Source organism: Pongo abelii, chromosome 1, assembly GCF_028885655.2.
Source record: "Pongo abelii isolate AG06213 chromosome 1, NHGRI_mPonAbe1-v2.0_pri, whole genome shotgun sequence".
NCBI lineage: Eukaryota > Metazoa > Chordata > Mammalia > Primates > Hominidae > Pongo > Pongo abelii.
The window spans coordinates 65,037,737-65,181,915 of NC_071985.2; the positions used below are offsets into that span (position 1 = coordinate 65,037,737).

The 144,179-nt window shown below is 38.1% G+C and overlaps 1 protein-coding gene, 1 long non-coding RNA gene and 1 pseudogene across 10 annotated transcripts; 2 read left to right on the forward strand and 1 right to left on the reverse strand.

Moving 5' to 3' along the window:
* Nucleotides 1-2,364: 2,364 nt before the first annotated feature.
* On the reverse strand, nt 2,365-23,536 carry LOC129048591 (uncharacterized). Its single transcript, XR_008511032.1, has 2 exons — nt 23,062-23,536; nt 2,365-2,688 (listed from the first exon to the last, which is right to left on the reverse strand). It is a non-coding gene; the product is annotated as an uncharacterized LOC129048591 (long non-coding RNA).
* Nucleotides 23,429-89,367, forward strand: EDEM3 (ER degradation enhancing alpha-mannosidase like protein 3). 9 transcript variants are annotated; one of them, XM_063726174.1, is made up of 21 exons: nt 23,706-24,106; nt 29,007-29,052; nt 40,820-40,920; nt 41,466-41,505; nt 43,927-44,039; nt 45,582-45,735; nt 52,157-52,291; nt 54,696-54,801; nt 58,518-58,615; nt 60,206-60,331; nt 60,529-60,612; nt 62,148-62,231; nt 62,764-62,888; nt 67,173-67,338; nt 67,898-68,052; nt 69,230-69,386; nt 71,426-71,617; nt 72,955-73,120; nt 76,774-76,959; nt 85,382-85,810; nt 86,421-89,367. In XM_063726174.1, the coding sequence occupies exons 1-20, from the start codon at nt 23,949-23,951 to the stop codon at nt 85,789-85,791; spliced, it is 2,802 nt and encodes a 933-aa protein (XP_063582244.1). In that variant the 5' UTR covers nt 23,706-23,948; the 3' UTR covers nt 85,792-85,810; nt 86,421-89,367. The 9 variants fall into 9 exon arrangements, with proteins under 9 accessions (XP_009238407.1, XP_002809742.1, XP_063582244.1 ...); XM_054524236.1 differs by adding an exon at nt 78,241-78,288 and having other exon boundaries at nt 69,233-69,386; nt 85,382-89,367; XM_063726176.1 differs by having other exon boundaries at nt 23,707-24,106; nt 69,233-69,386.
* Nucleotides 54,824-57,273, forward strand: LOC129048590 (riboflavin kinase-like; annotated as a pseudogene).
* Nucleotides 89,368-144,179: the final 54,812 nt, after the last annotated feature.

Sequence of the window (144,179 nt, forward strand, 5' to 3'; positions counted from 1 at the left end):
AGTACTGTTCTGAAGGACACTGCTACTCTCTGAAGTTCTGACCTTGACGCAGATCTTCACCAGATTTCCCATGGTGATGCCCTGGCTGTGTGTGTTTTTTTTTTTTTTTTTTTTTTTTTGGCAGAGCGGGGCAGGTGGGTTTTTTCCCACCATGGGAACCTGGGCACCTGGGCATGGTGAGATGTGACAGACTGCCCAGTTGGAAGTTAGCAACGCACAGGTTATACTTTCAGCTGTGTATTACTGAGGAATCCCCCAAGAGGCCTAACATGAAAGGCAACTTAATTTAAGCCCATTTCTACTTGCCTGATGTGCCTTAAGAAATTACAAATACAAAAGAGACCACACTTATTAAAGCCCAACATGACATGCTGTGAAAAACACAACATATGGTTATTTGAAGTCTGAAAAGCCTACTGAGTTTTAAATTTCTCGTTAGAATATCCTTTGATGTATAAACGTGTCCTTTTTGATTTTTTTTTCACAATAGTGGTTTCTAGATCAAAACCACATATAGAAACTTTCTCTTGGTAGGGAAAAATTACCTGAGATAAAATTGCTAGACTTTCTTAAAGAATTGAGATTAAACACATGAACACAAAGCATTTTAAACACATCATGAACAAGACAATCTCAAGATTACCCTTTAAAGTTTAGTAAACCCATAGAAATTGGAGAGACACTTCTTTAAATATTTTTTCTTCGTAGTTATATATTGCAGTTATCATGGAAGTAGCTACTTTGTTCCACTTAATTAAAACTGATGACCCATCCGGGCCTGGTGGCTCACGCCTATAGTTCCAACATCTTGGGAGGCCAATGGGAAGATTGCTTGAGCCCAGGAGTTAGAGACCAGCCTGGGTAGCATGGTGAAACCCCATCTCTCCAAAAAATACAAAAATTAGCCAGGCATGGTGGCACACACCTGTAGTCATCACTACATGAGAGGTTGAGGCAGGAGGATCACCTGGAGGTCGAGGCTGCAGTGAGCTGTAATCTCACCACTACACTCCAGCCTGGGCAACAAAGCGAGATCCTGTCACAAACAAACAAACAAACAAACACACACACACATAATAACCAAAAAACCTGATGACTTTTTATAAATTATACACAGCTACTATCAAGAAATATCTATTTTAAAAAGGAGAGGCTGGGTGCGGTGGCTCACGCCTGCAATCCCAGCACTTTGGGAGGCCGAGGCGGGCGGATCACTTGAGGTCAGAAGTTGGAGACCAGCCTGGCTAACATGGTGAAAACCCAACTCTACTAAAAAAAAAAAAAAATGCAAAAATTAGCTAGGCGTGGTGGCATGTGTCTGTAGTCCCAGTTACTTGGGAGGCTGAGGCAGGATAATCACTTGAACCTGGGAAGAGGAGGTTGTGGTAAGCTGAGATCATGCCACTGCACTCCAGCCTGGGTGACATAGTGAGAGTCCATCTCAAAAAATAAAAATTAAAATAAAAAAAATTTTTGAAAAAAATTTGTTTGACTTGGCAATGTTGTACTTAAATCCTTGAGAAAAGGGATTATGCACTAAATTTTATTTCCTGCTATCAAAACCAGTGTTAAGATGTGAATGATGAAGGTCTTGTGAAGTATGTAAAGTTTGCTTTCTCCTTTTCTATTACCTGCTTGGTCCTTTAACTCTCATCCCTAGGACTTCAGCTAGTGTTTCCCAGTTCTTTCCTCTGTTATATTTTAGATGGACCAATAAGATGTTAGCTATCAAGGGCTAATCTTCCTGTCTCAGTTAATGCTATTTTGGATGCAAGTAACAAAACTTTACTCACACTAGCTCAGGCAAAAAAAAAGAAAGTTCATTTTATGGTTATAAAAGTATCTCACGAAGACTGAAGAACCCCAAATCCATCTGGCATAATTCCCCCATCTTTCACTGTGTCTGAGGCTGTCTCATCTCTTATTTGTTTCTCTCCGCATATCTCTCCATTCTCACCTAACTGCAGTGTAGCTTTCTCTACTTTTCTGTGCATAGCCCCTGAGTTTATTTATCCTTATTTCTAGGAACTAGGAAAGACTAACTATAATTTCTGAATCTTAATTCAAAATTCCTGAGAGAGACTCTCTGAAATCTAATTTGGGTAAGGTATCTACATTTGGTCCAAATCAGCTGTAGTCAGGGGATGAGGTGACATAGTATATATCTGGCCCAGCATTTCCCAAAGTTATTTGAACACAGAACTTTATCCACCCCCATCCCTGGCTCTGATGGTTGTGGTCAGGGCCTGTTATAGGGCACACCCATTCATATCCTTCAAAACAGAATTTCTCAAAATGTCATTTTGGGATCTTCTGATCTAATTTACCACTTTAATATTACTAGTGACTAAACTTAGACCCAAAGAGGCAGAATAATTTGCTTAAATTACCAAGATAGTGGCAGAGTAGAGATTTTGATTTTGAGCTGAGGAACTTGACATTTTATACCTTCAATTGAACCTGGATATCAAGAAGAAAGATAATGGCTACCCGGTCCCCAAAAAAGTCCAAAATCAAGGTGTCAGCAGGGCTGTGCACCTTCTGAATGCTTTAGGGGCAAATCCTTCCTTATCTCTTCCAGATTCTGGTGGCTCTAGGCATTCCTTGTATGTAGCTGCATAAATCCAATCTCTGCTTTAGTCTTCATGTGGCCTACTCTTCTATGTCTGTCTTCTCCTTTTTCGTTTCCTTAAAAAAAAAAAATTGTCATTATCTTTCAGCCTCACCTAGATAATCCAGGATGATCTCATCTTGAGAGCTTTAACTTAATTGCTCTGCAAAGAGCTTTTATCAAGGTAAGATCATATTTATAGGCTACATGGATGAGGTCATGGGCATAACTTTTGGGGGCCATTATTCAAACCACTGCAAAGGCCTTACGAGGTATCATAAGGTACTTAAAAGGAATTTTTTTTTTTTTTTTTTGAGATGGAGTCTCACTTTGTCGCCCAGGCTGGAGTGCAGTGGTGCGATCTTGGCTCACTGTGGCTCACTGCAAGCTCCACCTCCCTGGTTCACACCATTCTCCTGCCTCAGTCTCCCTAGTAGCTGGGACTACAGGTGCCCGCCACCACGCCTGGCGAATTTTTTTTTGTATTTTTTTAGTAGAGACGGGGTTTCACTGTATTAGCCAGGATGGTCTTGATCTCCTGACCTCGTGATCCACCCACCTTGGCCTCCCAAAGTGCTGGGATTACAGGCATAAGCCACTGTGCCCAGCCTTAAAAGGATTAAGAGTGGTAAGAGGGAGCAGATAGAAGAATAATGGGTCGGAATTTTTGTTCTTAAAAATAAAGGATACAGTATTGATAAAATGTAGTAGCATCCAAGAAAATGCAGTATCTTAGCATCCAAGAAAATGCAGTATCTTAGCTTCCGAGAAATTTACATTCCTATCTATTCCTTGTTCATCGATTCTAATGATTCCATTGATCACTTGATTCATTCATCTAACATTTTCTAACAAATATGTGTTGAATTAACTAAAGAAAAGTAATCGGGGGCAAAACTTGGAAAGATTAATATTGTCAACAAAAAGAGTCAAACTCTGTAAAATATTTGAAGAGATTTATTCTGAGCCAAATATGAGTGACCATGGCCCATGACACAGCCCTCAGGAGGTCTTGAAAACATGTGCCCAAGGTGGCTGGGGTGCAGCTTGGTTTTATACATTTTAGGGAGGCATGAGACATCAATCAAATACATTTCAGAAATACATTGGTTTGGTCCACAAAGGTGGGACAACTCAAAGTAGGGGGTGGGAGGGCTTCCAGACTATAGGAAAATTTAAACATGTTCTGGTTGACAATTGGTTGAGTTTGTCTATAAGACTGAGATCAAACAGAAGGGAATATCTGGGTTAAGATAAGAGGTTGTGGAGACCAAAGTTTTATCATGCAGATGAAGCTTTTAGTTAGCAGGCTTCAGAGAGAATAGGTTTCAAAATGTTTCCTATCAGAATTAAAGTCTGTGTTGAGTTAATGCCGGAGAGGTATAATGAGGCATGTTTGAACCCCACTTTCCATCATGGCCTGAAACAGACTCTCAGGTTAAATTTTAAGAGTCCTGGCTGTCCATTCAGATGGTTGGAAGGCCTTAGAATTTTATTTTTTGTTTACAATATCAAGCATAAAAACTAAAGTTTGAGAGATAAACGCATAGGTTAATAATGTCCTAGTGGGGTCAAGCCTCCTGCAGAGGTAATGACTTTGTAGGAGGTGAGGGAATTAGCAAGTGAATATCTTCAGTAAGAACATTCCAGGCAGAGGGAAAAGCTAGAATGAAGTCCCGAAGGCAGGACTGACCTTGGCATGTTCAAGGCACAGAAAGAAGGCCATGTGGTTAGAGTGTCTAAGAGGGTGACATAGGACAGACATCATAGAGATAACAGAGTAGAAGGAAGTTGATTATGAAAAAATGAAAATGTTGGCTTTCATTTCACTTGTGCACTAATCTTAGAATGAACAAAGAGCTGAATCAAGTTCTCAAAGTTATCTACTGCTACATACCCAACCACCCCAAAATGTAACGGTGCAAAATAACAACTTTTTCATTTCTCACAATTGTGGGTCAACCACGTGACTGCAACCAGCTGGCAGCTTAACAGGTTGGAGGGTCTCAGATGGCCTCACTCACGGGTCTAGGATGTTGGTGCTATTTTTCAGCTGGACCATTCTTTCCATGTAGTCGCCCACCATCCAATAGAATAGCTTAGGCTTCTTTGACCATAGCAGGAACATTCCGAGAGCCCAAAAGGGAAAGCTGCAAGGCATCTTGAGGCCAGAGCTCTGGACTTATACATTGTCATTTTCACTACATTCTATTTGCCAAAGCGAATCACAAGACCAGGCCAGATTCACAGGGTGACCAAGAGACTCCAAATTTTTTTTGTTTTTTTTGAGACATAGTATCTCTCTGTTGCCCCGGCTGGAGTGCAGTGGTGAGATCTCAGCTCATTGCAACCTCCACCTCCTGGGTTCAAGAGATTCTCTTGCCTCAGCCTCCCGAGTAGCTGGGATTACAGGCGTGCACCACCATGCTCAGCTAATTTTTGTATTTTTGGTAGAGACGGGTTTTCACCATGTTGCCCAGGCTGGTCTCAGACTCCTGACTTCGAGTGATCCGCCTGCCTCGGCCTCCCAAAGTGTTGGGATTACAGGCATGAGCCACTGTGCCTGGCCAAGACTCCAACTTTTGATGAAGTCCATGTTTTTCAGCCTATCACACAAATGTGCTACTATTTTATTTGCCAAAACCTTTCCTGACAAAATTTTTGGAAGTATGATGAGATAATTCACGTCATTTGAAATTTGCTATGCTATCATAGAAATCATTTTTTAAAGGGCTTCATCAATTTTCCCATGGTGCTTCTCAATCCTTTGATATTTAAATCACTCTCTTTGAGAGAATCTGTTATATCCTAGACACTGGTGTTGAATTGAAAGTAATGTTTGAGGGCAGACTAACTTTTTAGAGGTCAGTTCCTTACTGAATATTTTCATCTTATCATGACTCTTGCTTTCTTCCACAAACTTGTATCTGCAGAATTTTGGGAAATGAATATTCCAATTAAAAAAAAAAACCTAATGACAAATGAGGCTATGTCAAATAAGAGAGAAGAGGCATTATTCTGTTTGCCCTGGGGAGGAGTAGATTTGAGCTGGTGAAGATGGAAGAGGCTGATAGTTGTTGATAGATCCTTACATATTACCTTGTACTTTTTAAATGGAATTAAACAGAAAGACATATGGCAAGGATGAGATATTTTAATTACGCTAGAGGAAAAGATCTTAGAAGTTGAAATTACAAAGAGCCAAATTTTTTCCCAGTATGAGAGGAAGGGCTTTCTGATAGTTGGAATTGTCCAGAAATGGAAAGGATCATCATGCAAAGTAGCAGGACACCCATCATTAGAAATTGTTCAGCCCAAGGCTGACGACCCTGGGATACACTATCAGTGATCCTGCATTGACTTGGTGTGTGCGGGAACTTCAGGTAGAGAGGCTGTTGGTTTAAAACTCACATCTGTAATCCCAGCACTTTGGAAGGCAGAAGTGGGAAGACAGCTTTAGACCAGAAGTTCAAGACCAGCCTAGGCAACAAAGCAAGACCTCATCTCTACAAAAAAAAAAAAAGAAAGAAAGAAAAAACAAATTAGCCAGGCACGGTGGCATGTTCCTGTAGTCTCAGCTACTGGGGAGGCTGAAGTGGGAGGATAGCTTGAGTCCATGAGGCTAAGGTTGCAGTGGGCTATGATCTTGCCACTGCACTACAGCCTGGGTGACAGAGTGCAACCCTGTCTCAAAAACAAAGCAAAACCCACAATAAACAAAAACAACAAACAAAAACAAACAAAAAAACCTCTATAACCTTTGTTCTTAGAATAGGTCAAAAGCTGGGAAAAGAGATCACCTGTTCATTCTCTTATTTAAATTTTTTAAGTTAGCACTGTCCCAAGAGAAATGAGTCACAATGTAATATAAAATTTTCCAGTAGCCACATTAAAAAAAGTGAAAAGAAACAGGTAAAATTAGTGTTTATCATATATTTTATTTAACTCAATACATCTAACATAGTATCATTTAAACATGTAATCAATGTTAAAAATCATTATTTTACATTATTTTTTCATAACAAGTCTTTGAAATCCAGTACCTTGAAGAAAATCCAAAAGTCTATTTACATTATGAATTAACTACATTTCAAGTGCTCAACTGCCACATGTGGCTAGTGGCTACTGTATTAGACAGCACAGTTCAAGAACATACTGAAGTGGCATCATTGTCTGGGGTAAATTCCCTGGGTTTGTTGTCTTGCACCAAGATTAAGGACACGGACACACAAGGAGTGTGTTTAGGAGCAGATGCTTAATAGGCAAAAGAAACAGGAGAGCAGCTCTCTCTCTCTCGCGAGAGAGAGGGGCATCTGAAAGGGAAAAGCTGTCCTGCTGCAGACTGCAGCAGATTTTATAGGCAGGCTTGAGGAGGCAGTGTCTGATTTATGTAGGGCCCACAGATTGGTTCCACCAGGTGTGATGTTTACACAGGGCTGCAGGGAAGGCTGGTTGCCCCACCCTAATCTTATTATGCAAATGAACTTTTCACTTGGCCAGGCCATCTCATTTGCTCCTTATTGTACACGTGGCTGGCACAGAGAAGGGAAGATGGAGCTGCTGTTTTGAACATGCCTAGTCCCAGACAGCCTTTTCTTATTGGCAAGCTGCCAGCATTCACCTGTGCAAGCGTCCAGCTTGCTTGTCTATCTACGTCTACAGCTCCATTTTACAGGCTGCTCTTTGTTAGAAAAGAAAATGATTTGGGGGCTGCTTTTCGTTAAAAGGAAACCTTACTGAGAGCTTCCTTACCCTCACTATCTGCCTAAATAATTTCTTTTTAACTCCTATATCAATACCATTAATAAAATCACGAAAAACAGGCTGGGTGCAGTGGCTCATGCCTGTAATCCCAGTACTTTGGGAGGCCGAGGTGGGAGGATCACTTGAGCCCAGGAGTTCAAAACCAGCCTGGCCAACATGGTGAAACTCCATCTCTACTAAAAATACACAAATTAGCCAGTCTTGGTGGTGCATGCCTCTAATCCCAGCTACTTAGGTGGCTGAGACACAAGAATCACTTGAACCCAGGAGGTGGAGGTTGCAGTGAGCCGAGATCGTGCCACTGCATTCAAGCCTGGGCAACAGAGCAAGACTCTGTTTCAAAAAAAAGAAAACAAAACAAAACAAAAAACAAAAAAAAGGAAAAAAAAAAGAAAAAGAAAGAAAAAACCCTTCATAAACGCACAAAAAACAGTTTGTTAAATCTAGGTTCCCTAGCATCCTGGAGGAATGGAAGTGATGGAAAAACACTTCCGTTTAACTGTTATTACATTCTTACTTCCTTGGGCAACATCTCTCATAATTTCCCTGCTTTCTCACCAAAACCCAATATTAAGTAAATTACATAATTTTGCAAACCACTAAATTTTCTTATCAACTTCTAACAGGTTCCACCTCTCCAAAAGTGGAACTGTGAAAAACAGCCCTCTAGTACTTTTATGCTAATCCTGTTATATTTAATTCTTCTTTTATTCCAGGAGCTACTGCAATTACTGATATTATAGCTTTCATTGTTTACTAGCTGTGTCTCTCATCACCATAGGATTTAAGTACCCTCCACGGAAGCTGCCTTGCACCATTTCCAGTAACATATTATCTCTACACATCTTCTACAGAGGAGAAAGGATAAGGAAAGTCATAAAGATAAACTGGGCTGCCTTTGCAACTGTAAAATTTCCCCAAGGCTCAGTCAAAATAATGAGGTTTTTAAATACCTCTCCAAAGAGATCCCACTATTTCTTTACTATTAATACTTTAGTATTAAGAGATTCAATAGACAGACTATATATATAATAAGCAAAATTAAAATGAGAATGATTTTCCACAGTTAACCCTTTTTAGAAATCTATATACATATCAAAATTTCATATTTGCACCATTACTGTAATGATGGCTATAATACACCAAAGCAAGGGTTTGGCACAGACTGCCAAGTGTCTCCCAATATTTGTTATCTGCTTCTCCTTTCTAGTTATAGAATCCCTGAGTTTAAGCTGGGCAAATGGCTACCCACTTAGAGAATAAAAATCTCAACCTTCCTTGCGCTAGACGTGACCAGTTGATTCAGTACTTTCCAATAGGATACGAGCAAAGAGGTGTTCAATTTCCAGGTCACATCCTCCTTAAAGGAACTTGCTTGCCTTCCTCTTTCTCTTTCCACTTTCAGGCAGGCTGGAAGGTTTATGTGATACTGGTGAACCAATGTCTACCATGGAGATGTCTATTGGGGATAGAACAGCAACTTGCGTTCCTAGATTACTGTGAAGGAAAATTGCCTTTCAGGTCTGAATCACGCACGTGCTTCTGAATATTGTCTGGGAGAAAAATACCTTCTATCTTGTATAAACCATTGTTTGTGGGGGTCTTTTTCTTCCCATACCTTGGCTTGTATCATAACTAAGAGCATCATCATCATTATCATTTGTACTATTATCCTCAAAACCTCTGTTTATTAACTATCTCTCCAGCTATCTATCTATCTATCTATCTATCTATCTGTATCAGAGACCATGTCCTTAGGTGCCTTTTTTTCTCCCTTAAAAGGCTCCTTTGACTACTTGTTTCTTTGGGGGGCACTGTGAGTATTAAATAATATAATAAAGTATTTATAAAATATTCTTTTTGAACTTAAAAGCATCACAAATAAAAAGGCATTATATTATTCTTGAGCTAACAATCCAAGATCATATTGGGTTAATAATATTTATGCAAACATTAGCCAGCCAATGTGGCCCACCTCCGAGGTAACATAATCCAGGTGACAAGCGCTTCTTCTAGAATGACTGGTCTTTTAGGCACTGTAATATAGCAGTAGGAGGGATAGTAAAGTATAAGGAGATAGATATCTTTTCAATTACTCCATGGAAGTGGCTGCTTATATTACCTGTGAATAAAGTTGGATGTAAGTATTTGAGAGGTTCAGTTCACCAATTTACACAACTTCATAAAATGACCTAATAAAGTGAAACTGTCTAATTTCATGTGTATTTCATTTGTTAATGTAAAGGCAAACCTAATTAAACCTGCCATGAGCATATCATTTTATTGATTTCACCTTTTAACTTCACGCCTCTCAAATGATTTAAAGGACATACTTTTTTAGTCCATTAAACATGAACTGAGTTCCTGTTGCATACAGAACCTACCCTGAGGAATGTGCAAGTAAGACAGAGAACTCTGTCCTTATCTTGTTTGACCTTATGGTAGCATGGGACACTATTGGCCACTTTCTCCTTGAAAATATCTCCTCCTTTGACTTCTGTGACTCTTTTCCCTGTTTTGCTTCCAAACTTTGCGGTCTTGTTTATCACTCTTCTTCCATTTCTTAAATGTTAGAGATCCCCAGTGTTTCTCCCTGAATCTTGTCTTTCCACACTTATTCTGAGCCTTTTTTCTAGGGACATGAACCTCCTGGAGAATGTGATAAAATTCAGGAATCTTCTGGGGGAGGGCATGTTCCATCTAATTTTAGGGTTACATGGACATCCTAAAGCAACTGGTAGACCTCCTAAGGGTTCTTACCCCTCAGGTTAAGAATCACTTTTCCATAACTACTACCAACAGTGCTGGATGGCTCTCAAATCTTTTATATTTAAAAGCTGACATCTCTCTCATGACCTCCAGACCCACTTATCCAACTGCTTATTTTATTCCTTCACTAGAATGTCAAACAGGCACCTCAAACTCATCATGTTCCAATTAAAGTTATCTATCCCCCTCTTCCCAATAGTCCCTTATCCTATGGTTTCCATTTCAGTGAGGGGCACCACCATTTAACCAATTGCCAAATTATAGCAGCAGTCCCCAAGATTTGGACACCTTTTGATTTTGCAGAAGACATTTTTTTTCCACAGATGGGGCAGGGGAAGGGTATGATGGTTTCAGAATGAAACTATTCCAACTCAGATCACCAGGAATTAGAATCTCACAAGGAGTGTGCAACATAGATCCCTCACATGTGCAGTTTCACAATAGAATTTTTGCTCTTGTGAGAATCTAATTCTGCTGCTGATCTGATAGGAGGTGGAGCTCAGGCGGTAATAGCTAGCTCACCCTCTGCTCACCTCCTGCTGTGCGACCCAGTTCCTAACAGGCCACTGATGGGTACCAGTACTAGCCGGGGGTTAGAGATGCCTGTATAGACAAATAAAGGCAGCAACCCAGACTACTACTTCTGCACAAATGTTGGTTGAATTACTAAATTAATGAAAGAAGGTAAAGGCAGATCTAATGTGATGAAGACAATAGAGAACATCTGTTGAGAACAATGTAAGGAAGCTTATTTTCGAATGTACACACAGTTGTGTATTTATTAAGTACCTACTGCATAAGGTGCTATGCTAGGCACAGATTTCATTAAGGCTTCAAATTTAACAATATTTTCAGAAAATTGAGAAACATTGGTCTGGGCGAGGGTGGCTCATGCCTGTTAATCCCAGCACTTTGGGAAGCCAAGGCAGGCAAATCACTTGAGGCCAGGAGTTTAAGACCAGCCTGGCCAACATGGTGAAACCTGTCTCTACTAAAAATACAAAAATTAGGCGGGCATGGTGGTGGGGGCCTGTAGTCTCAGCTACTTGGGAGGCTGAGCCAGGAGAATCACTTGAACCCAGAGGTGGAGGTTGCAGTGAGCTGAGGTCGCGCCACTGCACTCCAGCCTGGGTGACAGCAAGACTCCGTCTCAAAAAAAAAAGCCTGTTTGTCAGAAAGCAGTAGTAACAAGATTTCAAGTGGGAGAAATTACTTAAAAAGTTCAATTCATCTTACCTCATGACCAAGAGAGCTAAATCATTAATAGCTTCTCTAGCATCTTGCTCCTTGCTATGATATCTTCAGAGATTGCATCATGGTTTATACACAGTAGCGATTACAATGGACACTCAAGAAGGTGGGACACTCTTGAGGGTTTTAGGTCACTAAATTTGGCAGGTTTGCCTCCCTGAACTCCCTTAGCTCTGAATTTACATTTCTCTGCTGACACTTATTTTCTGCTTCATTTTATGATGACTTATAGATATCCTATCTCTCCTATCAGAGAGGTGTTTTTTTGTTTTTTGTTTTTTTTTTCCCACAGACTGTGCATACTCAATTTTGTGCCTTGTATCTGAGAGGTGAACAGTAAGTTATTCATTATTGAGTTAATGAATATTTCTTTCTTTTTTTTTGAGATGGAGTCTCGCTCTGTTGCCCAGGCTAGAGTACAGTGGCGCCATGTCAGCTCACTGCAACCTTTGCCTCCTAGGTTCGAACAATTACGCCTGCCTCAGCCCCCTGAGTACCTGTGACTACAGGCACCCACCACCAGGCCCAGCTAATTTTTGTGCATTTAGAAGAGACAGGGTTTTGCCATATTGGCCAGGCTGGTTTTGAACTCCTGACCTCTAGTGATGTGCCTACCTCAGCCTCCCAAAGTGTTGGGATTACAGGCGTGAGCCACCGCACCCAGCTGATCTTTCTTAATATTAAAAAAACTCTTTGCATCCACTGAGACAGAAAAAGAAAAAAATAGAATAAATAAAATTGAAAAATTAAAAGAAAAAATTAATTAAAATAAAATTAATTAAAAAAATTTTAAACTCATTTGAAGCTAATGTAAATGTCCTGTAGGTCAAATGTTGTTACAGGTGGTATAAAGTTTGTAATGTTTTCCAATGCAAGTGTGGCGTATTGAATATTTAAATACATTACAGATTTTGTTTCAGGCAACAAGGTGGTAGGGAGCATGCTAATCCATCTTAGAAAGTTATTTGTGAGGCAGGGCATTGTCTGGTCGAATGCTGTGTCTGTGGCCGGACTGCAGGGGTTTTAAACTTGGCTGTACGACTTAATGACTGGGAGCCTGAGGGCCTCTTGCTGCCTCACTTTCTTCACCTGGGAAATGCAAATCATACTAGAATTTACCCCAGAGAATTGTTAGAAAATGAAAATAAAGAGTATACACATAAAGCACCCAGAATGCTTTAGGACTAATTAGACACTAGCTGCCATTTTCTTAATACCTTAATAAGAAGGTGATGGGCAGGTGATACTCATTTATTAGGTTAAGAAATAATGGGCTGGGCACGGAGGCTCACGCCTGTAATCCCAGCACTTTGGGAGTCCAAGGCGGGTGGATCATCTGAGGTTAGGAGTTCAAGACCAGCCTGGCCAACATGGCAAAACCCTGTCTCAACCAACAATACAAAAATTAGCCAGGCATGGTGGTGGGGGCCTGTAATACCAGCTACTCGGGAGGCTGAGGCAGGAAAATTGCTTGAACTTGCAGGTTGCAGTGAGCCGAGATCACACCACTGCACTCCAGCCTGGGCAACAGAGTGAAATTACATCTCAAAAAGAAAAAAGAAAAAAGGAAAGAATGAAACTTTCTTCTTTTGAAAATGCAATAAAGACAACTATCCTATCTTCCCAGCTCAAAACATTCCCATGACCCCCTCCTTGTCCATGACACCACAGATGCCCAGTGGGTATCATCAAAATGTGGATGTTAAATACATTTTATTATAAATAGTGGTATGTCTTCTAACATGCTACTAATCTACATGCCGAATTTTTTTTTTCTTTTTTTTTTTGAGACAGAGTCTCACTCTGTCGCCAGGCTGGTGTGCAGTGGCATGATCTCAGCTCACTGCAACCTTTGTCTCCTGGGCTCAGCAATCCTCCTGCCTCAGCCTCCCGAGTAGCTGGGATTATAGGCATGTGCCACCAGGCCCAGCTAATATTTTTGGTATTTTTAGTAGAGATGGGGGTTTCACCGTGTGGGCCAAGCTGGTCTTGAACTGCTGACCTTAGGTGATCCACCTGCCTTGGCCTCCCAAAGTTTTGGGATTACAGGCATGAGCCACCATGCCTGGACCAGAATTAACTTTAATCAGAGAATTCCAGGTTGTCTAGCTGGCTGTGCTGACCTCTTCAGATGTTCTTATTCTGCCATTGCTGCCAATCACTGTGACAGCCTATCACTGGGAAGACCTCAGGCAATGTCAGAGGTGGCAAAACATTAGTGGCTGTAGCTTAACCTTGTGCAGAAGTTTCAAAGAATAGTAACCGTCAGAGAGGGGCGGCATGGAAAACAATGGAGCAGTAGTCTCTGACTGGCATAAATACAGTATAGATAACCAGTCATGGGATAATGCAGACAGAGGGCTGCTTTTGCCTACACAATGGCACTTCTTAGTTCTGAAGGTCTCCTCATGGCTGGGTCACAGGGCAGCATGTCTCTGCCATGGTGAACCCTCAGCTGAGAAAAGGCCAGTATTTCCCAACCCATACACAGCCATGGACGGCTGTCTTCATAATTTCAGGAAAAGGTCATGGCAGTGATAAGGGATTTTGGATTTGCCTGAAAAAGGAATGCTCTTTGAGTAAACTTTCAGTGCAAACAAGAGAAGTGCTTTTCAGCTAGTTCCCACAATTGACTAATAAATCTAATTCTGTAACACAAGTGTGACTTTTATATTATACCTAAACATGGTAAAATTTGGGTGCAAAACTATTTTCCCCTCTAGTGTTCTAGGGTAAGTATAAATGGAAACAGACACCAAATTTAGTCAATATGAATGTTCTTGGGCAAACATGGTTGGTTGAAAACATAACTTAATTTCAATATTGCTCTTAATTTTCCTCCTATAATCTTCATTAAGATTTAGGATAGTCTGTCCAATTTTTTGGTGATTCATCATTATACCTTCCTTTATAATAGAGTAGACTTGTATTTCTTGTAATCAGGACTTTCTTTGCCTAGATTGTGCCACCTAATTATACTGTGTGTTTTTTTTTCTCCCTTATATTCAAAATGGTGTGATGGAGCAAGAAGAGGCCAGGACAGGAACACTGCTGTGTCTTGTTCATATGTCTGATAGAGTCTGACATAGTTGGGGAATGAAGGTCCTTGGATTTTGGAGGCAATGTAGTATAATTTGGGTGATCATATTATTTATTGTTTAAATTGGGACAGTTTTGAAAATGAAAGGGGGCACTAATCAGGATATTGATATGATTTGGCTGTGTCCCCACCCAAATTTCATCTTGAATTGTAACTCTCACAACTCCCATGTGTTGTGGGAGGGACCCAGTGGGAGGTACTTGAATCATGGGGGTGAGTCTTTCTCATACTGTTCTTGCAATAGTGAATAAGTCTCATGAGACCTGATAGTTTTAAAAAGAGGAGTTCCCCTGCACAAGCTCTCTTTCTCTCTTTGCCTGTCACCATCCATGTAAGACGTGACTTGCTCCTCCTTTCCTTCTGCCATTACTGTGAGGCCTCCCCAGCCATGTGGAACTGTAAGTCCATTAAACCTCTTTTTCTTCCCAGTGTTGGGTATGTCTTTATCAGCAGCGTGAAAATGGACTAATATAGATACCATGAAAATGATGTAAATCTGGTCACAAGCAAACCAGAATTTATGGTCATCTTAGTATGGTAGAAATAGTCTGGACTTATATCCAAATTTTACTACCATTTCCCTGCTTTTGACTTGTGACATAACCTCTCTGTAAACTTCATTTACTTACTTTTTTTTTTTTTTTTTTTGCGATAGGGTCTCGCTCTGTCACCCAGGCTGAAGTGCAGTGGTGCGACTATAGTTCACTGCAACTTTGAACTCCTGGGCTCAAGCAAACCTCCTGCCTCGACCTCTCAACGTGCTGGATTATAGATGTAAGCCATTGTGCCTGGCCTGACCTTTATTTTCTACATCTGTAAAACAAGGATATAATTCTCACATGGAGGAGGGGTGAAAGTGCCTTATATGTTCTTTGTAGATATTATTATTAGTATGATGTCTGCCAATATACCCCAAAATTCTTCAATATAGACAGTATATCTTGTATGGCTTAGGTTAAATTACAATCAAGGTGCAGTCAGTTGCACTAATCATAGATTCATATTCTAAGATGGCAGGTAGTGGTCTCATCAGGCAGACCCCTATAGAGGTGGGTACTACATCTGTCACTCTTATCTCTTTAATGGCAAAAATCATTCTATAACATATGTCAAAAGTGAATTTTCATTGTCAAAATTAGTGGTTTGTCAGTCATCACAATAGATACGACAAACAGACTCTCATATAATTAGTGATTTCCAAGATACAAGGACTGGCTAAAATATTTTAGAGACACTCTCATTCTTGCATGAACAAGTTATAAAAAGCCAGACGATTAGGGATGGTGTGTGAGTTGAAGGACTTCCGGTTGCCAGATGCTTATTGTAAGGGTGATGGAATTCTAGCTCTGGAATATTATTCATCTGCTTCCAGTGAATCTTTCATGCAAGGTCATGATTGCAGAACCTAAAAAGATAGAGAACTGGGACCTCATCAAACTCACAGAACAGGTATATCACCTTGTTTCTGTTCGCTAACACATATTTGTTTAATAAATGTCTGTACGTGTGATGGAAATCAGCCTGATACTTGCTTTAATTTTTAACTTGGTTTAATTGTTATGAAATTGTTGGGAAATAATTTTCACCCCAACTCCTATAATTTGACTACTATGTCTATCAACTAAAAACAAGCCAGTAGCTTTGCATGATTAAACTGTAATAGTTATTTTACTCTTTTAAACCACTAATCTGATTCTACATCTGGAACCTCTGCCCACTTCTCTTGGCCATATGAACTGAGAAAAACAAAACCAAACCTGAGTCTTACAGAAACAGACTTCCATAAAATGGTAACTAGCAGATCTAAATGTAGAACCCAAGTCAGCTGATTCAAAGTTCAATGTTCAGGAGTAGGCACAAAGCAAATGTGTGTGTGTTCGTGTGTGTGTGCGCATGCACACACATATGCATGCAGAATGAATTGGAGTAGGAAGGAAGAGGAAGTGATGTGAAGTGATGCAGAGAAAAACCAGGAGAAAACATTAAACATTAGAGTGGGGGCCTTGGGAACCCAGAGATTGTGCTAAAATTGGGTGCAAGTCTCCCAAAAATGGCTAGGAAGGCTCTGAAGATTATATTTGCTTAAGAGCTACTTCTGTAAATAATAACGTCTATTAATCTCTGGCAATGGATGAACAATAATACATTTTGTGCACAATGAAACTACACTTGCCTCATCACCTAGTGCCAAGAAAAATATGGTGATCTTCAAGAGAGTCATGGTATCTAACACCACTCTCTCAAAGTTTTAAGTATAATCATGTATTTGAAGGTTGTATACTGATTTTAAAGTATCACAAAGAGATTGATCTGCAAAGAAACCAAGAACTCTTTATTCTACTTCTCATCCATCACGAATCTTCACTACCCCCACTTATTACCTAAAAGCTCTACTTGTAAAAAATCAAACAAAAAACAATACCAACCAAAAAAACTCCAAACTTATCAATACATTTGGAGAAGAAACAGAAATAAGCACTATTTTCATACAACTTTAAGCTGGAGGCCAGGAAATATTTAATTTCAAATATTTAAGGACTGTCAGCATTTACCTCTGAGGTTAAGAAATGCTGGGGATTGACAAATTTGGACCACTCTGAGGATTACAAGAAGAGGAAGAAAGGGTGAAAAGACAGTATTACAAGTACGTGTATACAAATACATACATGTGCAATATATGTATATTGTATACATGTATATATTTATATATGCTCATATACAAAACATCATATATGTATATGTATGCAAAGGGAGCTCCTAGGAAGAACGCAGGATTTGGATAACAATTCTAGGAAGAATGTCGGATTTGGATAATGAGAAATGATAGGATCATTACAGAAATAACTTATTTTTAATTCTTAAGTGTCCTAATATTGGGATTACTCTACCTAATGCTTTTTGACAAGATCAGCTGGGCACCTTTCACTTCGATCCTTAATTTCATACATTATTAGATAACCAGTAAAACTATCTTTCTAAATCCCTTGGGGGTTGGAGGTAAGATGAGCTTTGATAAAAACAAAGTAAAACTGAAGAAAGTCACACAAACAAAAAGCTGCAAAGATTTTCTGACAACTTTATTCCAGAACGTTTATAACTTAAAATGTCTTACAAATGAAGCCATTATCAATTTTAAGTGGAGAGAAAAGTACCTTGTGTTTTTGTGCATATTTACTCTAATACAGGGATGAGGCTCTATAGCTCATACAAACTGTGCCTGAATTCAACAGTCTCTGGAGTTGCTGGCCTAGAGAGGACTACATTTTTGGATGGGGAGCCTGCAATGGCAGCACGAAGTAAGCAGGCAAAGGAAGTAGACAAGATTCAGGGCTGGGGCCAGGCATGGTGGCTTATACCTGTAATCCTAGCACTTTGGGAGGCAGAAGTGGGAGGATCGCTTGAGTCCAGGATTTCAAGACCAACCTGGGCAACATAGTGAGACCCTGTCTCTCTTTCTCTCTCTTTTTAAAAAAATAATAATTAAAAAAGAAAAAAAGATTCAGGGCTGAAAATAAAACCAGAGCCATGGATGCTGTTGGAGCAGCTGCACTCACCCTTGAATCCTACTCTCAACAATGACGATGTTTTCTCTTTACCTCATAATCATGATATGGATACCTACTATTTATTGAGTTCCTTCAAACTGTATTAAATATTTTACACATATCATCTCATTATCTTCACAACATCCCTAAAAGGAAGGCATAACAATTAAACCATTTAATGTTTCTAAAAATGCTGTGAGGTAGGTATTATTCTTATTCTCATTTTACAAATGAGGAAACGAAAGCACAAAGAGATTTAGTCATTTGCTTAAGGAAGCCCAGCCAATAATCAGCAGAGCTGTCTCGGAGCCATTGTTCTTGGCCTGAATGGTACCTGTGCAAACTGTTGTTGAATGGCGCTCACCTAAATCCTGTGGCCACACTGTACCAATAAGTGGGAACTATGCTGATAGTGAAATGGGGATTTAAGAGAGGGAACAAACACAAAATGTACTCCCTCGAAGAGCCGTGTGACTTGGTTTTGCTTCTGATACTTGAAGTAAATGGAAAATGGCCACTAAATAAGTGACCCAACCAAATAATCATGACACAGGAGCAAACTTTCTTGCCTGAGAGAGTTGGAGCTAGTGCCAATGAGAGAAATGGGATAATAATCTGAAGCTGAAGTGATTTTGAAGATCTCAAATCAAGATTGAGAGGTGGAAAAAGCCCTGGGGACATCTTTGGGGGAGGTGAATCATCTGAATCTCTCATTCTCTTTCTTAGAATTTGAAAAAGTCAGTCCGACAGCCACGCAGGAAGTCAGTCAAAGACATTCACCGAGTATCTTTGTCATGAGGTGCTCTTTCTAAGGCCTCAAAGTCACTAATTGTGAATACAGAATAATTACTGTCTTTATTTAATGTTTGCAAGATTGGGTTCTCTAGAAGAAAACTGTTCTGTCAATTCTGCACGCTATCAGAGAATAGGAAAAGCAATTTGAAGAATGACAAAATCACCATTCCCAAATTCCATACTAGAGTTTCAGGAGTAATTAGAACTGTAGTACTAAAGAATTCAAATCATTTAGGGGCAACTGCTGTTCTACGACCAGTTTTGCACAGCTGGTTCCAGCTTCCTAGGACTATTTCTGAGCCATAATATTAAAATGGAGTCCCTCCCTGTGTTTTTGAATCCATATGGTTCCACCCAGGGCTCCTATCCCTCCCCAACTTCTGACACATCCAAGCAGGAAAGTGAGCATGCATATTTACATAAGCTACAAGGCTGTGCAAACAGATTGTTAACTGGTTAAAGGGCATTTTAGAAATGGCTGTTATTTCTTACCATTTTTAATGGGTTTTATACATCAAAAATCTTTATATCTTTAAAAGTTCTATCCTTATTCTTCTGATGTGCTTTCCACCAGTCTTTTTCCCTCTGTACAACACTAGGCTCTCTGAATTAACTCTTACGTCCTTTTTATCACTAAGTGTATAGGTTTTAAAATAACGTAAGTGAATTTTTCCTAGTGTTCATAAAGTGCCAATTAGCTAAGAATTTCCATTATTTTCATTACAGGGCTAAATATGTTTTTCTGTTTTGTTTTTGTTTTTGTTTTTGTTTTGAGACAGGGTTTTGCTCTTGTCACCCAGACTAGAGTGCAGACATGATCTTGGCTCACTGCAACCTCCGCCTCCTGGGTTCAAGCAATTCTCCTGCCTCAGCCTCCCGAGTAGCTGGGATTACAGAAGCCTGCCACCACGCCCGGCTAATTTTTGTATTTTTAGTACAGACAGGGTTTCACAATGTTGGCCAGGCTAGTTTCGAACTCCTGACTTCAAGTGATCTGCCCACCTCGGCCTCCCAAAGTGCTGGGATTACAGGTGTGAGCCACTGCACCCAGCAAAAAAAAAAAAAAAAAAAAAGTGTTCTTTTTTGAAATGCATTTTGTGAATATATTTTTCTTTTATTTCCATGGGCTCCACCTTTGATATTAGGTCACACTAGATTTTCTACTCAAGGTTGCTGAGATCAGTGAAAAATAGACTCAATCATTGGCTAGAAATTGAGTTTCAACAAGGAAAAAAAGATACTTATTATTTAGCAGTTCGAAAAAGAATTATGTTCTGGCTTCCCATTATAATCTTTAAAAATGCAGCATTAACTTGAAAACAAACAAATATTCTAGAAAATGTTAAATATTAAAAGCCAGTACTTCTTCTTTAGTATGTTCTTAATGATAGTTCATAGTCAATTTTGACTTCCTATAAAGGGTTGGAAGATCAGGAAGGTAAAGAAAACTGTGTTATTGCTAATAATCTACTTCAAATTATTGACTTGACTATATTTCCGTATAACTGAATGTCACTGTTTTTCTATTTTATTTGTTCTTAGTTTTCAAATACCGTATGATTGGTGTTGACCTTTAGTTTGTAATGTTCTCTACGCAAGAGCCAAGACCAACTCACAGGTATTTATTTAGCTAACTTCATCACCAAGGCTGCCAAAGAGGATCCAGGATGAAACCAATGTTGGATTGCAGATCTGTCCAAAGAAAGGATAATATTAAATATTGTACAGAAGTGACCTCATGTGTTTTCATAGCATCTATGTAAGTAGATAAAACGACTATATTATTCCCACTTTTTAGATAAGGAAACTGAAAGAATACAGAAACAAGTATATTCAACATTTACTGAGCATCTACAGCAGGAGAGGCACAGTGCTAGATGTTTCAGAATATCCTTATGCTATAGTTTGAGTGTGTCCCCCAGAATTTCTGTGTTGGAAATGTGGTCCCTGGTATGGTGATCTGGGGAGATGGGGCCTTTAAGAGGTGATTAAGAGGGATTAATGCTGCTTTCTCCGGTCTGGGTTACTTCTTGCTAGAGTGGGTTTTTATTCTCTCAGGACTGGATTAGTTACCGCCAGAATGGGTTGTTATGCAGAGAGGCTGCCCCTCATGTTTCACCTCTTTCACACGTGCCTGCTTTTCCACCATGTCATGATGCAGCACGAGGCACTCGTCAGAAGCCAACCAGATGCCGGTGCCAGGTTTTTGGATTTCCCAGTCCAGAATCGTAAGAAATAAATTATTTTCTTTATAAATTACCCTTCTTTATAAATTACCCACTCTCAGGTATTCCATTATAGGTATTCCATTATAGCAACAGAAAACGGACTAAGACAACCTACAAATAAGCTAAAGTCAATACTTTTCATGTGGTTAAAATGTAGTGGGTATGCAGACTGTGAAAAACACAATAACAAAGATACAGAATACCAAGGAGGCACAGAGGGAGGATAACTTCTGCTAACTAGAAGGTTCTGGAAGGGTTTTGTGGAGATGGAATCTGAGCCCAGCCTTAACAGGTGGTGAGTGTTGCACAAAGATGATGGGGTAGCATAGGAGATGGTATGAGCAAAGGCATGGAAAGGATACAGAATAGGAATTATTTAGTTATCACATAGGATTTGAGGGCAGGGCAGACTAGAAGGAAGAAAGAAGGTATTCAGAGGGTTTGCAGATGTTCTTGAATACCAATTCTGACAGCCATGTATAGAGAAGAGTAGGGCAGCAGGGAGATAATCGGTAACTTCAACATTAATGCTGCCAAAGAGAACTAGGATGGAACCAATGTAGGATTGGAGATCCATGCAAAAAAAAAAAAAAGGATATTAAATATTGTACGGAAATGACTTCATGTGTTTTCACAGCATCCATGTTAGTAGATAAAAGCAAGGATCCCCGAGCCTGGGGCGGTGGACTGGTACCAGTCAGTTGCCTCTCAGGAGCAGCAGGCGAGCAAGCATTACCACCTGAGCTCCACCTCCTGTCAGATCAACTGCGTTAGAGTCTCATAGGAGCATGAACCCTATTGTGCACTGCACATGCGAGGGATCTAGGTTGCACGCTCCTTATGAGACTCTAATGCCTGAAGATCTGAGATGGAACGGTGTCTCCCTCGCCCTGTGGAAAAATTGCCTTCCACGAAAGTGGTCCCTGGTGCCAAAAAAATTGGGGACTACTGGATAAAAGGACCATATTATTCCCACTTTATAGATAAGAAAACTGAAGGAATAAGGAAGCAAGTATATTTAACATTTATTGAGCCACTGCAATAGTTTAGGAGAGAGGTAACGAAAGCTTGAATGGAGCAAAAGTGGGAATAGAAAGAAAGGTAATAATCTGAAAGATAGAAGAGGTAAAATCTATATAATTTGGTAATTAATTGCACGCAGACCACGAAGGCTAAAGATGAGCTGACAATGATTCCGATGCATTAATTTGAATCAGAAAACATCTTACGTTTGAGCTACCCTTGGGCTAGACATTAGGACATTTCTATTAGGGAGGTGGAAATGTGGGTCTAATGATCAGGACAGATATTGATTTAGAAATCAACCACAGAGATATGTTGGCTGAATCCTTATGAGAAGAAATCACCAAGGAATAATTAGAGTACAGAGAGAAAAAGGACAAAAAGAAAACCTTAAGGGAACACCTGTATTTTAATATAAAGTAGCGAGAGAGTGAAGGAAAACGGGTCAGCCAGAGAAGAGGTAAGAGGTAAGAGGTTAAGAGGTAAGAGGTAAGGTGATAAAAGTCAAGGAAGAAACGTTTCCAGAAAGACGGCTGAATGCTGCTTAAAGGACACGTAAGTAATTTACTGTGGTCACAGAGATCACATCCAAGCTCCTAAACTCCGCACCTACCTATTGAATGACCACACTAGAAAAACAATGTGGTTTTTCAAGAGGAACCGACGTGTCATTTTACCAATAGTTAACCTGGGACTCAGTCATCAAAATTCATTACAAGTTCCAATCTCCTTCATTAAACCTTCTTTGCAGCCCACACAGCTCTCCCTACGTTGAGCTTTTGAGACAACTATTATTAATCATGTACGAGGACCCACGTGCTCCTTCATCCTCGTAGTACTGCGCGGTGGTTAAATGCAAGGGCTTCCGAATCAGAGGCTGGATGGATTCTAATCCAGCAGTGTGACGAGCTCTTGTTAACCAACTTTTCTAAGTCTCTGTTTTCTCGTCTGCAAAAGGGGGGTGGTGGTACTTACCCTATCAGAGTTGAGAAGAGTGCATGAGGTGATTGCGAGTAAAAACCTTAGCGCAATGCCTTCAAAGGCTCAATTCATTTTGCTGTTACTGTGTTTTGGAACTTCCCTGAGGGTAGACGACTACTCCAACACTATTCCCTAACGCAGAAGCACTGACCTGGGGACAGTGCGCCTCATTCAGCCAGCTCTCTGGGAAACAACTTTCTGAGGAAGAGAGATAAACAGCTGACGGGTTTCCCGGGACTCCGCAGCCCACCGAGACAGGGTTGACTGCAGAGCGCCGAGGAAAGGGGGAGGTGGGATCCTAGCAACCACCGGCGACCTCGGAGGACCACAAGTCCCAGGGTGCAGCGCGCCTATCCTGGGTAGAAGCGAGAGACGCGGCTCCGAGTCGGCTCGCGGGAGAGCCGGGGAGGAAGCAGTGCACACTGGGACTGGTAGTCCTCAGGCGGCAACTCCGCGGGTCGGAGGCGGGTCGAAGCGAGAGATCCCTTCCCAGTCCCGCCTTTTGTCCACGTCTCACTTCTCCTGGCCAATGCCCTCTCCAGTCGCCGGAGACAGCCCCTCTCCCATGAGGTCTCCATTGGTCCTGAGGCTCTACGGCTTCGGTCCTACCCGGAAGTAACGTTGGGGAGGCGGTTTCCTAGACTACGACACCGGAAAGCTGGGGGAGGCGCTCCGGGATACTGAGGGCGGAGGGCGGTGGCAGCGCTGGCGCTGGGGACCGGCGTGGTGGCTTCGGGAAACAGTTTGGCGCCGGCGGCCGTCCGTGTTACTCCGCATCCCGCCCCGTCTCGGCACGGCTAGCAGCCCGGTGGCCACCAGCGTCCAGCAATGTGTCTCACCGGCCGGGCGTAGCAGCTGCGCGTGCGCGGAACCGCCGGGCCATGAGCGAAGCCGGCGGCCGGGGCTGTGGGTCCCCGATCCCCCAGCGAGCGCGATGGAGCCTAGTGGCGGCGACGGCCGCGTTCTGCCTGGTGTCGGCCACCTCCGTGTGGACGGCGGGGGCCGAGCCCATGAGTAGGGAGGAGAAACAGAAACTTGGGTAAGGGTGCTGGCAGCCTGGGGTGGGTTTCTCGGTGAGGCTGACCACAGGAGGGGTGCCTGTCATTGCGACCTGGTCGCGTAGTGGCCTCTCCTGTCGCGAATGGAACGGCTCTTGCCGCGCGAGAACCCTAGAGGGGTGGACAGGGTCCGGGGAGGTGGGAACCGCCGCCCGCGACCTGACTTCGGGGGAGCTGACGGGGTGTCGCCCTGGCCGCCGGTGACATGTGCAGGCTCCTTGAAGCCAGGCGTGGTGTGTCAACGCGGCTGCCATGTCAGTGGTCCAAGAAGGGGGCTACAGCCCGCATCGCAGCGCGCTGGAGTCCTGCGGTTGGCTGCCTGTCGACCGAGGCATGGTTAGCTTTCTCGCACAAGTGAGCTTCCAGCTGGGAAAATGTTGCTGATCTCACAGTAGTTAAGGAAATGATGTTTACACCTGTTACGGAAAAGGGGGCGTTCATTGGAACTTGAACTTTACACATTTTACTATTTCCTTGCAGTGTTTTCTTGCACTGTATTTTCATAATAGAACAGAATGTTTGGGGGGAAATTATTCAAAAGTCTCAAGTATGCCTATTCAGTAGTTTTTATCCGTCTTGGAAGTGTCGTAAAATTATCAATTCTATTTACACCATTTAATTCAGAGTAATACATACACGAGGTCCTACACATGAATAAGAAAAAAGCGAAGAACCAGTAGGAAATGGGAGAAAGGCATGAACGGTTAAGCTAGAAGAGGAAATGGAAGTGGTAAATAAACATGAAAAGTTACTCAACCTCCATAAACGTAAGAGATGCGGATTAAAACGAGGAGCTAGCTGGTTTTTGCCCATCAGATTAGTAAATATAATACAAAACACAAGGATACAGTTCTGGTTAGTTAAGGAGTAGAAAAAAAAGGCTTAGTGAGAGTGTAAATTGCTGTAACTTATTGGTAGTATCTACTAAAATTTAAATTGTGCACACTCTTTGATTGATCAGTTCTATTTCTGAGAATCTACCCTAAGAAAATAAAAGCACTCTTAATGCAGAGATAGATCCAGCCTGGGCAACAAGAGCGAAACTCTGTCTCGAAAAAAAAAAAAAAAGTGCATTTTGAAAGAACAACTCTTCCTTGGAGGAAATGGTTGAATAGGGTACGTTCATATTATGGAATAATATTGAGACATTAAGAAGAAGGAAGTATGTCACTGGAAGCCTATCCAGAATATATTTCCAAAACAAAAAAAATTGCAAGTTGTAGAATAATATGTATAGTATCATCCCATGTTTTTTTTTTTAAAGAAAAAAAAATGCCTCAGCTCAGAAAAAAGTGGAACGAAGATTATCTCATGGGGTTAGGCTGGAGGGGTGGTGGAACCATCAGGTCTTACTTTATGTACTTTAAATCATTGCAAAGAGTCTTGTATTCGTTTCTAAATAGCAATAAAGATCACTTGATGGAAAAAAGTTGAAGTATCAACCATCAAAATAAAATTACCAGTAAATAAACTCTAATAAGTATCTTACATTTTCTCTCATTATGAATTTAATGTATCATTGATAAGTTTTACCAAATATCTCATTCTGTGAATACTTTACATATGTTATCTCTGTACTCCTTCCTATTTCCCAATGAATGTGATCCACATTTTGCAAATGAGGAAGTTGAGACCCAAGGTTGACTTGTTCAGCCGCAGAGCTAGTGATTGGTAGAGCCAGTATTCAAACCCAAGCCTGTCTGATCCTAGAGCCAGGCTCTCTCCAGTGTGTTGCACGTTCATTAGACTTGGAAGAGAGGTATCAAGTCTGTTAAGAACCACAAGAATCTTATTTGACTATCACTACCCTTTCTCCATTTTTTATTAAAAACTTATTTGTAAAAGAGTCATTGAATAAATCATTTTTGACCAAAATTAGTTTTTAACTGGAAAAGTTCAACCAAATTGGCTTGAAATTTCAGCTCAAATTTTGAGATCATTTATGAAAGTGAAATTACAATTATTTAGGCTTGTTAGATTGCTCTACCCTTGAGTAAGGGTAGGGTAAGAATCTAGAGCTATAAACGACAAATACACAATTATATGACTGCTTTCTCTGGGAATTTTCAGAAAACTGAACTTTGATTCATTAGATTTACCTGTACATTTTTTTAAGCCCAAATAATGATTCATGATAAAAAGCAGAAAATGCCCCACCCCTTTCCCTCCCCACCAACAAACCAAACAGATGATAAAGACTGGAATTGTCATGAATAGTAAGCAATTGCTCAATAACTTATACTTTGTGGAATTACTTAGCTGGTTATATGTAGTCTTATCCTTCATGGAATAAGCTTTTTGGTTTTTAAAATTTTGCAACAGGATATTTTGTTAATGTTATGTTTTCATTAAAGAATGAAGTAGAAAACAATCCAGTTTCTGTAGCACATGGGCAGGAGACGTAACTTTAGAAAAAGCCGACTTGGACTGGCATGATGGCTCATGCCTGTAATCCCAGCACTTTGGGAGGCTGAGGTGGGCGAATCACCTGAGGTCAGGAGTTCAAGACCAGCCTGACCAACATGGAGAAACCCCTTCTCTACTAAAAATACAAAATTAGCCAGGTGTGGTGGCGCATGCCAGTAATCCCAGCTACTCAGGAGGCTGAGGCAGGAAGAATCGCTTGAACCCGGAGGCGAAGGTTGCAGTGAGCCGAGATCGTGCCATTGCACTCCAGCCCGGGCAACAAGAGCAAAACTCTGTCTCAAAAAAAGAGAAAAAGCTGACTTAGAGAAATTACTGAAGAGTGGTGTAATTTTTTAACTGGGTCTGATTTCCAATACATTTTAATCCAGTTTTCGAATAGATAAAACATTATAGAAACTTTTTTTTCTGTTCAATATAGTAATTATTATACCATTCTGTATTTAAATGTGACTTTGTTAGGCTTCTATGTGTAAGTCAGAGAGAGCAATGATATTAAATAGCTCCACTTTGAAATATGTGTTCTAAAATTTGCTCATCATATGCTGCATAAATGTAAGGATTCTCCTTGTATGCAATCATGATTTACTTATAATCTTGAAAATTGAATGCTTGTAAAGTTGAGTTAGCAAGTTAAAGCTTATGTCATTTGTAATATACATGTCTAGGCACTACCATTGCCAATTATAGGAATTTCTACTTCTTGGTAATAATCTCGTATTCCATTTCAGGGAAAGAAAAAAAAAAAGAACTTCCATCTTCCATTCATTGATATGAATTCCTGAAAGGGACATTTTAAACTTTTTTTTTTTCTGCTTAGGACAGGATAAGAGTCTAGAGCTGTAAACCACAAATATAAAAATTATATATATATAAACATATATATGTAAATTTACAAAGAACTAGTGCTTTAGCAAAGTGATGGTAAGGTCCTTTTTTAAATAATGAAGTGTTTTTAAATGATTATTATTCATATGTTGTCAGGACTTAATTTGTTCACAAGTTTGAGTGTACTTGATTTTGCTGGTCTTCATAGTCAGGATCTGGAACTGAGGTCTTTTCTGTTTGCTAGCTCTGTTATTACCAGTATTTCATAATCTGTGATTATAGTTTTAAAAATGACAGTTGCAGTATAACAGGAGGCAAATAAAAATATAGTTAGCAATTTCTTTAACACTTTTTTCAATTCTTGCCATCAGTGATTGGAACTTTGGTAAAAGAAAAGTTAATAGGCTGGGCGTGGTGACTCACACCTGTAATCCCAGCACTTTGGGAGGCTGAGGCGGGTGGATCACCTGAGGTCAGGAGTTCGAGACCAGCCCAGCCAACATGGTAAAACCCTGTCTCTACTGAAAATGCAAAAATTAGCCAGGCATGGTGGCTGACGCCTGTAATCCCAGCTACTCGGGAGGCTGAGGCAGGAGAATCGTTTGAACCTGAGAGGTGAAGGTTGCAGTGAGCCGAGATCGTGCCACTGCACTCTAGCCTAGGTGTGACAGAGTGAGACCCTGTTTCAAAAAAAAAAAAAAAAAAAAGTTAATAAAAAATTGTTAAGCTGTGTTTTCCTTTGCTAATTATTTGGCCTTGTCTAGTCATACCAATAACTTGTACTTTTTCCTGTAGTCCTCAAGTCCCTGAACTTGAGAGTGCTTAATTGAAAGGCTGCTTCCTCAGTCGCAAGCTTACAGGTTTTGATTTAGTAAAATTCTGGTGTAGTGATCAGACATCTCCATTTAAAAAAATGGTTACGGAGATTTTGTGAAACAGAATTCGCCAAAACGCACAACTCTCTTTTTGAGCATTAGTTTTCTCATTTTTGAAGTGAATAATATTTATTTGATTTTTGACAGTTTTTTTTAGAGTAGAGCACATCATAAAAAGTATCTTTTGAAAATGTGACAAACATATTAATAAATATGTACTTAAACTAGGCATTAGTGGTTTATTCAATGTAAGTTCAAAGGCAGAGGCTTCATAAAGCGTTGTTATTTCATGTCACTACACACCCGTGTACCTCTCTCTTAGTAGAACATATAGGGGAAGCAATAAATGGCAATAATAATGGTTCTTTTTAAGGGCTGTCCAGCAAAACCCCTCCTTCAAGACAGATATGTTAAATAATTGTGTTAAGAGGTCATTGTTTTTCTGCATCAGATTTCCTTCTCTGATGATGGCATCTATCATTCATCAGTTTTCTTAGGAAAAATTATAAGATGAATTGTACATAAATTACTAGTAATCATTAAAATTTGGCTCAGCTCTGTGTGGTGAGTTCATGAAAGCTTGTCTGCTAACTGTTGTAGTTTCTGATTCTGTTTATGACCCTTTCTACCTAAATTTTTCTTTTGTTTTTATTGGTATATTTTTTTTATGAGGAAAAATTAACTTTTTGAAAGATAATAAATAGAATATACTTACCTTTTTTTTTTTTTTCCATTTCTGCTCTTTTAAAATTAGGAATCAAGTACTGGAAATGTTTGATCATGCTTATGGTAACTATATGGTAAGTAGGAAGCTTATTTTTACCTACCATTTATGTGAGTTGATTATTATGTGAGCACAGTCAACTGGGAATTTTGAAACCTACAATACAATTACATTTTTTAAAAGGAAGTTTTTAAAAAACAGGACAAAAATAGTCTTTCTGGTAGTAGTTTTTAGGGAACCAGTTTATTGAACAGATAAGAATAAATTGAAATTAGATTATGAAACTTCGTTATTTAAATAGCTTCCTTGGATGCCATCAACAATTATCACTGAGTGCTTTATATAGCTAGATATTGTGGATATATACATGAAGAAGATGTTGTCTCTGGTCTTAAGGGAAATTATTATCTTAATTAAAAAAAAATTTACAATATTTATACACTGAAGAAAACCATTGCTTAAAAGAGAAACTATTACTTAGCCTCTGTCCTAATTGTATCCTCATGGACTCTGCACTGAATATATTTTGCTTTCTAGTTTGCTGATTCATATTATTTAAAAATGTTTTAGGGCTCACTTAAGATTGAATAGCAGTTTCAGTTTTACAAGATGAAAAGTTCTGGAGATCTGTTGTGCAACAATGTAGATGAAATAGCTAGCAAATTCTGGAATTCAAAAAAAATTTTGCACATAAATTGTAATTTAAAAAGAGTTTAATCATATTATCCTGAAAATTATCTCTTATAACCTTGTTTTTACATTTTAAAATATGTCAGCAGATTTTCTTCTATGATTACAACCTATAAAATGTAGTTGGGAAAGTTTGGCAGAGGACTAGCTTTAGTTCTGCTTGAAATATTTTTCAACTGATTCTGTGAATCCATTTTTTATCATATATTAACCAAATATCTTCATATACCAACATCATTGTTATCTATGAACATCTAAATCTATATAATTTATGCATTTTTAGTTTTAAAACATGTTTTATATTTGACAATCCTCATTCTCTTTTATATTGTAAATTTGGAGAGAGCATATTTTGAGTTCTTAATGTTTTTAGGATATGATTTTTTTTGGATATATTTCAACATTAAAAACACAGTTTCAAATTTATTTCTCAAGACCTCAGTCATTCCCTTAATGTTCTTTTTTTTTTGAGACAGAGTCTCGCTCTGTCGCCCAGGCTGAGGAGTGTGGTGGCACTATCTTAGCTCACTGCAGCCACCACCTCCCAGGTTCAAGTGATTCTCCTGCCTCAGCCTCCTGAGTAGCTGGGATTACAGGTGTGTGCCACCATGCCTGGCTAATTTTTGTATTTTTGGTAGAGATGGGGTTTCACCATGTTGGCCAGGCTGGTCTCGAACTTCTGACTTCAAGTGATCTGCCTATCTTGGCCTCCTAAAGTGTTGGGATTATAGGTGTGAGCCATTACACCCGTTCTGTTTTTTAATTAATTTTTTTTTGTCACCCATATGTCAACCCTTATTTCTTTCAAAATCATTTATCCCTGGTTAATTCAGTTTGGGCAAAGCATAATTTAACAAGTCTAGGCTGATGATTTTGAGATGGCCAAGTGGATCCATCCTATACCCTCAGACCTTAGCCATCTCATAAATGCATACTCATGAATGCAGTTCCAAAGTTAAATAAAATAGCATATTTAAATAAAATAGCATTGTGAGAAAATGAATAAGTTCAGTTTCTCACAATGAATAGGATCATCTCTTTATAAAGCATGGTATCTTTAATATCTTGTTCTTTTTAGGTAGAACAGTTATATCAATGGCAGAAAGTTATATCAATACATTTTTTCTAAGTATAGAGTACACTTAGTAGGTTTGTGACAGTGCAGGTACTGAGGGCAGCTTTCAGAGGACTTTCTGGCCTGTGCCTATTGGGACCTAACTGAGTAACTTTCTGCTACAATTAACTACTTACAAGATTTAAGAGAGAGGGATTTCAGCTTCGAAGACTGGGAACTCCTGAAAGTAACATTGTCTTCTGTATTTCCAGTGGGGCCATACATGTCCACTGTAATATGTATTTTAAAATGTTCAACTATTTTACAATATGAGTGACTCTTGCTGTGTACTTCTTCTATATTCAATCTGTGTGAGGTCTGTAACCCAAGATTTAGTCTAGAATTTACACTTCCTCTTTTCAAGTTCTCAACTAATATGACACAGTTCTAAAATATTAAAGAGAATACAGTTGCCTTGTATTTGTCATTTGAAGTCAGTTGGAAATTTTTTTCCCGTCACTACACTCAGAAATACTTTTAGCTTTCTGTAGGGTAAAAGTGTATAGGTTTTGGAGTTAGAAGGGCTTGAGTTCAAATCCTGTCTCAGCTATTTACAGGTTGGACCCTAAACAGGTTATTTAACCCATCTGAGGAGTGTCTTTCTATGTAAAATGAGAATAATTGCAAAGAGTTATTGTAGACTATAGATTTTTTTTTAAAGAACAGGAACCAATTTCTTCAATTTTTAATACATTCACCTTTTTTATATGTCTTCTGCCTGGTACATAAATGCTTAGCAAATTTTTTTGAAAGAACTGAATTGACTTCTTGCGAAGATGAAGTAAAATAATGTGTATTTTTTTGCATTTGATCATTGTGATATATCTTTGTGTTTTAAATGCAAAGAAATAATAAACTTAATTAAAAATACAAGTTTAAGGTGAATTTCAGGGCCTGTAAGTCGTTTACTTTTTTGTAGTCAGTTGCCTACTATCCTAAAATATAAAATGCCTGGTACATGGCAGGCTTTTAATAAATGTTGAAAGTTTTTCCTCATTTCTCACTAGTTCTTTCTAATACTACTCTCCAGTCTGCTCTACAGTAGAACAATTCGTTTAACCTTCTTGCTTCCCAGGAAAGCAGTGGTGTTTTCCAAAGATAAGCAATATAGTATTATTAAGAGCAAGAACTCTGGACTTGAACAGGACACCCTGAGATGGCTCTGCCACCTCTCATCTGGGTTACAATGGGAAAGTTACCTAGTCTTCCTGAGCCTGTTTCTTCATCTCTGCAAAATGAAGACAATGGTCTGCCTGCCTCACAATGTTGTTAGAAAGATTAAGCAAGTTAATTTAATGAAAGTGCTTAGAACTGATGTCTGGCAAATAGGAAGCATGATGTAAGAATTTACTACTGCTACTGATAACGACTACTACTATCATTATTATTTATTTCCTGCCTAAATTGAAATTGCCCTCCTAAAATCCGCTTAGCCTGTAACTCAGAACTTGTTCTCCAGATAGTACATAGAACTTGCTTAAAGCGCAACGTTCTTTCCTGTTCTTGGCATATGCCCTTTGCATATTATTCTATTAATGCAATAGAAGGTTCTATTAATGCTATTTCTTAATGAAAATGTCCTGCCAGCTTTAGGTAGATTACTACATCTCTGCCATCTCTGGACTTAAATCTAGGGGTTTTTGGGTTTTTAACACTTATTGGCATAACTATTAATATTATAACGACTACATTTGACAAATCTCTAGCCCCAGTCAGGCTGCAGTTTACCCACAGTGAATTGCACAGATGGCTTTCTTGTTTACCAAATAACATGAATTTGATGTTTATCTTAACAGTTCTTGTGTGACCTTATTTAACCCCAGGCCACAGTCACTTTAGGGCTTCTGTTAGCATATTTTGAGTATTTGTGTTCAGTTTAGTTTGCAGATTAATTTGGGTGACAAAATGACATGTATTTGGGCCATCCAAATGTAGAACCTTTTTGGAGCTCCCAGTGTTTTTCCTGTCTGTGTTAGACAACTCAAACTGTTACAAGCAAAAACTATATTCTGGTAAGAGCCGTAAACATTAAAAATAAGCTTGGATAGAGTTGGTAAGCACAGTTTCCTTTAGTAGAATCATACCTAATAACCACTATTAAGCTTGATTTTGTGAAAGCAACAGAATAGTCTTTATTAATCAAACCAAAGGAACTGTTTTAAAGTGAACTTCCTGTGCATTTCTAGATATATGTACATTTTTTTTGGAATGCCTCTCCCCTACCCCCCAATGTTTAAAAAAAATTTTTATTGTTGTAAAATATACATAATATGAAATTTACCATTTTAACCATTTAAGTTTACAGTTTTGTGGCATTAAGTACATTCATATTGTTGTGCATTCATCTCTAGAAATTTTTTCATCTTCCCAGTCTGAAATTCTGTACTCAGTGTTTCTCTTTAATGGTTCATTCATCAGAAACAGTAATTCTGTAAACAAAGTATTTTAGGCATGGTGCTAATGGGAGTGAGGGAGATATAAATTTATATTTACCTCTTTTTGTGGAGACTGTTGTGGGACTATCATCTATGAGTCATTGTTCCTTGGCCTTTGCTTTCAAAACATCCTAAAACCCTACCAAAATTACACAAGAAATTCTATAGTATCCTCTCAAAACATTTTGTAATCACACTCTGATACTCTACATAGAATTTTAATTCAGTAGAACCAGATCGTTCAGCTAATTCATCTTTTTTAGATATAATTTACAGACAATAAAATTTCAAATTAAGTGCACAGTTGTTTTTTGACAATTGTATACAGTTGTTTAACCACCATCACAGTCATGATACAGAACATTTTCATCACCCCAAAAATTTAACTCATAGTTATTTGCAGTAAATTCCTTCTCCTCACCTCTGTCCCCTAGCAACCTTGATTTGTGTTTTGTCACTATACCTTTCTCTTTCCTAGGATTTCGTATAAATGGCATCATACAGTACATAGTCTTTTGATTTACTTTCTTTCATTTAGCATGATGCTTTTGAGATTTATCCATGTTGTTGGAGATATATTGTAATTCCTATTTATTGCTCAGTAGTGTTAGTAGATTTGATAGAACACAATGTTGGAGATATATTGTAATTCTTATTTATTACTCAGTAGTATTAGTTGATTTGATAGAACATAATTTCTTTGTCCATTCACCATTTAATGAGTATTTGACTTATTTTTGGTCTTTGGTTATTATTGTATTAATAAAGCTGCTGTCAACCTGTGAGTGCAAGTTTTTATTTGGGCATACATTTTCATATATTTCCCACCTAGGAATAGGATTACTAGGTCATATGGTAAGTGTAAGTGTAACTTAATAAGAAATGCCAATCTTTTCTAAAATGGCTATAATATTTTGCATTTCCCACCGGCAGTGTATGAGTTTTAATTATTCTGTGCCCTTCCACTTGGTATTTCCAGTCTTACTAATTTCAGCCATTCTGTTGGGTGTATAGTGGTAGTTCATTGTGATTTTAATTTGATTTTTCCTGATGATTAATGACGTTGAAAATTTTCCCATATGCTTATTTGCTATTCATATATATATATATATATATTTGTCATTTGTTCTGTTATTACTGAGTTATAAAAGTTAATATGTTCTGGATATTAGTCCCTTATAAAATATATGCTTTAGATATATTTTCTCCCAGTCTGTGCTTTACATTTTAATTTTCTTAACAGGAACTTTTGAAGCACAAATACTTTAAATTATGATGAAGTCCAGTTTATTATTTTTCTCTTATGATTCATGCCTTTTATAGCCTACCTAAAAAATATTTGCCTAGCCCAATGTCACAAATTTTTTCTTGTTTTTTTTTTCCTAGATGTTCTATAATTTTAGCTTGCTCATTAGATCTATAACCGATTTTGAGTTAATTTTTATATATGATGTGAGGTAAAGGTGGATTTATATATTTTTTTAATGTGGCTGTCTAGTTATTCCAGCACCATTTGTTGAAAATAATATCCTTTCCCTACTGAATTATTTTGAAATATGTGTAAAAAAATTGGTTTATCATATATACATGTGTGTGTTTCTAGACTCTGTATTTTGTTTTGTTGATCTATCTACCCTTATACAAATATCACATTGTCCTGATTATTGTAGTTTAATAGTGGGTCCTGAACTCAGACAGTTTAAGTCTTTCAGCTTTGTTGTTCTTTTTTAAAATTGCTGAAGTTACCAGATCTAGGAGAAAGAGTCAGTTTTTGATGCTGCTTTGACTTGAGTGGTTTAGAGCAGAAGTCTGTTACCTCAAAGCCCTAGTAAATTTAGAGTCTGATATGGAGGGTCTATTATGATTTGTTTTATTTTATTTTATTTTTGCTCTTTCAGCTAGGCACATGTCCTACTTAATTTATATAGGACTCTCTTATCATCTGAGTTTTATTTCTGAGTGATAATTATTAAATGTTTCTCATGGCTCTGAGTCATATCAGTACGAATTACTTATCCCTCAACAATAAACTGTGAAGAGAGAGGAGGTATTACTGTGCCTCAAAAAGCCAGGATGTTTGAAGCTCGATAAGGCTGTTAATTTGCCACGTATGCATTGCTCTGAATTTGTGCAAACTGTCTGTAGTTTGCTTTGTGGTTAACCCAAAGAAAAAGGTGTGGTTGTATTTTTATTCTTAATCTTGAAACAAAGAGACAAAGTATTTTTACACCTGGTTTGAAACTCCCTTATTTGATTATTCTGGGTTGCAATTGCTATTAATATTTTTATTATCTAGATTGATTTCAGGATTTGAATTTAATATTTAATTTAGAGTTTGAATTTATATTAATTTCAGACAGAGGTGTGTGTGTGTGTGTGTGTTACAAAACCCTAAAAAACAGCAGTATGAAGTTTTCTATGCAGTGTTTAAAATAGTTAGGAACTGTTTACAACCTAATTAACATTTGAATGATGTTTTACAAAGATTCTTTCAAAATACGTTAGGAACTTTAAAAAATTTTTGTAGTTCTTCTAAGTGTTGTTTATATGTGTTAAATATAAAACTATAAAGCAATAAAAATGTACATTCTGGGAAATCAGTTCTGTTGGAATTGACACATAAAAGAGTAGTCAGGAATTTGACACATGAAAAGATACATGTAAAAGTAATTAGGGGCTGGGAGTGGTGGCTCACGCCTGTAATCCCAGCACTTTGGGAGGCCGAGGCAGGTGGATCACCTGAGGTCAGGAGTTCAAAACCAGCCTGGCCAACATGGTGAAACCCCGTCTCTTCAAAAAGACAAAATTAGCCGGGTGTGGTGGCACACCTGTAATCCCAACTACTCTTGAGGCTGAGGCAGGAGACTTGTTGCACCTGGGAGGCAGAGGTTGCAGTGAGCTGAGATTGTACCACCACACTCCAGCCTGGGTGAAAGAGTGAGACTCCGTTTCAAAAAAAGTAATTAGGAATTTATGCTGAAATATTATATATAGTATTAAAATTACATGGTATTGAACTCAGAATTTAGTAGCTGTATGTGGATTCTGATGCTATCAAAACATGTGTTGCCTAGAATCCTCTACCCAGGAATGGATCATTACAGAGCACTCAATTTTCTAAATGTCTGAAAGGTTGCCATCTTCAATGCAAAGTATTCTTTAGCCTGCTTTAAAAGTTCCCCCCCGCCCTTCCTGTGTGTATTTTTTCCTTCCCTTTCCTATGTGTTTAGTGTTCCTGGCCACTAGTCTGTATTTCTGCTGCTAATTTGCTATGAGTTTAGAATCTAAATAAGTTGACTGAGAGGCAGTAGGAGAGAGTTGGACATGGAATCAGGAGTTTTTTTGCTGAATTTCAAGAATTAAGAATCGTATGGAAATTCACATAATAAAAACAAGTCATATACAAGATACAAAAGACCACTCTAGTCTTAGAAACTTTGCCATAGCAACACCCAGCAAATGCAGGAAGAGTATAGAACTGTATCTTCAAACTTCTGAAGGAAAAAAAACTGTTCCAGCCATTTTATAACCATTCAAATTTTTCTTCCAATAAGGCAAAAGACAGCCTAACCCAGGAATATCAGAGAACTACAATACCCATGATACTCTTATTTTAAAACAAATAAGCAATAAAATACCTGAGTATATCAGGCAATCAAGAGATGAACAAAGTAAAAACTAGGAAATTGGAGAAGCCTTAGAAAAATGCTGTGCATCAACTCCACTTGAGTTCTAACACTAGCAACTTGGGGAATTACGGTTCCAGGCCAGAATGTAGATGTTATAAACCTTCAAAGTCTTTGTCAAAGCATCAAAACTTTTCTTTCTGATGGTTATAAATATAAGAGAAATGAAAAAAATAGCAAAACTGTTATTTACTATATGGTAATTAAAAATATTAGAAACATTGAAATTTAAAGTGCTTTCATTTTATTTTTTATTTTTTATTTTTATTTTTTTTGAGACGGAGTCTCACTCTTGTTGCCCAGGCTGGAGTGCAATGGCGAGATCTCAGTGCACTGCAGCCTCTGCCTCCCAGGTTCAAGCAATTCTCCTGCCTCAGCCTCCCAAGTGGCTGGGATTACAGATGCCTGCCACCACACCCAGCTAATTTTTTGTATTTTTAGTAGAGATGGGGTTTCACCATGTTGGTCAGGCTAGTCTCGAGCTCCTGACTTCAGGTGACTCACCCACCTTGGCCTCCCAAAGTGCTGGGATTACAGGCGTGAGCCACCGCACCTGGCCTTATTATTATTATTTTTTAAACAAAAAACTCATTAAGAGTAGTTTAAACAGTGCTTGCCTTGCTGCCTTCTCGTTGTATAACTTCAGTTACAGAGGAGGCATCTTTTCTGTACTTGGTGAATTGGCATACTCCTAAATTTGGATCAGCTTCAAATATTTTGTCCTTTGCTCTTTTAGTGTCACGAAATATCTCTGAGGATTTCTTTAATGGGAAGTTTTTTTGTGGGCATAGCTTTTTCTGTGACATCTTCAACCTTTATGTCACCACCACTTTCTTAATGTATGTCAATAACTTGGCCTTTATTGAGTTTCTGTGGCTGCTTATCTGTAGTCTCTTGAATGGAGAAAGTGTCGACATTCCCTTGGTCAGCTAAAATTTGTTGATAACCTCATTTATGTTCAATTCAAATTTCACTTCGTGTTGTCACCTTTTATTTCTTTGCCAAACTCTCATGTTTGTTGGCTAATTCCCCTTTGATTGTTTATTTTTGTAAACTGTTACGTAGGATTATCACGGGGTGACTAGGAGGCAACATACACTCATCTCTGTGTGAACTGAGTAAACAGAGTGATCATTCACTTGACAGACTTTGAAAGAAGTAATGTGATTGATCGCCGATCATGATGAGCATGTTATTTACGTAGTGATTTGTGGACTAAAGAGCTAGCATCAAAGTTTGTGTTTTATGTAATTACAGTTAATATATCATGATAACTGAAATTTGAACCATGTTGTTGGGTGTTTAACGAAATTGTAGTAATTGAAACTTGTGCATAGTGAGACCATACAAAGTGAGACTCCCTCTAATAACATAACTGACAAAAATCCTATATTGAGGGGGAGAATTATGAGTATGTTCATCCTATTATTCTTGGCACAGGGAATTAGTATTACCTAAAGTTGAAACGTACTTAACACGATTCTAACCTCAAAATATTTCTCATAATTATATTTTATTAATTTTAGAGAAATCTTTCAGAAACTGTCCCTTGGTGAAGGAAATATAAAGATCAGCAGGTCTTTATTGTTTTTATTCTTTTCTGTTAAGACCCGTGGCAAGTAGGTAGAAATATTCTAGTCCAGTTTCACAAAAACAACCACCCAACTTAAAGAGCCTAGCCCTGGCTCATGGCCATGTATGCAGGGCCACCAGCATCAACTCCTATGTCCTTTGGGCATTAACATAACTCCCGCTAAAATCTGTCTTTATTCCTAATCCCCATGTTGTGGTCAGTGCAGCTTTATCTTCTATACTCCACCGTTTAATTTTGGTACTTGAAAATTTCTTATTCTCAAGCTCAACTGTGTATTAAAAAATAATTTATAACATTTATTTAGCATTTCATTGTGTTTGTAGTGGGTAGGGAAGGAAGATTCCTCCATGTACTTCATTACCACCTACACCAGAAATGATCTGTCATGGTCATTCTTAAAATAACAAAAATCCCAGTAATCCAAACTATAAAGTACCTATTAATAAATATTAAGAAATATGTGCAACCTATAGGATGAAACTGAATTTATAAAAGAAGATCTGAATTAATACAGTGACCTACTGTATTCTGAGAGGGGAAGACTCAATTGCTAAAGTTATCAATTCTCCCCAAATTCGGTTCTTCCAATTAAAATTTCAGTAAAATTTAAGGAAATGTCAAAGTTCTCCAGAAGAGTAAACTTAATAAAATAATTTTTATATAATAAAATAATGGTTTATTGATTTTAATGATAAAATAATTAAAATTTAATTTTAATTTTTATAATTAATTATTTAAATTATTACTTTTAATTTTAATTAATTAAAATGAATTTTATTAAAATTAAAATAATTTTAATGATAAAATAATTCAAATAATGGTTTTGGAGTAGGAATAGGCAAATAAGTCTGTAGAATGAATAAATACTACAGAAACGTGTTCGTGAAAAGTTTAGAACTAATGAACTCAATATTTCAAGCCACTGGGGAAAGGATGGATTGTTTTAAAAGTAGTATTTAGAAAATTATCTATTTTTGGGGAGCAAATGCAGTTACATTCCTATTTCATATTATAAATGAAAATAGATTCCAGATGGAGTAAATATCTAAATATAAAAAAATTATAACAGTGCTGTTTTCAGAGGCTCAGGGTATCCTTTTAAGCATGCTTGAAAGCCAGAAACCATAAGGTGAAAGCAAGATAAAGTTAAAAGCCAAACAAAAGAGAAAAATGTTTACTGTATGTGACAAACATAATGTATGAGAGTCTCGTTTGGCCAAAAAAAGCAACCAATAGAAAGATGGGCAAAAGATAAACAGACATTTCAAAAAAGAAATAGCAATGGATAATACAAAAAGATGTTTATCCTTATTAGTAATGAATCTTTAGATACCATCTTTTACCTAGGAGATTGGCAAAATGTGAACTATTGATCATTTCCTATGTTAGTGAGAAAGTAATTGAGTGTAGATTGGTGTCCTCAATTTGTAGCATTTACCAAAAATTAGTTATACATACCTTTGACCCTAATGGGTCTATTTTTAGGTATCTGATACATAGAAATACTGGCATATGTTCAAAAGATACATGCACATAGGTGTTTATTGCATCATTGTTTACATAGTAAAAAATTGAAATCAACCTCCATGTTCATCAGTAAAGGGATACTTTGAGGAATGGGCACTGCTAAGGGGATAGACTCTGGAGTCAGGGTACCTGGCTTTGAATTCTGGATCATTTACTAGATGTGTGATCTAGGCTTACTTAACTTCTCTGGGCCTCAGTTTTCTCATCCATGAATTAGAGATAATTGAATCTACTTCAGAGCATTGTGACAATTAAATTAACTGAAATATATAGATAGAATAGCGCTTAGAATATAAGTATTCATTAAATATTAGCTAATGTTATCAGTTTGTAGTTATTAGAATAGAGTACATCTGTAACATTCTAAAAACATGGGAAGAAAACTCCATGATTTAAGTAAACAAATTTTAGAGCAATGTGTGCATATGGCATGAACACCTGTTCGTAAATAAAATTTTAGAATAATATATGTGTATGTATTTGAATGTATGTGGGATAAATCTGGAAGGATAAATGCCAGTCTTATCAGTAGTTAGCTCTAGGAAGTGAGATTGGGGAGGGGAGGGGAAGCAGATTATCAGTTTTTTAAAGAAATTTTTTTGGTATTGTTTGACTTTTTTTCAAGCATGTATTACATTTATAATTAAAGATTTTTTAAAAGATTCCACAGGGTGTAAATTTAGTACAACTTTTGACTAACTTTTATTTTACTTTTTAACTGTGAAAAAGTTATGTTCTCAAAATGATGTGTGCTTTCTCTTATTTTCCTTAGTGACTTATTAAAGTTTTCCTTGCAGGAACATGCTTACCCTGCTGATGAACTCATGCCTTTAACCTGTAGAGGTCGAGTTAGAGGCCAAGAGCCAAGTCGCGGTGACGTTGATGATGCCTTGGGAAAGTGAGTATTAACACGGGGCATGGCATGGCATCTCAGAGTTCTCAAGTCTTAGACTTTTAGAGACAGTTTACATATAATAATATTTCTAGGGATTGGCTAAATTTTAAAGACTGTTTTATGTGTTACATTATGCTCCTTTATTCCCTTCTGTTATCATTTATAAAAGATTAATCAGTTTACATCTTGGATCAGAGAAAAGTTAGTTGTTAAGCTGCATATAACTTAAAATATATGTAACCTTTATGTAACTTTTAAAATGTTTATAAAGTCATTAGCACATTGGACTGTTGATGTTTTAATATTTTCATTTGTTTTCAGAGCTAGTGAATGTTTCTATGCCTCTTGAAGATACGTAGATTCATTGAACATAAATGTAAAGGCTTTTCAGTTTCTTTCAGAGCTTTATAGGTTACATTGTACTATAGATACATGGAAGTACTAATTTATAGAAACTACCAGTCAATAGAATATAGATAAGTCTACTTGTACATTCATAAACTATTTAGGATTCTAACGTTTTATATCTTGTTACACTTGTTTCTTAGATTTTCTCTGACACTGATTGATTCTTTGGACACCCTTGTGGTAGGTTTGACTCTTCTTGGATTTATTTTATTCATGGTATGCACACTTAAGTATTGTGAATATGATCATAACACAGTAAGTATGAAATAGAAGCCTTCAGAATTAAAGATATTCTGATCTTTGCTTCTAAATAAATTTTTACACTGTTGAGTTGATGAGGTCAAATGGAATTATGTAATATAACAGAGATATCCAAATAATTTATGGGAATGTCAGCTTATGTAATGGCACCTTAATTAGGAAGGTCCTTTTTTCCCCTCTTTGGACAAGGAGGTTGAAGCTATTGGAAAAAAGTAACTTTAGAAAACATCATTGATGTTGTTCCATAATGACATGCCAAAATGATATCAAAATTGTTAAATTAGAATCTTTATATTGCTGTGTTCATAAGCCAAAAATTAATTTTTCCCAGCAGTGATTTTTAGCATCAGGTGATGACTTCTTGGTACTCCTTTTCAACCTCGTATAGTACAGAAATTTATTTCTGGTTCAGGACTGTTTGTGATGACAGAGGGAAAGATTGAGTTACAGATGTCATGATTTCTAAATATAGTATCTTTTTAGTTTTTTACTCTTAGATCATTATGGTATGAAAGTAGGCTTTTGTGAGAATTTTCCTTAAGGCATAATTCTCAACTTCCAGTTAATATCCCAAGTGGTGATTAATATTTAAAAAACAAAACAAAAAACCTTTGGGGTGTCAGAAATTTTTTGGAGCTAGGCTTCTCTTCTCAATGTTGTTTTTGTATTCTTCTTTCACTGGAGTATTTTTTTTTTTAAGAACGAAAATTCTCAACTCTAAAAGCAGCTTAGGAGGATCACTTGTGATTTAAAAAAAATAGGTCCTCCTAAGTTATTCTGATTCAGTTGTTGTGGAGTGGGACTGGGCATCCCTTCCAAAGCTCTTTGGTTCAAAAAGATGTTATGGTTGAGAAAAATCACGATTGTTTAGATCTTTTTAGCTAGTCAGGGTTTGAAAGTCACAGCTTCATGTTTCGGAATGGAATATGCAAACTATATTACAGTAACTATGAGAACTATATTACAGTAACTATATTACAGTAACTATGAGAAAGAGAAAATACTGTGTGCCTTGTTTTTGGTTTATTGGCCTTAAAGAAAACATATGGAAGAGTCTGATTACAAGCTAGAAGAGTTCAAGAGGCAAAAATTCCCAGGAGATAAACCCAGGGAGAAGAATTAGATTAACAAAGTGATACTAAAATGTATATGTGTATGGAGGGTGAGGATAGTGGAACAGTTATGTCTCATTCCAAAAGTGATAGATGCACTGTATGTGCCTGCATTTATTGCTGCCCACTTGATGTGGACTTTGAGATTGAGAAGGGAGAGCCGTCAGTTTAAAATCAGTTTTCATATTATGTTTTAGTCAGGACTTACCCTAAATTTTACTTTTACTGAATTTAGGGAGATACTTTTATGGAATGTTTTATAAATTAGAATTTTTACGTATCAAATCAAGTGAAAAAGCACAACAAATTATTATCAAATGAGGAGAGATTAAACAGTTAAGTAAAGGAAAACTACTTTTAATGTACCTAGGCTCTAGGTAACATCTCATGTGCGGCCTTAATTTAGACTGAAAAATCATAGCAGCCTGTGTGATGACAGGGACTACTTTTGCTGCCCATTGCAAGAATCCACGAAGTTTTTAGTTTAGTCAGGATTCTAGATCTGCATGGTTAATAGTTGTAATTATTTTAAGCCCTTAAGTCAGACACTCTACTAAAATCATTTTACATACATTATCTTATTTAAGAAAACAACCCTATAAGAGTAGGTATTTCCTCTTTTTATAGATGAAAGAACAAGCTCAGAAATGGAAGTAAGTTGGCTGAGATAGCAAAGGTAGTGAGTGAAACAACCAGAATTCAAATCAGGGCATGACCATAACATTGTATGACCACAACATTGTATAGCCTCCTTAGTGAACAGGGCATCCATGGAGTGAAGCTAGCAGGGGATGTATAGTTTAGGACCAATTGAACATGCCTTGAAGAAAGTGCTTTCTTCTGAGAATAAAAGCAACTTTTAGAATGTATCTGGTGAATAGGATGGTTTTTAATTTTGTTTTGACTTAGAAACCAAATTCTACTGGAACTCACCTCATGTAGCCTGCCTGGGTCATGAGAACCCAGTTAACAGGTCTGATGATGGTAGCTTCAAAGTCCTCATAATATTTCAGTGTATGCAAAGAAGTGTATAAAGATGCTATATAATTAGATACTTAATTTTTTTAGTTTTAGACATTATTACATTTTTATAATATACTTAGAAATATTATTTGTGTGTGTCACTTTTTAGAGTTTTAAAGTAGACTGATTTTTAATAGCTCATTCTAAGAATGTTTCTCCTTGACTTGGTAGAAAAGAACTTTATTTCATAATTTTCTTCTCCCAGGTATTAAATAAAACTAAAGAATTTGAAGATGCAGTGAGAAAAGTTTTAAGAGATGTTAATTTAGATAACGATGTAGTCGTATCAGTCTTTGAAACAAACATCAGAGTTCTTGGGTAAGTATGAAAGACACTAAAGCTATAATTTTATTTTATTTTTATTTATTTATATATATTTTTTGAGACAGAGTCTTGCTCAGTCACCCAGGCTGGAGTGCAGTGACAATCTTGGCTCACTGCAGCCTCCGCCTCCCGGGTTCAAGCGATTCTCCTGTCTAAGCCTCCTGAGTAGCTGGGACTACAGGTGCATACCACCAAGCCCAGCTAATTTTTGTATTTTTAATAGAGACGGGGTTTCACCCTAATGGCCAGGCTGGTCCCGAATGCCTGACCTTAAGTGATCTGCCTGCCTCGGCCTCCCAGAATGCTGGGATTACAGGCGTGAGCCACCACGCCCAGTCTGTAATTTTAATATCAGAAAAGTTTAGGATATACTGTTTATTTCTTGATGGTAATCATGCAAGAAGTTTCTTGTGTTTAAAAGATGTAAGTTGGAACATTATGAAACACAGAGTCTGTGGCATTACCTTGTATTTAATCACTCGCAGACGTCTCTAGACTCAAAGATAATATCTGTATGTTGTTAAAAAGGAAATATAGGTTGAACATTAGTCAGCTTCATCACAGGTATTTTCACCAGCTTACGTAGTTTGTTAACCATAGCCAAGCACCTCTTCAGGTAAGCCAAATGAAACTGAATTTATAAGATTACCTCTCAACAAACAGTTTGAAATGCTCTTGGGCCTTTTTTTTTTTTTTTTTGGAGACAGACTCTCACTGTGTTGCCAGGCTGGAGTGCAGTGGTACGATCTTGGCTCACTGCAACCTCCGACTCCCTGGTTCAAGTGATTCTCCTGCCTCAGCCTCCTGAGTAGCTGTGATTACAGGCACCTGCCACCATGCCCAGCTAATTTTTGTATTTTTAGTAGAGACGGGATTTCACCGTGTTGGCCAGGATGGTCTCGATCTCCTGACCTCGTGGTCCACCTGCCTTGGCCTCCCAAAGTGCTGGGATTACAGGCATGAGCCACTGCACCTGGCCAGGATATTTTAAAAAGATGAAATTACAGGATTTATTAGTTCAAGTTTCAATATTATTTAATTTTTATAGTTTTGATTAAATGTTTGTTATTGTAACTCCTCTTTGTCAAAGTGAGTCTACTCTTCAATTAAATATAAGAAATTGTTATGTGGTTTTACACAGAGTTTATTAATCTAGAGCGAGAGGTTTTTATGTTTTAAATAATATTCTAAGTTAAAGACTTCATGGTGATACAACTAAATTTTTAAATTTAAAATTTGTTAAAATATTTGTTAGATTTGTTAAATGTAGTATCTCGGATTTTAAGAAAATTTAAGCTATTTAAGAACGCAAAACACTTCACAACAGGATAGAATATCTAATTTTTAAAAAAATATATTGACTCTGTAATTGTAATGGTTTGCCATAAAATGAACAGCGTTAAGTAAATAATGTTTAAATAATTTTTGTCTTTCCTTAAATATGTTAAATTGTATAAGAAAGTACCCACACCTTTTTACATGGTAACTTCTAATTGTCTATAAGATATGGATAATGTTTCATCTCTGTGATCCTAGGGGTCTTTTGGGTGGGCACTCCCTGGCGATCATGCTGAAAGAAAAAGGTGAATATATGCAGTGGTACAATGATGAACTTCTCCAAATGGCAAAGCAGTTAGGTTACAAACTTTTACCGGCTTTCAACACTACCAGTGGCCTTCCTTATCCAAGAGTAAGTACTTCTGAAAAAATAGAGTCTTTATATACTTTCTTTGCTGTTTTACAAAACAAAGGTTTGTGATCAGAGCCATTGTTCTTCACCAGCTTGAGGCTGAAAAAAAACGCTTCAAAGCTATATAACAAATTTATATTTTCATTTCAATTAACTGATTATACTTCTAAGTTATGTGATAATTAGATTAGTTTAAGCTTTAAAAAAGTTTTATTTCTAATTTCTATGGGTACATGGTAGGTATATATTAATGGGGTACATGAGATATTTTGATACAATCATACAATGCATAATAATCACATCAGGGTAAATGGGGTGGCCATTACCTCTAGCATTTATGATTTCTTTATGTTACAAACATTCCAATTATACTCTTTTAGTTGTTTTAAAATGTATGATACATTTCTGTTGACTGTAATCGCTCTGTTGTGCTATTAAATACTGTATCTTATTCATTCTGTCTAACCTGTTTCTGTACTCATTAACCATCCCCTATTCCCCATCCCCACCACTTACCCTTCCCAGCCTCTGATAACCATTGTTCTACTCTCTAACTGCATGAGATCAATTGTTTTAAATTTTAGCTCCCACAAATGAGTAAGAACATTCAAAATTTGTCTTTCTATGCCTGGCTTATTATTTTTTTTTTTTTGGGGGGATGGAGTCTTGCACTGTCGCCTAGGCTGAAGTGCAGTGGCGCAATCTCGGCTCACTGCAACGTCTGCCTCCTGGGTTCACGCCATTCTCCTGCCTCAGCCTCCCGAGTAGCTGGGACTACAGGCGCCTGCTACCACACCCGGCTAATTTTTTGTATTTTTAGTAGAGATGGGGTTTCACCGTGTTAGCCAGGATGGTCTTGATCTCCTGACCTTGTGATCCACCTGCCTCAGCCTCCCAAAGTGCTGGGATTACAGGCATGAGCCACCCCGCCCAGGTGCCTGGCTTATTTCATTTAACATACTGTGCTCCACTTCCATCAATGTTGTTGTAAAGGACGGGATCTCATTCTTTTTTGTGGCCAAATAGTATTCCATTGTGTATATGTATAATTTAAGCTTTAATGTGTCATTACCATTACAGATTAGATTATGCTGCAGAAGGAAAAACAGATGCTAGACCAGAACGTGGGCACAGAATTATTTGCGTAGAAGATATAATTGAAGCAGTTAGTATGTAGGTGTTAACTGTCCAAAGGAGAGGACAGAGAGAGAACTCACAGGACAGAGGGAGGGCATGAGGAGGGACAGCCAGTGGAAAGTAAGGTACACAGATTTAAGAGGAGAATCATGAAGTAGTGTAGTGTGCAGTACTATAAAATCCAAAGAAGGGAACTTCGAAAGGAGGAAATGTTCTAGAAAACTTGAGAATTGGGTGCAAACAGAGCCTTGAAGTTGTAGTGAATAAAGAGGAAAGTATTCAAAGTAGGTGAAAGTAAATAGGAATGAACCACTCATTTTAAAATTTCTTCTGTGTTGGTAGTTAAAGGAGAGTTGGCAATAAAGTCAGTTGAAGGAGTTTTATTGGTTTTCCCCTAAGAAAATTTTATATTTAAAGCAGAGGGAAAGAAGCCATTGAAGATGGAAATAGCTCTTCTGATTTATTTCTCATTCTTTATTAACGCTATTACTCTCTCCCTCTTATCCAGGACAGATACCTCAGCCATTACCAAGCTCTGTCAGTTTTTTTCTTTTCTTATACCTGTCTTACTCTTTCTCTCTTGATTTATGCTTCAGAGCACTTGAAAAACCAGTATCACTGAAATCTAATTTTTGTCAAATTATCTTCAAAAATTTTATGGCTCTTTTTATTGTATTGAGTGTCCCTTAACTTTCAGCATTTTTTGTAGTTTGGCAGTAGACTTTCTGAAATTCTCTCTTATTTACATATCCCAGTGAAATCATTGTTCCATTTCAGCCAGAACAATCTGTAGTGTCCCCAGAGTCTCTAAGTTTTTTTTTTTTTTCATTCCATGCCTTTAGGCTTACCATCTCTATCACCTGGCATAACTTCTCTACAAATATAAGTCAAATCAAATAAGGCTAATTTCCTCCATCAAGAAGTCATCCTTGACTGGAGATATAGCATGATATAGGGCAATGCTTTACCTATCAATTTAGTGAGTTGTGCTAGCACTTTTTAAAAATTAAACAGACTAGAATGAAGTCTCTTCTTGTTTAAATTTCTAGTTGATATTTTAAATAGCTCTCTGTAAACATTCTTTTTGTTTGTTTGTTTTGAGATAGTCTCCCTCTATCACCCAGGCTGGAGTTCAGTGGTGTGATAATTGCTCACTGCAGCCTCCAACTCCTGGGCTCAAGTGATCCTCCCACCTCAGCCTCCTGTAGTAGCTGAGACTACAGGCACGTGCCACCATGCTCGGCTGATTTTTAAAAAAAATTTTTGTGGAGATGGGGTTCTCACTGTGTTGCCCAGGGTAGTCTCAGACTCCTGGGCTTAAGAGATCCTCCCACCTTGGCCTTCCCTGGACTCACAGATGTGAGCCATTGTGCCTGGCCTCTGTGGACATTCTGATACACATCTTTTTACACATTTTTAATTTCTTCCTTCAGATAAATTACTCGAAGAGGAAGTAATGTCACTGAGTAGGGAATGCTTTTTAAGATATCAGGTACTTGTTGCCCAGTTGCTTTTCAGAAAGATTCTTTTTTACTTCTCAGTGTTGTGTAAAAGTACATGTGTCATTTAACTGTTACTGTATATTATTATTTTGCCAACTTAATGAGGAAAAATTGAATTATATTTTAATATGGATTTCTTTGCTTATTAGTACAGTTAAATTTGTTGATCTTTTTTTACTTAGCATGTTAAAATTAAAAGCAAAGTTTTTTTAAACAATATATAAACATTTATTTAATTCAGTTTACTTTTAGTAAATACTTTTAGTTTTTATTATAAATGGAGGTGTTAGATTTTGAGGAATCTAGCATTTCTTTACTTTTGCCGTAACATGAGAAGCAGGCAAGGAATTAAAACAGAAGATACTATGAGTGTTATGGTAAAACAAAGTAACTTATATTATTTTCTTATACTCTGAAGTGTCAAGAAAATTTTTTAAATGATTTTTTATAATAGGACAGTAGAAGAAAAATAACTGCTGTCCCATCCTTTCTTATACATGCTTAGTATGCTTTTGCCCATGAAAATTTGTGTAATCAGTCTCTCTTAGATAAGCATATGTAATTGATAGTATTTGCATTAATGGTTTTAACTCAGAAGAATGTACTGTACAGAAATGGTATTGTAAGAGTTAGTGGTCATTTTTTAAACTCATATAAACTTTAGAGCTAGTACGTACTTTGTAATGCCATTTCCTCGAAGTTAATTAAAAGCAACTTGCCAGCTTTTCAGATAAGACCTCATTACGAACGTTGAGTAGATGATTATATCCATAAAATATAAGGTTAATAAGAATTCTATTATGATTTATACATATTTTAAGGATTTTCTAGTGTAGCAAAAAGACAGTGTAAACAAGTTTAGTGTAGGTAATTTATGCCTTTACTTTGCAATAAAAAGATGTCCTTTTTAAAATTGCCTTGTGACTCTCAGGAACACAGAATTAGGAGGAACCAGATTCTAGATTGCCTCATGCTTTATTTTATTCCTACTTTCATCTCTTTTTGTCTTAAACCTCTCAAGAAAGCAGGACAATAAGCTCCTTGTTATTAATTTCTGCAGTAATAGATACTACTACCAGTGCCATCTCTAAACCCAGTCATTTGAGTCCTAGTCAGGAGGACAAGAACCTATCTACCAGCCCCTAGATCAACCAGAGGATCCCGTAAGCAAAAAAAAGCACTGAACCCTTCTTCCCTGATTTGTGGAAATGGTAGTGCCCCTTGGATGCTGAAATGCATCTTGGTTCTGCATTTAAAAGTTCTTTAATACTGGCCGGGCGCAGTGGCTCACACTTGAAATCCCAGCACTTTAGGAGGCCAAGTCGGGCGGATCACGAGGTCAAGAGATCGAGACCATCTTCGCCAACATGGTGAAACCCCATCTCTACTAAACATACAAAAATTAGCTGGATGCAATGGTGTGTGCCTGTAATCCCAGCTACTCGGGAGGCTAAGGCAGGATAATTGCTTGAACCCGGGAGGTGGAGGTTGCGGTGAGCCAAGATCGTGCCACTGCACTCCAGCCGGGTGACAGAGTGAGACTCCATCCCCCCAAAAAATTTAAAAAAAAAGTTGTTTAATACCACTTATCTTCAGGAAGGATACAAGATTTAAATGAACAGATACTATAGATAATTGTGTTAATAAATCGTCCTTTTACAAATTTTATAGCAGTCATCTTGGGGTACAGTTCAATATACAAACATCTTAAGTATTATTGTACTAAAACGTTCATGATTCAAAGTATTTCCATTTTAAGGGAAAAGATACTGAAAGTGGGATAGAGAGATGTTTATTCTTCTCTATTTTGCTTTTGCTTTCTTATGACTACTCTTAGACTTTGTCATTCTTAGCTCTCAACTACTCCCAATTCGGTGTTATTTCCTTTTCTGAAATTCACATTTTAGCACTTGTGGCTTCCATTTGTTTGGCACTTAATTTATGACTTTTCATTGTTAGTTATTTTCTCTATTTATATATCTGTCTTATTTGCTCTGTCTGGATTTTAAGCTCCTTGAGGACAAGGATCTATTCCTTTGTATATTATCATAATATCCCCCACATGGTAGGTAAGTAAGCAATAAATATTGATTAGTTGATTGTAGTAATTAATGAAATTGACCAGAAAATATTTTTCACTGTTGATTCTTGTTGCAAATATTTGTAAAATTATACTTTACCTTAGTGTAATTCATGTGATTCCATCTTTATTTTATTATTAGGTATTGCTTCATTTTAGATTAATTATTCTTAGTATCAGTTTTCAATTTTAGTTCTGTAGATAGGGATACAGGCAGCATAAGGGGGCAGGAGATACTTTTCATTCTTGTTTATGGCGCAGAACTACCTAAAACTAGCTAATCCTACAAAAGTACAAATGGTAGAGATAATTATAAGTTTGGGAGGGTATGGAGGGGTACTGCTAGACTAATAGCACATGAAAATGTCTCAAGTGGTACTTCACAAAGTAAGGTAAATGGCAGTACTGAGAACAACATTAACAGTGATCAAATCCCCATCTCTCACCTACGTTTCACATTTGTTGTTTGTTTTTTTGTTGTTGAGGGGGTGTTTGTTTAGAAATGCCTGGAATCTGTTGATTGGACACTGTTAAGGCACTAGGTATACCTACCAATTGATATTTGCAGATAAGTTGAAATATAAATTTTTTTGAGCTTCTCTTTATATAGAGTTTGAATAATAACTGGACCAAGAGTATACCCGTGATGTTTTATGTTTGATTTTTTTTGTTTATTTATTATTGGCTGAATCCTTGGCATATCCTCCTTTTTTGTTGGTTACTTGGATTGCTGAAAAATATTCTAATTTTAATCAGTGTCTGCCCAGTTTGAGTCTAGTTAATCCAGGTTCATATTGTAGTAGTAAAGGTCTTGCTCTGTCACACAGGCTGGAGTGCTGTGACGCTATCTCGGCTCACTGCAACCTCCGCCTCCCAAGTTCAAAAGATTCATGCCTCAGCCTCCCAGATAGCTGGGATTACAGGCACACGCCACCATGCCTGGCTGATTTTTGTATTTTTAGTTGAGATGGGGTTACGCCATGTTGGCGAGGCTGGTCTCAAACTTCTGGCCTCAAGTGATCCACTCGCCTTGGCCTCACAAAGTGCTGGGATTATGGGCATGAGCTACCGCCCGTGGCCTATTTGGTTGTCTTCCACTTAATAAAGAAATACCCCTTTGAAAAAATTTCCCTTGTGTTGTTAGCCTGCCAGCAAGGTGATACACTCTATGTTTCAAAACTCTTAAAACCCGTAAATGAAATTTTAATTTCCTTTCAAATGTATACCATAACAATCTGTTTTCTCTCTGTGATGAACTAGTTAATATATAATATAGACTGGTTTTTCACAAATTCTAGTCTAACCCTAATTTCTTCTAAGGCTGGTCTACTTCCCTATTCTTGTACTTACTAGTTCAAACTGTCCAGAGAACAAAATTGTTATAAAAGATACCTTCTCTGTGTAATTTCCCTTGGATTATAATCATTTCCCTTGTTTACTCCAAGGGAAGTAATTGAGTTTTGATGTCATTGAGGATGGAATGACATAAAAGCTTACTTACTTCATGAATATTATATGCTTAGAATATATTTCCCTACATGCTAATTGGAAAGTCAAAGAGATCATCAGATTGAATTTCAGTGTTTAGTTATTTTATGAATTATTTTCATGATTTTATACAAAGACTTGATTGAAAAGTAGTTTCTTATCAGAAAGTCATTGTCTTGATAACTGCTAATGACAATTTTCTAACTGTATTCAGATTAATTTAAAGTTTGGCATCAGAAAACCAGAAGCTCGGACAGGAACTGAGACAGATACCTGTACAGCTTGTGCAGGTACCTTGATCCTTGAATTTGCTGCTTTAAGTCGATTCACAGGAGCAACAATATTTGAGGTTTGCTTTTTACGGTCTTTGATATCCTGGGTATTGGGCATAACTACCTTTATATCTTCTTCATTGGTTAAATATTAGGATTATTAGTTGGAGAATTACTGTTATTTTAGTGAACTTTTTGTCTAAATTCCTTTACATGGTTTTTAATTGTCAAAAACCTAGAACATTGTGAGAGAGCTATGTTAAATCCAACTTTGCATTTTGTTCACCAACTATGAAGTATATGTTTAGGTTTAGTCTTAGAATTTTTTTAGCCATATTACTTAAATGAGTTTGATGTTTCCTTGATATCATAAATGTCTTATGAAATACTATGTCCCTGTGTTTTGTTAGACTTCCATATGGTCTATTGCACTTCTGAAAGTTCTGAAACCTTCACTAATCTTCTAAAACACAGTGAAATTTTCATACTTAAGTGTTGATTGAGACTCTAATCTGTAAATTTGTTTACTGCAAGGGAAATGTTATTCATTATCCAAAAGACTTAATATCCCCACATAGTTGTGGACTATCTGTGTCTCTCATTAAAAAACTAATTATTTAAGCATGTCATTGGAGTGCAGTGGTAACACAAAGCACTGTCTTTTTCAAGCATATGACTTAGGTTAATGTTTAAAAATCCAACAAATGGCAAACAGAACAAGCAGAAATAGGGACTGTATAGTAGCATTACAGATACTAGATCTGAATGTAAAGAAAACAAATTGACTTTGTATGTATGTATGCCTTTGAATGTATGTCTGTATGTTCACATGTCTCAAGGACAGATTTATCATGTTTGGTTGGTTAATCTTTTAAACTTAAGTTTTTGCTCTATATCTTGTTCACTAATATTTTCCCTTCATTAAAAAATTTGGACACTTTTGCATACTTTAATAACTACACTCTCAGATATTGATGCAGTTACAGGTGAGGAAAATAAGGCTCAAAGAGTATGAGAGACCTGCACAGCCAGCTGGTAGATGATGCATGGAGTTGGAATTAGAATCCATGTCTTTCTGAATTTGAAACCCATACTCTTTCCAGTGGGCTATTTTATGTTTATTAATAAATCTGTTGAAAGTCATGATTTTTTTAAAAAAAATTCTTGAATATGCAGTAATTTGTTATCAGAGAAGATGCAGTTGACAAAGCATTGATATAATACAGGGTTGGCAAACTACAGTCTGTGAGCAAAGTGCAGCCACTGCCTATTTTTATAAATAAAGCTTTTTTGGAACACAGCCATGCTCAATTGTTTGTTTTTATCTATGCCTACTTTGGTGCTACGGTGACAGAGTTGAGTAATTGTGCCATTTACTGTGTGACCCATAGCACTTAAGATACCTGATTCTTGTCAGAAAAGGTTTGCTGACCCTTGATCTAATATATATAAAGAAATCTGAATTCTCATATTATTTTTTTGTCCTGTAATTCAATTTTAAACTCTAGCTAATCTTGAATTTCACTAGGCCTGTTTTCTTAGCTGTAAAATAAGACTAGGGAAATACAATCTTTTTGAAGTTTCCTGGCTCTGAAATTCTGCCATTTAATTAAAATTATAACCTGCTTTGTGTTTAAGAGAAATCAGCATACTTTGAGTTAAGAATTATAACTATTTTACACTCTGTAATCTACCAAGTGGCAAATGGGTTTAATGACTTTTTCTTTTATAGAAGTCCTTCTGCAGTGCTAAATAGGTTCTTGCTCTGAAATTAATTTAGAAACCTGCCTGTACTTGCCCTTTGCATTTATATTTTGTGACATCTTTTCATCCAAAGCCAAAAATTTGTTCACAACTCATTTTATTTAGTGTCTAGTAGATAAAATAAATGAGAAAAAGAAAAACATGTCATAAGGTTACAAGTTTGTTGTTATCAAATATTTGGTAGCCTAGTTGATTTAATAGCTTTTTACTAATGAACTTGCATACCATTTAAAAAGTAGGATCTGAAATGACTTTCAAAGATAGCATACTACCTTTGAAATTCTCTTCCAGTTTTCTAAATAAGAGTATCTAGGGAGATTTTTACTTTGCATTTAAGTGGTAGAAATTACTTTAACAAGTATATCTAATTATGTAAGCAATTAATATAATTTAATAATACATGTGTGTGAATATGAACTTGTGCTACAAGAGTAGATGAAAGGAAGAAAAAACAAAAAGAGTAGATGAAAGTGAGCCTTCAAAGTGAGCCTTCCTCTGAGTAGTATATTCAGAGTCTTTCCTAACTACACTGATTGGTTGAAAAAGAGCCAAGCTTTGAGTTTTAAGGAAATTTGTTTTATAAATAGTTATCTTAGAAATTTAACCTAATTCTTAAAATATCCTATCAGCCTTTGAGTTTTGTTTGTTTGTTTCCTATTTGCCAAAGATACTTAGTTCTTTAAATATGCATTTATTATTATTTTTTTTTAATTACAGGAATATGCCAGAAAAGCTCTCGATTTTCTCTGGGAAAAAAGACAGCGAAGTAGTAATTTAGTGGGCGTGACTATAAATATTCATACTGGAGATTGGGTACGAAAAGGTACGTAAGTTAGGCTTTTTAAATCAAGCCTTTGCATCCTCAAAATGGTTGGGAAATAAAGAATTTTCATTTGTTAAAATAATCTTTGGGATACTATAAAGCATAGGTTCTCACACGATTGCTGGAATTTTAATTAATTTAGCCAGATTTTCTTTTTTGATGCCAAATGTGACACACACTTCTTCTACATGATTTAGTATTCTATTTCTTAATGGATATAGCATTATAGGTATAGGGTATAGATGAAACGCTATAATTTATTTGAAAACTAGAGAACCAGAGTTCCGCAGCCATCTCACATCAAGGTGTGGTTTAGTAAGAATCTGGGTTTAATAAATTCTTTTTTTTTTCCCTACCTCCAGAAATATAGTAGCTAAGAGCGTAGACTCTGGGGTCATGTTGTTGGATTCAAGCTATGTGATCCTGGGAAACTTATATAACTTCTATGTGTCTCTCTATTCCATATCTGCAAAGTGGGCATATTAATAGTAATTAGTTGTTCTGTATGAGGATTAAATGAGTTAACCAAAGTAAAGTGCTTAGAACAGTGCCGGGCATGTACTACACTTACTACGAAGTAAGTGCCCAGTAACGAGATGTTAGTCCCTTTGATTAATAATTTTACTTCTGGGAATCTAGTCTGAGGAATAATACAAAACATAGAAAATTATTTGTTCCCAAGATGTTCCCATGCAATTATTTATAAATAGCAGAAAATTGGGTAACAGTCTAAGTAACCATCAGTAAAAAAAGCTAAGAAAATTATTTTACATCAGTGTTGGAATATTGTTATTGAAATAAATCAGAAGCATGGGAAGGAACATGTAACAATGTTATATGAACAAACAGGATATTGAATTGTACAAAGAATGTGATTTTATCTTTATAAAACACCCTGATAAGCATAGAAGAATAGAAATAAACTAGAATATTCTTAATGAAAGCATCTTTTTTATACATTCTCTATTTCTAAAAAGCTTATCTTGTTTATATGTAAAATAAAAGGTAACTGCCTAATTTAAATAAATAAAAATTATAAAATTATTAACTCAAATATATTAAAATTATTACCTTTATTCAGTATTGTATAAAATTTTTCTGTGTCATCTAAATGGTTCCTGAAACAGATCTGAATTGTGGCTTCAGAATTTTGTAATTTTTTTTTTTTTAAACCCACCTCAGACCTCAGGTGCAAGTTAACCATAATTAATTTTGAATTAAGCATAATCATTGTGTTATGACACAACAGTCTTATTAGTGGTTCATGCAAGGCCCATTTTACTTAGTCATTTCAATAATGTAATAAACACCACCTTGTGGATGCACAGACCCAGACACAGCCCATACCCCAGCAGAATGAAGCACCTGCCATACTTCTGCTGAAGCCAAGTAGTGCAGAGCTTTGGCCGTGGCTCCAAGGATCTTGGCATCCCCACAGTTAACTTTCCTGAACATGTAGTAGATAATCTTCCAGGTGATGTATTCACTAGCGTTTATTGTGGTTGGACTAGTGTTGGAAGTGGAGATTGTCCATAAGATGGTGGTGAGCATGGGATGGAATCCACACTACAGGAACACAAAAAAGTCCATGGAAACTCCCATCATGTATATCTTCAAAGAGGGCTTCTATGGGGAAATCCTCAATGTGGCCATTGTTGGCTACCTCAGACCAGAAAAGAACTTTTGACTCTTCAGAGTCAGTTATTTCAGTAATTCAGGGTGATACTGAGGAAGCTAAGAAATGACTAGATTTACCAGAACATTTGAAACTCAAGACAATTTCTTCCAAGTTCCTAAAAGCAAAATATTGAATGGCCACTGATGAAAAATCATCTTATGTATTCATTCACTGTTTTCTAGTATTTCACTGCTTATAACTGTCTAGTCTCATCTTGGTTATAGTTTAAAAATAAAATATTTTCCTACGTCTGTGAATTAAATAGTACAGTGTAGTTACCATATCGTACTTCAGCTGTTAAATTAAATTCATTATGTCATAACACTAAAAAGACTCATTTAAAAATGAAGATTTAAAATAACATAATATGTTGATTTAAATGTACCACTAGAAAAATGTTGTGTCTTACAATAGAAATGAAATGTATATAAATATGGGTAAAAAGACGAGTCACTAGCTTGAGATAAGAACTAATATTTTCATGGTAACGTACCAGCATGTATGTGCTCGTATAGCATACACATAAACAGAGAAGGCTTAATGCATTTATAATGCAACTACAAATGCATTAAATAGAAGTTTGATAGTGTATTATAAACCTAAGAAGAAAAATCCAGACTTTGTATTTTTGATATTTTGTGCATCAATATATTGCTACAAACATGAAAACTGAAATTTTTTAAATCATTTCCTTGCAGTCATAGCATTGTACCATCTTCATTTTTGTCTAGAGTTGGTTCAGCTCTTAAGTGGTCTAGACTCCACCTGCCTATCGTTTTTTTTTTACTGGTTAAGACAATAAAATAGGTGGTTTTTGAATCTATAGGTTTCATTTTTGTGTTAGATAACATTTCTTCTTTTTAAGAGTAGATATTATTATTGTTCTTTAATTTTTTCTTGACTTTGGTTCTTTTTTCCTTTTTAAGGAAAAAGCAAAGCAAGAGACTTGATCTTTAGATTTCCTCAAGATTTAAGTGAATTTACTATTCATTTATACATACCAATTTCTTAAAGAACACAAGATGCTTATTTTCCACCTAGTGAAACTAAGAGCTAATTAAACTATGAAATAGTTAGAAAATTATTTATTTTAAATATAATTATCTGTTCCAGGACAAATCTAAACTGGTGTAGTCATATATATGCACAATGTAATTTAATGCTAATCTAAGGAGTGCTTATAGCTTGAGGGAAAGGCATAAATAAACATTAAATAATCTATATTGTATGAATTTTTCCTCCTATTAACTGGATGATTTTTGGCTACTTGCATCTTTTGTTTATATTGGCAAAAGTTGAAGTCTTTGGAAAATAAAGAAATTAACATTACAGGTTGCTTTGGGCCCCCTCAAAGAGTATATTACATCATTGTTCACTTTAGCAACAGATTTGGTGGTGATGGAGGGATGGAGTAGAAGTATGTAGAGGTAATTTTGAAGATGATTCATTATAAATCATTTTTTTCTTACCTGCATAAATTAGAATTGATTTTAATAATAATACAAAATATATAGAAAAATGTCTGAAGCTGTTGGAGAAGAGGGAAGTATATGTAATTCAGTTGGATTGTGTTTTACTTTTTGGTATATGAATTTATGGAAGAAAATACCATTTGTGGCTTTTTCATTTATCACAATTTTGAGTTAGAAATCCTGTACTTGAAAGAAGACTCAATTTTCAGTGGCTTTACGAAGCAAAGTTAAAAACAAACATGGAAAAAGTAAAAACATTTGTGTCTTATTTGCCACTAATTATATTCTCCTTAAGTGGTTGAAAGTTCTTTGATATTTTATTGTTACCCTTGCATGTTGTTAAATAACCATTGGTTTTGAGAATCACGTAGTGTGTTGTTTAGGGGTTAGTTAATTGTGTACATTTTCCAAAGTTTTGTATTGATTATAAGAAGTTACAGTAGTAAGTTATAGTGGTATCATTGTGATTAGTCTGAATGTTTTCAGGCCTTGAAATCTTGACTAAGCAATTTTTTTTTTTTAATTTAACAGTTGTTTAATGAAAAATCACATTTGTGTTTCCATAGATAGTGGAGTTGGAGCAGGGATTGATTCATATTATGAATATCTGTTGAAAGCCTATGTCTTGCTTGGAGATGACAGTTTTCTGGAAAGATTTAACACAGTAAGTTGATACAATTTTATATTTTATAATCAATTTCATTTGAGTCCAGATTTTTATAGAAACTCCATTACCTGAATGACATTGTAAAAATAATTTTTAAAATGTGTAGTGGTTTTGTGTCGGTATTTCCTGATGATGTTGAACAGGGACAGCGTAAAAAGTGATATACATTCCAAAAAATTAGTTGATAAAGTAGTTTTATTTTCACCTTTTATCAGAAACTTTGCAGATCTGCCAATAAGAGATGTAATAGATTTGAGTTTTACCTAATCTTGTTTGTACAAGGATAAGAATTATTGAAATATGTTACTAGTTAGCTTTTTCCTTTGTATTTCAATTCTTTTTGTAATCTTGGAAGTTTGACTTAGTCTTTGATTACACCAAGGATATAGGGCTTTGAAGACCTAGAGAAACTAGTGAGTATTCATTTCAAAAGCAAGTCTTAAGACTGGCTCAGAACCACAAGCATATGTTTTGGGAAAAGTGGGAGGATTATTGAACCCAATTGAATCACCTTTTTAACTGAAGCAAACTGAAATGAATACAGCAAACTCGTCAGTTATATCACTATATTCTTACCTACCATTTCTTTGCTCACCTATCAGTTCATCCATGTTGTATGTATGAGACAGTATGACATGGTGATTAAAAGTATGGGAGATGTACTGGTTTAAATTCTGATTGTACCACCTACGGGTTTTGTGACTTTGGGCAAGTAGCTAATATTATTTGCCTCTGTTTCTCATCTACAAAATGGGAGTACTAGTACAATTTATAGGGTTATTGGGAGGATTGAGTTTATGCATTCAAAGTGATTAGAGCAGTGCCTTTTACCTATGGCCAGTATTCAATAATAGTGATTAAATAATAGGTAAATTTGCAAAAAAAATTAGTAAAAGTTAATAAGTCATTAATTGAATACTTTATAAAATTATCACATAGATTGTTTATTAGATTATAACAAGAATTTCTTGAGGTGAATGGGGACAAATAACTATTTCTGTTGGCTTGTTATCACAACTCAGCCTTTTGTCAAAGCTGAGAAATATCTAGGAGAAGAAGACAAAAGAAGGGAAAAAGAGTTTTCTAAGACCATAGTAAGCTGAGATAGCAAACCATAAGAGTGGCAGCAGTGATTAGCTGCATTAGTTTAGATAGTAGTGAGCGCCAAAATATTGTTAGCCAAGAAGGGATCAAACTTCCAAGATACAGGAAAAAGCAAATTCTGTAATATAGAAGCTGATAGCTGTATTCCAAGGGGACCTATGAGCATCAGTGGGCCACAAAGACATACTTACCACGGGCTAATGCCACAGGACATAGAGATGTTCAGTTCCGTTTTTCTCAGAAGGTCCTATATTACAGATAGTCTTTAATAGTCTGCATGTGAGTTAGAGGACATAAAGGAGTACATATATATTTTAGAAAGATCTCCATCTAAAATAACTTAAATATTTATATAAATTGGTAATTATTTAGTGAATTTATATATAAATTCTAGTTTAATTTATTCACAGTGCTATTTAATGTGTTTAGAGTAGTACCTCTTTTTTCATCTAACTTTCATGAACACATATTGTGATCTTTTAGCACTATGATGCCATAATGAGGTATATTAGCCAGCCACCTCTTCTACTTGATGTGCATATCCACAAACCAATGCTGAATGCTCGGACTTGGATGGATGCTTTGCTTGCCTTCTTCCCAGGCTTGCAGGTATAAGGAATTCTGTCTTCTTAATATGAATGTAAGATGATGATGTTAATTAGGCGCATTTTGGATCTTTAAAACTGAACTACAAAACATAGTTGCAGTTCAGAATTGTATTTGTATACATTTTTCTGTTTATGTAATGATTAGAGATAAAATCAGCTCATATTTTATTAGGTAATTTTATTGTTGTTGATTTCTAGGTGTTAAAGGGGGATATTAGACCTGCTATTGAAACTCATGAAATGTTATATCAGGTGATTAAAAAACACAATTTTCTACCAGAGGTAAGCAAATAATTTTTGGAATAATCTTACACACACACACATACACACACACACACATACACATATACACTGTAAGTTGCTAATATAAAGGTAGAAAATGGCATCTTCAAGTCTTGTTGGTTCTTTTTATTTTTTTCCTATTAAATAGTTTATTTTTGGTTTGTACAGTATTATATATGTTTTTGCTTTTCTTTGTGTGTTAAGAGAAGTCTGATTTAGGGTAATGCTGACATTTTTAAAATTTTATGTAAAAAAATTCCCAGCTTAGTTCTTCTCAGCTCTTCCTAACTTATGCCATTGTAATATTCTCTCATTCTAACCTTGTATGTACCTACCAGCTAGGGAGATTTTGTCACTTTTTATTTTCTAAAGCTTGTCTTATGAAAACTGTATATATTAGATATACTTTTGTTGTTCACACATGCCCTCTGGAAATGTAGAGAATGCCATCTCTTCCTCATGCTGATTGAGAATTATTCTTCCTGATTTTTATACATCATATTAGTAATAAATATTCTTGCTAGCTTGATATGACAAGATTTTAATAGCATACTTTTTGGCTTTCCAGAAATGTACCATTAAAAATTTCCAAATGTGTGTATGGCCTTGTTCTATCCCCGCTTATTGACTACCCTCTGTGAGATATCTAAGCATTCCACCAACTTAGAAGGGTTCCTAAAGTGTTTGTTTTGGAAAGTATAGTTTTATTAGCCTTCAGGTGAGTAGGACTGTGCATTGTAGAAAATTCATATCCATACAGAATAAACTGAGGTTTCAATTAATACATCTATCACAAATGAAGTTTTTATTTAGCTCCCATAAAAGTTTTTGTTTGCTTTTATTTTTATTTTCTTTTAAAAACCAATTGATTATGTTATTGAATAAATTTCAAATAGACTAATTTTATTTATTTCTAAATAATACTCTGTCTTATTCCACAAAGGATTTGAGGCTGTTAGAAAATATAAGCTAAAATATGAAATATGTATGCTTGCACATTGCTAAGAGAGATTTTAAGTATTCTCACCACAAAAAAAGATAAGTATGTGAGATAATGCATATGTTAATTAGCTTGATTTAGCCATTTCATAGTGTATACATATATCAAAACATCATGTCGTATACCATAAATATATGTCACTTTTATTTGTCGATTTAAAAAATTTAAAAATAAATATGAGAACGAGGGAAGTAATAATTCAGAGGAAAAAGTAGAGGGAAGGATAAAAAGAAAACACAATTATGTTTACCACCAGGACCCATGTATTGGCATTACTGAGTTTCATTACTGAGTTTTTCTGAGTTTTCTAATAGCCAGAATGATCATTGAAAAAATAATCAATTTAATTGGTAAAAATAGCAGCCTTTGCAAAATGAATTGTTATTTTAAGCAATGAAAATTGATGTTTTATTGATGAAAATGTCATGATTGCTATTTTAATTGCTTTTACCTATTTATATATATTCTATATATTCTAGAACTACTTGTTTATTTAATCACATTTTTTATGCCTTTTGTATGTTGTTTTGTTCAGGCATTTACCACAGATTTCAGAGTACACTGGGCTCAACATCCTTTAAGGCCAGAATTTGCAGAAAGTACCTACTTCTTATATAAAGTAAGAAAATATACCTCATTTTACTTAAAGTTTAGCCTCCATTCTCTGTTGGATCTTTCAGTCTTTCATAATAGTAATTGGGTTTTCAGAGTCCCCTTTTAATATTATAATGATTGGATATATCATGGTTCTTATTCATCTAGTCCATAGAATTATTGAATGATGCAAGAATTGACATGTAAGGTTTTTTTCTTTAAAAAATATTATGTAAACATTTCTTTAAAGAGAAATTTTATGTTCTAGAGCTGCTTTCCAAAGCATGTCTCTTGCCTTTCTTCAGTCAGGCAGCCTTTCTGAGCATTAGAAATTTAAAAACTAAGATTATATAGTTAAATTTTATAATTGTGTATTTAAGAAATTCTGTAAAGCAGATTCATAGCTTTTTTTCAGAACTCAGTTCTATATAATGTGCTTCAGTGCCTGGTACAGTGCCTGGCACCTAGTAGGTACTCAATAAATATTTGGTAAATGAATGGATATGTGGTAATATATAAGCTATATATATGTATACATTTATTCTCCTTTTTAATAGGCTACAGGAGATCCTTACTACCTTGAAGTAGGGAAGACACTTATTGAAAATTTAAATAAATATGCTAGAGTGCCTTGCGGATTTGCTGCCATGAAGGATGTTCGTACTGGAAGTCATGAGGACAGGTAAAACAATTGCTAACATCCCCTTTCCTCAGGGTCTCTCTGAAACAACACAAAATGCAACTACCATTTAGAATTCAAATAAGTTTAATTCTTTTACAAAGGATAGAAACCTTTGTTCCTTGTGTTTACTTTTTTAAACTCTGTTGAATACACTAATTTTAGTTTGTTTGAAAAGTGTATTTTTATCATAGTGCCTGGCATATAGTAGGTGCTCAAATGATTTTTAAATAAATGAATCAATGATTGTTAAATATCAGAACCTTGGTATCAGGACTATCTAAAATGTGGCTTTTTTTCTTCTTTGATAATAGTTTCCTTTTATATTACATAAGACATTAGAAATTACCAAGATGAGGAATGATCTGGAATATGATTTGTGTTCGGCCAAGAATTCCTCCAAAGCTGTGTGTACTCTTACACCGTTGCTGACTTGCAGTGGTGGGAAAGACCAGTGGTGTTTCTGTTTCATTAGACACTGGATAGATGTAGATGGTATGAAGTATTCAAGCTATAAAAAGTGCTCCACATGAAATTCACAAGCATTCTGCTTATTCTAAGATCGCTTATCTGGTTATCACATCTCTAAATGAATGCTGAAGCTTGTTTGTTCATTTGGTTAGCAAATGTTCATTCCAGAAATATTTACCGAGGCCCCTTATGTGCCAGGGCTCTTACTAGTTTTTGAGGATTAAAGATATGAAGATAAGTCCTTTCTGTCTTTGAATCACTGAAGGCAGGCCAATAAGCAGACTTTTAAAACATTGTATATGTGTTATGAAATATATTAAAGGGGCATGAAGCACAAGTTGGGATGTGATAGTCAATGAAGGGTTCCTGAAGGAGCCTATGTCCTGAAGGATAACCAAGAATTAGAAGAAGAAAGATGTAAAAGAAGTTCCAGACAGTGAGACTGAAGACATGACAAACACAGCACTCATCATCTACCCATAGAGTTGTCCCTTAGTTCTTCACTTAGTGTTCGGATAATGGTTAATTAGGCTTCAAATCTCCATCCCTAACCACAGCTAATGAGAAATGGTTAGGTTCTGGAAGCAGGCATACAAATAATAACAAGAAATAAAAGCAGATACCTTGTGTATTTGCCTGTAACATTTATTGACTGTTTCCTGTACTCCAGACAGTCTTCTAAGCATTTTATGTGTTTAACTAATTTGATCCTTACAACAGCTTTCTGAAGTGTACTATTACAGTCTTCATTTTAAAGGTGAAGAAACCAAGGGAAAGAGAAGTTAAGGAACTTGCCTAAGGTCACACAGTTGGTAAGATTAAGTCAGAATTCTAATCTAGGCAGATTGGCTCTTGACAATGATGTTATACTGGCAATTCATTAAAGAACAATAATTAAGCACCTACTGTATGCCAGCCACTGCACTTAAGTGTAGGGTAGAAAGATAAAATAGAACCAGTCCCTGCACTCCCATGACTTGTAGTTAGTGAATAAGATAGGTGTGTAAAGAAATAATCACAACCATGTGATATGTTCTAAAATACAAAAGAGGTAACAAGTTGAAGAATTACAGAGGAAGACATGATTTACTGTTTAGAGTTCCATTTTTCAAAGTGTAACATCCTTCTTTTTTTCCCCCACCAAATACTCCTTTTATGACATTGTTTCTGGACCTCTTACCACTGACATTGCCCCATTCTGATTACATTCCAGTATATACAATAACTCTTAAAATATCATATCCAGAATTAACCATACTCAAGATGTGTCTGGCACAACAGCACCATAACTGTCTGTATTCAGGCAAAGGGTCACTAATGTTCTATGAGGCTGATGAGTTTCCACCCTCTATCCAGTTGAGGACCTCTGCTTCATTGAGTCACTGTTCCTCAGGGGATTGTTGCGCCTCTCAGATGTATTTAGCCAAACAAAAGGTTGAGAACTACCATTCTTCATCATATTGTGTTATTAGATGTGCTTTAGATTTTTTAGGAGCTTTATTATGTTCAGCTCACAGTGAGCTTGTGACCAACTAGTTTCACATACTTAACTGTATGGTCTGCTGACAAATGAGTGTTCTCCACCCTGCCTTTGAGCAGCCAAGTTTTCTTTTTTTAGTGTAAACTTAGAACTTTTATATTTAACTCAGCAAAATTTCTTTTTTTGTTTTGTTTCTAGATTTTGGTCTAGAGGTTGAATCTCATTAGCTGAACTACCAGTTTTCAGTGATCTATAGTTTAGATAAGCATGCCTTACATTTTTTTCATCCAAACTGTTAGGAAGACCTTTTGGTTGGACCCCAACCAGTGCCTTGTGGCATTGCACTCAAGAGCTTTCAGTTACAGGCTCTTTGCATGTGGTGGTTTATTACCCTATAGATCTAAGCACTATCACTGTCCTCCAGGTTACCATCGTCTACACAGACACAGACATAAACACATACTTTTCACAATGGAAATATCTGTATTTTCCTAATCATAATTACTAAAAAGAATGTAAATGGCAAAAATAATAGGAAAATATTTGCTAAGACACTGTCCCCTAACTGCCTAAGATTACCACTGTTAGCAATTTTATAAAGGCTTCCAGACATTTTTAATGCCTGTGTATTTTTATTTATGTATTTTTATGATTTTAAAATATAAAATAGATCATATGATCTGATGCTCAACTTGCTAGCTTTGCCCAATTCATATTGTAGTTATCTTACCATGCCTTGTTCTTTTCTAAATGTTTACAAATTGTCTGTTCTAGTATTTGCCAGTTATCAGTATCCTGCTCATCTGTCTGCAGTTCTCAAGATAGCATTTGCTCATGTAATAACTGTCAGTCCATCAGAAAAGGTTAAATTATGATAAGCGTATTGCAGATAAACAGGAAAGTGTTTTTATATTGTCTAAAAAGATTAATATCCAAAATGGCTAAACATGTTTTGAAACATTTCAGGTGAGTTTTTGTTCCAAAATAAAAAATCATATATATGTAGGAAAAATGATAGCTGTAGTTTCAATCTCATATGTATGCCAGGTGCTATGCTAAATAATTGACATTTAATATCTCAGTCTTCACACCAGTGTCATGAGTGTATTGTTATATTCCTTTTACAGAAGAATAAACTGAAGCTTATAGTCCTTATATAATATCCCCATGGTGACAGAACTAATTAGTGGAAGATCTTTCTATTTCCAAAGCCCATGTTCTTTACTTCTTTGTTCTACTCCCTCTCCAGCTCATTCTTTAATCACGCTGTTTAAACTTGCATTTAATTTAGTAAACATTTATTGAGTGCCTACTATGTGCCAGGAATTGTGCTTGGCCAGAGGCATGAAATTGTGCAACTTGTCCAGTAAACTAGAAGTTGTTTATTACTGCCAAAACCTATGATGCTTTGGGGAGTAGTGAATTAAATTTGATGTTGCTATGACTCCATCTACCAGCTATGCTTTTTTCCTGACACTTTTAATTTAAACTTTTCTTAAATTGTTAAAACATAACATTAAATCATTTGTAAAAACACATATAGTTTTACTGTCTTTATTTCTCCACATTCCCTTCTTAACAGGTAAATAAATATTTAGAATGTTATAATCGTAGCTCATGTGACTTTGCATTGTACTTTTTTCATGTAACTATTTTTTTCTTTTTTTGAGTTGGAGTCTTGCTCTGTCGCCCAGGCTGGAGTGCAGTGACACTGCACTCGGCTCACTGCAATCTCCATCTCCTGGGTTCAAGTGATTCTCCTGCTGCAGCCTCCTGAGTAGCTGGTATTACAGGTGCCTGGCACCACACCCAGCTAATTTTTGTATTTTTAGTAGAAACGGGGTTTCACCATGTTGGCCAGGAAGTTACATGCAAGTAATTTCTTTACGTTTAAAGCCTTCTTTTTAAATTACTTAAATAGCTACATAATAAATTCCATCAAATTTGTATGACTTTTTCCAGCTCTTTAATTTAGTTGAAGATTCTTATATGATTCTCACTAGTAAAATTTATCAGTTACCTCCCTGCTGTTGATTCTCTGTAGAAGAAATGGAGAATTTTCCCTCATTGAAAGGCATATAGAAAAATCTTGTCTGCATTATTCACAAGATTCAGTGTATCAGTGTGGTAGACAAACTCCTCTGGTCTTTTTCATTAACATGGAATATACTTGGAGTCAAAGTTATTCTGCCCCTGGTAGATTGATACATTCTATAGTTCTTTGAACATCTAAGTTGGTATAGACAGGATTATTAACCTTGACTCTATGGCTTTCATATAGTTGGCATTTAAATTATTTTTATCTACTTATATTTATTTGTGACTTTTTACTTTAGAATGGATTCTTTCTTCTTGGCTGAAATGTTTAAATATCTTTACCTGTTATTTGCTGATAAAGAAGACATTATTTTTGACATAGAAGATTACATCTTTACAACAGAAGCTCATCTGTTACCTCTTTGGCTCTCTACTACAAATCAAAGCATCTCTAAAAAGAACACAGTGAGTTTTTAAATTAAATGTCTTATTCTCTTTTTTATTTCTATATGTTTTATTTTTCCAAGTGAAAAGTAATCCATGACTAGAATTCAATAAATATATGTATGGTAAGAAGAAACTAAATATATACATTTTCTTATTTTTTTTTTCTTTTATTGCATCCTGTATACACTTACATATTTCATTAACTGTTTCCTTTTAAAAATTATGTTGAGTAGGCCAGGCATGGTGGCTCACGCCTGTAGTCCCAGCACTCTGGGAGGCCAAGGTAGGTGGATCACGAGGTCAGGAGATTGAGACCATCCTGGCTAACACGGTGAAACCCCGTCTCTACTAAATATACAAAAAATTAGCCGGGCGTGGTGGTGAGCGCCTGTAGTCCCAGCTACTCGGAAGGCTGAGGCAGGAGAATGGCATGAACCCAGGAGACAGAGCTTACAGTGAGCGGAGATTGCGCCACTGCACTCCAGCCTGGGTGACAGAGTGAGACTCAAAAAAAAAAAAAAAATTATGTTAAGTAAAATAATTATTTCTGTTTACATAAAATGTTTTTATCTTGTAGACCTCGGAATATACAGAACTGGATGACAGTAACTTTGATTGGACTTGTCCAAATACTCAGATCCTCTTCCCTAATGACCCATTGTATGCTCAAAGTATTCGTGAGCCCTTGAAAAATGTGGTGGATAAGAGCTGTCCTAGAGGCATCATCAGAGTGTAAGATGTATTATTTTATATTTTCTAATATCAAAGTTGTTTCTTAGTAAATGACAGAGAACTTAGGGAGCATGTATCAACAGCCAAGAAGACATTCACGTAGGCCGAAAATGTTGAGGTATGTAGCTATCACTGGTTAAAATAAAAAGTAGTATAGTTAGATAGTAAAGCTTATTTTGCAGTAATTTTTTTTTATTATTTTGGAAACTTTCAATATATATTTTATTTTATGAACTAAAGTAATAATAGTGGGCAGCATGTAACAGTTTTTAACTTCTATAACTCATTTTTCATGGAATAGTTTCACCGAATATTTTCTGGCCGGGCATGGTAGCTCACGCCTGTAATCTGAGGACACTGGGAGGCCGAGGCAGGCGGATCACCTGAGGTCAGGAGTTTGAGACCAGCCTGGCCAACGTAGTGAAACTCTGTCTCTACTAAAAATACAAAAAATTAGCCAGGCATGGTGGCAGGCACCTGTAATCCCAGCTACTCGGGAAGCCGAGGCAGTAGAATCTCTTGAACCCAGGAGGTGGAGGTTGTGGTGAGCCAAGATCACGCCATTGCACTCTAGCCTGGGTGACAAGAGCGAAACTCTGTCTCAAAAAAAAAAAAAATTTCCTTTTGTCTATAGTTTCTGTGTAGTGAAAATACAGGTATTTTGATTGTTTGTTTGGATTTGATTTTTTGAGGGAGTACTTATTCTTGCTTGTTAAAATTGGCTTAATGAGTTCATTTTCTGATGAGTAGTTATGTTAGAAAGGCCATTACAAGGACTTTTTAAAAATTATTTTTACATAAGTGTTATTATTCACTGATGGAAGTATTGATTTGCTTTTAAAATATTGGGAGAAAAATCTGTGTTTTTAAAGGATAACATCAATAGTAACAAATCTCCAAGCAAACTTGTTCTGTACCTTTAAATAGTTATAGTTCTTTTGACTAATACTGCCTTATATAGATAATATACATACTTTTATAACTAGAAAATGTTATATTTTAAAGCTATACCACTTGTTAACCTAAATTATATATAAGAAAATACTTGTTTCTAGTTATTCCAGTTTCACTAGTTCTAAAACTAGCAATTTTGCAAGTAACATTATTTTTATTTGACATGTGTTTTTTGCCAATTCTAACTTATAGTTTTTTAAGCCTTGCCTGTAATTACTTTTAGCAGAGAGGAGAGTTTCAGGAGTGGAGCTAAACCCCCTCTGAGAGCCAGAGATTTCATGGCCACTAACCCTGAGCATTTAGAAATCCTGAAGAAGATGGGGGTGAGTTTGATTCACCTCAAAGATGGGAGAGTCCAGTTGGTCCAACATGCAATCCAAGTAAGACATTGCTACACTAATTAGATACCGTCTCTGCCCTGCTTTCTTTGGTCGCATGAGCTTTAATAAGACAATAGATTTCAACTTTCTAAACACTTTAAATATATTGTTTAAAGTGAGAGAATGAGAATTTTAGGACTTGGAAGTATCTTGGAAAGTCACCTAATTCAACTCCTTTATAGTATAAATCAATTAAATAAATCAGAGATAGGTTGGGTTATTTGCTGAAGTTAATATAATCAAATGCAGGACTCAAATCTAAATTTTCTGTTTCTCAGTCCATTGGCTTTCCCCTGTTACTTTTATTTACAACATAACTTCAAAAGCTAGTAATTAGTTTTAATATTCATATCTCCATGTTTTACATCATTTTAGTCTCCAAAGAGCTATACTGAATCTTAAGTATTTTGTTTATCATAGGCATTTATTTGTCTGTGCCTAGGAAAAATAACATGTCTGAGGAATTTTTATTGATTTTTACTTTGAAAGTTTTTATAACACGAAGTCTTTAAATTATTTACCTTATTAGTGTATTGACTCTGAGAAAACCACAGTTTGCTGAATAATTTTTAACCTAGAACCATATTCAGGTATCCCTTAATCTCAAATTCAACCCTCCCACAACTTCATCACACCCTCAAGTTTTCATCTTATCCATATTCTTGCCACATCCTTCCTTCTTTTAAGAGTATTCTTCCTTCTTCCTTATATTTTATTTGGCCTCAGTGGGAGTGGCATCTCTTGTGACATTGCTTTTACTTAGTTAGGCTGCCAGTGGCATAATTACCGCCAAGTGGCCTCTTAATCCTTATATGATTTAACTTTTCTGTAACTATTGGCTGAACCCTTCATAAAACATTTTCCCTTCTTGGCTTCCCAGGATATTTCAGAAACAAAGTTCTTTTTCTACTTCACTGTTTATTGCTTTGTAGCTCTCCTTGGCACAACCACTCAATGTAAACAGTTTCCAAGAATCTGGATGATATTCTTTTCTCTATGTACTCTTCTTCAACAGTGTCACCTATTTCTACAAGCTTAGCTATCATCTTTATACATATGACTTCCTAGCTATATATGTGAATCCTGATTCCTAACTTTACTATTAAATTCAACTTTCATCTACCTCTCATACATCTTGCATCTCAATCTCAATCTGTCCAAACTTGAATTATCTCTTCTTGTTTACTGTCTTTCTACCCTCACCTCAACCTATGTTTCCTTCTTTGGCTCTCCATGTCAGTAAAACCTGTCATCATTCTTTAAGTCATCAAAGCTGGAAATTTCAGGATAGGTTTGAACTCTTCTTCTCTCCCAGTTCCTCTTATCCTTTTCCATCCTCTAACTTCTATCATGTCTTGTTGGTTTTTCCTGTAAAGTATCAGGAATCATCTTATTTTTTTCTATTATAGTCATTCTTCAACTTTCCCTCTGTTAAGACTCAAGTGTCATTCTAAATCTTTCCCAGGTACACACAAGCAGAATCAATTGTTCCCTCATCTGTGCCCCTTTTCCACTTTCCCACTTCAGAAGTTTTATCATAGCTAACTTTACATGTCTTTCTCCTCCAGACACAAACTTCTTAAAGGACTGTCTCTCCAATGCCTAGGCAAGTGCTGAGATGGAATAAGTGCTTGACAGATATGTTTTGAATCAAATTGAATCTGGTTGTTCACTATTTCAAGGAGGGAAAGTGTGGGTCAGGTATGAGGTTTATTTCTTCAGAGGGAAAGCCAGTGGGGAAAATAAGCAAAATGAGCATTTGGGCATTTGTTAGAAGTCCAGTTCTCAATCTGAATCGAAAGTGGTTTATAGAATAGCGAAAGTGACATTGATAAAAAATACAGATAAGTTATTTTCAGAAATACTATTTCTGAAAATATTATTTTTGAGTACAAATAAGGTCATAAATACTTGGTGGTGACCTAAAGTGAAAGAAGAAGTTGTAGAGTAGAATACTGTAGTACAGTGTCTTTAGGAAATCAAAAAACTGGTGGAAGCTTCCAGAAAGGAAGGATAAAATGAATTTGTTTTTTTCATAGGCTGCTAGTTCAATTGACGCTGAAGATGGGTTGAGGTTCATGCAGGAGATGATTGAATTGTCAAGTCAGCAACAAAAAGAACAGCAGCTGCCTCCACGGGCTGTACAAATTGTTTCCCACCCATTTTTTGGCAGGGTAGTATTGACTGCTGGACCAGCTCAGTTTGGGCTGGATCTGTCTAAACATAAAGAGGTATGTATACTTAAAATATAGTTGTTGAAACTGAATTTAAAATATTAAGTATTGCCTTATTTCTTAGTCTCTTCTCTAATTTAGTAGTTTTAATTTATTTTAAAAACTGAATAGTCAATCTCCTGGATTTAAGTAAAGTAAAAGCATGTCTTGAAAACTTTGAGTCATAATTTATGTATATAATATGCTTATAGAATTTTAACTAAAATATTATTCAGGTTCTATTCAATTTCTTGGTCTCTTCTCTAATTTAGTACCTGTAGTTGACCTAAAAATGGTTTTCAGACTTTCTAAGAGCCACTAGAACCTTTCTTTGAACAAAAGTCTAAACCAGGAGCTTAATGTAGAAAACAGCTAAAAGCACAGAAGCTCTGGCTCAAGTGACTGGAGAAAGCCTGGGACCCTGAGGTTCCATTGGGCAAACTTTGAAGATCATTAAGCTAGTCCGTCCTCTATAGTTATAGTTATAACGTAGAAAACAAAGACTTACATAACTAAACAATTCACAAGGTTATCTAACTGATTGCAGAGCTGGGATCAGAGCCCAAGTATCGTGACAATCTAAAGCCAATGCTCTTTTCACTCTGTTACTGCTAATTTAGACTTTTTTCTCATGTGTGTTTTAAACTATGTAGAAGCTATACAGATTGATTGATTCATTCAACTGTTGATTGAGTGCCTAGTATATTCTGTGCACTGCTTGCTGTATCAGTTTACAAAACCAATGAAGATCCATGCCCTTATGGAATTTACATTTTAGTAGAGTGAAGGATATTAAAACATCTTTATAGTAACGTGTTTAAAAAAATTAGTTCCTTGGTGGATTTAATTTTTCTGGTAAAAAGAACTGCTTACAGATTCATATAGATTAAGTCCATTTTTTTCCCCTCTTTCAAAAACTTTTCTTGTTACCAATGATCATTTCAAATTGGTTCCCAGCTATTGTAAATGTAGTGAATCTGCCTACAGGTCCCAACTTTACCGCTTAGTAACATTGTGTTAACATTGTGAGCAAATTACGTAACCTGAGTCTCAATTTCCCCATATGTGAAAGGGAAATGTTATTTGTATTGTTTTGCTCAGGGTCATTATAAATAACAGATTTTGTAGTTTATATAAAAATGTTCTATAAACTGCAAAGCACACTAGAAATATTGGTTGAGTACTGTGATATGCAAAATGTTTAAAACAAAATTTTATGGTGAATATATGTTAGATATGTTATCATTAGAAAAGAAATGAGTTCTAGTTCTCTTAAAACTCTAGATATTGAGGTTAAATGACTTGATTGCCATTTGAGAAGATTAAAGTATTTAAGTTGCTTTTATTTCTGACAGACAAGAGGATTTGTTGCAAGCAGTAAACCATACAATGGTTGTTCAGAGCTTACTAACCCAGAGGCAGTGATGGGAAAAATCGCATTGATACAAAGAGGACAGTGCATGTTTGCAGAAAAGGCACGCAACATCCAGAATGCTGGAGCCATTGGTGGCATTGTTATTGGTAAGTAATCATGCATGTCATTGTGTTGACTGAAGGGGAGATAATTTTTAGGATTTTTTTCCTTTTATTTTCTAAAATTTTATCAAAGAGTTTGTCATAGTTTTTTTTTTAACCTCACCTAGACAACATAAAGGATAGGTAATCCAATGACTCTTAATTTCTAGATATCTAACATCTTTTTAAAAGTCTAGATTTGAGTTTCTGTATATTAATGTTAGTGAAAATACTTGGGGTTAGGTGTGAGGGTGGGGTAGGACTGAGTGGTAAAAAAATTCAGTACCATGGATAAGAAAAGGTGCCCATGAGATCCATAACCCCCAAAGGGCAAGAATTACACTGTGCCACCTCCAGTGGGGAGCCATTGAAAATTTCCATTACTCCACAAAGATGCAGGCTTTGGAGGCAGACACATGAGAGTACAATTCCTGGCTCTACCACAAAATTGCAGTGTAACCTTGGCCTAGCTTCAGTTTTTTAATTTGTAGATTAAATAGTAGAATATTTTTTGATTTGATAGTAGAATATTTTTTGAGCTCCAGTGGAAGTGATAATAAATATATTTTAGGTGATTGTAAGGTTTAAAGATAATATATATAAAATTTATTGGCATAATAGCAGACATAGGATAAGTACTACTGTAACAGGGTTTACAGTATTGCTAGCAGATCTTTATCCCCTTGGATCTTTTTCCACTGAAATGACAAATTACCACCTTTAAATCATCTTACCTATATGTCTCAACTAGTGGGTTTTGCTTTTTTATCTTTCATAGACAATCACTTATATCATGATAAACAGGCCATGACTATCAGGGGAAATATAAATTTTTCTGTTTTAAAGTAAATAGGAGTTTACATTCAGAAAGAACTGAAAGACCTGGGGTCATATGCTGATTGTGAGTTCTTTTGTACAGCTTCTCTCACAGGGAAATTCATTTTGGATTCCCCCCTCCCCCGCCACCCAATAGTTAAGGTAAATTAAAAAAAAATAATTGTTCAGGTAAAACAGAATATTAATGCTTATTATGTTGATCTAATGGATGCATAAATTTTATTAATAAACATTAGGAGAAGTCCTGTTTAATGACTTAAATCAGCAGTTGGCAAACTACAAGACTATAGGCCAAATCCAGCTCATTGCCCATTTTTGTAAATAAAGGTTTTATTGGGACACAGTCGTGCCAATTTGTTTGTGTATTGTCTATGACTGCTTTGAACTGCAGTGATGGAGTTGAGTACTTACAGGAGAGAACTGCAAAGCCTGAAATATTTATTCATCATCTAGCCAGTTACAGAAGAGATTTGCAGACCCCTGACTTAAATCATCCTCTTTATCCTTGGGTATTTCCCACACTTAGATTAGTTTTATTGCAGAATTTAGTATATTAACCATCACTATCATTTTGAACATTTCTTAACAAGACTTCAAAATGAAAATGTAAAGTATAAAGTGTAGAATTTATGCATTCATGTTTAAAAATATTTCTTTGTGTAGTATTTTGGTTTTTTATATTTTTCAGTGAAGTCTAATTCTCATGATCTTCTATAGTATGCAATAATTGTCAATTTTTGTTTTGTTTGTTTTGAGATGGAGTCTTGCTCTGTTGCCCAGGCTGGAATGCAGTGGCGTGATCTCGGCTCACTGCAACCTCCATCTCCCAGGTTCAAGCAATTCTCCCTGCCTCAGTCTCCCGAGTAGCTGGGATTACAGGTGCCTGCCACCACGCCTGGCTAATTTTTGTATTTTTTTTTTTCTTTTTAGTAGAGATGGGGTTTCTCCATGTTGGCCAGGCTGGTCTTGAACGCCTGACCTCAGGTGTTCCGCCTGCCTCGGCCTCCCACAGTGCTGGGATTACAGGCGTGAGCCACCGAGCCTGGCCCGTCAAATGTTGTTTTTGGTAGCTATTAGTTGGAAAATGCTATACTGGGTTCTGTGGATAAATAAATAAGAGATGATGATCCTTACTCTCAGAAATTTTTTTTTTTTTTTTTTTTTTTTTTTTGGAGACAGAGTCTTGCTTTGTCACCCAGGCTAGAGTGCAGTGGCATGATCTTGGCTCACTAAAACCTCTACCTCTAGGTTTAAGTAGGTCTTGTGCCTCAGCCTCCTGAGTAGCTGGGATTACAGGCGCGTGCCACCACGCCTGGCTAATTTTTGTATTTTTAGTAGAGAAGGGATATCGCCATGTTGGCCAGGTTGGTCTCAAACTCATGGCCTCAAGTGGTCTGCCTTGGCCTCCAAAAGTGCTGGGATTACAGCCATGAGCCACCGCACCCAGCCAAAAATTTAATTTTTAATGAGAAACTCTTGTGTTGACTTCTTTCTCCTAAGTTTTTTGTTTCTGACAAAGCATTTTGTTTTTATTTGTTTTAATTGTATATAAATGAATAAATTAGGAATTAGCTGTTTTTTGTTGCAAGGGTTAGAAGTACGAATTATCTTAGAAATCATGTGGCTGCAGGAGATAATTACATTGGTTTCAGAAGGGAGGTTTTTTCACTACACAGAAATTGATTATTTTTAACAAATTAAACAGTACAAATACAACTAGGATTCACCAGGTGGTAGAAGTGGGAACTAAAAATCACCAGGATCCATGATAGTGAATGTTTTTCACTTTTCTCTCTGTATCTCTACCTCTGGGTCCTTCTGAACTTTTCTTCCCTGCTTCTCTTTGCAATTCTGCCTCATTTTCCAGCTTCTCACCAGCCTGCTCTCTCTTTGTTCATCAGTTCCAAAATGGCCATTCTAGTTTGCAGCCTCAGCCCCTAAGTCTGTGTCATTCAACTGGACTATAACCCCCGGCTAACTGAAACAGTCTTTCTATGTGCCAGTTCCAGGTCCCCCAGAGAGACTCAGGGTCAGGTAGCCATCTTTGTCTAATCAATTATTACCAAGAGGATGGGTCATACATTCTGCACTTAGCAGGACCTATGAGAGTGAGCACCCTGAGACAGGACAGACAGTTTCTTCTGGGAGACTGGCATGCGAGTTGGAGGTGGTCGTGATTGTCATCTCTAGTAAAACAGCATGTTGCTGGTACTACTGCTATTAATAGTTCTACTACTATTATTTAACCAATGCAAAATAGCAATACTGTTTAGTTTAGCTTATAGAGGAAGAAGCACTATAGTCATAACTATTCTTTGTGTGCATTATATAAAAAAGAAATGTCCATTTTTAGTTTGGTAAAACAATGTAATCATGCCAGTAGTGGAAATTTTCAACAATAAAATTCATTTATAATTCTGTCACTGTAATCTAAGTCATTGATTTTTTTCATTTCTAGGCTTTTCCATAAGCATATGAAATTTTTATAGTCATAATCATAGAATTCTGTATTCTACTTTTTAAATGGATTATTATTCTGTGTGTCCTATCAAGTAGGTCATTATAATTTACTTATAATGGTATACAGTTGTTTACAATTATAAATAGTAAAATTATTTGCGCATAGGGCTTTTTGCTTCTTTTGAATTATTTCCTTTGGATACATTTCTATGAGAATTAGTGGGTCCAAAAATTATGTTGGTTTTTATGGTTCTTGATGCATAAAATTAATTCTGTCATTGTAAAAAGTCAGTAACAATTAATAGATAGATCTTTTTAATGGCTGGATGTTTTGATGTTCGCTGTATTTATTTTCTGGCTAGATGACAATGAGGGGAGCAGCAGTGATACTGCCCCTCTGTTCCAGATGGCAGGTGATGGAAAAGATACGGATGACATCAAGATCCCCATGCTGTTCTTATTCAGCAAAGAAGGAAGTATCATACTGGATGCCATCCGGGAATATGAGGAGGTAGAAGTGCTCCTTTCTGATAAAGCAAAAGATCGAGGTAAGAGTAAAATACCATTTGTTTTTTTATGCAGCTTAGTATTAATTTTGCTAGTTTGATAACAAGAATGAGTCACAAAAAATTTTTTTTGGGGGTTCACTGGGAAAACAAGTAAAACTTTTAGAAGATGATTTCAAAATATATTTTTCTTTTGGAAATAATAATAAAACATTTATTTTGCTTTCTTTTCTGAGTTAGGATGTTTTTAGACATATGTTTTTATGTGTGATTTGTAATTTTTGCCATGAGTCTGTTCAGGTGATAAAAATACAAGAGACTACTTCAGGAAAGCCATTTTAACATCTGGAAATGTTCACCATTTGATTTCACTGATACTACATCTTACATGTCTTTTATAAGGAATAAGAAGACATATATAGAATGTTGTATACAATATCATAGTAGTTGGTCTCAACAGGCCACCTATAATCAAATGACTGCTGTCTTGGTGAAGGCAATAGAAATCTAGCAGCTTCTTCCCAATGAGATCTAAGTTTATCACATGGATATAAGAGTTACAAATGGCTGTTTCTGAAAAACAAGATAGCATGTCTTAATTTATGAGAGTAGATAGTCTTCTGTAGGCCAAAATGTTCGTTAGTAATTTGAAATCTCTTTGAAACCCAAATTACAATATAAATGCAAGGCCTTACTAGTATTCTTACATAGTTTCACATCCAGGGATAGAGGAGAAATGAGGGAATATGAGCCTTCAGATCTTGCTTGGGGTAGCAGTCTTTCCTGTCTGCTGGAGAGACCTGAAGAGAGAGCTAAATTTCTCCCATACCCTTAAATAGATGAAGTTGCGTAATAGTACAGGGTTGTTACATCCCCTGGGGTGTTTGATAGATATGTAGGAAACTGATTCAATTCAATGTGACTTCCAAGTGGGACATTAAAAAAAAATGTTCAGTGATAATCATGCTAGCATAATCATGCCAGCCTAATTTTGTCTTCTTGTATTGCTTTATTCTTCTTTGAGATTCTTTGAAATGTCAATTATTTATGAGCAATGGAGTGAGCAAGTAGGTTGTTTGTATATAACAATGTATAGATGGAAACCGAACAGAATACAAAGGTTTTCTAGTCTTAAATCCTCTGTATACCTGATTTTTTTTTCCTGGGCCCTTTTCTAAACTCAGATCTTCTTGCCTACATATATGCATTTAGGCACATCTAACATAGGCAATTATTATTTCTTGTAACTCTTTATTATTTCATGTAACTCTTTAATGCATTTGCTTTTTTTCCCCCTATTTTGTGCTACCACTGGAATTTCAGCAGCAATATTAAAAGGTAAAATGATTCCAAGCTACATTATTAATAGTAGTAAGTATCTTGCATTAACAAGCCTTAAATTATATACGTATATATGTATTTGTGTGTGTGTGTACACACACACAAGTACCTATATAATTTTGTTTCAGTGGATACCATGATAATATCTTGTGTAACATAATTAGATTATTTTCATATCTAGTCAGCAGTCACATAATTTTTAATTGATCCTGTCATAACAAATTCTAATAATTATACATCCCATATAATAGATGAATTCTATGTGTATGTCCGTACAAGAGTCACTCTAACAAAGGCATTGTTGTTTTAGTATTTATTACTTTGATCACTTTTTATTTGAACACAATGTAAAATATTTAAAGTATTGACTTGTTTTAAAGGCTCGTGTGTATGTATGGTACATGGGTTAGGACTACAGGATTATGGTAAAGCATGTGCTTCCTATACTAGAGAAAGGGTATGAGACATGATTAATTCTACCAGAAAATAAAAATTCTTGGTGAACAGTATCCCCTTAAGGACCTTGCATTAAAAGGGCATTATTTAAAAGATATTTTTTGAAAAGTTTAGTCTATAAATTTATTGAACTGTGATTGTTACAGAGTGATCTTTTGATAAAAGTATTGAAAAGCCCCCTTTTTGTGTAATAGCTCTTTATAGAACTGTACAGCTATATTAATTAGCAACAAGATACAGTCTAATTGTTAATATTTATTAATGTAACAGAAATCAGTGATAATAATGTTACGAAATCAACAAATGTATTCACTTAGGATATCCTAAGAAGCTACACAGTCTGTAGTGGTTATCATTTGTCCTATACCATTACTACATACATCAGTGTTTCTCCCCTGCATCAGAATCAACAGATACACTTGTTAAAAGTGTTGGCTCCTGAGTCCTGCTGCAAATATTCAATCAGACTTTCTGATTCAGACTTTATGATTGGGAATCAGAATCTGAAACTTCAAACGAACATCCCAGGTGATTGTGTTGTAGCTGCTTCCTCAGCTACACTTTGAGAAATATTGAACAAGATTCAGAGAGCACCCCTTTTCTGTCTCTCAGCTATGTGTCAGGCCATATTGTACCATCACGGGTGCTAGTTAACAGATTATATAAGTACACTAAGTAACAACATCCTTAAAATCTGAACAATAAAATGTTCTCCAGATTGCCTTTTCTAGAAATGTCATTCCACAAATACATATTTTTCCGTATGAAGTCACACAATACTGATTAAGAAGTCCTTTTCATATTTAATACAGAAAATAGAAGCCCTTAAAAAGCCTTCACTCCTGTCTTCTTATTCTGATAAGTCCATGCCGTTAGTATAGACATATCTGAAACTGTTCTGCTAGCAGAAATTTTCTGGTCATCTTAATACACATTTAGAAGCCAAAAAGCATTAGCATTTTATCAAGTGATGTTGCTTCCTTAGGTCAAACCTGTGACACTTCTGAAAGTTAAGCTATCCACAGTCTATTGTTGAACAGAATTTTCAATATCATATCTCTCAGTGTTTCATTTTTCCAAAATTTCAGTTTGTAAAGGTACTTAATTATTCCAACCCTGTGCCCACAAACAAAAGGCAATGTTTTGTTACCTTTAGGTCCAAAGTGAAGCAGTTTACAATTAAGAGTAAATTTCCTTTTTTCAATAATATTTCTCACAGGGAAAAAACATCAGCATTTTTAAGTTCCAATACATCGTCATGCTTGCAACTTAGAGTGTAAGCCTATAGTGCCTTAAGGGCTCTAGACAAATGCTTTCAAGCGACTGTATTTGTGTCTATCTGGTAAAGAGCCAGACAGAGAAAATGGAGGAAAGAAAAAAAAAAGGTTCCATCATTTGCAATGCTCTGATTTAAGTCAGGCAGGGTCACTTTTCCTGATTATCCCCCACTGAACTTGGTTGGTGTGAATCTGTTCTACAGCTGAACTGCACACCTTAAGTTGCTGTTGGAAAGGATTTGATTCCTAGGAGAAAAATCTAGTACATATGCAGATGAACTCTACCTGGAGAGAAACATCTGAAACATTCTTCTTAGCAGAATTGATACTTAATCTTCCCTTCTCCATCCAAGACATGTTTTCTCATGCATTTTCACATTTGCACCATCTCTTCCCTTTATCTGGAAGTTCCCTATCAATCGCTTTTCCTCCCCCATGGCCCTTTTCCTCTTGGAGACCATTTAGACATCCTAAATTTCAAATGCCACCTTCTTTATGAAATTTTTCTTATTCTCCTAGGTAAAATTTAAGGGTGTCCTTTTAATACAGTTCTACTATGATAGTTAAATAGTTCTTTACCTGCTCCTCATCTCTATATTCCTTGCTTTCAGTAAACATTTAATGTACAGATTAATGAATGAATGAATGAATGATTGGTTCTAAAACATCCAATCTCTAAGTCTTTGCCAAGATTCACTTCCTCTTTTTTTATTAAAACATACTGATTTTGTTTCTCTGTATTTTGAGATTTTCTCCATTCTTTCTGTGTTTCTGATGTACCATTCCTGAATTTAATATTGTGGTTGTTATGCTCTTAGGACTTTGATCTCACATACTGGTGAAAACAGGCACCTTAGGATCAAGATTTGTAGCAATGTGGCAGACTTTAACTCTTCTATCTTTTTGTAGTTCTCTAACTGCCATTTTTACTTTCCTGATTGTTGCTTTTATTTCTGGTTCCATAGCTCCTTCAGCTTGCGAAAACCAAAATATTTTCTTTCATGGGCATCTTCTTCAAAGTTCTTCTCTCTGTCTCTGTCTCTCTCTCTCTCTCTGCTTCTCTGCATTTAAATTTAGTTGGCCCCTGGTGACTTTCCTATAGTGCTGCATAGAATAGTTATTGGTATCTTTTTGAAAACTTTATAAAATTAAACTTGTAACAAATTAAACAATCCAGAAGTGTATTAAAAACTTTTAAATAATCTCTCATCTTTCTGAGATAACCAACCAATGTTAGCAGTTTGATGTGTAATCTTTTATATTCTTCTTAGTGCTTTATACATTTCTAAATATATGTATCATTCAGTAACTTGCCTTTTACAGTTAAAGCTATATTAAAGACATTCCTTCAAGCTAGTAGGATAGCATAACTTATTCTTTTGAAAGCTGCATTATGTTTCGTATTATGACTGTACCATAATTTATTTAACCATGTCACCATTAGGTGTCCAAATTATTTCCAGGTTTTTGTTTTGCCACTGTATACAATGATGTAGGTAACATTCTTATACATATCTTCTTAGATACGCATACTTTTTCTAGAATATTGAGATTTACTAAAATGAAACGCTGGCAGAAAGGATATGGGTCTTTTTCATTTTAATGGATGTTGCAAGTTGCATTCCAAAAAAGGTTGTAGCAATTCACATCCCTTCCAGCAAGATATGAGAGTACATGTTTCTTCCTATTTTAGTCAGCATATTTCCCTTTATAGGTATATTTTTTGTTTTTTCTCTTTATGGATTGCCTAGTCATACGTTTTGCATTTTGCCTTCTTTATATAAGATTCTGTGTCTTTTCTAGATATTTTATAGGACCTCTCTGTGTGTGTGTGCATTTCCTATATTTACATACATACTCATAAAGAAATAGAGGTTCTATAAATTATCTAGAAAAGACACACATATAGGGACAGAGGTTACACACACACACACACACACACACAATTTTCCCAACATGTCATCACACAATTTTCCCAACATGTCATCTTTTCACTTTGTTTATGTAACTTTCATAACATTTTTAGGTAATAAGAAATATTAATTCCTTTAAGGCTCCTGGGTCTTCTGTCTCACTTCAGAAGATCACTCCATCCTATTTTTACATGATATTTTCCTAAATTCTTCTGGCATTTTTACCATTTTTTACATTTTGGTCTCTAAATCATATGGAATTTTAAAATATAAGTTAGGAGTCTTTCCAATTGAGTTGTCAGTTACTAAATACCATTTATGAAGCAAACCACTCATTTCTCCTTCAGTGAAACTACCATCTTTGCTATATATCAAACATTCTTGCATAGTTGGATCTGCTTCTAGACTTACCCTTCTCTTCTACCAATCTGTTTATTCCTGTGCCAATCATAAAACAGTTTGCTGTTTTGAGTACATTTTATTATCTGATAGGGCAACTCTCCCCTCACTGATTCTTAGAATTTCTTGGCTTCTCTTTGACATATGCTGTTCCATAGAAACTTTAAATTAATTGTATCTGGTTCTAAAACGAAAACAAGAAGTACAAATGAGATTCATTTTGAAATTATATAATTGCATACTTTACATATAAATTTGGAAAATGTTAAATATTAAGACTTTTCATTTAAGAATATACCTATAGATTTAATCAAATCTTGTTTTATGTTCTCATTATGATTTTATTTAAGCAATATGGGTCTTATACCTTTTATAATAAATTTAATTCTGTGTTTTGTAGCTTTTATTTTTATTATGAAAAGGTTTAATGGTTATATTTTTAGCTATTGTTACTACAAAGGAGTTATTGGTATTTGCATAGTCTTCTTACCAAATTTTTTTATCAATTCTAATAGTATTTTTTTATTAAAGTTGCTTTGACAGTGTATGATCACAATATGAAAATACAAATAATTTGATCTTTTTCTATATTTACATTGATTATTCTACTTTCTTGTCCGATTACGTCAGCTAGATTTCCAAAATAATATTGTATATGTAACCCTAGGAGAGTTTTTGATCACAAGCACAATCTTCATTACCAGGTAAAACAACCCTACACCTTTTCCTCTCCTTCTAATCTGGAATAATACAATCTACAAAGAAACTTAGAGATTTTTCTTTTTGTTCTCTGTTGAATTTAGGGAACCTAGGATAAATAAGCTGTAAGTAGCCAGCTACCTTCTTTCTTTGGTCTGCACCATTGGTTTCCCTAATTGCCTAATTAAATTGTAGCTTTTTCACAGTTTAGAAGACAGAGATTGTGTGGAACTCCTCAATCCACCCCCCGCTGACCCTCCCCTCCAAAAAAAACCCCTAAGAATGTAAACTTTCAGAGTCAAGTAATCCCACCTAATCAGGGTGAACATATATGCATTGTAGGGGCAGAAAGGGGTGATCCCTTTCCTCCCCATCATAAAGGGTTACAGCTGACACCCCTGGTTAAAAAAAAACAAAAACAACAGGTTAACAACAGAAAAGCATAATAATTTTATTATGTGTACGTGTGTGCACAGGAGCCATACAAAATATGAAAGGGGATAGGTGGTTGAAGCTTAAATACCGTCTTCTTAGGGTAGAGGAATACTAGGGAATGAAGAGGTCCAATGCTCAGACAATGATTGGTAAAGGATTCTCTTTGCATAGTATCTAGAGAAAGTCCCCCAGTTAATCTCTCAGCTGTCCTCAGAAGAACAGAAGAAAGGTCTGTTTGGGTGTGGTGAGGACCCCTAGTCTCTGCTCTTCTCTGATGGCTCATTTTTTTCTCGTTATTTGATGAGAGTCCTAGGGAGGGATTCTTGAGACAATTGCATTTCATTTGGAAAGAAGCTTCCTTAGATAAGAAAATTCCAGAGAGAATCCCCCCAGTTGCTTCAGGAAAGAGGATCAGAGAGATAGGGAGGCAGGGGAAGGTCAGAGACAGACTTTGGTTCTGAGGCTTATTTCTGAGACCTTTCAGTTTTCCAAGCATTCATCATGCTGAAGCACCATATTTTGGGGAATTGTTTTCTGTGCCCCAACGGTACCCACCCACACCTTCCTGCATGTCTACATTTCCTTTGTTTTTTTCTGGTTTTTAAATAAATCCTTTTCCCTCCTTTGACATTATCTTATACTTTAAACCCCAGCTCAAGTGTCACTTTCTGAAGGAACTTTTTGAAGAAACTTCTCAAATCTCCTTACAGTTCTCCCTCTGTATCTGTGGGTTCTGCACCCATGGATTCAACCAATCGTGGATAGGAAATATTCAACAAGAAAAAAGCATCTATATTGAACATACAGAGACTTTTTTTCTTGTCATTAATCTCCAAACAATACAGTATACCAATGATTTGCAAAACATTTACATTGTATTAGGTATTATAAAGTAATCTAGAGATGATTTAAAGTACATGGGAGGATGTGTGTCAGTTATATGCAAATACTGTGTCATTTTACATAAGGGACTTGAGCATCCAACATCCTCATCTCTCTTTCATAACGTGTCACAGTTGAGTTTTCTATTTATTTTCCGTGATTATTTGTATAATATCTTTTTCTCCCGTTGGACTATAAGACCCATAAGAGCAGGTATAGCATTTGGTATTGCTCCTCATTTTATCCCTAGCACTATGCAAATGATGACTTGGAAGATATTCACTGGCCAACTGCATCACAGAGGCAGAGACTGAACAGGATGTAGCATGTAGGCGTCGATGCTATTTAAGCACTTTCTTGTAGGAACCCTAAATAAAATGCCTCTAGTGGTTTCACTGTATATTCATTATAAGAAGTTTAACCCACTCTTCAGCCTTCCAGTGGATTTTACAATGACTGTATCTTATAATTCATAGGCCTAAAATAATAGAATTTTATAAATAATCTCAGTTCTTGTCTTGTGAAAGTATTTCTGATCAGTCACATTAATACCCTTAGTCATTCAAAAAAATCTATGTTATCTGTATCTTTATGACTTACTGAGTAGGAATTTCACTTTTCAAAGGAATATTATTTAAAAATATAGCAATGATATATGCTGTTTAAAATTGATTCTGTTTAATATGTTCTTATGCATAAGCTTTAGGTATCTAATACATTTTAGCCATACATTGCAAATCTCTATATATTTTAATATTATTATTGGTTAGTGTACTTCTTGGCTTACTAATGTCCACTGACGTCAGTCTTAGTTATTGTCATTCCTTCCAATTTGGAAGAACGTTTATTTTCTAACACTGACACATTTTGCACAGTGAATCTATAGGAAAATGTGACTGCATAAAGACAGTCTTCATTTCAGTGCTGATGCTCACCATTCTGCATTAACATGATTCTCTTTCACGTTTTATTTCATCTTCTTGCAAAAACCAATATGCTTTGGAAAGTGTAATAGTACATTTTTTAGAGAAGTAGCATGAGGTTTGTTTCTTTCTCATACAGATCCTGAAATGGAAAATGAAGAACAACCATCCTCTGAAAATGATTCTCAGAATCAGAGTGGTGAACAGATTTCATCAAGTTCTCAGGAGGTTGATTTGGTTGATCAAGAGTCTTCTGAGGAAAATTCTCTAAACTCTCACCCAGAATCATTATCTCTAGCAAATATGGACAATGCTGCAAGCATTTCCCCTTCTGAACAGACTTCTAATCCCACAGAAAACCATGAGACTACAAATCTTAATGGTGAATGTACAGATTTAGATAACCAGCTTCAAGAACAATCAGAAACTGAGGAAGATTCCAATCCTAATGTTAGCTGGGGTAAAAAGGTCCAGCCTATAGACTCCATATTAGCAGACTGGAATGAAGATATAGAAGCATTTGAAATGATGGAGAAGGATGAGCTATGACTTGCTAAACAATCTGTTGGTAGGTATTTAAAAAGAAAAGGTAAACTGTGTGTGGTTAATAGACACCCTAATACTAAGCAGGCTTTCTAATGGGAGGCTTTAAGTATGGTGATGAACAACCACGTTCTGACTGGCGTAGTTATCGTAGGAATCTGGAGCATGCTGTGTTAGAATTGACCTTGTTTAAAACTGTCCCATCAAAAATGGAAATCCACAGTTCCCCCTTCAAATGCAGCACTGCACCACCCTGCAACACCTCAGGCCAGGGAAAGATTACTGAGCATTCCTGCGAACCAGATTTCTGTAGTCTCTGGATAGACAAGAAACAAAATTCATTTAGTAGTGGAGTGGGGAATAGGAGTTTGGATAGCCTTCTAATTAAAGGAAGCTCGCCTTTCTTGGTTTGGGGGTTAGGGGCTCTTTTGGGAAGATGCATCCGAGTATTGTGGCATTCTGATTATGCTGCCTTCACAAAACACTCTAAGTGACCTAAGTGGTTATGAAGCAAATGCATTTATGGTGAAAACAGTCTTTGCTCATCGCTTTCTCTTGTTTCATTTAGTGACAAATGATCAAGATGACTTGATTTTTTTTCCTTCTTAACAATGTCTTTTTTATTTAAACCAAAGGTGAAGCCAGTGTACTTTCTCAGTGAGTTCTCTGCATAAAGACTAATCAGTGGGACCAGGTAAAAAGGTCATATAATACATTGTGGAGATTGCTTACTTAATACTTCTGAAAAATGGAGTAAGGGAGAAACTATAATGTTGCAATATGAACCTCCCATTGGGCCTTCCATAGGGAAAGCTGTGACTACTCTGAAATGGAACCTAGCATTATATCCTTGTAGGGTAGATTATAAATCGTTTCCAGTTCATTTCTCTTAGAGGTGATTACCTCTAGCCATCAGCCTTACTCCATCCCATGTTTGGTATGCAATTTGAGCCACAAGGCTCATATCGCCAACAGCTATATACATTTTGTTCCATTTTTCTGTCTTACAGAGCCATGATAAAACTGTGGTTAGTGATTTAAAATTCCTGGAGTAACTACTGTTTTTCTCCTTTGAAACTTAGGTTTCTAAAGTTGCACCTAAGGAGTCTGTCACATTTTCTGTTGAATCATGGTTTTTGTTTTTGTTTTTAACAGATATTCCTTCTGATACAGACTTGAAAATTAGTCTATGGTGACCTGTGTTTAAAAAAAAAAAAGTACAATACAAGTACATATAGCTATATAGCTTAATGAGAACTCCCCCCCCCCTTTTTTTTTTTTTGGTTGTTGTTGTTGTTGTTGTTGTTGTAGTAGTAGTCTGGTGCTGGCCACATTTAAGTCTTAAAAATTTTTAAATTTTGTTGTTGATGTCTGTAGACAGCCCTGTAGTTGAAATCATGGCTTTATTCATTTTATTTATTTTTTAAACTTGCCTGAATTAGTTCTAAAGGAATATTTAAGAGACGTAATTTTCTTCTCTTTACCATAACATTACACAAAACTTTTTCCTAAAACACGGTTGTGAGGTACTGATGAGCTATAAGTGGAGCTGTTAAAAACAGCAGTGCTGTATTGTAGTTTTGTATATTCGTGTACAGTATGTTTAGATCCCAGGTAAATATATTCTTTTCTGAGAGGATAAATACCTGCATTCAGATATTCCAGGTAAATATAATTGAGTCAGGGAGTAGTAAATCTGATGGAGAATTCACTTTGGGGAGGGGGAAAAAGAATAGTATGCAAGACCGTTATTGGCTTTTAATTAACCAAAATGGACATTTTTAGTCTCTCTGCATGTGAGATTTGGTGTAACAAGATAGAACTATAATATATATATAGTATACGGAAGGATAGATATAGTGCTTTGTTCATTTTAATTGCAAAGCTACCGAAATAGCTGAAGCTTAATTACTTGACTTGCCTTGATTTATAGGACTGGGGCTTGAAGAAAATGAGCAGATGTTCCTCTAAGACATTGATTACAGAAGCCTTATATACATGGATTTGATTTTGTATTTGTAGCTGAAAGTCATTGTTGTCTAAAACTAACTTTTCTAAGTTATCAAAACAACCTAATTTCTTTTCCAACAAGGAGAACTTAATGGCATGAAGGATTGTGTGACACATTGGAAAAGCCAGCTTACTGCCACTCTCTTCCTTTGGCCATTAGAGGGAGGTGTTGCCTTTCATTGACACTTAGAAGCAAATTTTTCACTTGTTTAGAAAAGTAAATCCTTAAAAAAAGAAAAGGAAAAAATTTAACCAATTTTTCTTAATACCCAGAAGGAATTATACTCAATATTTCCCTAGTTAAGAAAAGAGGATATAATGTTCGTCTAAAAAACTCCAACGTTGTAATCGACTCTACATTCATTTACTTACTTGACATACTGCCACAAAGTAGTTTTTGAGTTCATTAAAAATTCCAAAGGCATTAGTTGTTTTTTTTTTTTTTTTTTAGTGTTTGGTTTTTTAGTTAACTTCTATAGACATTTTAGTAACTTGCTAAAGATTCAGGGGATTCTATGAAACCCCGAATTTAGAAACATCTGGTCTACCTCAGTTAAATGTTGACTGCTTAGAAATATAGCCGAAGTGATCACCACAGCCATAAAATTGTTTAAGAAAGATTTATGTAATGTTTACAAATCTGGAATCAAGTAAGGATTTTAGCTGAAAGTTAAGAGATATTAGAGCAAGTATTTAATTCAGGTATTTTTAAGTTTTAAAACTTAACCTGTTTACCTACTAAAAATAAAATAGCTAGAGTTTTTTTCTGCATATAAAAGTTCAATTGAAATGATATGCCCTTATTTGCAATACTTTTCCCATAAAGTTTTAAGTGTGAAAGAATTGTAATTTACTAGATATGTTTGGTATGGGATATTTTGTTAGGCAAGTTTTCTTGTTTCTTCTTAAATTGCAATAGGCTTCCAAAAAGAGTATAATTGTTTCAGAACAAATTAACTCTTGGCATTATATGTCTCCCTTTTTCTTTACAGTATTAGTAAAATGAAAAATTGTACACTTTCTGATTTTAACTTCACTAATGTAATTACTCTCTCAAGAAGCTTTTAAAATTTAAATTACCATCACACAACCTTTTTATAGTAAAGCCAACATTTGTTCTCTCACCAAACCCCATGCCAAATTCATCATGAAGAGAGCTCAGCATAAGTAATTCAAATACTGCTTATAATTTTAGAGGGGGGTAGAATTTAGTAAATATTCCAGCCGGTCGTTTTATGCACAAGGCTTCAGTCAGAACATAGAAAAAAAAAAACATTCTGTGAATGAAATATTGTATGTTCAGATTTTATAAAAGACATTTTTAAAAGCCCGATTTACAGCCGTATATTTTCTTATGATGTAATTTATGAAAAAGATGTCTGTACTAACAGGTGCTGTAACACTACTGTTGTTGGATTTTATTGTTTGGTGATAAATGTATACAATATTTCTAAGGGAAACTATGTACTGTGATGTAAAAGTCTGGGCAAAATGTATATAATCCTGTATATAATTGTGTATTTGATTATAATTACTGATTGTAAAGATTTAATAAAATATGTAAATATTCCAGTTTAGTTTTAATTTGAATTTTTATAATCACTGTGCATATCTTTATACTTTTATGTCTTGATGTTTATCACTCTGTTTTCCTTTTTTTGTGTGTGTTTTTTAAACTTTCATTTTATCCTCAGGGGAGTGAATTCTGGGGACATTTTAGGCTGTAGAAACCCAAGCTTGTGGACTAAAGTAAGGATTTTGGACTTTGTTCTAAGAAATCACTGAAGGTTTTTCAACAAGTCAGTAGCATGCACAAAGGTAATGCTAAGTGAACAAAACTCTAGAATTGTATATAAATTATGATCCAGCGCTTGCTCACTCTCTCCATACACATATATACATACACATTTTATATATACACACACAAACATATATACAATGACATTGACTCATTTATTCAACAAAGACTAAGCACGTGCGTGCCTTCTGTATGCCAGGCACTATTATAGGACCTGGGGTTGTAGTGGACAAATGGACAAAATGTAGTAAAGAAGATAGAAAATAAAGTAGTAAATAAAAAGGACAATGAGCTTATGAAGAAAAAATTATGGTGAGGGGATAGAGAGTGACGGAAATCATGGAGTGAGTTAAATAGCCAAAATACTAACAGTGCTTATCTTGGATTGTAGGCAATTGCTATTTCCTTATTTGTATATGTCAGTATTTTCGTAAGTTTCCAAAATAAGCATTATGCTTTTAAAAATAAAGTAGTTTAGGTCAGCAAAAGAAGAGAACATGAAAAATACACACAAGGTGGGGCCTGGTGGTGCACACCTATAATCTCGTCTCCTCCTCAAGAAGCTGAGGTTGGGAGGATCACTTGTGCCCAGAACTTTGAGACCAGCCTGGGCAACATAGGAGACCCTGTCTCAAAAACAAAACAAAATCACCCCAGAATCCTCCTATCGCGTGTTTCTGCACGATTCAACCAATTCCATATGTACTGCACACCTACCATGGACATAAGCAGCATTTGGCTGGGACTCAAAACCTTGAGAGGATGTGAGGTTTACCAAGAAGACTGTGTGGAATAGGGAAAACCTTGAGAGGATATGAGGTTTACCAAGAAGACTGTGTGGAATAGGGAAGAGAGATCTAAAATAGAGCCCTGAGATTCCTAGAATCTGGGGACAGCAGAGGAGGAAGGACTTTTGTAGAAGGGAATGAAAAAGAGCAGTTGGAGAAGTGGGAGGAAAACAAGGCTGGAGCAGTGTATAAAAACCAAGAAAGCATTTCAAGGAGGGAGTGGCAAATAGCCTGAAACCCCTAAAAAGTAGTTTCTTGGTTTTAGCAACCTTTTCTGAAGTCCCCTACCCCACTAAATATCCACAGGAGACAGTGGGTACTTGGTGCAGGCAGACTGTTGCTATGGAAGAATGTGTGGCTCCATCTTTTAACATTTGAGAAAAACCAGAAATTCAGGTGAAGTCTTAGTTTAAGACATTGTTCAAGTTAAACAAAATATATGTGACAGCAATGGTCTCCAGTTTGCAACCTCCAAGCTGTCAGATCCCTACCTCCACATGTGTATGTACAAGGAAGACCCCATTCGTTTTTAGAGGATCATTTACGAATTTCCAGTTCCAAATTTATCATATGCACCACAGACCTCTTTCAACTGTTGAGATTTTCATATGTCTTAACGGCCCTGGTGGTGATTAAGTGGCTTTTTAAATGTAGATTATTCATTTAATCAAGTAGGTCAATGGAAAGTGGACATCCATTCACCTTCCTACAATTACTCTTTTTAAAAAATTTTTTTGAGACAGGGTCTCGCTATGTTGCCCAGGCTGGAGTGCAGTGGCTGTTCACAGGTGAGAACATAGTGCACTGCAGCATTGAACTCCTGGCCTTAAGCAGTCCTTCCACATCAGCCTCCCAAGTAACTGGGATTACAGGCACCTGCCACCACGCCTGGCTTCACCTTTCTACATTTTCTAATGTCAATCTTTGAGACCATCTTTAACCTGAGGCAATGAAAGTTTCTCTCTTGAATCCAGTTCAGGTCTTGCTTCCATCAACTGGTCTGGCCAGACTGCTGACTCAGCTTCACCCCACCTTCTTCCTTCTGTGGTTCCTGGTGGCTCACTGTCTCCAGGAGCCCCATCCAAGCCACATACTCCCCTAGGGTGTATCTGTAGGCTTCTGCTCAGCTCAACAGTGGTTCCTTCAAGTTCCAGCAACACCTCAAAGAGGACTGGTCCAGGCCAGCTCTCTAATAAGCTATATGAACACTGGTATCATCCTTGCCGTCCTAATAATAAAAAGAACCAACACTTTTTCTTTCTTTTTTTGAGACAGAGTTTTACTGTGTCATCCAGGCTGGAGTGCAGTGGTGCAATCTCGGGACACTGCAACTTTTGCCTCCCAGGTTCAAGCGGTTCTCCTGCCTCAGCCATCCTAGTAGTTGGGATTACAGGCGTGTGCCACCATAACCAGCTAATTTTTGTATTTTTAGTAGAGATAGGATTTCGCTATGTTGACCAGGTTGCTCTCGAACTCCTGACCTCAAGTGATCTGACCGCCTCAGCCTCCCAAAGTGCTGAGATTACAGGTGTGAGCTATCGCACCTAGTCAGAACCACCACTTTTTGAACCCTCACTAGGCATTAACATATACAGAGTGCTCTACATATGTGATTCCTTATCCATATGGCAACCTTGCAAAATATCTATAATTTCATTTAAGCGGCTTGCCCAAAGCCACAGAGCAAGTTAGATGGGCCTGGGATTTGAACCTGGATTAGCCTGATTTCTGTGGTACAGACTGACTCTCCTAACTATGCACAATTATCTATTTGAACCAACTGTGTGTAATATGGCTGCTATGAAGGCTGACTCAGATACCCTTACAAACAACATTCACCTGCCAACCAGCCAGCTACCAAAGGGATCTGGGAGTTGAAGGTACTTAAAGGACCTGCAGTGGTTGTAGTGGACAAATGGACAAAATGTAGTAAAGAAGATAGAAAATAAAGTAAATAAAAAGGACAATGAGTTTATGAAGAAAAAATTATGGTGAGGGGCTAGAGAGTGACTCCCCAAAGGGGTGGGAATAGGAGAAAGGACTGCTTACAGCTTCCGGCCTTATGGTCTCTTGAGTCAGAGGATACTTATCAGACTTCAAAATGGTAGATACAAGAGACAAGTCTTCTTGTTTCCAAGGCAACTACCAATTTCTCTGATCTTTGGTTCCAACATTTAATCATCTGCTGTCACAATGGCCCCACCTAGGAAACATCTACAAACCACGCCAGAAACCCATGTATGTGTTTTACCAGCTTATCACTGGCTTGGGAGCCACTTGAGAAAAAGGAAAAGTTTGGCCTCGTCGCTATTGTCTCACCTCTGCCAGTGTCTAGCTCTTGAAAGGCACTCACTAAGCTCTTGTGGGGTGAACTGAATGAAACACCTGGTTCGGAATGAGTGGATGTTTTCTGTCACTTCCCCAAATCACATTTATCCTGAAAGGGCTAGGATTTGCAATCACAGAAATGTCAAAGAAACGATGTGCCAATTTTGAAGACAGTTGTATAAAGGTAGCCCTAAAAATCTTTTTTTATTGGAAGTAAACATTGAAGAGAGCGCAATTCATGTGAGGGTCTCAGAATTTTAGAGCCAAAAGATTTTTTAAATTGTCACGCCATTGATTCTCCTCATTGGACAGAGAAGAAGACAGATGCCAGAGGTGGGAAGTGACTTGACCAAGGTCACACATCTCCAGAACTGATTGTGCTCTTAGGCAGCGTGAAGGTTCTGGCACAGCTGCTTCACAGTCATCCTCAGGCCTTACAGCCTGAGTTCCTCCACTCTATTCAAGTTAACATTCAGCCAGAGGGATAATTACTAACTTCAGAACTTCAGAGCTGCCCCTGAGATGCCTTGGCAAAACTCCAGGGCTCCACTGAATACAGTGTAAAAACTACTGACTTAGATAATGTATTGTTCCTCATTTAAACTTTTAGCACGTTCAAGCGAAAATGTCTTTTAATTCCCTGAAAACTGGCTATTCTGATTAGCAGCCTTTATTCTCTTCCTTTCCTGATGAGTAAACTCATTAATGAAAGAATACATCCTGTACTTTCTTTTGTGTGTTCATCTGAATTAACGCAAGTGTGGGCAGAGCTCAAAATGCTGAGACCAAGATACAGATCCTTTGCCGGGTGGGCCTTCTTGTGGATCTCAAAGCCAAGGATTCCCAAGCTTTGTGGTGATGACAAAAATGGTCCTCTTTAGACCAAAATCACTGAATGTGACATTCTAAATTTGAAATTCTGAGTAAGAGCTACGGGAAAGAATAGTAACCTGTTTATCTCTGTATTGGTAAGGCAATAATGGAAAATTCTAGGCTAACCAAGTGAGAGACATCTCATTTTAAGCCAGTACTTTCTAAACCTCTGTAAGGCTGAGCATGGTGGCTCACACCTGCAATCCCAGCACTTTGGGAGGCCAAGGCGGGCGGATCACCTGAGGCCAGGAGTTCAAGACCAGCCCGGCCGACATGGTGAAACCCTGTCTCTACAAAAATACAAAAATTAGCCGGGCATGGTGGTGGGCACCTGTAATTCCCAGCTACTCAGGAGGCTGAGGCAGGAGAATTGCTTGAACCCGGGAGGCAGAGGTTTCAGTGAGCCGAGATGGCACCACTGCACTCCAGCCTAGGCGACAGGGGTTATGGGTGGGACAAAAACAAAATCAATCTTCTGCGAAACTCTCTACTATCTTTGTAATAATAATGCTCATTTATTGGCTGTTTACATTTATCAGGTACTTAGAACTTATGGTTTTGTAAGACCTGTGTGAGACAGATACCTTTGTTATTCCCATTTTATTGATGAGAAAACAGGCTTAGCAATGGAGTTTTAACTGAAATCAAAGAAATACGTTGGCTAAATTAAACAGGCAAGTGTGTGAGGGTAGATGCAGGAAAAAGAGAAGGCTCCTGGAGGGTTCTAGTAGTGGTACCAAGAATCTGGGGGAGGGCAATTGACATTTTCTCAACCTTTATTATGCATAACAGAAGTCACATGTATCCCATAAGTATGAAAATATCGTGTATCAATACAAGAAAAAGAGGACAGACCCTGGCGCCAGACTGCTGAGCTTAAAATCCCAGTTCCAGCCCTTACTCTGTATGACCTTGAAATGGGTCTCTCAGTTTCCTTATCTGTGAAGTGGGGATAAAAATAGAACCTGATTCAAAGGATGGCTGTATTCAAAGCAGGTGGCTCACCGCCAAACTGACTGTGAGAATGCAGCACAATTGCTACCATCAGCTATTGTATAAAGTGCCGCATGCAAATATGTTTTCAGTCCCCTCCTCCTACTGTCCCTCCGGATTGCTGTCCTTGAGTTTCACTTGTAAGTTCTGTGTGAATCAGTTCTGGGTGACTGCCTGAGGCAGTTTGGGCTGGGTGATGTATCCTTTGACTTCTGATAGGTCTGGGTAGAGATGCAGGAAGAGTATCTACCTGCTGAAACTGACCTAATTGTCTCAATCTCTCAAAAGACAGCAGAAAAATAGCGCTTGAAACAATAATGAGCTTTCAGAAGCCAGGCGTTTAGGGGGAGAAAAGATCAAGGAGTGGCCTGAATTGCTTACACAACTTTTCTGTGACTGGAGTAAGAAATTGACTCTCAGCATGAGACAAAGTGCACATGAGGGAGGGCACGTCCTCAGGACATCAGCCTGTTCTCGTGGTCACCGTCCTGAGAATCCCCAGGAGTGGGCCAGCCAAGTGGGGATGCCAGCCAGCTCTCCAGCACAGGGCCTCCAGCTGCCTCCCAATAGCGCTGGCAGAGATGGACAAGGCGACAGCCTGGGCGTCCGGCCACAGGAGAACCACCACCATGGAAAGCGTGTGCTTCAGAGTGTGTGGCACACCCAGAGCCCAAGGGACGAGGCTGCAAAGTGCCAGTGTCTTTGTACAATCTCCAAAAACCAGAAAAAGCTCAAAATGGTCAGAGGCTTATGGGAACAGAGGTAAAGAGGACTTTGAATAGAAACGACAATTATTCCAATAAAGTACTGGCTTCACAAGAAAAACAAACAAAACGGCTTTCCTGGGAATTCTAACCTCACCATCAAAAACGGACATTGCATAACTCATCCCTCTGGAACAAGTCGGGAGAGCATCTCCCTGGTGTAGGCTTGGACCACACAGAGCCTTGTAGATTCAGAGTAGGGCATCATTTTTCCTTGGTTCTTGAGGCCTGCATCTTGTTGTTGCTTCTTTATTTTCTCCCAAATTTTCTCTCTCATGTATAAGAACCAGAATTCCTGAGGCTGTAGATACCAGAGCTTGATTAAAAAGTATTTGATCTTGTAAATGCAGAATTAGTTACTTGCTGTGTGACTTTAGCAAGTTACCTAACTTCTCTGAGACTCGGTTTTCTCCTCTATAGAATGCTAGTTTTGTCTGCCCAATATGCTTTCCTCTTTGTCCTCTGTTACTGAGCCCCACCCCAATGACCACTTGAACACCACTGTAGAAATAAAGGCTATCATATACAGTTACTTCGATAGCATCCCTTGCAGTCCTGGGACAGGCTCATTGCTTAATTCTGCCAGTCAGATGCACATGCCCTGGACTTTGATTTGGAGCTTTGAATTCGTGGCAGGATCACACACAATCTGTTCATAAGAGAGTGGTGGTAGCCACTACATTTGGTCTCCAGAGACACAGAAACAACACCTGGGCCCTGGGAGGCTGGGGAAGAGGTGATGCTGAGAGGTCCATGGCCTGTGTGTGTGTGTGTGTGTGTTAGAGAGACAGAGACACTTGATTCCTACACCCCGTGTTTCCACAGAGAAGGCCCTCCTTAAGGTAAACCCCTGGCTTGCCTTTCCGTCCATCAGTTACCTGATTGGTGAGTTGGGAGCCAGCCTACCTGTCTGTGGAAAACACCCTTCCTGGTACTTTTGACTTTGTAGTGAAAGCAGTCTCAGCCCTGGAGGGGAAGGAGTGTGTGGATGAGGGGAAGCCCGGGTTTTCTTGCTCTGCCAGTGCCGAGGTGGGGGTGAGGGTATAAATCTGCCTGATGTCCGAATGAGGTGTTAGCACTCCTGTATTAGTCCATAAGTCCATCTGCTTTTTAAAATCTTCATTTTATGTCAGAAGGAAATTTTATATGACCATCGTTAATAGAAAAATGGTCTTTGTAACTTCAAGCACAGAATAATTTTTCAACACACAATTATTTTTTAAAGAACGTATTTTTCCATGTACCACTTAAAAGGATCTTCAGACCAGTGGTATATGAATTTTACTTTGGGAAATACTGTGGTACGCTCTAAGTTCCCTGGTTGTTTTTGTGTTTTAACAGAGACAGCCTATTATTTGTCCTGAGGTAAGAAATGATCGACTACATTAAAATGAACCTTAAAGAGTATTTATACAGTAACATCAAATTAGTAGGTTCTCATGGCAATTATGCAACTTTCACTTTCTCTTGATTACTGTACTTTCTAGTAAGTGTTGAAATCAGGTAGTGTGAGTCCTCCAATTTTGTTATTTTCAGGATTGTTATTTCAAGATTTGTTACTTTCCATCTTGATGCCCCTTTTCAGCCTATTATAGTTCCTTTGCATTTCCATATAAATTTTACAATAGACTTGTCAATTACTTCAAAAAAGCATAGCCAGGCATGGTGGCTTAAGCCTTTAGTTCCAGCTACCAGGGAGACTGAGGGGGGAGGATGGCTTGAAGTTGCAGTGTGCTTTTGAACACAACTCCAACCTCAGTGACAGAGCAAAACCCCATATCTTAAAGAAAAAGAAAATGCCTGATTATATTTTGATAAGAATTGTATTTAATCTAGAACAGACACTTTTTAAAACGTAGCGTCAGCTGGGCATGGTGGCTCATACCTGTAATCCCAGCACTTTGAGAGGCTGAGGTGAGTGGATCACTTGAACTCAAGAGTTTGAGACTAGCCCGGGCAATGTGGCAAACTTTGTCTCTACAAAAAGTACAACAATTAGCCAGGTATGGTTGTGTGCATCTGTGTAGTTCCAGCTACTCAGGAGGTTGAGGTGAGAGAATCACTTGAGCCTGGGGAGGTTGAGGGTTGGACCTAGGGATGGAAATGCTTGTCATAGTGTAAAATATAGGATTATTTGTATGTCTTCTTTTGGGAAATGCTTATTCAGGTCCTTTGCTCATTCTTTAATCAAATTGTTTGTTTTCTTGCTATTGAGCTATTTCAGTGAGCTATATCCTGCAGTGAGCCATGACTGTGCCACTGCACTGCAGCCTGAGTGAAAGAGAAAGACCCTGTCTCAACAAAGAAACAAATAAAAAAATGAGTCATCCATTCAATGAACATGATATGTCCGTTCATTTAATTAGGACTTTAATGTCTCTCAACAGTATTTTGAAGCTTCTAATGTAGAGTTTTTGCATATCTTTTGTCATATTTATGATCACATGGAATTGTTTTTAAATTGTATTTTCAAATTATTTGTTGATAATATACAGAGCTATAATTAATTTTTTATATAGACCTATGTCATACAACTTTGTAAATTCACTTATTAGTTCTAGTAACGTTTTTGTAAATTCTTTGGGATTTTCTATGTAAAAAATTGTGCTGTCTGTCAAGAAAAGACTGTTTTACTTTTTCACTTCCAGTCTTTATTGATGACTTTATTTCTCTTTTTGGCTTCATAAAAGAGATGGCTAGGACATCTAGTACAATGTTGAATAGAGGAGGTGAGAGTGAACATTCTTGCCTTATTCATGAAACTAGGGAGAAAGTATTCAATATTTCATTATTATATATGATGTTAATTATACACTTTTCAGAGATGGCCTTTTTCAGGTTAAGTAACTTCTCTTCTATTTCTAATTTGCTGAGAATTTGATCATAAATGGCTATTGAATTTTGTCAAATACTTTGATTCATCTATTGCATAAATTGTGTAGTTTTTCTCCTTTATACTGTTTACCATGGTGAACTACATTCACTGATTTTCAAATATTAAACCAACCTTGTATTTCTGTGTTGAGGGAAGTCAGGGATGCTGAACGGAGGGACTGGCTGGAGGCCAGGCAGAGGAACATAAATTGTGAAGATTTCATCTTAATATGGACATTTATCAGTTCCCAAATAATACTTTTATAATTTCTTATGCCTGGCTTTACTTTAATCTCTTAATCCTGTTATTTTCGTAAGCTGAGGACATATGTCACCTCAGGACCATTGTGATAATTGTGTTAACTGTACAAATTGATTGTAAAACGTGTGTTTGAACAATATGAAATCAGTGCACCTTGAAAAAGAACAGAATAATAGTGATTTTTAGGGAACAAGGGAAGACAACTATAAGGTCTGACTGCCTGTGGGGTCAGGCAAAAAGAGCCATATTTTTCTTTTTGCAGAGAGCCTATAAATGGATGTGCAAGTAGAAGAGATATCGCTAAATTCTTTTCCTAGCAAGGAATATTAATATTAATACCCTGGGAAAGGAATGCGTTTCTGGGATGAGGTCTATAAACAGCCGCTCTGGGAATGTCTGTCTTGTGCAGTTGAGGTAAGGACTGAGATACGCCCTGGCCTCCTGCAGAACCCTCAGGCTTACTAGGGTGGGGAAAAACTCTGCCCTGGTAAATTTGCAGTCAGACCAGTTCTCTGCTCTCAAACCCTGTTCTCTGTTGTTTAAGATGTTTATCAAGACAATAAATACATGCACTGCTGAGCATAGACCCATATCAGCGGTTCTGCTTTTGCCCTTTGTCCTGTTCCCTCAGAAGCATGTGATCTTTGTTAGACCCTTATTAGTAGTTCTGCTTTTTGCCCTCAGAAGCATGTGATCTTTGTACCTACTCCCTGTTCTTACACCCCCTCCCCTTTTGAAAACCTTAATAAAAACTTGTTGGTCTGAGACTCAGGTGGGCATCACAATCCTACCGATACGTGATGTCACTCCTGGCAGCCCAGCTGTGAAATTCCTCTCTTTGTACTCTCTGTCTTTATTCTCAGCCAGCCGACACTTATGGAAAATAGAAAGAACCTATGCTGAAATATTGGGGGTGAGTTCCCCCAATATTCCTGGGATAAACCTTACTTGGTAATGATGTATTTTGGTTTTTAATATATTGCTGAATTTTAGTCACTAATATTTTTGGTCAGAATTTTTTTGTTAATATTCATATGCGATATGTTTGATTTTCTTTTCTTGTAATATCTTTATCAGTCTTTGGTATTAGGGCTATGCTGGCCTCAAAGCAAGCTGGGAAATGTCTCCTCCTCTATTTTTGGAAAGAATATAAGATTGATGTTATTTCTTCCTTAGATGTTTGATAGAATTGACTAGTGAAGTCATTTGGACCTCGAATTCTTTTTGTGGGAAAGTTTGATAACAAATTCAATTTTTAAAATAGGTAAATGGTTATTCAGATTTCCCATTTCTTTTGTCAGTTTTGGCAAGTTGTGTTTTTCAAGGAATTTGTGCATTTCATTTGAAATGTTGAATTTATTTATATAAAGTTGCTTATAATAATTTTTTATTATCTTTTTATTGTCATAAAATCTCCAATGATACTCTTCTTTTATTTCCAAAATTGATAGGTTGTGTTTCCTCTCTTTTTCTCATCAGTTTAGCTAGGAATTTAACAATTTTTTCAATAAACAAATTTTGGCCTTTGTTAATATTTCTTCCTACAGTTTGTTTACTATTTCATTGATTTCTGTTCTTATCTCTATTATTTCCCCCTCTACATCTTTAATTTACTTATATTTTTTTCTTTTTTTTAAGGTAAGAGCTTTGATTATTGACCTTAAATATTTCTCTCCCAGTTTCCACCTGCTTTTAGTTGATCTCTGTTGCCTTTCAAATAATTGGGTAAAATATTTTGTGGACAGTTTACAATCATTATCTGCAGAGAGTCTAATATAAGTCATTCCATTATTGGAACTGGAATTCAGAAGATTTGCCTTTTCTTCTAAGCTTTAAGCTTTAGGCTGGTGTGGTGGCTTATGCCTGCAATCCCAGCACTTTGGGAGGCCGAGGTGATGGATCACCTGAGGTCGGGAGTTCAAGACCAACCTGGCCAACATGGTGAAATCTTCTCTCTAATAAAAATACAAAAATTAGCCAGGAGTGGTGGCGGGCACCTATAATCCCAGCTACTTTGGAGGCTGAGGCAGGTGAATCACTTGAACCCGGGAGGCAGAGGTTGCAGTGAGCCAAGATCAAACCACTGCACTCCAGCCTGGGAGACAGAGTGAGACTCCGTCTCAAAAAAAAAATAAAAAGATAAAAAATAAAAATAAAAAATAAAATACAATAAGTTTTAAGCTTTATAAGCTTGGCTAAGTATTCTAATTTATGTCCTCATCTGTAAAGTGGGGGTTATGTAATAACAAATATCTTAGATGATTTTTTGTCATGGAGAGTAAATGAAATAATGCATATGGAAACACTTTTAAAGGAATAACATGATATATAAATTTTATTTGTTTTCATTAATGCGACAAAAAGAATAGCTCCCATGGCATATGCTTGTATTTCCATTAAAAGTTAAGACACAATACTGAGTCATTTAATTTTCATAGCCTGGCAGGTGAGGAAGATAGTCCTTTATCATCTTCTAAAATATTTTAAGTAACCTTGTAATTATATGCATTCATATTCAATAGATATTGATTAAATGTCTATTACACATATATTAAGCACTTTTATGTGCAATATATTGAAAAAAACTTTTTCAATTTATTTCTCACATAAAAATAGTGCCCTTCAATTTATCAATATATAACAATAACTTAAAATTTTTTCACATCTTTATTCCACTCTTAAAAATGTATCCTAAGTAAATCATCAAAGATGGCACCCATATTTATTGTGCAAACTGCTTATTGCAGGCTTATTCATAATAACAAAATATTGAAACAACCAGAATAAATGTATACAAAGGATTAGTCAAATAAATTATCATGCATATGTAAAATGTAATACAACTCAGCTATTAGAAACATATTTTCAAAGATTATTTTATCATGTGGAAAAATGTATGCAATGTTAAGTTTAAATAATAAGACTACCGTTTAAATGTCATGATTATACTTTTGTTCAAAAATATGAATTAGAAAAAATACCAAAATGTTAACACTGATTTTCTCTGGGTAGACATAATTAGAGATGAGTTTTTCTTCACATACTTTGCCAGGGTGCTACATTGTTCACAATTAATGCACAGGTTTTGCTTTTTGTTTTTCCTTTGGGCTCCAGACACACTCAGAATTGAATTAATCATAATTGGTAGTTTAATAAGGAGTCTACTCGTTGGTCCGTGCATAACCATTATTTATTAATTTGTTTATTATAATACATACTCATAAACCTGTTGATTAATACGAAAGCTAAGACTCACACAAAAGTGGTGGAATATATTTGGATTATATTTACATCTAGCTATGAATTCTCCTTCAGCCCATTCACCACTTTTTTCTACCCAAGGTAAACATCATCCCAAATCTTATCATTCCCTTGTTTTCCTTTTAACGAAGTTGTATCTGTTTGATATATAGTCCTAAAACACTTATTTTTTAATGTTGGTGTTTTTAACTTTAGGGAAGGCAGCATGCTATATATTAACTTCTGGAATGCACTTCTTTTCACTTGATATTGTATTGCTAAGATTCATCCCTACTGATGTATGCAACTGTAGTTCATTTATTTTGATGACTATGTAATATTCCACTTTGTGAATATATTATTGTTTATTCTGTATTTAGGCTATTTCTGGCTTTTGCTGTTACAAACAGCACTGCTGTAAACATCCTTATACATGTGTCCCAGAGTCCCTTTGTAACAATTCCTTTTGTATATAAACCTAGGCATGAAAATGCTTGTCATAGTGTAAAAGATAGGATTATTTTGAGAATGTCTTCTTTTGAGAAATGCTTATTCAGGTCCTTTGCCTATTCTTTAACCATTTTGTTTGTTTTCTCGCTATTAAGCTATTTCAGTTCCTTATATATTTTGGATATTAACGTCTTATCAGATGTATGGTTTGCAAATATTTTCTTTTTAAAAAATTGACATATAATAATTATACGTATTCATGGGGTACATAGTGATGTTTTCATATATATTTTGTGATCAGATCAGAGTAATTAGCATATCCATCATCTCAAACATTTATCATTTCTTTGTGTTGGGAACATCCAATATCCTCCTAGCTATTTGAAACTATATAATATATTATTATTATTATTATTAACTCTAGTCATCCTATAGTGGCATAGAACACTGGAAGTTATTCCTCCTAGCTGTAATTTTGTATCCTTTAATAAATGTCTCCCTATCCCCTCCTCCCTCCTATCCTTCCCAGCCTCTAGTATCCTCTGTTCTACATTTTATTTCTATGAGATCAACTTTTTTGAGCTTCCACATGTGAAGACAACAAGTGGTGTTTAACTTTCTGTTCTTGGCTTATTTCATTTAACATAATGTCCTCCAGTTCCACCCATGTCGTTGTGAATGACAGGATTTTATTCTTTTTATGGCTGAATTATGTTCCATTATGTATATATACCACATTTTCTTCATCCATCTGTTGTTGGACACTTAGATTGATTCCATATCTTGGCTATTGTGAATAATGCTGCAATAAACATGGAGGTAAAGATGTTTCTTTAATATCCTGATTTCCTTTCCTTTGGTTACATTCCCAGTCATGGGACTGCTGGATCATATGGTGATTCTATTTGCAGTTTTTGAGAAACTCCATACTGTTTTCCACAGGGGTTATAGTAGTTTACATTCCCACCAACAGTGTATAAGAGTTCCCATTTGCCCACATCCTCCCCAGCATCTGTTATTTTTTGTCTTTTTGGTACTGGCCATCCTAACTGGAGTGAGATATCTCATTGTGTTTTTAATTTGCATTCCCCTGATGCTTAGTGTTGTTGAGATTTTGGGGTTTTTTCTGTTTATTTGTTGGCCATTTGTATGTCTTCTTTTGAGAAATGTCTGTTCAGATCATTTGCCCTTTTTAAAATTGGATTATTTGGGGCCGGGCGTGGTGGCTCACGCCTGTAATCCCAGCACTTTGGAAGGCCGAGGCAGGCAGATTACGAGGTCAGGAAATCGAGACCATCCTGGCTAACACGGTGAAACCCTGTCTCTACTAAAAATATAAAAAATTAGCCGGGTGGTGGCGGGTGCCTGTAGTCCCAGCTACTCGGGAGGCTGAAGCAGGAGAATGGCATGAACCCGGGAGGTGGAGCTTGCAGTGAGCCGAGATCGTGCCACTGCACTCCAGCCTGGGTGACAAAGCGAGACTCCATCTCAAAAAAAAAAAAAAAAAAGAAATTGGATTATTTGGCCGGGTGCATGGTGGCTCACATCTGTAATCCCAGCACTTTGGGAGGACGAGGCAGGTGGATCACTTGAGGTCAAGAGTTCGTGACCAGTCTGGCCAACATGTTAAAACCCCATCTCTACTAAAAATACAAAAATCAGCCGGGCGTGGTCGTGCACACCTGTAACCCCAGCTACTTAGGAGGCTGAGGTAGGAGAATCGTTTGATCCCAGGAGGTGGAGGTTGGGGTGAGCCGAGATCATGCCACTGCACTCTAGCCTGGGTGACAGAGCAAGACTCCATTTCAAAAAAAAAAAAAAAAAAAAGGATTATTTAACTTGTTCGCAGTGCTTGTATATTTGGACAGGATGATAAAATCCTGTCATTCATCTCACCTTGTCAGATAAATAGCTTACAAATATTTTCTCCCATTCTTTAGATTGTCTTTTCACCTTGCTGATTGTTTCCTTTGCTGTGCAGAGCCTTTTAGTTTGATATAATCCTACTTGTTTGTTTTTGCTTTTATTGCTTGTACTTTTGAGGTTTTATTCATAAAATCTTTTCCAGACCAATGTCCTGAAGCATTTCCCCTACATTTCCTTCTATTAGTTTTATAGTTTGGGGTCTTACATTTAGTCTTTGTTCCATTTTGAGTTGATTTTTGTATAGGATGAGAGGTGGTTTCAGTCTTCTATCCAGTTTTCCCAGAACCTTTTGTTGAAGAAATTATCCTTTCACCAATGAATGCTGTTAGTACTTTTGTCAAAGATTGGTTGGCTGTAGATATGTGAATTAATTTCTGGGTTCTCTTTTCTGTTCCATTGGTCTTTGTGTCTGTTTTTATGCCAATACCATATTATTTTGGTTACCACAGCTTTGTAGTATATTTTGAAGTCTGATAGTACAATGCTTCTAGGTTTGTTCTTTTTGCTCAGGATTGCTTTGACTATTTGGGGTCTTAAAAAAATTTTAAGATTTTTTTTTGGTCTATTTCTGTGAAGAATGTTGTTTATTTATTTATTTATTTGTTTGTTTATTTATTTAGACAGAGTCTCACTCTGTCACCCAGGCTGGAGTGCAGTGGCATAATCTCGGCTCACTGCAGCCTCCACCTCCTGGGTTCAAATGATTCTTGTGCATCAGTCTCCTGCATAGCAGGGATTACAGGCATGCACCACACCTGGATAATTTTTTTTTTAATTTTTTTTTTTTTAGTAGAGATGGGTTTCACCATGTTGGCCAGGCTGGTCTTCTTGAACTCCTGGCTTCAAGTGATCCATCCACCTCTGCCTCCCAAAGTGCTAGGATTACAGGTGGGAGCCACCACGCCCAGCCGGTATTTTGATGGGGATTGCATTGACCCTGGATTGCTTTGGGTAGCAATAAATCTTTTCTTCCAATCCACAGTTTGTCTCTTCACTCTGCTTATTGTTTTCTTGGCTGTGCAGAATCTCTTTGGTTTGATGCAATCCCCTTAACAGATACATGAAAATATACTCAACATTACTATTAGAGAAATTACAAATTAAAACCACAATATCAGCTCACACCTGTCATAATAGCTGTTATCAAAAAAGGTGAAAGATAAGTGTCGGCAAGGATGTAGAGAAAAGGGAACTTTGTATACTACTGGTAGGTTTTCCATTATGCAAAACGGTATAGAGGTTCCTTAAGAAACTAAAAATAGAACAGCCATATGATCTAGCAATTCTACTGTTGGGTATATATCCAAAAGATTTGAAATCAGTATGTTGAAAAGATGTCTGCACTCCCACGTTCATAGCAGCATTATTCGCAATAGCTAAGATATGGATTCAACCACAGTGCCCATCAACAGATGAATGGATTGTAAAATGTGGCAAATCTACACAAGGAAATACCATTCAGCTTTGAAAAAGAAGAACATTCTGTCATTTGTGACATGGATGGACCTGGAGGACATTACGTTAAGTGAAATAAGCCATGCAGAAAAAGACAAACATTGTATGATTGCACTTATGTGTGGAATCTAAAACAATCAAACTCAATGAAACAGAGAGTAGAATGGTTGTTACCAGAAGCTGGGGGCTGGGGAAATGGGGAGATGTTAGTCAAAAGTACAAAGTTTCAGTTAGGAAGAATATGTTCTTTGAGATCAACTGCACCATATGGTGACTATAGTCAACATATTGTGTACTTGAAAATTGCAAAGAGAGTAGATTTTAAGTGTTCTTGTAACTGCCCAACAGGTTCACCTTGCTCGCTGCCTAGACAGAGCCGATTTATCAAGACGGGGAATTGCAACAGCAAAAAAGTAATTCATACAGAGCTGGCCATGCAGGAGACCAGAGTTTTATTATTACTCAAATCGGTATCCCCAAGGGGGATCCACATTTTTAAGGATAATTTGGTGGGTGGGAGCAGTGAGTTGGGAGTGCTGATTGGCTGGGTTGGAGATGAAGTCACAGGGAGTCGAAGCTGTCCTCTTGTGCTGAGTCAGTTCCTGGGTAGGGGGCCACAAGATCAGATGAGCCAGTTTTTCAATCTGGGTGGTGCCAGCTGATGCATCAGGTGCGGGGTCTGCAAAATATCTCAAGTACTGGTCTTAGGTTTTACAATAGTGATTTTATCCCCAGGAGCAATGTGGGGAGGGCTCAGAATCTTGTAGCCTCCAGCAGCATGACTCCTAAACCATAATTTTTAATCTTTTGACTAATTTGTTAGTCTTACAAAGGCAGTCTAGACCCCATTCAAGAAGGAGGTTTGTTTTGGGAAAGGGCTGTTGTCATTTTTGTTTTAAACTATAAACTAAGTTCCTCCCAAAGTTAGTTTGGCCTATGCCGAGGAATGAACAGGGACAGCTTGGAGGTTAGAGGCAAGATGGAGTTGTTTAGGTCAGATATCTTTCCCTGTTTCAGTTATAATTTTGTAATGGCAGTGTCATTTTCACCATTAAAAAAGTATTTGAAGTGCTGGATATATTAATTTACTTGATTTAATCATCTCACATTGTATACATATATCAGAACATCATATCATACCCCACAAATACATACAATTATGATTTGTCAATTAATAATAAAAAGAAAATGTTTTCCCAAAGTTGTTGCATTAATCAATACATAGTCCCATCAGCAATGTGTAAGAGATCCTATGTCTCCATATCCTTACCAGGCATTGTCAGATGTATTACTTTTATATTCAGAAAAAGAAGAATGCTCCTCAAAACAAACAAACAACAACAATAACAAAACTGCCTTGTCCTCTATTCCCCTAGATTCTGGGAAAGATTTGGGGCACAGGAGGTGTTATGTAAAAAAACGACTCTTCCACCAACAGCTTCTCAAAACTCTCCAGTTCTAGACAGCCTCTCCTAGCAATGGAGTGGAAACAGTGTGGGGGCGTGAGAAGGTAGGGAAACTGCAGAATTTTGTGTCACGGGGACTCTTTCCAGCAGATGGTGAAATCATACTGCAGGTCTGAATTAGAAACACCTCTCTCTCTTTCTCTCCCTCCCTCCCTCCCTCCGTCTCCCACCCTCCAGAAATACAAACACTGGACCAGCCGATTTTTATTCTGTGCAATATGTGCTCAAGCTATTCTCTTTGTAACCCTCTTTGCAAGTATCTGAGATCTGACCTGTTTATCTTTCTTTTTTACTTGACTGTGGGGTAAGAACCTGCTGTTTACACTAAGTGAGGTGTGGAGCTCTCTACACAAGCCCTGCTGAGAAAAAGAAATTCAGTCTTAACAATTTCAACCGGAAAGCCTGTTTCAACAATGGCACCTCGCTTGCCTCTCCTTTCAAAACTGAGTCCTAGTTTTTATCACTTTGCAGTAGCCTCGGACACAATACAGAGCACCAGATGGACATGAGGATGTGTGATTTTGCTCATCGATTCTGAAAAAGGTAGGCAGCCCTTTTAAAAATGTACAGAAAAACAATCAGGAACAGTGCTGATAAGTTTGAAGGCCAAATTGACTCTCAGCCCAGCCCCAGATTTATCATTCAGCCCAGAGTGTGGGCCCCCAGAGGCCAAGCTCCAGGTAAGTCAGTTCTCCAGGGGAGAGTGTTTTAAAGTAGGCTTGGCGGGGTTCTATCAGAGCTCTGGACAAAGTAGGAAACTCAGGGAGGCAGTTAGCATTCCATCCTATTTTGGATAGAAATAGAGTAGCTTCAATAAAACTGGTTTCCAAATCAATTTTCTTTTGAAGAAATAATACTGTTTTAAAGGAAATTTGGAAACCAGCAATAGTACTTTGAACCTTAATGGGAGAAAGGGTAAGAGGGTAGATCTGAAATACCTTTGGGACAGCAGAGCTGAGTAGAACGAGGTTAGATGTGGATTCTGTGTTGCCAAGAGTCGGGTCCACATGATTTCACAAGCAACTAAATGGGAAAATAAGACTTGAATCTTCGGATAAAAAGTAAGAAGCCAAAACCCAATATTCTTGTTCCAATATGATGTAAGAGTAATGAGGGGCAGAACTGTGCAACTTTTGTTCATCATTCTATTCTCGTGCCTAGAAGAGTGCTAAAGAAAGAAAAAGGGGGATGGAGGGAGACATACCACCTGGGCAGGGCTAGGAGCTTCTTTACAAGATACTTTTGAGACTTTTCCTAAAAATAACCACACACACACACACACACACAGAGGAAATTCCCATTTTTCACCAGAGAGCATAATGAAGAAAAATTCAGAATAATACTTAGCAAACATTTATCTCATCTGCAGAAAAATTCTAACAACATACTTGCAACATATCACATTTAAACGGCATAGGTTTCTTTGAACCCTTCAGTGAACGTTGGTTGTGGAATGAATCTCTGTGAAATAGAATGAGCTCACCTGCTGCCTAGAGTTGTAAACAGACTAATTACATTTTTAGGAACATATGCCAAAAAATGATTTTGGCTTAGCAGTAATTCATCCTAAACCATTGTATCTCAAGGTAGAGAGGGAAAATCTTTGCTTTTGCTCTCTGACCATGGAGAGGACTAGCTTTTCCGCCCTCAAAAGCAGGAAGGGTTGGGTCGATGGAAATACAGGCATTCTTTGCAAAGATCAAAAAGGGACTGTAAATCATTAGCATACATTTTAAACAAAAGTCACAAAACAGGCTCTATTTGGCACTCCTCTGTGACTCCCTCCAAAAAATTATGTATATTTTTAAGAAAACCATATTAAACTGACCCCGGATCTGAAGGCAGTATAAAATACTGGTCCATTTATGAAGCAGGGACAGTTATTGATTGAGCTTTTATTTTGAGCATTAGCAGCTAAATCCAAAATTGGCTTTAATCCACAGAATGAAAGGTTGAGAAAAGCTCAGCACAGGACAACAGGTGATCTTGCTGTTTATTCATGAGAGATGCCTGCACAAGTTGATAAAGAGCTCTCAAGGGCTGGGCACGGTGGCTCACGCCTGTAATCCTAGCATTTTGGGAGGATGAGGTGGGTGGATCACTTGAGGTCAGGAGTTCGAGACCAGCCTGGCCAACACGGTGAAACCCCATCTCTACTAAAAATACAAAACTTAGCTGGGTGTGGTGGCACGTGCCTGTAATCCCAGCTACTTTGGAGGCTGAGGCAGGAGAATCACTTGAACCTGGGAGGCAGAGGTTGCAGTGAGCCAAGATTGAGCCACTGGACTCCAGCCTGGGCAACAGAGCAAGATTCTGTCTCAAAAAGAAGAAGCTATCATTGCACCGTGGGCCTGGAACATAACTGAGGACCACTGAATTCTCAGGCAGAATAGCTTTGGAAACCTCAGGCTGGCCCTTACAAGAAGGAAATGAGCATAGCATTTAGTTACATATCCAGTAAACTGATAAGGCGATAATTTGAAGGAGATAGACTACATTTACTGCAATTCTCAATGAGATCAAAGTGGTGAGCAAATTGCCTGAGACCCCTACCAGTCAGAGTAGACCACAAACAGATCTTCAGGGAAGAGGTCTTCATTAGGTGATTAATTTTTTTGAGGCATTAAATTACACTCAATGAGAAGACATGACCAGAATCCAAGCAGACAGGAGCCTGTGATCTACACACATTTGTTCTGTGAAAGTTGTCAGAAACAAAATGGAGTCACTAATATATTTTTTAAAATCCTGACTAATAGAGCCAGGAAAGGCTATGAAGAGATTATTCTCATGCTTGTGTGCTTGGTGACAAAAACTATCACAAAAGACTCTACAAAGTGCACAACCTTGCACAAAGGCTGTCACAACCCTACACAAAAAATACTTGTGCCAGGGAATCTGCCCAACAATGGCCTGTCCAAATTCAGATTGGTGTCACCCTTGTTATTGATCTTTGTAGCCAAGATCTCAAAACAATTACATTAATTGTCCTTGTTTTTTCCTTTAAAATGTTTGTCTTGCTTTACCTCTCTGAGTATGCACATAGTTTACTAGGGCATACATATTCCCATTGCAATGCCTTACTCATGAATAAGTATCTTTTTCTTTTGGAGAGCCTTTCTCTGTTTGTTATTTAGGTTGACATAAATGGTGTCAGAAAATGGGACCTGAAGAAAGCTCGCTCTCAGAAGAATCAGTGGTTCTTGACTTTGGCGTGCAGTCCTCACTTGAGTCCTCTGAGATCCCTGCCTCAGCGGCTGGCCTTTTTGGCCCTGGAGTCTTCTCTTAGGCCGAGCTTATCTCTTTTTGTCAGAGCATTTTTGATATTATTTGGGATCTGGTTTGGTTATGAGGCAGCCTTAAATGAAGGATCTTACATCTCTTCTGGGATGATAAAAGACTATATGTCTTTTCTGGTAAGTCCTTTCTGGTAAAAAAAAAAAGGGGTCTTTCTGTTTGAGTGCTCTGATTTCTACAGAATTTGCAGTCTGTCTGTGAGACATGTTTTTTTTTTTCTGGTAAATTCTCTTTTGGTCTTCATGCCTAATATTTTATTTGATTAATATGCCTGATAACTTAAACAGTGGTGACTACCCTAATGGCTTTCAATTAGTCATCCTGCATCCACTATTGAGTATTTTTTGCTTCTTTGTTTTTTTGTTTTGTTTTGTTTTGCTTGGCTTTCGGAAGATTTTCAGAAACAAGCAAGGGGAAAGAGCCAAATCAGGTGCATGTCGTCCAAATGAAACTAAGACAAAAATGTTCACAAACATTTTAACCTAGGCATGTTAATCCCAGAGAAGACTACACGGCCAAAAAGGCAAGCTGCTGAGGGAGGAATCTCAGAGGACTTTACAGAAGTTTGTGTGTGTGTGTGTGTGTGTGTGTGTGTAAGATTGTGATGGCCTTTGTGCAAGGTTGTGGTTTTTGCAGGGTCTTTTGTGATAGTTTTTGTTATCAGGCACACAAGCATGCAGACCCGCTCTTCAGAGCCTTTTCCAACCCTATTTGTCAAGTTTTTTTTTTTTAATACTGGTGACTCCATTTGGATTCTGACAACTTTCACATTTCCCACCTTTGATCAAGATCTTTCTCTGAAAGCATCACTAATTATCCTGTAGTTGGATTTGACGGCCCTTGGTCCCAGTTGCTGGTCTCATCCCACCTTGTGGGGAGTGAATGGCGGCTAAGAGTCAGTGTCAAAACCCTTTCAGCCACATTTGAACAATAAGGGAGATTTGAAGAAAGTGATTCTCATGCTAGTTCTACCTGGAGTCTATTATTAAGTTCAATTTTGTCTGTTCCATAGTCTTTTGTTATCATCTCAAAGTGCTGGGCTACTATTATCCTATTAGGGTCGTGTTTCTGCAAAAATTTTAATAAGTAATATATACAAAGTTTTTGTTTGGTTTTGAGATGGGGTCTCTGTCACCCAGATTGGAGTACAGTAGTAGTGTGATCTGGGGTCACTGCAACGTCTGCCTTCCAGGCTCAAGCAGTCCTCCCACCTCAGCCCCTGGAGTAGCTGGGACCACAGGGCTTGCAGATACAAAGTTTAAAAAGGGAAAATACAAAGTAAAAATATCAAGGCTTCAGTGAGCCATGACCCATGGTGCCACTGTACTCCAGCCTGGGTGACAGTGTGAGACCCTGTCTCAGACAACAACAACAACAGCAGCAATGAAGTAAAAATAATAGTAGTATGATATGAAAATCCTAGTTTAAATAATGGTTTTGAGCCACACACCGAGGCTTAAAGATAAACAGTTGAAGACATCAAATGATGAGAGAGAATTAAGTGAGAGCTGTTATTACCATGTGGCCTGTTTTCCTATTTAACCAATGGATATTAAAGGATCTCTTAGTCAAGTTTCCAGCAGGAGCTACTGATTATGAAATTTCAATTACATTATTATCTTGCCAAGTGAAAAAGTAGGCATTAAAAGGGGTAAAAGTCTCATGATGTGGAGTCTTTCAGTGTCTTAAGAAAAGCATGAAAACGTCACCCCTCCTGGTTTGCAGTCTGAATGTCTCTGGTCATGACATTAGGCAGCATGATGGACTTCTTGTTTGGCCCATACATCAGGCATGAGACTTGTTCCTTTCTGTCTTATTTCACTAGCATTAAAGAAAAAAAACACTTGACAAATAGGATTGGGGAAGGCTATGAAGAGCGGGTTCGCTTGCTTGTGTACCTGATAACAAAAAAAATCACAAAAGACTGTAAAAACCACAACCTTGCACGAAGGCCACACAATGTTATACACACACACACACACACACACACACACATACACACATACAAATACTTCTGTAAAGACATCGGCCCAGTAATTGCTTGTCCAACCTTGTACTGGCATCACCCTTTGTGTTGATCTTTGTAGCAAGGATAATTATCTCCAAACAATTATGTAATCCATCTCATTTTTCCTTTAAACATTTTTGTCTTTCTTTACCTCTCTTAGTATGCACATAGTTTACTATGGCACGCATATTTCCATTGCAATGCCTTACTCCTGAATAAATATCATTTTTATTTTAGAGAGCCCCTCTTCTGTTTGTTATTTAAGTTGACAAGTGCTGAGATTGAAGAGCTGACAAAAGAAAGATGTTAGTCTGAATTTGAACTTTCAAGTTCATATTCAACCAATTCAGGCCTTGTTACGTATGTCCCAAAACCTTACCTCATTCACCATTGTAATGGCCAAACCATGAGTCTCCCATAAATAATGGAGTCTTTTGGATCCAGTAAGAAGTTTATATAAGATTTGAAGCTGATAAATCCTAAAGTGACCTCTTCCAAAATCTATTAATTCATGGCCTCTGAAGCTTAGCCAAAGTCTTTGTTACTATTACTTCCCCTACCAGGAACATGTGGGTACAGCCTACATTGACCCAGACATGAAACAGATAGAACTACTCATTCATTTGACACATATTTGTGAGTTATATCGCAGGCAGTTTTCGAGGTCCTGGGGAAACAACAATGAACAAAGTAAAGTTCTAGACCCCATATAGCCTCTCTTCCAATTTGAATCAACGATTAATTGATAGAGGCTAGAGAGAAGCCAAATGGGATCAGAAATGGTGCTTTAAAAGACATTCATTCAGCAAAAAATCACCCAAAAGTTTAGATAATCTCTTTTGCATCTCATCTCAACCACTCAATCCCAGTTGTGGCCACAAATAGGCCTAGCACAACTATAACAAGGGTTAAAGCGGGGGGGACGTTATTTATCTGAACCTACATCTTTATCTTAGATAAAGATGGATTAATTATAATATAATGCTGACACCAACTGTAGTGATAAAATTTCTCCCAGAGAGTCCCCCATTTGCAGGTACTGTTTGTTAATAGATTGTCTGTGGAGGAGGGATTTTAGCTGTAAAATTTGCAAATAAGACATTTCCCAGGGAGTGTTTCAGATTGGAAGTTTCCAGCAGTTAGTGTCTAACCATGCAAGTGGAATAGAGAGGTCTCTAAACTAAAACTGAGAAAGTATTCTTTGGGCGTTGGCCAGTAGAAGTTCACTGGTGACATAGGAAAGAACAGTTTTCGCCAAGAGCTGGAAGGAATGATACCAACACTGTCTTTGTCTTTGGTGGATTTCTAAGTCCCCAAATGGAAGTTGATGATAATCTACAGTTCTCCTTTGTGAAATGTCTCAGCAACTTGAAAGAAAGAATCTCTACATAAATCTAGCACTCTGTTGTTGCTTAGTCACTGTCAACCTGTTTTATTTTGGTGGTTTGAGTTACCTTAATGTTTCCTCATTATAAATAGATAAGTTCAACCGACATCAAGATCTCTGACTGCAGTAGGATTCTGTGGGGGATCTGGAAGCACTACCATTTAGCACATTACTAAGACGTAACACATGCCCCATCCCCTGTCAGACCTCTGACTTGTGCATCGAATCCCCAGAATCCCCAGAACAATAATAGACTTTACTTTGTGATTCCTCTGGTGACACATTTATTTTAGTTCTTCTGGCAGAGCTGGAGACTCGCACGACAAATTCACTCTGACGTTGTTTTCTAATTAGGTGTCTTGACACAGCAGGCATTCCAGTCTCCAACATTTCTTTTGTTTCTCTAATGTGCCAGAAAGCTGTCTGCTTTTTAGCTGCCTGATCTTTCAGAAATGTTACCTGCCCTATAAAATGAGATAACACGTGGAAGGCACCTGGCCCAGTCCGTGGCACCTGAGAGATTCTTGAGAAGTGTTCATTCCATTGCCCTGTTTCCTCTCTCCGCCTTCACACCTTCTGGTGCTTTAGCGAACCTCAAAGATAAAAATATTCCCGTTGTAAGGTTTACATTTTTCTTCATCCCAAAATAGAACTCAGTAACTCTATAAGCAGATACTATATGGATTCCACATTTCATTTCCTCTTATTCTCACAGGGTACCTTACAAGTTAGAAATTTTTATTGTCTCTGCTTTTTGGAGAAAGAAATCTTAACTTTTCTCAAGTAACCGAGGTTGCAGAGTGGGTCAATAAGGAACATGGGACAAGAACCCGCATGCGCCTCTCTCCAAAAATCTTCATCCTCAACCCCTGCACCAGACTGTCTTCCACACACGGGCTCTGAGCGGCCAGCACTGTATCTGGAGAAGCCACCACCCCGTCCTGTCCTCCAGGCAGAACGGAAGTGTGCCTGACCCCAGCTGTAAGCACCCGCTCTCTGTGGCCCCGAGAGAATCCAGTCGCAGGGCTTGGCCCTTCCCCATGCCCTCCTCTGGGCAGCCCGCGTTGAGTCCCATCTGGAACGTGGAGGAAGAAGGCCCTTTAGCAAACGCACAGCTCGACCCCCTCCCTCCCTGCCAGGCCTCCCTCGCCAACTCCATGCCCAATTTCAGCCATGAGGGGCGAGAACAGCAGGTGCTCGGGCCGCCCTCGCCCTTGGTGTTCTGGGAGCCCATTGTCTAATTTTGCTCGGGCTTGGCCTGCTTCTTTTTTAGTCCTGGGCATGTGGGCAGAGTACAAGCTAATTGGCAGGGCTGTTCCAAATCCTAAAGAACGCGGGCGCTGCCTGCTCGCCAGTGGGAGAGATGTGTGCCCAGCTTGAGCCCTGACATTTTCCGAGGCCTGGGCGAGGCCACCTGCCTGACGAAGGCTTACCAGGGAAAATCAGGTCCTGACAGCCTGACAGGGACAACCGCCCAGAGGAGGGAGATTCATCTGCTCGCGATGCCTGGTCAGCAAGGAGGAGACTCTACCTGGGACGAAGAAGAGGCCTTGAAGGGACAGAGGAGAGCGCATCCTCCATCCCCCGGCCAGGGAGAAGCCACGCGAACCCCCAGGTTGCTGGGCGACAATGGGGGGAAGAGGAGACCACCCCCAGCTCCGCAGCGAGCGCCCTCACTTCGGGGAGACAGAGGCGTCGATCCCTCCTGCGGACGGCTGGGGGCGCTGCGCTTCAACCGAAGGCAGAGATCCTGGACGGGGGCGAGGCGACCCCTCCCGGAGGAGAGGAACTCTGAGTGGGGAAAACAGCTCTGCAGAGTGTAGGGGAGCCGGACTTTGCAGCCAGGTACCTCTGTGCAAGTCTCAGCTGTGCCTCTGAAGCAGCTAGCCGTTACCCAGCACTGTGCTAAGGTCTTTTCATCACTGTGTCATTGAAGGCTCACAGCCACCCTTTAAGGAAAACGATCTTGTCGTCATTATTTTATAAGAAATGGAAGCTCAGTGCCACCCCTAGCCCATGGACACATTCTCCAGAGAGCGGTAGTGTGTCTGGCCTGGAACTTAATGAATTCTGTCGGACAGAAGTCCATGCTCTTAACCATAAGGCCTCCCATACAAAGATACTTTGTACGGGGACTTGAGACACAGCCTAATAGCACAGAAACTCACAGAGGATGAGTTTCTTAGTTTTGTCATCTCTGAAATGGGAATAATAATATTACTGCCACCTTGCAAGGCTTTGGGAAAGATTAGAGAGAATGTAAAAAGGTCCATGTGAGAGGTCCTTCTGGGTTAAGGTGTGGGGGGAGTCCCCAGCCCCTCCCCGGGCACTCAGAGGGATGTGGGAAGACTGTGGAGCCCATGCTTATTGATGCTGTTTCTTTTCAATTAAACCTCTGTCAGAAACATCGCATGACATCAAAATGGAAGAGATGTTGAGTCTGAACGGTGAGGTCATAGATTTTGTTTTTACTTATATGTTTTCCAAATAAAAATATGTATCATGTTTTCTCATCATAATTGTAATATGTGATGATGTATCAATTACGGAAAATACAGAAATTGTAAAAGAGAAAATGAGGAAAACCTTTGCTTCTCACTGTTACAGATAACTACTGTTCAAAATTATAGATAACAACTCTGGAGGCTGAGGTAGGAGGACTGCTTGAGCCCAAGGGTTTGAGGCCGCAGTGAACTACGATTGCACCATTGCACTCCAGTCTGGGTGACCAGCAAGATCCTGTCTCTAAAAAAAATGAAAATAATAAAAATTTTAAAAATATTTAATTAAAAAATTATAATGAACAATAATTTATAGCATATTTCAAAACAACTATAAGGAAAGAATTATAATGTTCATGACACAAAAAAAGATAAATGTTTGAGGTGACAGACATCCCAATTACCCTGACTTGATCATTACATGTTGTATATATGTATCAAAATATCACATGTATCCCAAAAATATATATAACCATGATATGTCAATTAAAACATACTAAAAAAGAGAGATAACTACTCATTTTTCCTTTACTTAGAGTGTTTCATTAATACATTTACTGTTTTACAGAATTGGTATCACATTGTAAGTTACTATACTACACTTTTAAAATGTACTATTTCATAAACATTTTACCATGACATCAAATAATCTTAACGCATATAAGAATTAATGGTTGCCTTCCAATTTTCTTTGCAAAGTGGTTCATTACTTTTGTCATGGAAAAATAAATTTACACTTGAAATAACTTTATTGTGTTAAAAAAAATACTTGTAAGAGGGCTGCACTGCTTTGCCCAACAATGCAGTGTGTTATGTTTTATGTGTAGTGCAGGTCTGATGAAAGGTGATAAGCCTCCAGTAGTAACCATGATATGTGAAATGGAGATAAAGATGGTTGATTTTGTGAGGATTAAATGAGATCAGATAGGCAATGTGTCTCTAAGACAGTGTGGGCCATGGTGAATGCTGTCATGACAAAATTATGTCAGTCAAGGACAATGCTAAGAGAATAAGATGGGTGCTGGTTGGGGGTGACCTGGAGAATTGGAGGATAGCCCTGCCAGTGGCTGCTGAAGCCAGCTCCTACAGGATATCAAAAGCCAATGTTAAATACTCAGGAACTTTACAAGCTGATTGTAAAAGCCTGTGAAATTTCACTGGTAGCTTGAAATCTGTTATGGTGTGAGCATTTACACTACCAAAATTGGAAATCAGCAAATGCTATATTGTTCTCTATGTATGTATGTACTTTTCAGAGAGCTGATTTTACCAGCACACGACTAGCAGGGATAATTCAAAAGCTTTGCTGCTTCTCAAAGTGGTGGAGCCTGCAGGAAATGCTTGTGAGGGCTTGTAAAGCATTAGTAGATTTTGTTGAGATGGTGTGTGATAAACATGAGCTGAAATCTTGGTCTGATTGCTCTTGCTCTAACTGGAGGAAAGAATAGGGAAGCATAAGCTTTGGGGAAGCTAAAAGGGCAAACCAGAGGAGTTATTGTTTATGCTCCAAAAACAGAAATAGCTGGATTAGAGGATAAGACTGCAGGAGATGGGAAGCCTTGTCACTTGGGGTGACAAAGACCTATTAGTAAATGGGAAGCTCAGGGCTGAAGAGACATTCTTGGCCAAGAGAAACTTGTGGGAAGGAGTTTAATCGATGAACAAACACAGCAGTCTCTTTTGCCATAGAAGGCGGGTGGCAAGGATCAGAGTCAGAGGGTCCGTGCGTAGAAGGGTTCACAGATCACTGGTCCATCTTCTTCGTCTGACCCTGTCAATTACTTCTGAGATTCCCCACCCCCACCTCCAGGTGCTCAAGTGCAGGCTATAGTCTTCTTCTCCCACTTCTCTGTTCTGTCAGCGCACCACTGCTTCTGTGCTCTTTGCCCTTGCAGTCTGGGTTTTCCAAAGGCAGAAGCAAGGACAGCGTTCTTCAAGAGGACTTCATGGTGTTTTAGAGATCAACACCTTGGAAAGGAAGAAAAGAAAGAGAATAGGGCCTGGGAAGAGAGCTTCAATGCAGACCCAATAAAGCTTCCAGCAACCAGGTGAAGAATCTCTCTGGAGAGACCATCGCCCTTCAAATGTTCTGTGCCACCTGGGCCAGGATTTTATAAGCTGCTTTGCTCAGTCTCCATATGAGAGCTGCCCAGGAAGGGAATGTCAGGGGCAAGGAGACTGCCTACAACTGAGGCAGACCCTGGAGGGATAGAGGCGGGGGACTAACTACACTCCCACAGTGATCTGCTTTTGGGGAGGTGGCATGGCAGAGAAGACACAGCTTTCTTCCTCCTCCACAGTGAGGGAGCAGCCTCCTTCACTACCCTCAGTATTGGTGCTCTTTAGAGGAATTTTCTGAAGGGCTGGGGACATCAAAAAGGAAGTAGGACACAGTAGAGAATAGGTCATAACTAATGTTAGAGGTGGCCACTGTCAGGGCTCACAGGTCCAGGTGGGCCTATCCTTGGCCTTTGCAGAGGGTTTTGGGGCCAGGCTCCACTGGCTGGGCCTGCCCACCCCTGCATCATGACTTCCTGTCCAGACCCAACTGCCCAAGGTCAGGAGAGAAGAACATGCTCTCTGCCTCAGCCCAACTCAGGGCCTGGCTTCCCAGGCTCCATTTCTTGTGCTAGGATCTACCCTTTCTCAGCATTTTTCAAAGGGTGAATGACTGCCTCTTTCTTGGGGAATGCCATTTTACACACACAGGTGGGGAGGGGGTGGGACAGCCACCTCATGCTGGTTTCTCCTCAGCAGATTCTGGGTGGCCTAATCTTACAAAATAGTTTAGGCTGAGCTGCCCTAGGCCAGTCCATTTCTTTCTTACTGTGTCGTACATGGGATTTGGTCCTGTAGCACTTCTTTCCAGCTCTCTACATCTTGAAATTATGCTTTAAAAATCCTCATGAGTTTGATACAGGGTGCATTCTAAATTATTCAGAAAAGGAAAACATTTCTCCTATTTTTCTCTTTCCCTCCCTCCTCACCATAAAACAAACATGAAATGCTTCAGTCAGAAGAAAACATAACCCAGTCTACAGAAATCTGAGCTCTGGCACAAGCAGACACGTGTTAGCATCACCCTGCAGAACACTCAGCTTCTGAGGCAAAAATATTTCTTTTGGGAGAGGGATGATTTTACTATGTTTTTTCTGAATACACTTTATGAAACCACATGGTTTCTTCATATGGTTTTCCCAGAATAAAAGGACAGTCTACCAAAAGTGAATCTGAGTTTCAGTCTTTTCAGGAAACAGTGGCTTGCATTTTAAAATCACTGTTTTCTTCAGCTTTTAAATTAGTTAAAAATTAGTTAAAAAACAAATTAGGAAGAAAATTCTAGCTACAAGATTCCATAAGAGATACACATAACTTTGAAAATAAGAAAAAAATTCCCTATGAATAAATTGAGAATAACTTGAGTGGGAAAGCTTTGAAAAGTTTAAAACAGAAGAAAACTATCATCCAAGCATACTAATACATATTATTGCAAAAATGTTAAAGAATGAGCAAAGAGAACAATGTATCATAATAGTAATAATATTTGACCGAGGAGGGCTTATTCTAAAAATACAAGAATATAAGAATGGTTCAATATTAATAAATATATTAATGAAATTCATTATATCAGTATATTAAAGCACTATATTAGTCAAAAAACTAAGTAAAGATGTAAATAGAAAAATATGAAAATATGATAAAGATGAACAAATATCAATAGCAAACATCATTATAAATAATGAAATGAGAATACCATTTTCATTAAAATCAAGAACAGAAAAGACATGTCCATTATTCCCAAAATTCAACATTAGTTAATTCTAGTAAATGCAAGAAGGCAAAAGTTGAAATATTTTGCATAAATATGGAAAAAGAAGAGATGAAATATCATACTTTAGTAATGTAATTTTATACCTAGAAAATTCAAGAAATATCATAATATTAGAATTAATATGAAAATTTTACAGGATATAAATATAGATCAGAAAGGCACAGGAGCCATATGAAGTTAGCTATAATATTTTATCAAATGATCTAAAGCAGGATCAGAAAAGTAATCAAAAGATATAGTATGGAAAGGAAAACTTCACACCATAAAAATGTCATTTTCCTCAATAGTAACATGTATAATTAATGGAATTTTAATTTAAGTGGAATTTAAGTAAGGTTTTTATTTAATTGGATACAGAATTTTTTAAGATTCATGTGGAAGACTATGTATGTCCAAGAATACACATAAAATAATGAGGAGAGAGTAGCAAAGGAGGACTTTACTACCAGTTCAACTACTGGAAGTCTGTTCTATAGAAATAAAGCCACCCGTATAAGGATATTCACTGCAGCATTGCTTCTGGTGGCAAACATCAAGAAACAAACTGAGAATTCATTGAAAGGGGAATGGGTAAAATCATGGCATATTCTCAACCATGTAATGTTGGGCACTATTTAAATAGAACTTTAACAATTGATTTGGAGAGATTTTCACAAAATGTTTTTAAGTGATAGAACAAACTTCAGAGAATGTATAGGAAAAAACATTTTTGTAAAACAAATATTGACAACCCTTAAATACATGTATACATGTTTTTATATTGTTACATGAACATGAGAATGTTAGAAAAACTACACACAGGGTTATTAATTGAGCATCTGACCTTACTGCATGTTCTAATTATATATATATATAGATGTTCAAACACAAAAAAGTATAGAGAAAGAGACAGATAATCTGAAATCCCACTACCTGGAGATAATTACCATGAGTATCTTAGAGTTCATCTTTCATACATCTCTTTGTGCATATTCACAATTTTACGTGGACAGAGTGAATGCTGTTTTTTAAATCATGAATTCCTTTACATATAAAGAAAATAAAATAAATCTAGTTTCATTTGGGGGAGTAAATTCCAATAAACTCTCACATTGAGTGAGATTCTACTATGTGAGTAGAATTCTGGAGTAAAAGGAGATGCTGAGAAGTGATGGCTCTTGTCAGTTAATTACGTACATTTGAGCAAGTCATTTCAATGCTCTGGGCTCCCATTCCTCCCGTAAAATGAAGGTGAAGTGGATGAGCTCTTAGCTTCCTTTCTGTTCCATCCAATACAGGAATATCTGATGCTCCTATATTGTTAGCTGTGAGAAAATCAGAATGATGGACAGGAGGGAAAACACAGGCTCTAGAATCAGCACTGAGGTGAAATACTGAGTTTGTTATGACTGCACATCCTTGGGCTAGAGAGGTAAATTCTCTAATGTGGCTCTTTGCTTCAAAAATGGAGAACTAACAATTGCATTATAGAATTGTAAGGATTGACTGGAAAATATACATAAAGGATTAAGCATATATTATATATATATCATGCTTAGTGCTTTATGTATATGTTCCATGCTTAGTGCTTTATTTATATATGCACATATATACGTGTGTGTATATATGCACATATATACGTGTGTGTATATATGCACATATATACGTGTGTGTATATATGCACATATATACGTGTGTGTATATATGCACATATATACGTGTGTGTATATATGCACATATATACGTGTGTGTATATATGTAAATATACATAACATATAAACATTTATATATAAGTATTATATATTATCTGAGTTATATAATATATAATGTACAATGCTTATATATTACATGCATAGCAAGAAATATACATAACATATATGTACATATGTCTGTACATATGTAAATAAACATAGCAGCACTCTTTTGGATCTAATACTAATTAAGAGACAAAATAATTTTTAATAAACAAATTAAAATAATAGACTTTATATATAATTTCCAAAGGGCTGCTTTGTCACTTAAGGTGAAACATAGTTTAAAAATAGGACACGAAATTCCATGGGGGGAAAATAAGCAAGGATGAAACAGCAGAATAACTTTGCAGCTCCTTCAGCAGGCTCATTTCTGAGCACGGTCTATTTCCTAAACAGTTTACTAATGGAACATTTCTATTTTGGAGATGCTTGTTGAAGTCCACCCAAACAGGTGCTACTGAATAAAGCCTTCCTGGGTTTAAGCAAAATGAAAAGAGGCTGCATTTTCTTCCCTGTGAGAATGTTTCACATTTTCCATAAAATCAAAAGGGAAAAAAAAGTTGTGAGTGAAATTTCATTAACCAGGACATTTTAGAAATGCAGAACCTGGACTTTTGATTGCACACCATAGATAAAAATGCAGGAAACCATAGTTTCCAACTCATGGCACCATAATTTTGTATCTTTGGGGCTATATCTTGCCCTGGGAAGAGCTATTTCATTTCTCAACAATTCTAACACTTCCTCTGAGGAATCCCAGTTACCACTGAGCATGAGTCCAAGAACTTCCTTCAATGTTAGGTCAGTGATCCAGCCAGAATCAGAAATATTCTTTCAGAGTAAAACAATCATTAGAAAGTTTCAGGCTGGGCGTGGTGGCTCACGCCTGTAATCCCAGCACTTTGGGAGGCCAAGGCGGGTGGATCACCTGAGGTCAAGAGTTTGAGACCAGCCTGGCCAACACAGTGAAACCCTGTCTCTATTAAAAGTACAAAATTTAGCCAGGCCTGGTGGTGCAGGCCTGTAATCCCAGCTACTTGGGAAGCTGAGACACGAGAATCGCTTGAACCTGGGAGGCGGAGGTTGCAGTGAGCCAAGATGGTGCCACTGCACTCCAGCCTGGGCGACAGAGTGAGACTGTCTCAAAAAAAAAAAAAAAAGTTTCATCACGCAGACTCCATATTGGACCTTTAGCTTCACTGTATCATGAAAGATACAATTCTTTCAAAATTAGAAACACTCTTTCAAAATTAGAAATCTTTCAAAATTAGAAACCTTTCAAATGAAAGGTTTCTTTGAACTGGCTGAGTGGGAGAGTCATGGCTTGGGTAAAGTCCAAAGAGGAAAAAAGCAAATGGGGTGGAAGAATTTGGGGAGTGATCTTTTCTCATGACATAAATTTATATTATTTATTATGCGCAGAAGACAGGAAGGTGTTGTCTGGGCTGGAATCACTTTATCTCATCAGCTACCAGACTCAGAAGTAAAAAAGAAGCATTTTATTCAGAAAGAGAGCTGTTCTGGATGGATTGGGATGTTTTCTGGTCCCTAAAGAGTTGTGTCTTAGGACTGTCTGTATGGCATTTGCTGTACTGGAATTCGGCTTTCTCCAATGAATTTCTCCTCTCTTAGTCTCCTTTTGTCTTGTGCTGTTTTTAATTTGACCACTAGCTTTTGGCACTGAATGAAAAGCTTCAAACTCATTCAACCAGAGGTTTGCTGTGTAGAAGAACAAACAATTTGTTTGGTTTTAATTTATTTCTCTTCCCGACCCAAATACTAAATTGAAATGACATTGAAAGTATCAATCTGAAGGATGGGAAAGAGAATTCAAGGGATTTGCTCCATTTGGAAAATGTGTGTCATTACTACAAAGTCTAAGGGCAAGCAGAGCTATGGCGAGCCCCGAACAGATAACCAGGTGATTAAAACCTTTTCAGGTTTGACTTCTGGTTTTGTTGTGTTTTTAATTTACAATAGTAATAGCTGACTCATATGCCAAGTTATAATTTATACATTGTTTCAGAGTGCATATATTACCTAATTTGATTCTCAAAGCAGCATAATGATAGAGACACCATCATTATCTCCATTTTACAGATAAGAAGACCAAGGCTCTGAGAGAGTAAATGATGTTTTTTTAACTCAGGTTTTCCAGCTAACCAGGGGCAGAGATTGAAATTGAGCTTAGGTGTTCTGCCTTTTCATTCCTTGTTCTTACTGTTGCTTTTTTTTTTTTAAAAGAAGAACTAAAACTATGGACTCCTTGAACTGAAAGAGACCTTAAAGATCTTTTAGGTCAGCATTTGCTAGTGCTGCAGGATGTAAACACATGCTTCAACAATACAAAGTTTGGGCAATGCCAGATGAAAGGATGTTAAATAGATTTCTTGACTACAGAATGTCCCAGGGCCTTTATTATGCTAATAGATCTTGGTGGCCTTTCTGATCTTATTTGGCTATGGACTTCTTTTTCGGGAGCGTCCATCTAAGAACCACATCCTTGGCTCCCAGGCCACTGAGATGCCTTTGTAGTCTTTTGTGTGAGCCCCAGAGCTAGCACAACTAGGACAACACTATTGTTTTAGACAAAACGATGAGAGGTAATGGGGGTTTCCTCTGGCTCTTGAGACCCTTCTCGTTTCTGCTGCTTGTCATCCTGGAGCTCCTCAATTAACACAGGCCACCGTCCAGCAGGCCCTGCTGAAGAGCCTCATCCCTGCCTTCCAGGTGTCCTCACTCACCTCCACTTGCGTCTCAGTCCCCAGTATTCCAGGCTCACAGTGAAAACTTTCAGAGGACAGACTCTAGATTGCCCAGATTTAGATCCAGACTCTTCTGCTCACAATCTGTGTGATACAGAGTCTCTGTGTGTCACTTTCCCCCTCTGAAAGTGGGGTTAATTATTGTATTAATCTCACAGGATATTGTCAAGATTGAATTAGACCATGCATGGAGAGCATCAAGTTTATTGCCTGATCCCTAGTAAGTGTTCAAAAAATGCATACTATTGTTCTTACCATCTTAATTTGGATACTAGGTAGGTATTACCAAAAGACATGTGTAGGCTGTCTTCCATGCACTCTTCTAGATATGCCAAGCAGACGTGACCCCTTGCAGAATTGCCATTATCGAGTGGTAGCTTTGAGATCATGTCCTCTGAATGCTCATAGGGTGCCATAGGCTTTAAAAAAAATAGTGATTATAGCTCCCCTAGGGACAGTCTTACATCTTTCTGTGTGTTTTATGGTGACTTTCTCATGAGACATTCCCTTTAGAATCAAGCTCTAGAAAAAGTACTTAGTATCTCTTTGTGACCCTGATCATGGTTCTCTGTTCATTTTGGCTTAGAGCCCAAAATTTTGTCTCAAATTATTTTTATTTTCCTCCTCACTTTAGTCTTTTTTCTCCTTTGATTTGTGCTTTGCATATTCCTGGGTTTCTGTTTGTTTTTCATAGCATACTTTAAAATTTTTTCTTTCTTTCTTTCCTTTCCTTTTCTTTTTCTTTTTTTAAGATAACATCTTGTTCTGTCACCAAGGCTGGAGTGCAGTGGCACAATCATAGCTCATGGTAACCTTGAATTCCTGGGTTCAAGTGATCCTCCCACTTCAGCCTTCCACTAGGACTACAGATGCACACCACCATGCTTGACTACTTAATTCTGTAGAGATGGGGTCTTACTATGTTGTCCAGGCTGGTCTCAAATTCCTCGGCTTAAGTGGTCCTCCCACCTTGGCCTTTTAAAGTGTTGGTATTACAGGCGTGAGCCACTGCACATGGCCATAACATTTTGTTTCCAATGACTTTATTCTGCAATTTGTTAAAAAAATAGATATGGAGTCTTGCAATATTACCCAGGCTGGGCTTGAGTTCCTGGGTTCAAGGGATCCACTTGCTTCAGCCTCCTGGGTAGCTGAGACTACAGGCACACACTACAACACCCAGCTGAGACTGGTATTTTTTTTTTTTTTTTTTGGACACAGGGTCTTGCTCTGTTGTCCAGGGTGGAGTGCAGTGATGCAATCATAGCTCACTGTAGCCTCAAACTGGGCTCAGGTGATCCTTCTACCTCAGCCTTCCATGTAGCTGGAGCTACGGTACTTGCACCATGCCCAGCTAATTTTTGTATTTTTTGTGGAGATGAGGGCTCCCTACGTTGTCCAGGTTGGTCTTGAATTCCTGGACACAAGCAATCCTCCCGCCTTAGCCTCTCAAAGTGCTGGGATTATAGGTGTGAGCCACCATGACTGGCTGCAATTGGTATTTTTGTAAGCCATTTAAATGTTATTGGAGAACTAGGGGCACAGTGTACACACACACACACACACACACACACACACACACGTACACAAAAATATCCCAGATGGATAAGCTGAGTATCAAACCAAAATTACTATATTAGATAAACATCTACTGCCATTTATATGGCATATCTTAAGTAATACTCTTTAGTAGTTTATCCATTTTCCTACATTGTACAGTATACCCATTTATAATTCTTCAAAAATTAAGGATTCACAGAGGTGTCATGGCACAATTTAATAAGATCTACCATTTCTTGAGTATTTATTGTGTGCCCAGAGAGATTGACATGGATTTTCTCTATTTCTCGTAGTATTTCAGCAAAATGAGGAACATTATCTCCATCTTAAAAAAGGGAAAACTGAAGCCCAGAGAAGGTAAACATCTTTGAATTCATGCAGATGTTAAGTGATGGGTTTGAGATGTGAGTCCTGGAATGTCTAATTCTTCATCCAGGATCTCCTCAGTGCATCATGTTTCCTCTTACACAGAACCTCTCTGCCTGGTAATGGCTATTGCACATATTTCTCCTGCTGAGACCACTTTCTTCACATTAGCTGGTGTGCTGCTTTTAAAATATGTCTACAAATTCTTTAATTCTCCTTCCTTTAAGAGGTGGAGCTAAATTTTTCTTCACTTGAATATGGCTTGAAATTAGCAACTCACTTGCAACAAATAGAACATAGTGGAAGAGACTGTTTGACTTCTGAGACGAGGCCATAAAGGCATTGAGGCTTCCCTTTTGCTCACTCTCTCTTGGATCACTTGCTCTGGGGGAAGCCAGCTGTCATGTCATAAAGACCCTCAAGTGGCCTTATGGAGAGGCCCTGGTGGTGAGGAGAACAAGTGAGAAACTGTCAGCAGGCACGTGAGTGAGCCACCTTGACTCTCCAGCCCCAGTCAAGCCTTTGGATGACAGCAGCCCTGGCCAATATCTTGACATCAACCTTGTGAGAGACCCTGAGCCAGAACCACCCAGCTAAGCTGCTCTCAAATTCCTGACCCATGGAGACTATGGGATGATACATGTTCGTCATTTTAAGCTGCTAAGCTTTGGGGATAATTTGTTACGCAGCAAAAGATAACTAATACAGATTATATATCATACAGCTATAGAATTTTAAGGCATTACAGATTATAGAATTTAAAGCATTATTCCAGGAACTTGTGTGAGCTCCAGACAGTGTTCAGAGTTCTCTTACAGGAGGCACTGGCTCTGCCTGTAGTTACTCCAGCTGTCCTTGTTCCTGCTGAAGTTAGTTCTCTTTTTCGGAGGATGAGGCTGTAAATCCAGCTCTTAAGCATCTGCAGGTGAGTGGCACTTTGCCTTGTTGTCTGGTAGCTAAACCAGAAGGTTCACATTTTAAGCAGTCTTGAAGAGCTGTACTTGGAGTAATTGCTGGGAAGTCCAATTAAGAGCAGACCCTGAGTGAAAGAAGACTTGCCAAATCTCACTTAGGCTCCTGATGTTTGAGACAGATGACAGACCCAGGAACTTGTTAATGCAACCCATTTATAGATCCTCCACATTCTATCCCCATATGAAATTGTATTATAAGAAATCAAAGTACCTGGAACATGTTATATCATACTCATCAGAGAGTCTTCATAATTACAGGAGTCTTCTTTTAAAACAGTGTTTCTGTCACTTCCAAAAATCCTGCTTGAAAATGTCCTTGATTCACAATTCAGCTAATATATATTTAATGCTTGTTAGATACCAAGTGCTATTCTAGGACCTGGGAATACAGCAATGAACCAGACAAAATCCATGCCCTCATGAGGCTTATAGTCTAGTGAAGGAGACAGAAAACAAGCAGACAAACACATAAGTAAAGGACTTGGATGAGTGGAGTGTAAATGCAATGGAGAGAAATAAAGGAAGGCAAAGTGTGGTTCGAGTGTGGTGCTAGGAGTGGATGCTGGGGTCAGGATGGCTGCTCCGAAGGGACACCTGAGCAGAGAGGCGAATGTCAAGAAGCTCTGCCAAACATTCCAGGAGATGGACAAGTCCTGTGGCAGAAGTCAGTGTGGCTTATTTGAGGAACAGCTAAATGACACTTTAGGACAGGGGTGTCCAATCTTTTGACTTCCCTGGGCTACACTGGAAGAAGAAGAATTGTCTTGGGCCACACATAAAATACACTAACAATAGCCGAAATTGCAAAAGAACTCCTAATGTTTTAAGAAAGTTTACAAATTTATGTTGGGCCACATTCAAAGCCATCCTGGGCTGCATGCGACCCGTGAGCCGTGGGTTGGACAAGCTTGCTTTAGGATTTCTGGTTTTTTTCTTTTTTCTTTTTTTTTTTGAGACACAGTCTTGCTGTATTGCCCAGGCTGGATGGAGTGCAGTGGCGCCATCTCGGCTCATTGCAACCTCCACCTCCCAGGTTCAAGTGATTCTTCTGCCTCAGCCTCCTGAGTAGCTGGGAATACAGGCGCCCACCACCATGTCCAGCTAATTGCTTTAGGATTTCAGTGTAAGGATTCACATACCAAATCACTCTTGAGTTAGAGAGTTTTGGAAAAACTTTGTCTCTGCAGACTGACTTGTGATCTTTTGGCTGAGTAAATGAAAACCATGTTGCCTACAGTGTCTTCCTTTTGGCCTGGGCTTCCAGGAAGCTCAGAGCCAAAATCTGTGCCTGCTGATGGTGGGTAATCAATTTATCTCGGGGTCTGGGAGCAGCTGCCCACTCTGCTTCTTTACAGAAAGAGATGATGGAATAAATGTTTATTTATAAACTTTATACTTTCTCCATGTAAACTGTTTTCACCCACATGCTACCTCGAGTTGACTTGGAAGGGGCAGAAGGATTAATTGTCATTAAACAGGTTTGCCATTTCAAATAAGGAAGTTGTAACAAGTGGCAGATGTCATTGCCTTGCTGTTGGTTCATTGCACAAACATTTATTAAGTGCCCAGAGATTCCAGCTGGGCGGGGACCTGTGTAGAAAGATGGAGAGGATGGTTCCTGCCCTCTAGAATGTGTTCCCTCACATTCTAGAATACAGTGCAATAAAAAATCAAATAATTACAAACATCTGATGTAAACCGGCACAGGAGGGGAGCCCAAAGAGAGGGACAGCTAGTCCTGGGAGGTTTTGATGGAGGAGGAGGGGACTGGTGCATGGAACCCCCTTCTGTCTGCGTGGTAGGAGAAAGGCCACATCAGCCCCTACACACAGCACCCATCTGAGGACGGTGGTGACCAGCTTCCCAGCCTGCCCTCCCCACCTTCCAGAATCCATCCCAGCCCCAAGGCACCCAGGTCTGAGCTATGCAGCAAGAGTTTTCCAGACAGAAAGAAAAAATAGGTTAAAAATACCTGAGCCCCACATGTCCTATTTTTAATTGATTTGCACACAGACTCTTCAATCACAGTATTAATGTTTAATTGTCCTGTCAGGTCAGACAGTTAAAAATGGCTTGGGACAGAGGAGGAAATGAGGGGCTGGGGTGGCATGAAATGAGGAAAGTGAGGCGCCTGCCCTGAGGGGATTAGGCTCTGAGGGACAAAGAGGAGCAGACCCTGGCTCTAGGGTCCTGGGAGAAATAACATCTCACTTGTTTTCTCTCTGTCCCGGTCCCCTCATTACACACATGTGGAAGTACAACAGCATTCCCCCAAAAAGCCGTTAAAGAAACCATGTAAGAGTTGAGACAACACCAAGGTCTGTGGAGACAATGAGGTGCTTCTTCAAGGAGATGCCAGGAGGCTGGTCTCTGGGTGAGAGTCCAGAGGATGAAGCATTCATGCCCTCAGTGTTTTAAGTTTGTGAGGGGCTGATTGGTGTTTTGACTCTGGGCCCCGGCCCAGCCCGCCCAGGTGAAACCTGATTTACATGCACGTCTCTTCTTTGAGAAACGGCGCCTGTGTTGGCTGCCCCAGCATCACAGCAGCATAGAAACATGGCTTGGGAACTATTTTGGGTAAAAGCACTCCCAGAGACAGCCAATAAATGTCTCAATGTGACTCATTCAAAGAGGCTATTAATAGACAGGAGATGTGAGGGACAGGAGAACTGAATTTCATTCAGTTTCAGCCTCTTGCTTTATTTGTTCTTCCTTTTTAAAAACAGAAATTAAGAAGCGAAGTTTGTCTTGTTGGGTTTGAGTGGAGTGGGGAAGAAGGGCTTGTCTGCCGAGCAGCTATCTACCTCTTCCTCTTCTCCCAGGGTCCAGAGAGGGAAAAGCCAACGGGACACTCACCTCGGAGGCTACTACAGTCTTTTCTGTTCATTCCTGACTCCTTTGCTGAAGAAAAAGCCCAACAAGTCTGGACAGTCACAGGAAATCATGTTGAGGTGATGTCTCACTATCTTTGAGGTCTGAGGAAAATCTTGGAGTCCTACTCAATATTCCCATTCACCTCTCTGTGTGTCTTCTTGGTTTGGTGCAGTGATTCTCATTGGGAAAGCATCTGTGGGGGTGAATTTGATTGTCTTAATGGTTGAGTTGGGATGGTCTCGCCATTTAATGGGAAAAGGCAGAAATGCTAGACAGCCTGCAATGCTCTGGGTGAGGCTCCCAACGAAGAACTGCTCCTGTCCTGCGTAATGGCTGGGTGCCAACTGTGCATTCTTTTTTTTTTTAGACAGAGTCTTGCTCTATCGCCCAGGCTGGAGTGCGGAGGCATGATCTCAGCTCACTGCAACCTCCACCTCCCTGATTCAAGCGATTCCCCCACCTCAGCCTCCCAAGTAGCTGTAGCTGGGATTATAGCTGCACACCACCATGTCTGGCTAATTTTTTTTTTGTATTTTTAGTAGAGATGGGGTTTCACCATGTTGGCCAGATGGGTCTCTAACTCCGAACACTTGACCTCAGGCAATCTGCCCGCCTCAGCCTCCCACAGTGTTGAGATTACAGGCGTCAGCCACCGCACCCAGCCCACTGTGCATTCTTGAGTGGAGAACATGTTTAGAATAATCTGAGCCTAAAATCAAACTCCATTTGACTCATGACCATGGAGTATTAGTTGCATATTTTTAAATGTGTGAAGTTTTTCCAGGAATGCAACTGTTGTGAGAATCAAGGATAAACTAGATTTTGTGTTGTTCACCTTTTGGAAAAATCACATCCCTAATGCCAATGCCACTTGTGGTATTTGAGTTACCCAAACCACACACACCTGTACCAATCTGCATTTGCAGCTGTCAGATTTGCGGTGGTGCTTTTTCTGCAAGCAAGCATCTGACTGTTTCCTGCTGGCTGCTAAGGTAGTTGAACCAAACTTTAACATATTGAAACACATATGTTGTCATCATAAATGACTTTTATTTCTCTTTTATATTTCAATTAGGGCATTATACTGATTTTTAAAATTGTGTGTGTAGGTGGGTAATATTAATTTAATTTCAGGGATGTAAAGGGGACACACAGAATATTTGTTAGGCACTGGGTCTGATCTAGGTCCTAAACCAGGATTGAAATAACTGATGTGGGTGTTTTCTGTTGTTTTGTTGTTTTGTTTTTTCTTTTGAGACAGTCTTGCTCTGTCACCCAGGCTGGAGTGCAGTGGTGTGATTTTGGCTCACTGCAACCTCCGTCTCCCAGGTTCAAGCAGTTCTCCTGCCTCAGCCTCCAGAGTAGCTGGGATTACAGGCATGCGCCACCACGCCCGGCTAATTTTTGTATTTTTGGTAGAGACGGGGTTTCACCATGTTGGCCAGGCTGGTCTTGAACTCCTGGCCTCAAGTGATCTGCCGGCTTGGCCTCCCAAAGTGCTGGGATTATAGGCGTAAGCCACTGTGCCAAGCCTAGGTATGGGTTTTTAAGTGGCACAAAGTCCTGAGAGAAGAGCCAGGCAAGAGGTTCACCAGCAGTTGGATTCCCTGAGTCATGTTCTACTCAGAGGCTCAAATGCTTCAAATAAACTGCAGGGCTGTTTTTAAATTACAGTTGTCTGCAAGAATTAGTCAGTTTATAGAAAAGGGTGAAGGATCAGAAAAGCAACAGTTCAAGGGCTGTGGCAGGGACACCAGACCTCAGATCACCAGGCACGGCTGGGTCTGTGGCAAACTGACTCAGTGCCTGCTGACTGCTGCCCTGCAGGACTGTGGACGTAGTGTTGCTAGATCTTTCACTTTTTTGGTGGATACTGGAAATCTGAAATCTGACACGTTGGCAACTGTATTCATTGAGATAAGCCTGTGCTGCCCTGCCAACAATACAGTGGCTAAAGGGACCAGGACGGTTGTGTCTTTTGCATGTCTTGGTCATAATACGAAAGGTCATGATCAAGGCTGGGTCACCACCTGCCCAGGTGTCAGCCGGGGGAATAGAGGAAAGGGCGGTGAGTGGGGGCACGTGCAGCATTGTGAAAGCCCAGCCTTGGAAGTGGCCCACCTCAGCTTCACGCATGTCCTATGACTGGTGAGGAAATGTCATCCTTAGTGGGGCAGCCATAGCCTGGCTACAGCCCTGACAGTCTCTGCCAGAGCACCTGATTCAAACATTTAAAATACATCATGTGGGCCCATCCTGTGTTGACCATGGGGCTGGACTTGGCTGAAGGACTGCTGGTCCTGCCCTGCTGGAGTTTCAGTCCCACACATGGAGAAAGGATTCAGAACTGAGGACTGGGAGGAAGGCAAGTGGGCAGGGTGTTTAAGTTGGCTAAGGATTGCCTTACTCAGAGCCAACACTCAGAGTGGGGGCAGCTTGGAGGAAAAGGGGCCTAGACCTTGAGTGCAGACAAGGGAGTTTCTGCCCAGATTAGCTGTCCCACCCCAGGAAACCTTTCCCCGCCCAGGTGAGGTGCTCATGGTCTACACCTCCCTAACACCCCTACATACTTCCTAGGACAGCGCTCATCACATCACTGTTTTGCTCGCCTGTGTGGCTCTTCCCATCTACATTGCGATTCGATTCTGCTCACGGCTGTATCCTCAGGATCTTGCAGAGTAATTGGTATATGGTAGGTCCTCAACAAGTACTTGATGAATGACTGAAAGAATCCTATGAACAGCGGAAAATTAATGGCTGTTTTTGAGTCAGTACAGGGCACAATCACAGTGCTTTGTTAGGAAGATGAATCTGGTTCCCATGTGCAGAAGACCAGAGTAAGCAGCAAAAAGACAGGCAGGGTTGCTTATGAAATCCTCTGCAAGTGAGGGAGGAGAGATCCTGCAAGAAAGAATGGGCTCAGAAAGTGTGATGGATTGCAGGGTTCTGGGTGGGGAGAGGAGAATCAAAGACCCTGGCTCTGGGACATTTCAGACCACATCTAGTCAAGTGCTAACAGAGTTAGCTGCCGTACCAGTGGCTGAGAGAAGTCTGGCCATTAGGAGACAACTGTGAGCAGTCAGCTCTCATGGTTCTCTGTGCCACTAATTTAATTAAAATAGAAATTGTAGGAGGGGCTTCCTGAATGAGGGAGCATTTATCATGGGCTTTGAGGCATGGGGAAAGTGAGTGTTCTAGAAAAGCATGTCAGCTTCTTTAATGTTCCAAAAATATAGTGAAATCCAGTAAATTTTTTGTTTGTTTGTTTTGTTTGTTTTTGTTTTTGTTTTTCAAGATGGAGTCTGGCTCTGTCGCCCAAGCCGGAGTGCAGTGGCGCAATCTCGGCTCACTGCAACCTCTGCCTCCAGAGTTCAAGTGATTCTTCTGCCTCAGTACCCTGAGTAGCTGGGACTACAGGCGTGCACCACCACGCTCGCCTAATTTTTGTATTTTTAGTAGAGACGGGATTTCATCATATTGGCCAGGATGGTCTTGATCTCCTGACTTCATGATCCACCCACCTCAGCCTCCCAAAGTGCTGGGATTACAGGCATGAGCCACTGCTCTCGACCTCCAATATATATATATATGTATATATATATGTGTGTGTGTATACATATATATGTGTGTGTGTATATATATGTGTATATATGTGTGTATATATATGTGTGTGTATATATATGTGTACACATATATATACACACACATATATATATATTTTTTGAGACAGAGTCTCGCTCTGTTGCCCAGGCTGGAGTGCAGTGGCGTGATCTTGGCTCACTGCAAGCTCTGCCTCCCAGGTTCACGTCATTCTCCTGCCTCAGCCTCCCGAGTAGCTGGGACTACAGGCGCCCACCACCACAGCCGGCTAATTTTTTGTATTTTTAGCAGAGACGCAGTTTTGCTGTGTTAGCCAGGATGGTCTCGATCTCTTGACCTCATGATCCGCCCGCCTTGGCCTCCCAAAATGGTGGCATTACAGGCATGAGCCACCGTGCCTGGCCTCCAGTAAATATTTTTATGAATGAAAGAATACAAGAAGAAATGGCTTGCTGGATATGGTTTGTACTAGACTATTTGGGAAAATGATCAGGAAGACAATTGAAGTTCTTCTCAAGTTAGGTTTTGTTCACCATGTCAGGCCTTAGCCACTCAAGCCCATCAAAGAAAGCTGTGATCTCTGAGGAACAGGGTTCCTTTGGAGGGGTGGCAGGGGGTTTGGGGAGAAGTTGAGTCACTTGCTACTTGAGCCAGTGATCTAAGATATACCACGCAGGTGCTGCCTCTGCAGCCCAGAATCCTACCAGCTGCAGAACTCGTGAGTCATGCCAGCTGGGCTCTGAAGACTCCCTCAGCCCCCAGGGCCAGTGGACAGCGCCCACATCCTCTGTGGCCCCCTCACAGCTGTAGAAGACAGGCACAGGTCTTCCGTTGTGTGCAGGTGAGTGGGGCTGTGGGCGTGGGCCTCAGACAGCTGAAGGGTATGAGGGGAGGCAGTCTCCACCGTCAAACAAAGGCTTGGTCATGTTAGATGGTCCCTCAGGGAGTCAAACATTTAGATTATTGGGCTTGGATTAAGGAAAGGGCGTTCTCTGCAAATAGCATAGGTGCCTGGAAGTCACAGTGCCAACTCAAGATGCTTGTGGGAGGCAAGGTTGAAAGGTTCAGTGAGGCCAGTGGCCAGGGTCATGACATTATCAACAAGCCTTGGGAGCTGGGTGAGGGAGGGTTGGGGCTTGGTTCTGGGACTGGGAGAAGGAGGCTTTGAATGTGGTTGGAGGGGAAGGGGAGACAGGATGATTATATCGAAGGGGAACTAAACTGGAATTCGGAATGCTTGGATTTCATATTCTAGCATGACCAACTAGCGGTTAACTATGAGTACATCATAGTCCTTATTTGTGCCCTGTTTTCTGGATCTGTCCTGCTTCTGGCCAGGGTTTTTGGGGGTGCAGGAGCAGATGGATGTGCTTGGAAAAGGCACAGAGTCCCACAGCACTGTGAATGGCTAATGGATCAGTGTTTCTGATTTCTCTGCACTTTACAAGGACATCGCAGTGCTCAGTAAATATAAAATAACAACAGTAGTTTCAGGCTTACAGACACTAACCTGAAATAGTCTCTACTAAAGTCAAGTGGGTTTCAAATAACCTTAAGGAGGAATGATTTCCCTTTCCATAGCTCCCAGGATCAATTCAAAATAATAAAATCTGGGGCCCAAGAATTAAAAATTGGGATGGATCTAAAGTACTTCATCTCAAATATCTCATTCTTCCAAAGCGGATAATCCAAATTATCTGATTCTGAATGAGACAAAAAAAATTTACTTTGGGAAAGAGATTGGATTCCTTTGCTGAACTTACATCCAGTGTTTTTGAAATGACTAAGAACAAGAAAGATAAAATATCCAAGCTTACCTCATGAATTAATCAATCAAGGAAACAGACATTTCCATTATCCAAGATAAGTTAGCAAGCCTTGAAATGTGAACTTCTGAGAAATACCAGACTGTCCTATTTGGAAGGGACTTTTAAAGATGAATTTAGCCCAGCATACTCACTTTACAGATGAAGAAACTGAGCCCCAGAGAAGAGGCTGGTGTAAGACAAAAAGTACGTATACAAAGCTTACCTCTTCCTCTGCTGAATGAGGATAGCTGGACATGACTACAATGTGTCCCAACATGGCACCTGGCTTCTTGGGACGTGTGCATGGCTGATGTGGTGGGATCGGTGGTTTTATTTTTCCCCAGCATCTCTTCCTTCGGGGGAACACTCCTCTCTTTCTCTTGAGTCTGTCAGTCATGGTGCTGTCCATCATGGGAAGGCACATGACCCAGGCTGGCTAATATTTGCAGAGATTGATCTGGAGTGGGCATATGATCACCCAAACCAATCAAAATCCTCTCCTGGGCTTTTTTTTTTTTTTTTTTTGGTGACAGAGTCTCGCTCTGTCACCCAGGCTGGAGTGCAGTGGTGTGATCTTGGCTCACTGCAACCTCTGCCTCCCAGGTTCAAGCGATTCTCATGCCTCAGCCTCCCAAGTAGCTGGGATTACAGGTGCACACCACCACACCTGGCTAATTTTTGTATTTTTAGTAGAGATGGGGTTCCACCATATTGACCAGGCTGGTCTCGAACTCCTGACCTCAAGTGATCTGGTTGCCTCAGCCTCCCAAGATGTTGGGATTACAGGCTGAACCACTACATACTGCCCTCTCCTAGTATTTTTCTTTGGATGTTATATGAGTGCTTCTAACACTGTGGGGGCCATGCAAACCTGTTCCCCTGGTTGCAAAGAAGAAGCTGTTTAAGTGGGAGAGAATGAGGTTACTTCAGAAGGAAGTAAACTCAAGATTAGAGAGCGATAGATATAAATACAGACATACACACATGTGTACATAGAAACATAGATAAATAGCAAGAACCATCTCCGACACCTGCTTACTTTTTAGCTTGAGGAGTTTGAAGTTTCTGTTGCTTGCAAACAAAAAGATTGAGGTTAATATGGTGGAAATATGAAGTCCCTGTGACTTTGTTAATGATCTAAAGGAGATAAGATGATGATAGAAGGGAAAGAAGTGAGAAAAGCTAGGTTGTCCTCTGCCGCTTTCCTGTAAATCTTCGATTAAACTCATTTTTCAGATAGAATGTTGGGCCACTTCCAACAAGCCACTGTTTCCTGGAAGCTCCACACTTTCTTCTGCCTTTGCAAATGCCATCCTCTGTGCTCTTGGGATTGCTTGCCCCTTTCCTTTTTTGTTTTGTTTCTGGTTAACTCCTCTTCATCTTTCAAAGCATTGTGCAAGTCATTCATTCATTCATTCATTCATTCATTATTCATTCATTTTTTAGCAAGAATTTCTTGATTTAAAGGCTGTTCTAGGAGCTGGGGATATGACAAGGAAGATGACATTTATTTATTCATTCAAGAGATATCTTGAATGCCTGGTATGTACAAGAGGAGGGAATCCAGTGGTGAGTGAGCAAGACAAGGTCCCTACCCAGTGGGGGTTATTCTGTTGGGAGATAAAAGAATAATTTAGGAGTGGGATGTGTATTCTGCAACTTATCTCAATCCTCCTCAATAGCTATTTCTTGCATTTTTAAAGAAACTATGAGAAACGTGAGGAGAGAGACTGTGTCCTTCATCTCCTGTCTCCACAAGTGGCACAGGTCCAAGGAAAGGTGGCCTGGTTTGAGGCCAGCAGGGCTTCATTATTCATAGAGGTTGCTGCCCAGTTTTGGCAGGGAGGAGGGGCTGCTTATGGGAGGAGGGACTGGGCTTCCCAGAGGCCTGGTGGACTCCTCTCCAGCAGTGGGTGGGAAGAGGAATTTAATGAGCTTTTAAAGAAGACAATAAAGAAGATCCAAAGACCTGGCCATCTGGACTTCTGCTCTTAATGAGAAAGTAATCCTGGCTCCAGAAAACAGCTGGTTAAACTTAGAAGAGAAGCCAAGTACATTTAATTTCCATTGAAAGCTGTTTGGTAGGCTCCATGGGCAAGGCTGTGACAGTGCCACTTAATGAGGCTGCCATGGGCTTCTCCAGCTCAGGGAGAGGGAAGTCAGGGGACCAGGGAGGTAGGTTCAGGGCAGAGAAAATGCTAGAGGCCCTCAGAGGTGATTCCCTGGGTGCAGAGATGGGGCCAAGACTCCTATGGTCAGGAGACCTATGGTGCCCTTAGAATCAGAGCTGAAGGAACTGTGGAGTTCATCTGGTCCAACCCTTTTATTAGATTAGAAAGCCAAGGCCCATAGAGGTTAGACAGCCTGATCAAGGTCAGACAGCTAGGTGGTGACAAAGCCAGGAGTTAGCCCTGAGTTCTCCTGACTCAGCAGGAAGCCAAGCCCCCTCAAGAAGGATATGGGAAACTTGGCTGCTACCCTATCGGGGGACCTGCCCCGATAATCACGTAGGTTCTTTTCTATTTTCCTAAGCGTCGGCTGGCTTGAGAAATAAAGGGACAGAGTACAAAAGAGAGAAATTTTAAAGCTGGGCATCCGGGGGAGACATCACACGTTGGTAGGATCCGTGATGCCCCACAAGCCACAAAAACCAGCAAGTTTTTATTAGGGACTTTCAAAAGGGGAGGGAGTATACGAATAGGTGTGGGTGACAGACATCAAGTACTTAACAGGGTAATAGAATATCACAAGGCAAGTGGAGACAGGGCGAGATCACAGACCACAGGACCGAAGCGAAATTAAAATTGCTAATGAAGTTTCGGGCACCATTGTCATTGATAACATCTTATCAGGAGACAGTGTTTTGAGATCAACCAGTCTGACCAAAATTTATTAGGCGGGAATTTCCTCTTCCTAATAAGCCTGGGAGCACTATGGGAGACTGGAGTTTATTTCACCTCTGCAATCTCGACCATAAGAGACAGGTACGCCCCGGGGCGGGGCAGTTCAGAGACCTACCCCTAGGTGCGCATTCTCTTTCTCAGGGACGTTCCATGCTGAGAAAAAGAATTCAGCGATATATCTCCCATTTGCTTTTGAAAGAAGAGAAATATGGCTCTGTTCTACCCAGCTCACCGGCAGTCAGAGTTTAAGGTTATCTCTCTTATTCCCTGAACAATTGCTGTTATCCTGTTCTTTTTTCAGGGTGCCCACATTTCATATTGCTCAAACACACATGCTGTACAATTTGTGTAGTTAACGCAATTATTACAGGGTCCTGAGACGATATACATCCTTCTCGGCTGACAGGATTAAGAGATTAAAGCAAAGACAGGCATAGGAAATCACAAGGGTATTGAATGGGGAAGTGATAAGTGTCCATGAAATCTTTACAATTTATGTTTAGAGACTGCAGTAAAGACAGGCATAAGAAACTACAAAAGTATTAATTTGGGGAACTAATAAACGTCCATAAAATCTTCACAATCCACATTCTTCTGCCATGGTTTCAGCCGGTCTCTCTGTTTGGGGTCCCTGACTTCCCACAACACTACCCCACCATATACAGACATGTTTCAAGATTAGTATCTGGTACCTCCATCCTTTCTCTCTCCCTCTCAAGAAGAACTGAATGCCTGCATTCTCCAGGGACTGGGATAGGTGCTGAGGAGAGAGACGTCCAGGTATGGTTGCAGCCCTGAGGAGGTCACAGGCTACCAGGGAGGAAGACATAATAACAGCTAGGCAATTGCAGTTTGGTGTGGTCACACAGGACACTTAATGACCTTTAAGTGCACAGGGCCCTCCTGGCTGAGCCTGGGAACTTCAGGAACCACCTTCTGGAGGACAGGATGCCTGTGCTGAGTCTTGAAGAATGAGAGGGATTCCAGCATGGGACAGGCTTTGAGAAGGCAAAGGAGATCCCGAGAATTTCACTTCAGACAAGTGACTGGTAATGGTGTGAAGGGTGAATCTAAGAGGAGCAGAGGCTGGCAGGGGAGACCTGTGAGAAGGCAGTCATCTAAGGAAGAAATTATGAGGTCATACGGTTGCAAGTGGTAGGCAGGAAGGAAATGATTTAAGAATACATAAAAGGTAGCATCAGCAAACCTGCCAATTGGTGAAGAGGGGGAGTGAGGCAGAAGGAGGAGCCAGGTTGAGTCCTCAGGCTCTCCTTCCCCAGCCAGAGTCCTGATGGCTCCCTTCCACAGCTCCAGGCTGCTGGCTGGACATCTATCTCCATGCACACAGCCTTCTGGCCTCTCAAACCCAAAGCTCCACTGGATTCTGCACAAAATCATCTCCACCTCTTCATTTTCTGGTTTCAGTCAATGGTCCCCTACTCTCCTTTCCATCAAGTCCCATTTCCAGCTTTTTGCTCCCCTTGTCACCAGGGCCACCCTGTCCTTACCTTGGCTGAGCAGAGGACACCTCTCAGAGCAGCCCAGTGCGCCTGGCTCTCCCAGAAGCTGAGTTTGAAATGTGCATTTAATCACTTCCCGAAGTGGCTGCCTTTTACTCTGAGCAGTTGATTTATCTAAAATTTAGTTCTAAGTCCAAAACACATTTACCAAAAATTCACTATTTGCAGAGCCCTCAGAATCTAAAGATGAGCACGAGGTCAGTTTCTGCCCTCCAGGAAATGCTCAGAATATAAAGAGATCCTTCTCCACTTCTAAACTGCAAGACCCTCAACTCCAGGTTGCTTTCTTCACCTGGCTTTGGTAGAATGGCAAAAAAAAAAAAAAAAAAAATTAAATCTGATGTAAAAAACAAAATAAATGAACAACACAAATCCCCCGCCCCCCGCCCCCCTTTTTTTTTTGAGACGGAGTCTTGCTCCATTGTCCGGGCTAGAGTGCATTGGCGCGATCTTGGCTCACTGCAAGCTCCGCCTCCCGGGTTCACGCCATTCTCCTGCCTCAGCCTCCCGAGTAGCTGGGACTACAGGCGTCCGCCACCACGCCCGGCTAATTTTTTGCATTTTTTAGTAGAGACGGGATTTCACTGTGTTAGCCAGGATGGTCTCGATCTCCTGACCTTGTGATCCACCTGCCTCGGCTTCCCAAAGTGCTGGGATTACAGGCATGAGCCACTGCGCCCGGCCAAGCCCCTTTGTTTTAATGGGCTACAGGTTAGAACAATTTAGTATATAGTGATAAATCTGTCTGAGAGAAAAAAATTTTGGCTTTTGGCTTTATTATAGGTGCTTGATAAATATTTGCAGAATGAATGAACATCGCGACTAACACAGCATTCATTGCACAGGTCCTGTAAGACCTGCCTGAGAGCAGGGCCGGGAGCCATCCCTTGGCATACTCTACACCTGTCACTGGGCCCAGCAATCACAGAACTCAGGGCATGGTGGGTGGGTAAGCTCTCAGTTCTTATGATCACATTCACAGTTTGTAAAAATCACTGATATTTATTTGCCCTGGAAAATAGCTGGATATTTAAAGTAGGTCTCTGCATCCTGAAATCTTTAATTATTCAAATCAATTCAACATTTACTAAGTAAGCACAGTGCAGGTTGTTCAGAGACATGAGAGAACCAGTTTTGAGCCCCTGAGAATTGCAATCTAGGTGGTGGGGGGCTGGGGGTAGAGCATGTGGCAGAAGTGTGAGCTCTGGGTGTCAGACAGGCCTGTGTCTCACCCCAGGTTGCCCCCCCAGCCACTGCAGTTCGGGCAGGCTACTGACACTCTCAGAGCTTTGGGCTTTTTTCCCCTGCCTATCTCACCTTAGTGTGTTGGGAGGAATGTAAGAGACTGTATCAGGGCTGGATTAGGGCTGCCATAACAAAATACTGCAGACCGAGGAGCGTAAACAACAGATACTTATTTCCTCACACTTTTGGAGGGCAGACGTCCAAGATCAAGGTGTTGGCAGGGTTGATTTCCTCTGAGGCCTCTTTCCTGGGGTTGCAGATGGCCATCTTCTCACTGTGTCTTCATATAGTCCTTCCCCCGTGCACCCCTGGTGTCTCTTTTTGTGCTCTAATTGCGCCTTTTAAGGACACCAGTTAGACTGGATTAGACCCACCCTAACAATCTTATTTTATCCTAATCACCTCTTTAAAGGCCTTGATCTCCAAATACTGTTCTATTCTAAGGTACTGGGGGTTAGGACTTCAACATATACATTTTGGGGAACACAATTTTGTCCATAACAAAGACCAGATAAAATCAGTATACCAAACCACACCATACTGTACCATACCATACTGTACGGTACTATATCCTACTATACTAGATTGTGCTATAGTACAAAATGCCCAGTATGATGCCGGCCTGGTACATAGTAATTTGAATCTTTCTCCTCCTTCCCCTAGTGGGATAATAAAACTTCACAGTAGGCTAGACGCAGTGGCTCATGCCTGTAATCCCAGCACTTTGGGAGGCCAAGGTGGGCAGATCACCTGAGGTAAGGAGTTCGAGACCAGCCTGGTCAACATGGTGAAACCCCGTCTCTACTAAAAATACAAAATTAGCCAGGCATGGTGGTGGGTGCCTATGATCCAAGCTACTCAGGAGGCTGAGGCACAAGAATCACTTGAACCTGGGAGATGGAGGTTGCAGTGAGTCAAAATCACGCCACTGCACACCATCCTGGGCAACAGAGTGAGACTCTGTCTCCAAAAAGAAAAAAAGAAAAACTTAACAATAACGATTTTTGGATAGAGGAAATGTAAAATTTGGCCCCTGTGGGTATAAATTGTCACTAAAATATGAATAAAGGGGATCCAAATTAATGAGTTTCCATTATCCAAGCTAGTTTGGAGATTCATTTTTTTTGAAAGTTAGATTTATTGAGGTATAATTACATATCATAGAATTCACCCCTTTAAAGTGTTCAATTTGTTCAAGGAGTTTTAACAAATGTGGATAGTCATGTAACTACGACACAATCAAGAGGAGCCTTCATGTTCTTTTGCAATTTCCTTCCCACTCTTGGCCTTTTGCAACATTGGTCTGTTTTCTGTCCCTACAGTTTTGACTTTTCCACCATGTCATTATAAATGGAATTATATGGGACACAGTCATTTGTAATTAACTTCTTTCATTGAGCAAAATACTTTTGAGATTCATCCATGTTGCTGCATCTGTGAGTTGGTTATCACTTGTATCGTTTTTGTTATCAAGTAGTATTCCATTATACGGATATACCACAATTTGTTAAATAATTTGCTGGTTGATGAACATTTGAGTGGTTTCTACTTTTTGATTATTATGAACAGAGCTGTTATGAATATTAAAATACAAGTCTTTTGTGGACATATGTTTTCCTTTGTCTTGGATAAATATCTAAGAATTGTGTTGCTGGTTGACTAAGGAAATGCTGAACTTTTTCACAAACTGACAACTGTATACCATTTTTGCACCTGCCATTGGCAAAATATGAACGTTCCAATAGTTCCACACCCTTGCACTTAGTACTTTTAGTCTTTTTTAGTGTTAGCCATTCTAGTGAGTGTGGAGTGGTATTTCACTGTGGTTTGGCTTATATTTCCCTAAGGGCTAATGATGTTGGGCATACTTATCAAATATGTGCAAACATATATACGCCTATGTCAGATATATGCTTTGCACATGTCTTATCACAGTCTGTAAAATTTTTCTCAACAGTGTCTTTGAAGAGCAGAAGTTTTAAGTTTTGGCGAAGCCTAATTTGTTAATTTTTACTGCTATGATTCATGATTTTTGTCTGCTATCTAAACATCTTTACTTAATCCAGGGTCACAAAGGCTTTGTCTTCTGTGTTTTCTTCCAGAAATTTTAGATTTTAGTCTTTACATTTAGTACTATGATCCATTTCAGGTTAATTTTTGTGTGTGGTTTGAGGTAAGGGTCAAGGTTCACTTTATACATATGAATGTCCAATTATACCAGCAGAATTTTTTAAAAAGGCCATCCTTTCCCTCACTGAATTACTTTGACACTTTTGTCTAAAATCAGGTGACCATATATGTGTGGGCCTATTTCTGGATGCTTATTCTGTTCCACTAATTTGTCTATACCGATTGTAACATTATATTATCTTGATTGTTGTAGGCTTGTAGTAAGTCTTCAAATCAGGTAGTGCCAGTCTTCCAAATTTGTTCTTTTTCAAAATTGTTCTTGCCATTCTAGTTCCTTTTCATTTCTCCATAAATTCTAGAATCAGTTTGCCAATTCCTACACAAAACCAATCAGGATTTTTATTGGGATTACTTGTTATCTATGAGGAAATTCAGTTTTCATAAATTAGATGAATGCCATTCCAAATTGTGGATAATCTTTGAAAACAAGCTTTTGGTATTTCAGTAAACTGGTTATTTTTAATTAGGTTGAATATTTACAAACCTATGATTGACACCTTCCCTTTTGATCCTAGGATGCAATGAAATAAATAAAACCTCTGTCATTCTCTGGTGCTGACAACATCCTGGAATGTATCTACAGTTCCAGGGATGCCATTTTGTC

Excerpts from the sequence above, each read along its gene's own strand:
- EDEM3 (XM_054524236.1), top strand. The coding sequence starts at position 23,949 with ATGAGCGAAGCCGGCGGCCGGGGCTGTGGGTCCCCGATCCCCCAGCGA. Across the intron at positions 52,292-54,695 it reads CAGGAGCAACAATATTTGAG|GAATATGCCAGAAAAGCTCT; the intron begins GTTTGCTTTTTA and ends TTTTAATTACAG. Across the intron at positions 68,053-69,232 it reads CCTAGAGGCATCATCAGAGT|AGAGGAGAGTTTCAGGAGTG; the intron begins GTAAGATGTATT and ends TACTTTTAGCAG.